Here is a 144,179-nt window from a genome sequence, read left to right as displayed (position 1 = left end):
GTTTGCCATTGTTTTTGTGATTCCAATGTAGAAATATGAGCAAATCAACTATGAGGGACAGAGAGTAAATAGCAGCTTCACGTCTCCTGTATGCAGTGCATTTGTACAACCCTCACAGTAGAAGGTAAGAAAAAGGTAGAATGTTAAGATCTGTGTCGAAGCCTCGGACAGCTTGTCTCACCTCGGAGAACGTTGGGATATTGATGGGGTCGGCGGTTATTCTGTTCTTTTCCATGGGCACTGTTTTGCCCGGCTCCTCACTCTTTACACCCTGATTGCTCTCTTCACTTGGATCTGTGGAGACACACCCACACAAAAAACATAAAAACAAACAAACAGGGAAATACAGGTTTAAGATTAGTTCACAGGAAATACAGTGGAGTCAAAGAGCTGTGAAAGTGGCAGACAGAGTGACACCTCTGACTGTTTCTGTGGCATGCTGCGTTACAAGATGAAATATTATAGCTCAGCTAGCAGATGGGAGGGAGGGAGGGGGCTTCCTGTCTGCTGTTGGGAACAATATCATCTCTGCAGGCTACAGGGACAGGAGGTCTACAGACTGGCTTCTTGAGTCACTATAGCTGTGTCGATGTGATTCTAAGCCTTAAAGAGGATTTAGACTACAGAACTGACCTGGCTGTCTCTTGGTCTCTTTGGAGAGGAGTTGCTGCTGCACTTTTCCCGGCTCCTCCTGATCTTCAATCTTTGCCACCTTGTGGCTCGGATCAATGGTTTTTTGAACCTGGTCGGGTCCTGTGGACACCCAGTTGTGCTGAAGAAAAAAAATGTACAGAACAACAATGACTTCAAACCTGAATCAGACAGATCTGTAGTGTTAAACTGATTTCTTTGCTCTTTATCTTTGACAGATCAGAGAATTTAGGAGCATGTGTGGGTTTGATCACACTTTGCTAGATACATTTTGGCATAAACAGAGGAATCAGTCAATCACAGAGGAATATTCTAATGACTGGGGACTCACTGATTAATTCATTAAAGATCAATAGTTATCCCGTCTTCCTCAGGTTTCCTCCATTTTTCCCTGTTCATTGTTTCTATGGAATTTTCTTACATTTCTTTGCCATGATCTATGTATCTATCTTTATCAGTCCTTCTCCTTAGATGTTGTTAACAACATCAGTGTAGATATTCGTTAAACAGAATATGACCAGAATACATAGTATCATGTTGAAATAAATCTCTGTGGTAAAATCCATCTTAATTTGAAGAATCTGACTGTTGGACTCTTTACAATTTTGCAAATGAAAGAAAAATTGCGAAGACCCACTCACCAATCTCAGGTCTACAATGTCCTGCAGCATCAACCGTAACCGAGTGCAGGTCTTCCCCTCTCTGACGATTTTTTTAATTCGGTAAAAATACTGATTCATCCGAGGCTGGTGAGACACAGAGGGAGAGAGACGGTTCATTTGAGACATGAAGTTCATGTTCAGCATGTCTCCATTCAATCTACCAGACAGCAGGTAGCAGATATTATTATTCTACAGAGTTGACCAATCGTCCAGTTTATCACTTGGAACAGTCCTGACCGCCCGAGATGAAACCGGAACATTTCATCAACAGCAGCATGAAAACCGTAATAGCCAGAAACAAACAGAGGCAATTCACTGTAAACGTTCACCATTAAGCTTCCGTGCTGAGGAAACTACCACATTATAAATATTCCCGTTTCCACATAAGCTACTTGTAAGCAGCCGCTGTGGGATTGAATAACACCTGAACTTTTCTCTTTTATGTCTTGGAAACTGTCTCCTTGTAAATCAGAATCACCTCTTAAATCACTTATTTGACACGTGCAGAAGAATACATCTCGGTGGGATGAAAGCAGAGACATGAACTGATCTTCAGCTGCACTAATGTCAAAAACACTGATGACAAAAAGTTCACATCACATCTTCATCCATGCAAACAACGCATTTTTCTTAATATTTACTTTTGGAAAGGGAAACCAGCCGCATATTATCCTGTAGATTATATTCGAAGCTTTCAATCTGTAGCCCTTCAGACCTATCTAAGAACGTAATAAAATAAATTTAAGATTTATGTCAAATTAACTACCACCAGCTCACCTTGGTCTCCTCCAAGTCATAGTCCTTTCCGATGGTGGTGAGCAGGCTGCACAGACACTCTAAAGACACTTTGTCTTGGTTCTGCAGCAGCTTGACCACGCAGTCATGCATGACGGGCGCCTTTAGCTTCTTGAGCTTGAACAGTTCGCCGATGAACTTGACGTAGCCAATGGAACGCCGCCGGATAATATCCTTGGCCTCCTGTAGCTCTAACAGGAGTCGGTGACGATCCCTCTAATGGGACCAAGAAAACAAACCTCTTGAGCAGAGTTGAAACAGAAACTAAAAGACGTTTCGGTAAAGATCCGGTGTCACACTTACCCGTGCAGCAGAGTCCAGCTTCTTCTGCTTCGTCCTAATTACCACATCATCGTCCTCGTTGTCTTTCTCAAACTCCTTCTGACAACGGCTTAGCAGCAGCTTGATAAAGCTCACTGTGCTGTTGGGTTCATCAGGGATGGGCACTTTGAGCTGCACATGAACAGTAAGTGGAATGAATTCAGTAGAGAACATAAGCATTAAAATAAAATTTGTAATGAACCGACCCTGAAAAAAATGGAGTTTTCTGCGGGTTTAACATTTGTTTTCATATATCGACAAATTTACGTTTTCGTATCTGGATTATTTAGATTTTTGAGACTGATATATATTAAGGGTTATTTAATCAAATTATGGCAGACAGAAAAAGTTATAGTTTCTCTAGAACTCTTGTTAATAGAGTTTATAATTAAGGATATGCACGTTTAATAAATTGTGTTTTAAAGGATTATTTGTGACTGATTTTCAAACTCCTTAATAAATAGTGTGTGTCGTCTGGTGTAGACTCTAGAGGCATCAAAACAATAAAACCTCATCATCACACTGTACTGAATTGTTTTGCCTTTCACAGCATTATTCTGCATCAAGGCCGAGCTGAATATGAACCAATTGATTCATTTACTGCATAAACATTTAACAAGTTGTGGACTGCATATTGAGAGACTGTGTGCACACCCCTCCAATAGATGGTTCACTTATCCTCCATCGTTTTTTTGCATCTGATGAATGCGCCAATTTACGAAAAAAAGCTATATTTATGTACTGCTCTAAATCCAATTCAAACAATTATATTACAAACACAAGACTATCTCGTTCCAAAGTCGACACACTTCTCTGCTCAACTAGGCGAACTGCTTACCTCGGCTAGGCAGCTACACATGTTCCCATAGGCCGCCGATAAGCTTGGCTCGTTGATGGCTTTCTCAAAAACCAGGTCCACGACTCCTTTGAGCCGCTCCTCTGTGTCGATGGTCACGTCCGTCACCTTCTTCACCAGCATGTTGAATTTCTCAGGCGTCCGCTTGTCCAGGATACTGCGGACCTTCTTGAACAGGTCCTGAGGGGAATAGGTCATAACAGGTACTTAAACTCTGAGGTCATCAAGCACAAAGACCAATCTCTCGCTCCACATGAAAAACTAGTCCTGTTGTAAAGTTACTAGTAATACGGAAATTAAATACTCACAATGATTTTCCTATATTTACAGATTTAAACAAAAAAAATTCTGGAATTTCCAATACTTTGAAAATCTTCCATCACCAAGACTAACATTAATTATCAGAAAAGTCTGTATATGTAATTTCTATATATGCCCACTGCTTTCTTATTACCATGACTCAATATCTTTTAAATTAGCCAAAATAACGGATTTTCAATTCCAGTGTTTAAGTTTGTGTGAGTTTCATAAGTTAGGCAACATAAATATAATTTAGGTCACCCTCTCTTACACTGCCATACTGAAAATCTTGGGCGTGAGGAGGAAGCATGAATGAATCAACACAAATGCCCCTGTTATGAGTCTTTTATCAGTAATAAGTAGAACATCTAAGAAACTTGTTTACCAATATCTGTATAAATCATAAAATATTAAATGTTTCTAATTATACAGCAGAATCTTAACTGACTCTGCTTTAGGTTCCAGCTTTAATTCAAATGTACATTTCAAATCTCTCAGATCAAACTATCATTAATCAAAATTTCAGCTCAAGTAATTTAAATGTTTGAGGTCTGTAGCCAATTCTCCAGATTTTACCCGGAGGTCACGTCTGACAACGATTTAAGTTTCCATGGAACACGACCAGTTACCACATGGTAATTGTTTGTAATTGTTTTTGTGATTCCAATGTAGAAATATGAGCAAATCAACTATGAGGGACAGAGAGTAAATAGCAGCTTCACGTCTCCTGTATGCAGTGCATTTGTACAATCCTCACAGTAGAAGGTAAGAAAAAGGTAGAATGTTAAGATCTGTGTCGTAGCCTCGGACAGCTCGTCTCACCTTGGAGACCTTTGGGCCCTTGTTGGGGTCGGTGGCCCTGCTGTTCTTTTCCATGGGCACAGTGTTGCCCGGCTCCTCTCTCTGTACGCCCTGATTTCTCGCCTCCTCCTGATCTTCAATCTTTGCCACCTTGTGGCACGGATCAATGGCTCCCTGACCCTGGTCGGGTCCTGTGGACACCCAGTTGTGCTGAAGAAAAAAAAATGTACAGAACCACAATGACTTCAAACCTGAATCAGACGGATCTGTAGTGTTAAACAGATTTCTTTGCTCTTTATCTTTGACAGATCAGAGAATTTAGGAGCATGTGTGGGTTTGATCACACTGTGCTAGATACATTTTGGCATAAACAGAGGAATCAGTCAATCACAGAGGAATATTCTAATGACTGGGGACACACTGATTAATTCATTAAAGATCAATAGTCATCAGTTCCTCCTCAGGTATCTTCCATTTTTCCCTGTTCATTGTTTCTATGGAATTTTCTTACATTTCTTTGCCATGATCTATGTATCTATCTTTATCATTCCTTCTAAAAAGCGTTAGATCTCCTTAAGAACAGCAGTGTAGATATTCGTTAAACAGAATATGACCAGAATATATAGTATCATGTTGAAATAAATCTCTGTGGTAAAATCCATCTTAATTTGAAGAATTTGACTGTTGGACTCTTTACAATTGTGCAAATTAAAGAAAAATTGTGAAGACCCACTCACCAATCTCAGGTCTATAATGTCCTGCAGCATCAACCGTACGCGAGATGAAATCTTCCCCTCTGTGAGGATTTTTTCAATTTGATTGAAATACTGATCCATCTGAGGCTGGGGAGACACAGAGGGAGAGAGACGGTTAATTTGAGACTTGAAGTTCATGTTCAGCATGTCTCCATTCAATCTACCAGACAGCAGGTTGCAGATATTATTATTCTACAGAGTTGACCAATTGTCCAGTTTATCACTTGGAACAGTCCTGACCACCTGAGATGAAACCGGAACATTTCATTAACAGCAGCATGAAAACCGTAATAGCCAGAAACAAACGGAAACTAAATAGGATATAGGAAACTAAAAAATGTAGCAGAAATTTATTTCAGTAGGAAGCAAAATAGGGAAGTTTGGAGTTTATTAAAGTTTCCATGGTCAGAAGGTGTTGTTTGCAGGGTGACTGGTATAAGATGAGGATCAAATCACACATGACAGTGCAGCAGAGAGAGAGAGAGAGAGAGAGAGAGAGAGAGAGAGAGAGAGAGAGAGAGAGAGAGAGAGAGAGAGAGCGCAGAAAGGCCAGGGGATCGTTCATGTCTCTCCACGTATCTGATTACTCTGGCTGAAACCAGCTGGGAGTCACCAAGTGAGGCAGAGTGGGGACACTGAGGGGATATTCCCATTTCCACATAACTTTCTTGTAGGCAGTTGCTGTGGGATTGAATCACACCGGAACTTTTCTCTTTTATGTCTTGGAAACTGTCTCCTTGTAAATCAGAATCACCTCTTAAATAACTTATTTGACACGTGCAGAAGAATACATCTCGGTGGGATGAAAGCAGAGACATGAACTGATCTTCGGCTGCACTAATGTCAAAAACACTGCTAACAAAAAGTTCAAATCACATCTTCATCCCTGCAAACAATGCATTTCTCTTAATATTTAATTTTGGAAAGGGAAACCAGCCGCATATTATACTGTAAATTATATTCGAAGCTTTCAATCTGTAGCCCTTCAGACCTTTCTAAGACCGTAATAAAATAAATTTAAGATTTATGTCAAATAAACTAGCACAAGCTCACCTTGGCCTCCTCAAAGTTAAGGACATTGTTGATGGTGATGAGCATGCTGCAGAGACACTCGACGGACTCTTCATCGTTGTTCTTCAGCAGGTTGACCACGCAGTCATGCATGACATTTGCCGTTTGCATTTTGATCTTGAACAGTTTACAGATGAACTTGAAGTTGCCAATGGAGAAGTTGGTCACGATCCGTCTAATGGGACGAAGGAAACAAACCTCTTGAACAGAGTTGAAATCGAGACTTTAGCCCCCTTGTGGAGCCTTTTTTGCATGCAGGTACCATCAAACTGATATGATAATGATGGTGAAAGAAGAGAGCAGGGGGGTGGGATATAGTTGGGTAAATTACCTGATGATGCGTCTGTCTCAGTAGCAATCTGGTTGGTTGTGAGGAGATGTTCAGCAAGGTGGTGGAGAAGGAGTGATGACAATATAAAGGTCAAAGGAACAAAATGGCATATCATAGGACATATACCATCACTCAGGAGGAAAAATCTGCCTTTAACCCTTTGATACACAACATGGGTCAAAAGTGACCCATGTTGTGTATCAAAGGACACACAACATCAGTCATTATTTCGACCGATGTTGAAATAATGGCCGATGTAATTAAAACTACAATTGGAGTTTTAATTGTAAATATCTTTGCAATAAATTTGTTTCATCATTCAGAATTCCAGGAATTTTTCAACTAACTTGTTTTTGATCATCACAAATTCTTAATTTTCATTTGACCTTTTTTACTTTTTTAATAAAAATCATTTTTGTACAGCACAACATGGGTCAAAAATTACCCGTATTCATTTCAGATGTTATTTCATGAATGGCTGTTCTTCTTTGCTATATCTTTTAAAATATATTCATTTAATTATTTAATATTACAAAGTATTCATTAAAATATCTTGTTTTTGATTACCACAAATCGTTGTATTCATATTCTTGGTCTTCATTTTTGAACTAAAATAGTTTTTGTATTACTACATCAAGTTTACACACATGGGTAAAAAATATCCCATGTATGCAAGTGTGAATTTGATAGGAACCTTTGATTTGTAAATGTTTCTAGTTAGGAACATGTTTACTGTGGACACCTTTTCACATGCCACACTTATCAGAACTACTTGTGAGAACTAAACAGGCTTTTTTTGCATATCTGATTCATGTAAGTCTTATTTTACAAGTGTCTATCTAAGAAAATATTTAATATCTTGTGAAGAGATAACTGCACGTAACATTTGAACATTACTTTCCTCTACTGGTGTGAAAGAGTTTGCTAATAATACAGGGAGCTAGGCAATAACATGATATCAATAATTATCGTAATATAATTCTCATCAATAACTGAATAACTAAAGTCAGTCCCTTATATCTTAATCTTCTGACACTTGGAAAAGAAGCGGTTACACGGACAAAGAGGCGGATCCAGGGAGTTTTTTTGTCACTGTCTTTTGACATTATGAGATTGGAATTTTTTTAAGTTTTACCAATAACCAGTGAATAATTAGTGGATCAGGGCTTCAAATCAAAGACTTTAGGCCCCTTGTGGAGCCTTTTTTGCATGCAGGTACCATCAAACTGATATGATGATGATGGTGGAAGAAGAGAGAAGGGGGGGAAATATAGTTGGGTAAATTACCTGATGATGCGTCTGTCTCAGTAGCAATCTGGTGGGTTGTGAGGAGATGTTCAGCAAGGTGGTGGAGAAGGAGTGATGACAACATAAAGGTCAAAGGAACAAAATGGCACATTATAGGACATATACCATCACTCTGGAGGAAAAATATTCCTTTAACCCTTTGATACACAACATGGGCCAAAAGTGACCGATGTTGTGTATCAAAGGGTACACAACATGGGTCATTATTTCGACCGATGTTGAAATAATGGCCGATGTAATAAAACTACAATTGGAGTTTTAATTGTAAATGTCTTTGCATAAATTTATTTCATCATTCAGACAAGTAGGACTGAATTCTAAACTTACAATAAAAACGAATGTGTCATTTCTTGATATATGACCCAGCCCTTGGACTTGAGTTGACAAAGTTAAAGCCAAAGTTTGCAAATAGTACAGGGAGCTAGGCAATAAAACAATATCAATAATTATCTTAATATAATTCTCATCAATAACTGAATAACTAAAGTCAGTCCCTTATATCTTTGTCTTCTGACAAAAATTTGGAATATGGCCTTGAAATTTAAATTGAAAAGGATTGTTTGGATACCTTTTAACTTTTGTTAATTGTTACTACAGAAAAGGTTGGCACACATTGCAGTTGCACTTACTGTAGTAAAATTTGTAATATAACTAGAAATAAATAAAAAAGCAAAATACATTGACTAGAGTAGCTTTTTTGTTTGGATGTCACAGATAAACATTTTTTACATTTGAGCTAGAAAGAGTAAAACCAGACACAGATAATGACACAAACTCAGACTTAACGGCTTGCATTGCCACCAGCAAGACTTTCTTTAATAGTGATGGTCAAAGTGAGGAGGGTGACATAGACACCTACACTTTAAGAAAATAAGCATGGTGGAACAAAGATGAAATAAAACAAAACACTTGTTTATAACCTTTTTCCTCCTTCTACACAAACTTGTAAAAGCAACACGAGAACTAAAGTCACAACGCCAGAGCAATCCACAAAGAAATACTTTTTTTTTTTCTCCCCCAGGTAGGAAACATGACAGCACAACATGGTCAAACGGTTCAGGGGTAACCGTTCACCCAACACAACACATTCACTGAATCTTTCCTGGTGGACGTTTGGGAAATCTACTGAACATGATGGGAGATATCAAAGTGGTGCCTCTCAATTAAAGGTCTGGAACAAATAAATAAACAAATGAATAACACAATCGGTCTGACTGACCATCTGCTGCGTCATCAAGATTAGCCGAGACTAGGGCATGATAATAGACAATCTGTTTGGCTGGTGTCTGGCATACCAATACTGTGTCACTGTGAAATGACATGCACCTTGTCCAAAGTAAGCTCTTCCCTTATAAGTTTTCGAAGATCGATGAGCTCTAAGCGATCGAAGGTCTCTGAGGTGACACTTCATTGGTTTAACTTTTGAGTACTGAATTGAAATTTTTGGATTGTGAGAAATCAGGCGATTCACAGCCATAGAGAGAAAGGGACGGTTTTGAAGTCTGATGCTTTTAGATCCCAGGTTTCTGCGTCTGAAAAAGAGAAACTGAAAGGCACTGTAAGATCTGCAAATAATGGTAACGACTGGTTACCTTGACATCATTAAATCCAGTGGACAATATGGCGTAACAGGTTCTAATTTGGTCCAGAGGGAGAGGAAAGGTTTCGGCAGCAAACAGGTGAACGCTTTTGGCAGTGCCAGGTTCGAATCTAACAGCATTTTTATTTTATTTTAGGACAAAACGGAATCTGCTTCATCCACTTACTAATAATCCTGTAGAATCTACTATATTCCAGCATTAAGGGGCAAAATTGTACTGGAATATCTGAAGAATATAGCAAACGTGTACCTGCTCAATATCACTATCTTCTAGGACAGGGATTTTCAACCTTTTTGACTCGCGGCACATTTTTTACATTTACAAAATCCTGGGGCTCACCACCAACCAGAGTTACACAAATTGACACTCTATGGCCTCACACAGTACATATAATACATATACTCAGTAACATATAGTTTCTAAATGTATTTATACCCCCTCAGTGTGAAACCTGGGCCTGTTTAGATTAACACAAAACCGATATCCTGGCAGGAATGGAAGACAGACAGACACAAAGCTCTTCCTCAACAGCTCTCAGTGTCTCTCTATTTTTAGTTTTTATCGCAGTCAAGCTTGAAAAGCTCAGCTCACACAGATATGTTATGGAAAATGGGAGCAATGTCCAAATAGCTTTGTTGGCCAGAATGGGGAACTCCTTGGCAGCAGATAACCATAAACTGTCCAAAGGAAAATCAGCAAAGTTTAGCTTTAAACCACGATCTTGTTTCAGTTCAATGAGTTCCTCTTGCTCCTGTAAAGTCCTTTCCAGCAACTGATGCTGAGCTGTATGGGTCCCTAACCCAGTCAAGGCATTCTGTGAAGGCTGAAGAGAAATAAAATGACTTCTCCTCAAGAGTTTTCAAATGTGTGCCTATCACCTCGCACATTGCCGCAGTGTTGACATCATGCCGTTTCTCAGTGAGTGGGAACATCTCAAGGTTGTCACGCTGCACATGTTGTTGACAGAGCTGCACATTTAAACGGAATCCATTTATTTTATCAGTGCTTGTCGGCCTTGCATACGTGTGTTCAGTTCATTCAGATGATGAAATATAACAGCCAGGTATGCCAGCTTTGCACACCACTCATCAGTTGCAAGCAGCTTTGAGTAATCGGACCTCTCAATTGTCAGAAATACTTTCACCCACTGGAATAGAAGAGTGTATACATTATCTGCCACACTTTATTACAGCACAGACCAGGGGTTCCACACTTTATAGGCCTGTGAGCTTCTTTAGAAATGACCAGCTCAGCAAGATCTACCTACCAAATCAAGTTGGCATCACACCCTCCAACCCCCCTTCCTCGCCCTGAGCAACGCAACGCTGTCAGTGTTTCCCCTAGGTTTACAGCTTTTTTTGGGGGGGGGGGTCCCCACTCCCACTAGCGGACTAGCTCTGTCCGCTAGTGGGAGTGTGCTCACCTTTGTGTGTGTGTGTGCGCATGGGGATGGAAATCCGCCGTGCGCGACCATGTGGCGGCGGGGGCGTGGCCGTGGCGAAAAAAATAAAAAGAGGGGGTACGTGCGCTGGAGCGTCCTCCTGACTGCCTCTTGTCCAGTTGTGCGATCGACCCACACTGCCTTTGCGATCGACCGGTAGATCTCAATCGACGTATTTGGCACCCCTGTCACAGACGTCAATGGTTAATTAGTTGATTTTAGATCATTTCCCACGGCACACCTGACGATCTCTCACGGCACACTGGTTGAAAATCACAGTTCTGGGAAATGTACATCGGTGAAACTGAACTGAAACGTTACAAAACAAGCAATCACTGATCTGAGTAGATGGCAATATCAAAACATGAATAGTTTTACATTCATGTATCTCACACCTGGCTTTACTTTACACATCTAAACACGTCTTCTGTCTTTATATAAACGATCACGGAGGCCAATTGTTGATTTCAAATAAAAAAGGTCTAGGAGTGATTTCACTATAGAAGTGAGTATGGCAGTGGGGGGATTCATACTGTACAGCAAAAGAAGACTGACATGATGTGATGCATGATGGCTCTTAAGTAAAAGTTTGGCCAACAAATTGCATGTTCCTTCCTCCCTCTTTAAACAGATAATGCCGTCTAATGGCTAAATCCCAAAACTCAATACTAAAAATATGAAGATTTTTGAAACCAGAAATGCCCAAATTTGGAGGAGTGGCCGGTGGAGCCTGACTGAGAGCTCGAGGACACTGCACGCTCACCTCCACCCTGATGTAAGGAACCACAGATTCTGTAGCTTCAACAAGGCTTATTTCACTGTATCCCCACAGTCCGCACTTACCTTGTGCTATCTCCAGCTGCCTCTTGGCATCTCCCAGTGCAGAGAAGAGGTCCAGTTATATCCTGGTCTCAGCACTGAGGCTGTTCTCCAGGTGCTGGGTCTTGTCCTGCATGGCTGACAGTGCTGACATCAACACATTACATTACATTACATTTCATTTAGCTGACGCTTTTATCCAAAGCGACTTACAATAAGTGCATTCAAACCCGAGGGTACATACCAAGGACGACAAGAATCAAGAAAGTACAATTTCTTCAAATAAAGCAAAACTACAAAGTGCTATAAGTAAGTGCCAGTTTCAAAAGTTGTTAGTAGTTTTTTTTTATTCAAGGTAAAGTCGGTAGAGGTATGTTTTTAGTGTTCGGCGAAAGATGTGTAAACTTTCTGATGTCCGGATGTCAATGGGGAGCTCATTCCACCATTTAGGAGCCAGGATGGCAAACAGTCGTGTTTTTGATGAGTGTTTAGCTCGCAGTGAGGGAGCAACGAGCCGATTAGCCGAAGCAGAGCGGAGTGAACGGGGTGGGGTGTAACGTTTGACCATGTCCTGGATGTAGACTGGACCAGATCCGTTCACAGCATGGTACGTAAGTGCTAGTGTTTTTAACCGGATGCGAGCGGGCACTGGTAACCAGTGAAGGGAGCGGAGGAGAGGAGTAGTGTGAGTGAATTTAGGTTGGTTAAAAACCAGTCGAGCTGCTGCATTCTGGATGAGCTGTAAAGGTCGGATGGCAGTAGCAGGTAGACCTGCCAGGAGGGAGTTACAGTAATCTAGACGTGAGATGACCAGAGCCTGGACCAGAACCTGCACCGCCTTCTGAGTGAGAAGGGGGCGTATTCTCCTGATGTTGTACTGCATGAATCTACAGGACCGTGTTGTTGCAGTAATGTTGGCAGTAAGGGAGAGTTGGCTGTCGAGTGTTACGCCCAGGTTCCTAGCCGTCTGAGTGGGGGTTAACACAGAGTTGTCAAAGTTAATAGTCAGGTCATGGATGGGAGAGTCTTTCCCTGGAAGGAAAAGTAGTTCAGTCTTGTCAAGGTTAATCTTCAGGTAGTGTTGAGACATCCACTGAGAGATGTCGGTGGGCAGTGATTCGTGCTGCTATCTGTGTTTCTGATCGGGGAAAAGACAGGATTAGTTGGGTGTCATCAGCATAGCTATGGTAGGAAAAGCCGTTTGAGTGAATGACAGAGCCGAGGGAGTTGGTGTACAAAGAAAAGAGGAGAGGACCAAGGACAGAACCTTGAGGGACCCCAGTAGTGACTGAACACCTCTGTGTCCTTCTCATTCTCTTTGTACTTCCTCAGCTCCTGTGTGGTAAGAGTAAAGGCCTCAGTATGCTTCTCCGAGTCCGTTGCGGACTGACGGACGGACGGATCGGACGGACCCTTTTTGATTTATAGTTCTACGAGCCTTTTTGTTGTGAAAACAATTCACCGCCAGAACAGTAGATGGCGCAACTGAAGTCGAGCTTAGAGAAGCCTACCTCATGAGGTATATAGAAGAAGTCCACGCTGGTTTATTTACGTCCTCCCGGCTCCTCACACACAGTGAACGATGGCAACTAACAGAAAAAGGATGTTGATGACGCGACAGTTTTTGCTGAATAAAGTGACACCCAGCGAGTCAAAATGCTTTTGTTATCGTGTCTTAACGCAGCGGTTCCCCGGTCTTGTTTCCAAACTGCGTTGCTAATTCAACAGTTGCAACAGCTTGAAGCTACACGGAGGCAGCTAGCTCCCCCCCAGCTCCCACACACAATCAGCACGGACACCCGATACTAACTACTACCAAGTGTTTGCTTCTAACCTGACGGTGTTTGAGAAACAGTGTCATGAGAGCCGTGGGATTAAAGTCAGCGGGTTTTTGCGCTGTTCCCACCGCAGTTAGCATGGTGGCTAGCCCGCTAGCCCCGTTATGAAAGTTCGTTATAACCTCATGTGACCGTACACACATGCTGTAAGTGCTCTAACCAGCCACCGTCAGCCGGACAACGCCGCTGGCTTAACACACTTGTCACATTAATCATAGAGTCGTAGTTGTGATTTTGGTTTATTGTGATGTAGGGAATGGAACAGGAAGTTTCCATTCCGAAATGCTGGCGTTAGCGGACCAATCACAGCCAAGTGCTATCCGTGGGCTGTCCGTCATTTCGACGTGTAGTTAGAAAAATGAGAGCGGCACGAAAAGCTCTCCGAGGAGCCTCGGAGAGGCACGGAGAGGGCGTTCCACGTTGGAGAGGGCGGTCCTATCTGTCCGTGTCCGTCAAAACGGAGAAGAATACATTGGCCTTAATAGGATATTAGATCAATGTATGGTCACACTACAAAACACATTATTTCTTGTGGATATTTTATTTTATTGCTCAAACAAAACTTTTAGTGTTGATATGGCACAGAGGGTCTCTTGATTTATTTACACCAATAGCTCAAGCTTAAACAGCATCAAATTTTATTTGAAGGATCCTGTGCACTTAGAAATTGAAGTGCTCTTAGATAGCTAGAGGTAAATATAGCTAATTACATTAAAGCATTTAGGGCTGCTCTAACGCCGGGTTCACACCGGACGCGGAAGCGACACCGAAGCGTGGCGTAAGCGCAGCGCCAAGCCTCTGGCTCCCATCCACTCCCATGTTAAACCTTTGTGTCGGTCACACCGGATGCTGAAGCGCCGCGCCATGCCGCGGCTGCCCAGCGCCGTGAAGCGATCGTTTCGGCGTCGAGTCTATTTTTTCCGCTTGACGCGAGCGTATCGCGACAGGAAACACACTGAAAAATGATTTTAAACGATATAGCTGACATATTTTATATGATATAAATGATCAAATATGCATCCCATACTTTGTATTCACGTTCTGTTGTCTTGGAGTTTTAATTTTACCACTTTTACCAACCACATTATTAAATGTCCCCCTCTGCCAATCCACTACAGCCACACAAGCAGTGATAAAGATAAAAAAGAGAGGGGGCGGCTACGTATTCTCCACATAGACTTGAGTGGAGAATACGTAATTTACCCTCGACACCCGACATTTAACGGAACAAACAGCGGAGAAGTTCTTCAACATGGATGACATTAAATTAATCATTGAAGTGGAGAAGTAACTTGAGTTGTATGATTCTCAGCATATGTTGTATAAAGACAACACCAAAAAAGACACATGTTGGGACGCTGTTGCAGTTAATGTTGGAGCAACAAGTAAGTATATGCTTGAAAAAAATGATTAAATGCCGTTTTTACTGCTGGCTGATAACAGCAGAAGTATGTGATATTATTAGTAATGCGCCACGCTTCGGCGTCGCTACCGCGTCCGGTGTGAACCCGGCGTAAACCTGCCTGTTTGCTTGGCCTGTGGTGATACTAGGTTGCAGCTCTTTCTGAAACCATTAAAGTAATAAATTGAGCTACGGCAAATGAAGGTGACAACATCAATTTCATTATGAGTCCCAGCAAATTGCTACAGAGCGCTGATCACCTGTTTATTAGATGTTTTTTTATTATTTAACTTATTGCATGTCTATATTGAGCCAAATTTGATACTGCACTTCCTTGGGTCCATACATGCCAAGTGTAAAGACAATAACCTGAACGATTCCAGAGACGTGCAATCCACATACGGACAGACAGTGATTTCTGGAATTCGTACAAAGAAGATATATTTTTTAATGCTGTGACTGACCAAGTAAGTGCACATTTACAAAGTATTATGTTAATGAAAATACGCAGTCTTACCTGACACTTTCCCTCTAGGGCCCTAATCTGCTCCTCCTTAAGTTTCATGTCCAAGCTGAGCTTCTTATACTCCGTCTCTAGCTCTCTGATACGAGTTGCACGCCGGTGTGACCTAGGGCCTTTGGGATGCCCGCGTTGGGGAGTCTCTTCAAGATTCAAAATTCAAATTTTTTTATTGTCAAATGCACAACAATCACATTAAGCAGTCGCTGGCAGTGAAATGCTTGAGTCACAGGCGCTCTTCTAGCAATGCTCACGTAATTACAACCTAAAATTTAAAATAGAAATAGTATAAAATAGAATGAAATAGAATATCAAAATTTAAAATAGAAAATAAAGTATATATATATATATATGCTGCAACCTAGTATCACCACAGGCCAAGCATATATATATATATATGTAGAGAAAATAAAGAGAAAATAAAACATCAATAGTGGTAATTTTGTGCAATGATGCAAATATGTCACGGTGCTGGTTTGTGGGAGTTATTGCAGTTCAGAGGAGTTAAAAAATCTTATGGCCTGGGGAATGAAACTGTCTCTGAGCTTGGTGGTGCGGGCCCTGATGCTGCGGTACCGTCGGCCAGATGGCAGCAGGCAAAAATGTTTATGGCTTGGGTGAAAGGGGTCTTTAAAAATCCCCCTGCCCTTCATCCTGCACCGCTGGTTGTAGAAGTCCTCTATGGATGGTGGCACAGTCCTGGTGCTGTGCTGGGCGGACTTCACCACCCCCTGTAGAGACTTAAGGCCTCTGTATGCTTCTCCGAGTCCATTGCGGACTGACGGACGGACGGAGCGGACGGACCCTTTTTGATTTATAGTTCTACGAGCCTTTTTGTTGTGAAAACAATTCACCGCCAGAACAGTAGATGGCGCAACGGAAGTCGAGCTTAGAGAAGCCTACCTCATGAGGTATATAGAAGAAGTCCACGCTGGTTTATTTACGTCCTCCCGGCTCCTCACACATAGTGAACGATGGCAACTAACAGAAAAAGGATGTTGATGACGCGACAGTTTTTGCTGAATAAAGTGACACCCAGCGGGTCAAAATGGTTTTGTTATCGTGTCTTAGCGCAGCGGTTCCCCGGTATTGTTTCCAAACTGCGTTGCTAATTCAACAGCTGCAACAGCTTGAAGCTACACGGAGGCAGCTAGCTTCCCCCCAGCTTCCACACACAGTCAGCAGGGATACCCGATACTAACTACTACCAAGTGTTTGCTTCTAACCTGACGATGTTTGAGAAACAGTGTCATGACAGCCTTGGGATTAAAGTCAGCGGGTTTTTGCGCTGTTCCCACCGCAGTTAGCATGGTGGTTAGCCCGCTAGCCCCGTTATGAAAGTTCGTTATAACCTCATGTGACCGTACACACATGCCGTAAGTGCTCTAACCAGCCACCGTCAGCCGGACAACGCCGCTGGCTTAACACACTTGTCACATTAATCATGGAGTCGTAGTTGTGATTTGGGTTTATTGTGATGTAGGGAATGGAACAGGAATTTTGAGGTCCCGAAATGCTGGCGTTAGCTGACCAATCACAGCCAAGGGCTATCCGTGGGCTCTCCGCCATTTCGACGTGTTGTTAGAAAAATGAGAGCTGCACGAAAAGCTCTCTGAGGAGCCGCGGAGAGGCACGGAGAGGGCGTTCCACGTTGGAGAGGGCGGTCCTATCTGTCCGTGTCCGTCAAAACGGAGAAGCATACATTGGCCTTTACGGCTCAGGGCGGTGCAGCTGCCACACCGGCCGGTGATGCAGCCAGTCAGGATGCTCTCTATGGTGCACCTGTAGAAGTTGCCTGGAGAATCCTGGAGTCCACGTGGAGCCTCCGCAGCCTGCGGAGGAAGATGATCCGATCTAGAGACATGTCGTCTTCTCCTGTTAAACTGAATAAACAGCGCTAACAAGCAAGCCCCTGTTTGTGAGGCAATATATTGTCCATAATGTGCAGGGGTACGAAACCTTTACTATCAAAAGAGCGAGTGGGCGGGGTCGGAGCCCCGGGACCCGGGACCTATATACAGTCTATGCCAGACATCGACAGCGCATTCATTTTGAAAGAGGAACACAGAACGTGGAGGCGACGCCAAAGCACCACGCTAATCCCTATCGCCCCGGCGCTTGGCTGTTCACAACGGACACTGAAGCGACGCTGAACCGCCGGGCAGCGCTAATAATATCACCCGTTGATTCAGTAGATCGCTGCATGGCTTTGTGCCAGTCACACCGGAGGCTGAAGCACCGCGCTGCGCCAAGCCTCCGGTGTGACCGGCACAACGTTTTAACATGGGAGTGGATGGGAGCCAGCTGTTATTTAAGGCTTGGCGCTGCGCTGAAGCGTCCGGTGTGAACCCGGCGTTAGTAAATAACTCACAATGCGTTGCTTAGCATACGTCACATACTACGTTGCTCTGATTGGTTGTAGGTCAATCCAATTGAGCGAAGAAGAATTTTACTTCCTGGTCAGTTGAAACACGCCCCATAATCACAGCCCAATGGAGCGGTCTCAGACTCACATTCTGACTAGAATTGTGAGTCTGACAACGTCAGGCTAGTAATGTGTTGTGTTGTGAAATTGATGAAGATGTTTTTTTTAGGGCTGTGAAATGATTAAAAATTTTAATCAAATTAATCACAGGTTTCTGTGGATTAATCATGATTAATCATATATTACCGATACTACCGCGGTATATTTTTGTGAGAACAAAACGATTTATGACAAAAGACGGATATATACATTTAACATGTTATTTTTTATTCATATGGTTGAATAAAACATTTTTCTTTTCTTTTTAAATCAAACATAAAAACAATGGCTAAGAAGCCCAAATAATTTCTAAGATTGTGGAACATTTTTCTCTATTTTGTCAAACAAACATTAACCACACCATGACACAATCTAATGCCTCTAAAGGCCCTCTTAGCTAGTCTTCCTTTAGCCAGTTGGTGAGGCATACTAACTTGTTCACGTTCTCTGACAGTAAAGCTGACCGCTTCTTTTGCACAATGTGTCCTGCGACTGAGAACAGTCTTTCACATGGAACCGTGGATGCGGGAGAGGCTAGATATTTGCGAGCTAGTGAGGCCAGCTGCTCATGGGCTCCTGAATGAGATGACCACCACTCCAAGGGGCAGTCCTCCATACCAATGCTGGGCTCTGCTCTGTACCTGTGTAGAGCTCTGTGAGGCTGCTGCACCTCTTCCTCTGATTCAGAATCTGAGCCCATTACCAGAAGGCTCATTTTCTTCTTGGGTGGCCCATCTTCAGCAGCTTGTGGAGCCCTCCTGGCCCTGGGTGACTGTTCCTGCAGCAATCTTTCAAGTGTGGTCCACACCTCTGGTCTCTCACTCTTGGGTAGGCTCTTCAGGTCTTTAAAACGTGGATCCAGCGCTGTTGCAATCTTGAGCCATTCATTGTTGGTATTTTTTTGACGGGAGGCTAGGTCTGTCTTGAATGCCGTCTTAAATTTCACCACATATGCAGGGTCATCTTCGGTGACTTCCATTACATGACGCAGGTGGCAGAGTGCAGGCAGTACCACAGAGCAGGAGACATAGGCCTCCCCACCCAGAATTTCCGTTACATACCTTCAGTGGAAAAACACAGACACACACACGCACACACACACACAAAAAGATGGAGGAGGTGAGAGAGAGAGTTAAGTTATTAGAACAGGTACACAAATATAATTTGAATTTAATCAGTTCAACTTAATATAAGCCTAATAGTCACATTATCATGGATTGCTTACTTGCAGGGATCTAGAAGAGACTCCAGTCTCTGCAGTTTGTCCCATTCTTGTTGTGTAAGCATCACTAGTTTGTGGTTGTGCTGGTCCAGGGCTGCTGTCACTGCATCCTTATTGCCGATCAGACGCTTAACCATGTCCAGCGTTGAGTTCCAGCGTGTTGGGACGTCTTGGATCAGTGGCTGCTGCACCTGCATGCGGTTCTCTTGCTCTGCGTTGAGCTCCAACGTGTTAGCGGGGCTGTGTTTGAAGTGGCCGACAATTTTGAGACACTTGGACAGCGCATTCACAAATCCGCTGTCAGCGAGGCTCACGGTGATGCTTCTCTGCAAGATGTGAGCGATGCACGGCATGTGTTCATATGACAGTAGTCTAGCCGCGGCTATCATATTGCGTGCACTGTCTGTCCCTATAGTGGTCGTTTTGTCTTCAATTGCCCAGTTGCTTGCAACAGTTTGGAACTGTTCCGCACATGCCTCTGCAAAGTGGCGCTCTTCTGTTTTCATGCACGTTAGTGCCAACGACTTTAACTTCCATCCGTCGGTGATTAGATGTGCAGTTACACCCAGGTAGTTATTGTTACTCACAGAGGTCCAGTGATCCCCTGTCAGCGCCACATAATTCGTAGCAGCCAAGTCATTTTCCTTTTTTTTCTTTTCAGCTTCATACAGCTCGTCGATTTTAGTCATTATTGTGCGTCTTTGCGGTGCTCTGATGCTCGAGTCCCCCGTTGCCACTCGCAAAACTTCGGTGAACCCCTCATCCTCAACAATATTAATCGGTCTACAGCTTTTTGCAATCCACTTGGCAACTGTGCTAGTCAACTTGTCACAGGCAGACTTAGTGAGGGGCCTACGTTGTTCAGTCAGAGTGGTTTGGCGCATTGCACTTGAACGCCCCTCGCCGACCAACACATGCTTCGCGTTGAGGTGGTACTTTAGGCTGGTATTGCTACGGTGAAACGATAACATCTTCCCGCAGAGTGTGCACATCACCTTGGTTTTATTGAATGTTCCATCTTTGTTTTTTTGGAACACGAATTTCCCATCCAGAAGGTCCTCAGGTTCATCAGAGTTATCCATGTTTGTTTGTTTGGATGGCAGCTGCCGTCTGACTGCAACTCCGAGCGGCGACTAGTGCAGAGTGCTTGGAATTGTGGGTATATTGGAAGCTCATTCTGCGCATGCATTAAATGCGTAAAAAAAAAAAACCCGAATTAATCCTGTAATTTAATCATTTTTCACAGCCCTAGTTTTTTTACTTTGCTGGTGTTTTTCAACTTGCATGTATTTTCTTAAGTTACCGTTCGTTGAGCTTTCAGGGCCACCGTAAACCAGATCCTGGGACATCACAAGGGTTAAGAAAAACATAGCTTTCCTAGGTTTCAAAACTTCAATTTAAACTGTCGGAAACAGACATTTGAATGGTACAAAGTCTGAGGGTTTGAGTAAGTGAGGTTTGACCCTCTTGTATGAAGTGTTCAGCGCCAGTGAAAACTTTTGGATGGAGCATTTATTTAATTTTAGCATTTTGATCAAAGAGGACTACTGAAGATCAATCATTTTTACTGTATAGATCAAGAGATTTTTCAAAGTAAAGTCCAGCATTTTCACTTACGAATAGATCATTTCAGGATACTTCAAAGTACTGTAAAAACACTTTGCTCAATAAGTTCAGAGAGATAATGATATGCATGTGTTCAGGACCTCTCTGACTACCTACATACTGAAGATCAACCATTTGTACTGTATAGATTAAGAGATTTTTCAAAGTAAATACAAATACGTCTGTCCAGAGTTGAAAAACAAACCATAACAAAACTAAACGAAAAAAGAAAAAAGTGTTGTTCTAAAAACAAAAGCAAAACAATCAAAACATCTAATGCTAATCCTGATACAGGATATTTTTGTGCATATAAAATAACTGATAGTACAGTTAAAAATGTAATTCACAGTATTCTTTTATGATGCTAGCAAAACACAAACTTTATTTTTCATTAAAAAGCAAACACAGATGGTCCAGAGCGGTGATACATTTTTGATGCTTTCTTTCTGAACATTTAAAAAAAGAGCAAGTGAGAGATTTGTGAGATAGGCGAGACAAAACTCCTCATCTTGTGAAAAAAGGCAATTAAATTACAGAGTGAATCCTAGGCTTCAGAGCAAAAATGGAAACAGTAAACGTAATAGCATGAAAATGTCCTCAAGTCTTTCCAGGGTTAAAGTGGAGGTATCAGTCAGCGAAGCCTTGTTCCCACAAGTTGAGATGTTTTAAGCTCCAGGCTTTGTTTGTGTTCATACGAGTATATATTCTTATTTTCATCATAAATGCTCAACAAGGTTACGGTTATTTTTTTTACCAATAGTAAAAGAGAATTACGGCAAATAGTTAACGCCTTAAAGAAAGATTTTGGTAAAAATACAAATTATTGCCAACGAAGAAGAAGCACCATGTCAAAAGGTCGTTGATGTCATTCATCTGCTGTAAAAATGTTGTTGATGTGCCTGAAATGAAAAAGAACAGACCATGTCAAAATTGATAGGAGCATGTCTAAAACATGTAGAGATACTGGGCTACCAGCATCAGAAATGCCTCCAATACTGGAAAAGTGCCGGGTCAGAGTACTTGAATCTTTAAACCGATCCAATACCATATATTTTAAGTATTTTAGTTTCAGACAGATAAAACTGCAATTTTCTTTTCCCGGAAATCACTTGTTTAATATCTTTTCTGCTCCAAAACAGCAGTGGTGCTGGACTGCCACTGGCAAGTACTGTTTTAGACAAGATTTATTTATTTGTGTTCTTTTTCAGGAATTAAAATACATATATTTTGGGACATGCAATGGTATCAGATCGGCTCTCTTTATCAGCCAATACCAAAATTCCTGTTATTGAAATCGGTATAGAGAAAGGATACAATTATTAGCATTGACAGCAATAGAGCAAACAGTGATGATCAGTAAAAAGGAAGCCCACTGACAGAGTCAGTGTTTGATGCCACTGGAGAATCAGTGGCGGCGTTTTGCTGTTGGAAAATCATCGATGCATGTACTGTCCTCGATGTGACAGAACTTCAGCTTACGGCTTTCAGGTTCCAAGCGGCTTCTGTTCTTGGGCCTCTGTGCGGCGTCTTGGCTGTGCTGCTAGGCCTCCTCATCCTTCTTCTTCTTTTTTATTTCAGCATTTCTGTCTGAATCCACGTTAGAATTTCTAGGATAAAGTGGAAAACACATGATTAGTCTTAATCCACAAGTAACTGAGATCTAAGGCTTTGTCTGAAGGGCTTTAATTATTGATTAACCATGTGAAACATTTATTAAAACATCAAGAAAAAGTGCCATTTCAACAACAGAGTCTGAGGCGACATCTTCAAAAAAAAGAAGGTCACATTTATATAATAAAGAAAAGCAGCAAACTTTACATTTGAGAAGCTGAACACAGAATGGTCGGCATTTTTCTCCTTGTAAAGATGGATTCAATAATATCGCTCACCCGCTCTCTCTGTGTTGGTCTTTGTCCTTTGACTTATTTTTCTTCCTCTTATTATCAGCAGCCCTCTTGGGATTTGATCGTCTGTGTTTGGAGCTGATCTCGAGATGGAGAGCGGAGGCAGAGGCGGCGAGCCCAGTGGCGTCAATTCAGCCAAAGCTAAGGTATGGCAAGGTTACTAGTCACATGACTTAACTACAGTATCAATCAATATACATGCCCAGCAAATAATCATAACAAAAGTGACAAGTCTGCTATGTAGCTTTTCTGTGTGGTTAGGAAAATTTGAACTTTTTCAAATGCAGCCTCACTCACATCCCGCTAGCGCAAGTAACTATGGACACAAACACTTAACTACGCACGTCAATCAATCAATTCAGTCAAATGCGCCGTTACGCATCCGTTTTCAGCACCATGGATAGCAAGCTGCAGGGTTAGACAGCAGTAATAGCCTTTCTGACACAATTTCACTCTTTCTGTTCACTTCATTCACTATGTAATTGCAACAATATCACGTGAACATACCAGGTAAACTGCTGTAAACTGTTAAAGTCCAAATATAAAGAGGAGAGGGAGGGAGGGAGGGAGGGAGAGAGGAGAGGGAGGGAGGGAGAAGAAAAGAGAAAGAGAAATCATATTAATAAGATGTTTGGGTATCTTACTTTGAGATGAACTTTATTAATTATTCCACAAGTGGATAACGGCGGGTCCTCAAAGCAGCAAAGTTATTGACGAGTTCATCTGCGTCCAGGGATTTTACGACAGCAGGCTCAACAGCCATCAACATGAGGTTTGTGAGCCTGTCATCGCTCATGGTGGTCCGCAGGTAAGTCTTGACTCTTTTTAAAACGGAAAAGAATCTTTCGTTGGATGCAGTGGAGACAGGAATTGTTGCTGCGATCTTGAATAGCTTGATGACCTCTGAAAAAGCGACAGACATGGTCTTCAGTCGTGTCAAAGCCAGCATTATGTTTTTCTCCTCCTCCACGTCCTCCTTCATCTCAAGTTCAAGGAAAGCTTTTGCTGTGTGACACTGGGAACTGAGAAGGGTGGTGTCGATCAGTTCATCATAGAGTTGTGCAAACTGTTCCATTTTAACTACATCCATGAAATGGGGAGATGAACAATCAAATGCCTGGATAGCATTAAGTAGCTCATCATTATCTGTAAATCGGCGATCTAACTCAGAGATGAAGCGGTCCAGTGTTTCAAAGTATAGTCTTTTTTCTTGGTCATCTCCTGTTTGTCTCTGGCCACTGGATGATCCGACAATAAACCCTGCCAAGGCTTTGGACACACTCCGTGCTCTTGCTGGTCGCAGAGGGGCAGTGTCGCTGCTTGGGAGGCCGAGCTCTGTGGAAAATGCCTTGGCTCTGCTCAGTGTGTCCTGGTACTCTTTATCTGACCTCATCTTTTCCAGCTGGGCCTTAGTACTCCGTATGAGGTTGGAAGCCATCGTGATTGCAATGTCTTTTGTCTGAAGCTGTTCAGACAGTCCATAAGTGAGATTTAAGATTTTTTCTAGGACATGAAGACGCACAACAAAAGTGACTGTCAGCATATTTGTCCGAAGTCCAGCAGCTTCAGTTGAACCCTCTGCATGAGCGTCAATAGTGGCATCTAACACAGCTAGTATAGCCTCGTAGCGCAGTTTTATCTTCTGTAGAGCCCTATACCAATACAGCCACCGAGTGGGACAGGTGCGCTCCAAGTGCAGTATTTTGTTGTGTCCCAACTTCTTTTGAGCCTCAATGAAAAGCATGTGTCTGGTATTGCTATTTGCAATAAAAGTATATAGTGTTTGAACAACACCAAAAAACTCTGCCATCTCTGGTATTTCAGTTATCGAGCTCACAAGCACAAGATTTAGTCTATGTGCATGACAGTGTATATACGCTGCATGCGGCACTTTTTCACGTATTAAAGCCTGCACTCCACGCACATTACCCCGCATAACACTTGCACCATCGTAGCATTGTGCAACACACAGCTGAATATCTAAACTCGATAATTCCTTTATTATTTTCTGGGCCAGGGATTCAGCTGTCAGGTCCTTCATGTGATAGGTTCCAATGGCTCTTTCCTTTATAATCCCGTCATGTACATAACGGATCAAAATGGCCAGCTGCTCCTTCTTAGACAGGTCTTTCGTTTCATCCACTAACACTGAAAAGTACCGTGCTTCTCCTACTTCATTTATGATTATACTTCTGATATTTTCCCCAATAACTCTCACCATATCATTCTGGGCTTCTGGGGAAGAATAGTGCGCATACCTGCGTTCCTTTTTGCTTTTCACGTTCCTGTCATCTGTTGCAATAACGTCCAAAAGTTCAAGGAAATTTCCTTTATTTTCATCCTCATCTCTCTCGTTGTGGCCACGGAGAGGGAGGGCCTGTCTTCCCAGAAATGACGTGATTTTGAACAAGGATTTGACGTGAGCCCGGTTCTCCTGCACCTCATCTGTCCTGTTTGCGTCAATCCGACTTGCGATGGATTCCTTATGTCCGCTGATCACAGCCTTAAAGTTAGACCACGCTAATGCAGCACAATTGTGTCTACTGCTCCCTTGATGATCCCGGAGATTTTTTTTCATGTTCTTCCAACATGTGTATCCAGTGTCTATGAACACACGCAGTCCTTGCCTGTCACCTGTTAAAGTTGAGGCTCCTCCAAAATGACGGCATGCAAAGCAATAAACTGCATCTTCTTGCGCAGAATATTCAACCCAGTCATATTCCTGATACACACTGACATTAAAGCGTCTTCCATTTCTAGTTGGGAAGTGGGTCAAACGAGGACGCCTGAGTCCGTCTGTTTTACATCCACTAATATCCTTCTTCTCTGCTCCAGTTGACCCAGAGGCTGCTACTGCTGCTGCACCCGGGCCTTGACCTTCCTTATCGCTGTCCACGTCTGATCCAGCTCTTTCAATCTGAGAAATTGGTGGGGACTCAGACTCGGATTCAATTCGAGAAGTCGGTGTGGACGAGTTCTCAGCCTCCATGCATGTAGTCTCCGTCTCCCTGTTAGCATCTGCATCCCCGAACAGGTGCTGGAGTGGCTAACAGCCTCGTTAACAGCTTGAATCCCACCTTCACTACCTGGTCCTTCTCCCTCTGCTGCTGGGGCAACATTGGAGCCATCACCTTCACCTGCCTTTTTTTTGATAAAAAAAGATTCTAAAGTTCTTTGCTTTCTTTTCATTTTAGTTAATTAGCTTAGCCGAAAAATGAAAAAAAACCGCGATAACATGACCCGCTCTGACCTCCGGCGGCTTCTCGTCAGGAGATACCACATTTCAAGATAGGGAGGGGGGATACGTTACGATAAGTATTGGGAAAGATAATATCTAGACTAGAGAAATCGATTGTGTTGTTCTGATTTTCATTTGTATTTAATTTATATGTATTAAATAATAGAATAATCAATACAAATTGACACAGAGTAATTCCATAAATTTATTTTTTAAAAACGAACATTTACATTTTCCCCTGGAGCCAAGGTGTGGCAGCTGCCATACCTTGCCATACCCAATTGACGCCTCTGGGCGAGCCTTCGTACTTTGCCTCTGTATATGGCACTGTGGCAATAAATGAGGTCTCCTCTTTTGAAGGGTAAGAGTTCCTCTCCTTCCCCCTGTTCTTTTCCGCCGTTACCCGGGATTCGCCACTCTCCTGCGGCCACCTCCAGCGACTACGAAACTCTTCCTCATTACATCGACAGTTACCCCTCTGCTCAAAGTCCCGATCATCTCTGGATCGGTGGCGGTAGTCATGGTGAGGGGACCTGTCGCGGTAGCTCTCCCTGGGGTGGTGGACAATTGGCTCATAGCGACGCTCAGAGTTCCAGTCTCTGTAATGTCGATCGTGAGGAGACAAATGATCACTGTGCAAGCGATGATTGTCGCGGTTGTCTAGGTTGGCCCGTCTGTACTGGTGCCGATCACCGTCACCCTCCCGATCTGGTCTCCGGTACCTGTAGTTTCTCTATCGGCTCAGATTATCAGCAGCCCTCTTGGGATTTTGATCGTCTGTGTTTGGATTTGATCTCGACATGGAGAGAGGATGCAAAGGCGGCGAGCCTTTGTACTTTGCCTCTGTATCTGACACTATGGCAAGAAAGGAAGTCCCCTCTTTTGAAGGGTAAGAGTTCCTCTCCCCGCCGCTGTTCTTTTCCTCCGTTACCTGTATTTTCTGTGGTAGATTCTTGGATTCATTCCCACTTATGCCAACCTTCTCTGGAGCATCAGATGTCCCACTGGTGCTCTCGGAGCGGTCTGCCGGGGTAAGTTGTTTCTGTTGAGGTGAGACTTAGCTAAGCTGCCATTATCCAGAGCACCACAGTTCTCCTGGTCTGATTCCTCAGAAGCCTCATGGCCGTGCAGCACCAGGAGCGATGCTCCATTACCTGGAGTGTGGTGATCGCTGTTACTGCAGGACATGCCGTTAACGTGGTGAAGCTGACGTGGAATGATCGGAACGTTTGAGTGGACGTCTGAGGTAGACTGTGAGGGGGGTAGAGAGGTGTAGGAGGAGATGCTGGCAGAGGAAGGCTGGCTGCAAGAGGATGAGGAAGAGGAGGAGGAGGAGGATGGGCGGTTCTGATTGCTTTGTTTAATGTAAGATGAAAGCTTCTGAAGTAAGTCATGGTCTGGGCTTGTCATTGTGGGCCGGCTGATTGTATGGGAGGAGGAGGAGGAGGAGGAGGAGGAGGAGGGAGAGGAGGAGGGAGAGGGAGAGGGAGAGGGAGAGGGAGGTGGAGAGGAAGACGGAGAGGGAGAGGGAGACGTAGAGGGAGACGTAGAGGAAGAGGAAGAGGCTAGTCCATGGTTAGGTTGACCAGAGATTCCAGGGTTGTGGTTCATGTGACTGCAGTCCGCTGTTTTTTTCCCATCAATGGACATCTATAAACCGATTGAAAGGCACATTAGCAATGAGATACATCTACATGACCATGTTATTTTTGTCAGACCATCTTCTCATCAAAATGGATAAATAACTAGAACGGCAATCAGTAGCGAACTTGATTATCAATCAATCAATCAAATCAAATCAAATTATCAAAATGCTACCTATTTAGAAAGAATGTCAAAGCATATTCTAAGTTAATTTAGTTACTCCTCAGTTAAAACATTTTTGGATTACATTTCTTGTTAAGTTAGAGTTAATTTACAACCAAATAAATCACAGACTATTATGGTTACTCACTTTATGTAGAACAGGACATAGGCCTGCTGGTTGAGAACAGTGGTGATGTCACTGACGGACACAGAGGCGTCGTTTATCTTATGACTGTGAAACAACAGAATCGCAGCAGATTTGACAACAGATTCATCCTTGTTATCCAAATGTTTACTCAGTCTCTGGAAATGATTTTTAAAGGTGAGAAATCTGAGTACAAATATCACCATATAAAAATGTGTTTTAAGACATAGAATAATGTAACAATAGAATATTATTCATACATTTTTCCAAGCTTTGTCTTTTAGTCTTTTCTCCGTTCAGTCTATTAAGTGGGGATTTGCATTTATCTCTGCTACATTAAGTTGTTGATGAAGCGTTGGGGAGATAAACGTGTACATGTACACTTGGCAACAGCAGTGTCCTGATAGAGTAGTACGGCGATCTGTAGCATTGCCCATACCTTAATATAGCAGAAGTAGTGTCCAGCGCGACTGCTGTATCCAGAGTGGACAATCACAGCGTACAGGCTGTAGAGTTGGGCCTCTCCTTGAGTCTGAGACATGAATGTCCAGTTACTCTGGATATTTTACATTCTATTGGACACAGAGCAACCACTTAATATCAAACCACAAATCAAATTTTCCCTTAACTGCTTAGTGGAGCAACACTATGACTGTAGCATGACTCTAAATTTGTGATCGTGTACCTCTTTAATTTTGCGTCCTCTGTTGTTTGCAAAGCGTTTGAGTAAGAGGGTTAGCACATTGGGGTTGCGGTGGATGCTAAATCCCTTTGCGGCTGTGACCATTTTATTGCACCTTAGGGGGACAAATGTTGAGTGGTTAGTTGACAAACTGACTTAAATAAATACATAAATAAAAACACTGATGATCTTTTTAATCATCTCACAACTTACTCGGCGCACTTGTAGGCGTTGTCGCCTTCAAGCAGCTCAAGCTTAACAAACTCCTCCAGAGCCTTTGAGACGCCTGAAGCCGGCTGCGTGGAGAGACAAATCTATGGTGAGAGTCTTGAACTATAATAATAGATCAAATCTGAATTTACATTTTGTCATACATTTGAAGTAAATCAGACTCAGAAGTGACTTGAGACTTTTGAGGAATTACCTTAATTTCCAGATTGATATCTAAAAATGGATCAAATGTATCAAAGCAGAGGTAATACTGATCTATGTTCAGGACCTCTCTGACTACATACTGAAGATCAAACATTTGTACTGTATAGATTAAGAGATTTTTGCGTGGATAATGAGTGAATTGTCATTTTGAATTAAATTATCCCTTTAAGACACCAGCTATCAGCCCCATACAACACAGTCCTGACTTCCATTCACAGGAAGTTTCATCTCAATTTACACCTTAGGACACATGACTCACAAGAGTCGATTGAGTCAACGACTCTCAACGACTCCCAGTGTTGGGCGGTAGGAGCCTCTCACATAACCTCAATGGCTCCTACAGCCCCACACATTTACTACCTGGGACTCCCAGCAGTCAGGTGACCTCTCTGTTAGCACTTGGATCTACACACTAATGGACGCAATAGACAGCGTGTGATACCAAGTCCAGCCACTAGAGGTCAGGAGTGGACAATTGTGCAGTGGCCTGATTTCAAGCCATACATCTCACAGCTTGTGTTTTATCTGAACGACGCTATCAACGTTTACATCTCCTGAGCTCTTGAGGTTATAACTAATGATTAATTATGTATTTAACCCTCGTGTTGTCCCTGCTTCCCCATGCTGTTGGCTGTGAGCGTTTGGGTGGTGATTTGACTAACGCTTGTTTGCGATACCCTGCTTCAAACACACAGACGCACGCGCACACGTGCACACGTGCACACGCACAGCCCACCACACATCAGCACGAGCACGAAGGGCAATAGAAAAGCGAACAGCCCTTGCAGATGTGTTTGTCACACCCGCTCCAAGTTGCGTGCCGGTGTGACCTAGGACCCATGGGATGCCCGCGTTGGCGAGTCTCTACGGGCTGGGTGTCTGAAACTAGTGATGGCGAGATGAAGCTTCATGAAGCTTTGAAGCTTTCCATCCAATTGGTTCGCTCATGGGCCGAAGCTTCATGGTGCTTCATTTGCTCTACTGCGCCATCAAGTGGACATTAAATGTAATGTAAATATTAAGGAAACCATGACTTTGGTGTGTGAAGCTTTGAATTGAATAAACGAATTAATGATGTTTGTGATGCCAATACACGTACACGTACAAAATGGATAACAGTTAATTTATTTTTATTAAAAAACAACAGCTTCTCAACAGTGCTGGGTTTCAGGCGGATTCATTTTTTTGAAATAATTTCGCCTGCTTTAGAAACGATCATTTCACAGCGCACAGATAAGGTTGGGGTACAAAGAAAAGATACCGCAAGTTTGTACAAGTTAGGAAATAAATTCCTTTTCTCCATGCAATACTCACAATATATTGCAAGCAAACGCACAATAAAGTCCCAAGACAAGTAGTGTGGGGGGGAATCCATTGCGTTTCGCGGCCCCTTTTGTTTTGAATCGCACACCAAACCCGTGAACCCTTTCCTGAATCAGTGACGTGCTCGGCCGGTTCGCGAGGCTTCGAACGTCATCACATACGTCATCAACACAAGCCTCGATACGCGCTTCATAAAAATCATCCTCGTTTACTCGACACACTTTTCGAAGCCTCGACACGGGAGGACACATCACTATCTGCAACCCGAAGGCTCGCAACGAGGGGCTTGCGCGGCTGCTCACGTTGAGGGCCGTCTCTCCCATCGGCGTCCCTTTGACCCTGAGACTCGCGAAGCTGGGCCTGTCTGGCCCCCTGCGTCGTGTCCTCTAGCCTGTTGTTGCTCAGTGATCGTTGAAAAAAGAAAATTAAGATGCTGTGGCAAAGCGTTTTACTTTTTTGATAATCTCCGCACGCCACGCTCCAAGTTCCGCGCCGGTGTGACGTAGGACCCCTGGGATGCCTGCGTTGGGGAGTCTCTTCGGCCTGGTTCTCTGAAACCCGAAGGCTCGCAACGAGGGGCTTGCGTGGTTGCTCGCGTTGAGGGCTGAGTACACGAAGAGGGGAGCCGGACAGGCATGGCTTCGCAAGTCTCAGGGTCACAGGGACGCCGATGGGAGAGACATCCCTGTGACCCTGAGACTCGTGGACCAGAGCCTGTTTTGCTCCCCGCGTCGTGTCCCTGAGCCTGTTGTTGCTCAGTGATCGTTGAAAAAAGAAAAATTATGATGCAGTGGCAAAGCGTTTGACTTTTTTTTGTAATCTCCGCACGCCACGCTCCAAGTCGGCGTTGCCTACTCAAGCCTATTCTTGCTGGGTGATGCGAACAAGAAGAAGAAGAAAAGAAACAAGAACAGGAGGAAGAAGGAAATTCATTTGTATTCCTCTTTTATAGCTGCACAGGACACACGCGCGGGCACGCGCCGCGTGCATCCCCGGCTGCCAGCGTCACGTACTCGAGCCTGTTGTTGCTCGGTGATGCGAACGAGAGGAAGAAGAGGAAGAAGAAGAAGAAGAAGAAAAAGAAGAAGAAGAAGAAGAAGAAGAAGAAGAAGAAGAAGAAGACTCTTGCTCATTGATAATAATAATAAAGGAAGAAGGAAATTCATTTTTATTCTTTTTTTATAGCTGCACAGGACACACGCGAAGACGTAGGGCCTGTCGCACGTCGGCGGCTGCCAGCGTTGCGTACCCGAGCCTGTTGTTGCTCGGTGATAATAAAAATAATAATTAGAAGAAGAAGAAGAAGAAAATGAGGTGGCACACGTTTTTTCTAAAAATAATTTGTATTGCTGCACGCCACGCACAAAGACGGGAGACTGTCACACACACACAAACACATGCTGGGTCAACCAGACCCTGGGACAACACAAGGGTTAAACAAAAGATAAGATTCGTTTCAAATATTCTTCTGAGATCATATTCATTTTTTTGTGTTTACGAACTCAGGCCCAGGAAATCTGGGTTACACACACTATATACTATACCAGACATTTCACACCAAACTGAAATGTTAGGAACTAATATAAACTCTGCTCCATGGTAATTATTAACAAATACCTAATACTTTTCAATTCTGAAATATTAAAATTGCTCGGCCCATACCTGTCCAGGAGCATCAGCTGTTGTGGAGAGTGTCAGGACTCCCGCGAAGATGACAATGCTCGCCCCCTACACTGATTCTGATTGGCTAACCCCTGACCCTAACTCTGACAGTTCTCATTCCTAAACACCAATATATAGCTCTGGCACCAATAAGGATTATAAGACAATCAGAGGGAGAGTAGGGCGTGTCATCCCACACGCCCCCATCTATTGCTATACTCTTTTAACATTTCTTTAATGTTAACAATGTTTCTCATACGACCTTATCAGATTGCATTGTGAACATCTGGGATACCTATTTTTTTATTTTAGTGTAAATAAGAGGGTGGATTCTGAATTATGACTGGATGTATTTAGCACTGATACACAAGCTTGATGTTACAAATATTAAACAATATGATATGGGCACCACTTAGACAACCAGACCTGTCTGCTTTACTGTGACTATAAATGACTGAAAAGTAATTTTCTGACTTCCGTAACTGAGTAACTCTCTAGAGAATGCTTTAATGCAATCAGCATCTTATCTGCCAATAACATGGTGTAGAAGTGCAAGGAAATCTCAATATGTTATGGTCAATTATTATGCACAAAAATTGCATTAAGGCATTTGCTGGAAATGATATGATCAACAATTCTCATGCAAAAAAAGAGTTAAAAAACTACAAAAATAGTGTTTTGGAGAGGGAGGAGGCAGCTCTGTAGTAAGTTCTGTCACTCCAGGTTTGCTGCTTAGTGTGATGGAGACAGGAGGTTAGCATCAGGAGCGGAGGCTGCAGGAGGTAGTGTGGAGCTGGAGCACAGTGATACAGCCAGTGGTGTCTAAAGTATTTGAAAACCATACTTGAGTAAAAGTACAGATATTTAACCTGAAAGTGACTTCGGCGTAGTGATCGGTGAAGTCACCCGTAAGAAAATGACTTGAGTAAAAGTCTTAAAGTAGCTCATATTAAATGTACTTAAGTTTCAAAAGTATCTGGTGTTGAAATGTACTTAAGTATCAAAAGTAAAAGTACAAGTACCAAACTTATACATGCTAAGTGCTTTTTATGGTAGGCCTATACAGACACAAGCAACCCAAAATTATTTTCATCAGGATTTATTTCAACTGACTGAGAAATTATAACATATAAGGTATATTTGTAAACATTTCGAACCCCAGATGCTGAGGCTCAAATATTATTGGAATAGTGCATCTGATCTTTTAGGGACAACAAAGAAGCAACACAACAGAATAAACAAGGGCCTCTTGTGTCTTCCTAAGATCACTAATAGTCCACAGTATAACCACTAAAAAATTGTTTACTGTAAATATCACTAAACATGGACCTTTCACTTTCTAATCAGTAGCAGGACTGATACACAATGCCCCTTATGATAACTCAGCAAAAGGAAACAATGTCTAGGCACACAAAATAGGATAGTTTCTCTTTTGTTAACAACATGCACAGTGCTACTACAGAGAAGAACAGGCCAAATTTCCGGCCTAATAATAAAGACTGAACTGAACCGAGCTCCTGCATGAGCACCTGGATAATTCTAAAGGGAATAAATGGATGGGGAATGTGCTCGCGTTGATAAGTCCCTGCCCTTTGTACACACATCGCTCCTCCCCATTGGATGGTTGAGTGAGGTCCTCAGATCGTCCCCTCCAGAGTCGGTCACGGCCATGGCGGAGTGCCGAGAAAACGATCAAACTTGACTATCTAGAGGAAGTAAAACTCGTAACAAGGTTTCCTCTGGACGCTTAGGGTCTCGCTCTGCGCCCCCCCAACGGCAAACACGCCGCCGGGCCTGCACATCTCCCGAGGGAGGGGGACGTGAGTGAGCGAGAGAGGTGCGCCGCGCGTAAAAGCGCACGTTGTGCCAACCTCCGCAGCTCAAGAAAGGAGCCAGTTTTGAGAATATGAGAAGTACAAAGTATAGAGATTTGTGTTCAAATGTAGCCAGTAAAAGTAAAAAGTCGTTAGGAAAATAAATACTCAAGTAAAGTACAGATATGTGAAAAATCTTCTTAAGTACAGTAACGAAGTATTTGTACTTCGTTACTTCCCACCACTAGGTACAGCTTCACTTCAGAAGAACTGATGGACACAAACAAACCATAAATTACGAGGTGGTTCCCTCTGATTGTTTTTTTTTTAAGTTAAACATCAGAAAGGCTGCTAAAAAACTAAATATGCTAATGCTAACAGCTAACCAACACCAAGCTAATGCCTTCCTAAGGCTACCAAGGAGTAGCAACAGTAGCAGTGCAGCAACAGAGTTTACCTTATCACAGCCCTCACAGTTCTTCATCAGTGGAGAAGTGACTCGCCATGTTTTCCTCTTCAGAGGAGTCATCAAAAGACATTGTTGCCGTTCCAGAATATGTCAGACCTGCTGCAGCCTGCTGAGCTTGAACTTTGTGCAATTCTCTTGAGCACTCACGTCTCGTCTCCGTAAATGCCTGAGAGTATATGATAAAAAAAAACGTTTCAATAGTGTGTTTGTGTGTATGTGTATATGCACACATACAAGAGTTGATGTCTCTGCTTATTGCCATCTAGAATGTGAAACCAAATGTATTTTTGTTGTGTACCCATACAAGATGTCCAATGTAACACCAATAAAATCCAGTCTACTACACTTACATTTTAATGCCTCTGCAATAGCAAGTCGACGGAGGCATTACTGTACGTTTTCGGGTTGTCCAACTGACTATTTGCCTTAAAGTCAAAAGGTCAAGGCCTCAATGACCTCATCTTATGGTTTCAGTTGCCAAGAGGTTACAGTGACATTTACATGAGAGAAATGTTGGGACATGGTTTTTGTGAAACCACAGGCCTTCTCTACGGCCTACATGGTAGTCAAAGCCTGAAAACAGCATGTTCTTTGTTCTTGAGAAAATCTCCCGAACTCCGTCTCCCAGGATGCTGCATGTCTTTTGTTCTGGACAACTTCCCCCAGAGGTGTGAAAAAGCCACCAGGGTCAGCTCCAATTGGTCACTCTGGCCCCATGACCTGTGAGGTCACCGGGGTCAATATAAGGCCAGGTCTCCCCCTCCACTATCTCTTTCCACAATCCTTCCACGTAGGAAGGCTGCCAGCCTCTCTTCCTGCAACGCCGAGGGGAGAACCCTGGATAATCCAGCTAACATCTTCTCTTCCCATCCAACGAGAGCAACGCAAGGGTGCATCTTCCGGCTCATCTCATCAAGGAAACCTCCTCTCAAACCAAGCTCTACCAAACTCCTAGCAGCAACTCGATGTCCTGCAGGTAAACTTCAACCAGCATTTGAGCTGCACAGCCTAACAGAACCGCGAAGGCTGAAACCATATGACCAGGCAGAAGACTTCACAGAACTGCGAACTGAACTGCAACTTCCTTTTCCCTTTTCCTCGGATGGGTCACACAACTGGGCTTAACAATTATACTAGGGTAAGCAAGACTGTTTATTTGATCCTGTGTGATGTTTATAAGTTTGATATGTTTTGTGATATTTTGGGTTATAAGTTATTCGAAAGTAAGGTTAGTTTGTAATGCTCTTCACGGTCTTTCTTTGCATTTCAGTCTACACTCTTTGTCTAACTTAGCATCCACACAGACACACGCATATCTCTTCACCTAGTTATCTCCTCACCAGCTACCTGTCGTAAAACCACTTCGAAAGGAGTAGGGGGCTGTTTCTTTAGGGTGATACCCTTTTGGCCAGTCGCCATTTTGAGAGCACCCTGATTTACATAGACACAGACACTAACATACACATCTTTGTTTACTTAGTACGTTGATAGTAATTTGTGTTTTTATACTTTATTATATTCATAATAAATGTTTTTCTTTCACAAAGGTTTGTTTCATTAATGTTGCATAAGTGGATTTTGTAAACCTCTACACTGTCAAGAACTCGATATCCTTCAACTTAGCTAACTATCTAGATGGTAAATTTGATTATAGTTATTAATTTAATTATTAATCAGAGTTCTGAATTTGTAGTTAGTAGTTTTATGAGACTCAATCAATAAATTGGCAATCTTTTCCCTTCCCTTGAAGGGTGGTGCCCCGAGGTAACTTTAACCAATTAAAGTTATGATTTAATATTAATTTTAAAATATTAATATTTTAATAATATTAATATTTTAAATTTAATTTTGATGACCAAATTTATTGAATTCCGAAAGGGACACCATTTTATGGTATCACCTTTAAAGCATACAACAGAAAGTATGTAGAAATATGTAGTCAGAAACTGCACTGGTTAGCGGAGTCATACAACGCAGTGCAGTTATTCTAGTTTTTTTTTTTATGAATGGGTTAGCTATTTTAACAATCTACAAATAGTAATCAATACATTTGGTCACAGTATGTAACACAAAGATATTGAGATTCAAAGTTGGCATATTGTTGTCTCACCAGTCTGACGATACAGCTGAAGGGGTTTGCTGCTTATTGCTCAAATATAGTCCATCAATGGCATTCTGTAAGTCATTGTGAAGAGGAGATTAAAATGAATTCGTGCCAATATCAGTTTACAATCTAACTTTTTTGTGTTGACCTTGTGTATACAGGAAATACATTTTTTCCACAGTACCTGTCGTCCACTGCTGAACACCCATTACTGGACTGTGTCTTCCTGTAGAGTGGTGATGTTCTCAAGGTCCTTTGCACAGTCTGTCAAAACAAAATTAGAGTTACAAAATGTTAATGCCGCACAACCCATTGCAGATACAGCTAGTATTTGCACACCACATTGGAGCAAAACAAAACTGCAGTCTGTGAAACAAGCAGTTTTTGTAGATATAATTGAAATGCAAATATTTCTGCACGGAACATATTCAGTCCCTTCAGCAAAAAAACTGTGATGGCAGAAGGCAACCTCAACGCAACCTACCAAATATTGTTTTTGACGTTGCTGAAACTGCTGTAGCTTCACTTGGATCCTCCTTGATTAAAAAACAGAACATAGCAATTGTTTTATAATATGTATCGCAGTGCCCTAATAGCAGCGAGTTCGTGTGTCATGGCGAGTTGATGAACTTTGATGCCAGGCCATTAATAAGGTGTTTGATGAAGAGTCCCAGTAATCTGATGCCTACATTATCATGTCTTGAGACCCATTTGATACAGTTTGACATGGTTGCGAAAAGTGGATAAGGAGGAACCGACCAAGTGTAATACGTTATAAAAACAAGACATTTCTTGTTTCCACCAGGGGGCGCTGTGATTTTAAGTCACGATTTCTGTCTAGATGTCATCAGGTTTCGACTCTTTTCATATATGTCTAGTTTGCACATGATTGGACCAAATACGTTAATCAAACTTTGACGCCACGGTCACACAGTGTGACTAAAAGTTGATTTTCGAGGCAGTTTTTATCTCCATCTTGTTGTGATCACACTCTCCTAAATTTTAAGTTGATCTGATGAAAGCCCTAGGACAAGTACGTCAAAGTAAAAATTTGAAATATGGCCAAAATGGCGGGCTTCCAGTCATGGTTTTCACAATGCTCCTTGAGGCTTTTTGTATGAATATTCACGATACACCTGTGTTCTGATTTTGGTGAAGATTGGTCAATGGGAAACCTAGGGGCTGCGTTCCAGGTGGCGCTATTGAGCCATTTTGCCACGCCCCTTTCCAAATACTCCAGAAAACGAAAATAAAATAATAGTGATGATGATTTCACTCAGTGCAGATGAAGAGTCTGAACTTCATCAAACATCTTAATGCAACAACACTGAGTTTGACTAAAGTCTCAATAAACTGTAGATTCATGACACAGTCTCTCATCATGTGATCTGATCTGTGAGGATTTAAATTCACTGTTGAGATCTTTTTCATGGAAGTGAAATAAATTCATAAAAACACATGTGATCGTCCCTTGTTCTTCATCATAAACAAGAGAAATATAACGAGATGACGAGGAAACATCATTTTCATCTGAAAGTTTGTTTATTCAAGAGAACACATGCATCTTTTAAGTTTCTTCAGAAAAAATTCCAGCCGTAAACATGTCGTCATGCTCAAGCACACGTAGTTCTACTACGCCATGTCCCCCGGGGGTCTCCCCTCATCAATTATCTTCAGACTCCTGCTCCGCCTCCCGCAGCCAGGTGAAGAAGGCCGTCACGGACTTAAGGGCCACGCCTTCCACGCTTTCTTCGCTTTCTGCCTGTGCTGCCACTGGTGGGGGACGAATAAACAAAGAGTCAGGAAGGATGTCAGTGTAAATGAGAATCTCTAAATGAAAAGTTTTTCAACCAATTTGGAACCTACTACAAATTATTATCACTGCCCTTAAAATCACACAGGGTTGTTATCTCATACCTTCCCAGAGTTTTCCTGACGTCAGAGCCTGTGCTTTGTGGAGGAGCGGTGGAGGGTTGAGGTGAGGGGCTGGACTGCAGCCCTGAGAAGCGGTTGAGGCCCGCAGAGATGAAACGTTATAAGAGAGATAAGTGAAAAATAATGATTGTTGATGATCAGAGTCAAGGTCCAGTCATTAAGAGGAAGATGCTTCACCTGACTCCGTATACAGAATATGCTGTAAGCTACTGTTTTATATCAGGGTTTCATCAAGTTCAATTTAAAACCTTTTAAAGAACATAATGAAGGAAATTCTCGTAGAATGTAATAGATATGCTATCAGACTCCAAGATTTCTAACAGGCTTAATATCTTAGATGAATCAGTGACAACTACAGCTAAACAGAGCGGAACAGTCGAAACATTGTGAAGTGTGTGACACCCTTCAATCTTTAAGTGTTGTAGTATGAACTCCAAACAGTTTAAAGACTCCTGATCAGCAGGTCATGTAGTGTGAACTGCACAGTGATCCGACAGCTTTAAAAGTCATGTGGTGTGACCTCACCTGAGTCACTGGCCTTGGCTCCTTCAGTGCTAGCCTTCACCAATGTGACTTGAACCTGGGGGCCAAGCTGGATATTCTCGTCCATTTGAGGCTGCAGAAAGAGAAGCGATTATGATCACTCGTCAGATTTCCAGCAGTAAAAACTACAGATGACAATAGTAGAAAATCTGAGAGGGAAAGTCTAAAGGTTTAGACTGAAATCTACAGTCGGTTCTGCACTCTTCCGTGTTCTCAAAATAGTCCTGTTGTAAAAGTTACTAGTAATACGGAAATTAAATGCTCACAATGATTTTCCTACATTTACAGATTTAAACAACATTTTTACTGGAATTTCCCATACTTTGAAAATCTTCCGTCACGTAGACTAACATTATCAGTAAAGTCTGTATATTTAATTTCTATATGTGCCCACTGCTTTGTGGATTACAGTTTGTGTATATTTGGTCGTACCTGTGTTCCTTTTGACGTGGGTTCCACTTGGATTTCCCTATTCCTGCCTGGTTTCCGGGCATTCTCTGATGTCTTCAGCTTAATTACCTGATCCACAGACAGGCTCACGATGTTCTCCCTGGGTTGTGGTCGCTGCGCCCAACGGTTTATAACCTTTACCAGGAAGAAAGGGAAAAACAGCATTATTATCATGACTCAATATCTTTTAAATTAGCAAAAATAATGGATTTTCAATTCCAGTGTTTAAGTTTGTGTAAGTTTCATAAGTAAGGCAACATAAATATAATTTAGGTTACCCTCTCTTACACTGCCGTTCTGAAAATCGTGGGCGTGAGGAAGAAGCATGAATGAATCGACACAAATGCCCCTGTTATGAGTCTTTTATCAGTAATAATTAGAAAATCTAAGAAACTTGTTTACCAAAATCTATATAAATCATAAAATATTATATTTAAATGTTTGAAGTCTGTAGCCAATTCTCCAGATTTTACCCGGAGGTCACGTCTGACAACGATTTAAGTTTCCATGGAACACGACCAGTTACCACATGGTAATTGTTTGTCATTGTTTTTGTGAATCCAATGTAGAAATATGAGCAAATCAACTATGAGGGACAGAGAGTAAATAGCAGCTTCACGTCTCCTGTATGCAGTGCATTTGTACAACCCTCACAGTAGAAGGTAAGAAAAAGGTAGAATGTTAAGATCTGTGTCAAAGCCTCGGACCGCTCATCTCACCTCGGAGAACGTTGGGATATTGTTGGGGTCGGCGGTTATTCTGTTCTTTTCCATGGGCACAGTGTTGCCCGGCTCCTCTCTATGTACGCGCTGATTTCTCTGCTCACTTGGATCTGTGGAGACACACCCACACAAAAAACATAAAAACAAACAAACAGGGAAACACAGGTTTAAGATTAGTTCACAGGAAATACAGTGGAGTCACACAGCTGTGAAAGTGGCAGACAGAGTGACATCTCTGACTGTTTCTGTGGCGCTGCTGCGTTACAAGATGAAATATTATAGCTCAGCTAGCAGATGGGAGGGAGGGAGGGGGCTTCCTGTCTGCTGTTGGGAACAATATCATCTCTGCAGGCTACAGGGACAGGAGGTCTACAGACTGGCTTCTTGAGTCACTATAGCTGTGTCGATGTGATTCTAAGCCTTAAAGAGGATTTAGACTACAGGCCTGACCTGGCTGTCTCTTGGTCTCTGTGGAGAGGAGTTGCTGCTGCACTTTTCCCGGCTCCTCCTGATCTTCAATCTTTGCCAGCTTGTGGCTCGGATCAATGGCTTCTTGAACCTGGTCGGGTCCTGTGGACACCCAGTTGTGCTGAAGAAAAAAAAATGTACAGAACCACAATGACTTCAAACCTGAATCAGACAGATTCTGTAGTGTTAAACAGATTGCTTTGCTCTTTATCTTTGACAGATCAGAGAATTTTAGGAGCATGTGTGGGTTTGATCACACTGTGCTAGATACATTTTGGCATAAACAGAGGAATCAGTCAATCACAGAGGAATATTCTAATGACTGGGGACTCACTGATGAATTCATTAAAGATCAATAGTCATCAGTTCCTCCTCAGGTTTCTTCCATTTTTCCCTGTTCATTGTTTCTATGGAATTTTCTTACATATCTTTGCCATGATCTATATATCTATCTTTATCATTCCTTCTAAAAAGCGTTAGATCTCCTTAAGAACAGCAGTGTAGATATTCGTTAAACAGAATATGACCAGAATATATAGTATCATGTTGAAATAAATCTCTGTGGTAAAATCCATCTTAATTTGAAGAATTTGACTGTTGGACTCTTTACAATTGTTCAAATGAAAGAAAAATCTCAAAGACCCACTCACCAATCTCAGGTCTATAACGTCCTGCAGCATCAATCGTACACGAGTGCACATCTTCCCCTCTCTGACGATTTTTTTAATCTGGTAAAAATACTGATTCATCCGAGGCTGGTGAGACAGAGAAGGAGAGAGACGGTTAATTTGAGACTTGAAGTTCATGTTCAGCATGTCTCCATTCAATCTTCCAGACAGCAGGTAGCAGATATTATTATTCTACAGAGTTGACCAATCGTCCAGTTTATCACTTGGAACAGTCCTGCCTGCCCGAGATGAAACCGGAACATTTCATCAACAGCAGCATGAAAACCGTAATAGCCAGAAACAAACAGAGGCAATTCACTGTAAACGTTCACCATTAAGCTTCCGTGCTGAGGAAACTACCACATTATAAATATTCCTGTTTCCACATAATCTACTTGTAAGCAGCTGCTGTGGGATTGAATAACACCAGAACTGTTCTCTTTTATGTCTTGGAATCGTGTCCTTGTAAATCAGAATCACCTCTTAAATCACTTATTAGACACGTGCAGAAGAATACATCTCGGTGGGATGAAAGCAGAGACATGAACTGATCTTCAGCTGCACTAATGTCAAAAACACTGCTGACAAAAAGTTCACATCACATCTTCATCCCTGCAAACAACGCATTTCTCTCAATATTTAATTTGGGAAAGGGAAACCAGCCGCATATTATCCTGTAGATTATTTTCGAAGCTTTCAATCTGTTGCCCTTCAGACCTTTCTAAGACCATAATAAAATAAATTTAAGATTTATGTCAAATTAACTACCACCAGCTCACCTTGGTCTCCTCCAAGTCATAGTCCTTTCCGATGGTGGTGAGCAGGCTGCACAGACACTCTAAAGACACTTTGTCTTGGTTCTGCAGCAGCTTGACCACGCAGTCATGCATGACGGGCGCCTTTAGCTTTTTGAGCTTGAACAGTTCGCCGATGAACTTGACGTAGCCAATGGAACGCCGCTGGATAATATCCTTGGCCTCCTGTAGCTCTAACAGGAGTCGGTGACGATCCCTCTAATGGGACCAAGAAAACAAACCTCTTGAACAGAGTTGAAACAGAAACTAAAAGACGTTTCGGTAAAGATCCGGTGTCACACTTACCCGTGCAGCAGAGTCCAGCTCCTTCTGCTTCGTCCTAATTACCACATCATCGTCCTCGTTGTCTTTCTCAAACTCCTTCTGACAACGGCTTAGCAGCAGCTTGATAAAGCTCACTGTGCTGTTGGGTTCATCAGGGATGGGCACTTTGAGCTGCACATGAACAGTAAGTGGAATGAATTCAGTAGAGAACATAAGCATTAAAATAAAATTTGTAATGAACCGACCCTGAAAAAACTGAAGTTTTCTGCGGGTTTAACATTTGTTTTTATATATCGACAAATTAACATTTTCGTATCTGGATTATTTCGACTTGAATGACTGATATATATTTAAGGTTATTTAATCAAATGATGGCAGACAGAAAATGTAATAGTTTCTCTAGAACTCTTGTTAATAGAGTCTATAATTAAGGATATGCACGTTTCATGAATTTTGTTTTAAAGGATTATTTGTGACTGATTTTCAAACTCCTTAATAAATAGTGTGTGTCGTCTGGTGTAGACTCTAGAGGCATCAAACTGTACTGAGTTGTGTTGCTTTTCACAGCATTATTCTGCATTAAGGCAGAGCTGAATATGAACCAATTGATCCATTTACTGCATCTGATGAATGCGGCAATTTACGAAAAAGCTATATTCATGTACTGCTCTAACTCCAATTCAAACAATTACATTACAAACACAAGACTCTCTCGTTCCAAAGTCGACACACTTCTCTGCTCAACTAGGCGAACTGCTTACCTCGGCTAGGCAGCTACACATGTTCCCATAGGCCGCCGATAAGCTGGGCTCGTTGATGGCTTTCTCAAAAACCAGGTCCACGACTCCTTTGAGCCGCTCCTCTGTGTCGATGGTCACGTCCGTCACCTTCTTCCTCAGCTGGTTGAACTTATTAGGCGTCCGTTTATCCAGGATACTGCGGACCTTCTTGAACAGGTCCTGAGGGGAATAGGTCATAACAGGTACTTAAACTCTGAGGTCATCAAGCACAAAGACCAATCTCTCGCTCCACATGAAAAACTAGTCCTGTTGTAAAGTTACTGGTAATACGGAAATTAACTACTCACAACGATTTTCCTATATTTACAGATTTAAACAACATTTTTACTGGAATTTCCAATACTTTGAAAATCTTCCGTCACGTAGACTAACATTAATTATCAGAAAAGTCTGTATATGTAATTTCTATATATACCCACTGCTTTGTGGATTACAGTTTGTGTATATTTGGTCGTACCTGTGTTCCTTTTGAATTGGGTTCCGCTTGGATTTCCCTATTCCTGCCTGGTTTCCGGGCATTCTCTGATGTCTTCGGCTTAACTACCTGATCCACAGACAGGCTCACGATAATCTCCCTGGGTTGTGGTCGCTGCGCCCCAGGGTTTATAACCTTTACCAGGAAGAAAGGGGAAAACAGTATTATTACCATGACTCAATATCTTTTAAATTAGCCAAAATAACGGATTTTCAATTCCAGTGTTTAAGTTTGTGTGAGTTTCATAAGTAAGGCAACATAAATATCATTTAGGTTACCCTCTCTTACACTGCCGTACTGAAAATCGTGGGTCGTGAGGAGGAAGCATAAATGAATCGACACAAATGCCCCTGTTATGAGTCTTTTATCAGTAATAAGTAGAAAATCTAAGAAACTTGTTTACCAAAATCTATATAAATCATAAAATATGATATTTTTCTGATTATACAGCAGAATCTTAACAAGTCCTGACTCATTTTTAGGTTCCAGCTTTAATTCAAATGTACATTTCAAATCTCTCAGATCAAACTATCATTAATCAAAATTTCAGCTCAAGTAATTTAAATGTTTGAAGTCTGTAGCCAATTCTCCAGATTTTACCCGGAGGTCACGTCCGACAACAGTTTAAGTTTCCATGGAACACGACCAGTTACCACATGGTAATTGTTTGTCATTGTTTTTGTGATTCCTATGTAGAAATATGAGCAAATCAACTATGAGGGACAGAGAGTAAATAGCAGCTTCACGTCTCCTGTATGCAGTGCATTTGTACAATCCTCACAGTAGAAGGTAAGAAAAAGATAGAATGTTAAGATCTGTGTCGAAGCCTTGGACAGCTCCTCTCACCTTGGAGACCTTTGGGCCCTTGTTGGGATCGGTGGTACTGCTGTCCTTCTTCTTGGGGACAGTGATCCAGTGCTCATCTCTCTTTACGCCCTGATTGCTCTCTTCACTTGGATCTGTGGAGACACACCCACACAAAAAACATAAAAACAAACAAACAGGGAAAGACAGGTTTAAGATTAGTTCACAGGAAATACAGTGGAGTCACACAGCTGTGAAAGTGGCAGACAGAGTGACATCTCTGACTGTTTCTGTGGCATGCTGCGTTACAAGAAGAAATATTATAGCTCAGCTAGCAGATGGGAGGGAGGGAGGGGGCTTCCTGTCTGCTGTTGGGAACAATATCATCTCTGCAGGCTACAGGGACAGGAGCTCTACAGACTGGCTTCCTGAGTCACTATAGCTGTGTCGATGTGATTCTAAGCCTTAAAGAGGATTTAGACTACAGGCCTGACCTGGCTGTCTCTTGGTCTCTTTGGAGAGGAGTTGCTGCTGCACTTTTCCCGCCTCCTCCTGATCTTCAATCTTTGCCACCTTGTGGCTCGGATCAATGGCTCCCTGACCCTGGTCGGGTCCTGTGGACACCCAGTTGTGCTGAAGAAAAAAAAATTTACAGAACAACAATGACTTCTAACCTGAATCAGACGGATCTGTAGTGTTAAACAGATTGCTTTGCTCTTTATCTTTGACAGATCAGAGAATTTAGGAGCATGTGTGGGTTTGATCACACTTTGCTAGATACATTTTGGCATAAACAGAGGAATCAGTCAATCACAGAGGAATATTCTAATGACTGGGGACATACTGATGAATTCATGAAAGATCAATAGTCATCATGTCCTCTTCAGGTTTCTTCCATTTTTCCCTGTTCATTGTTTCTATGGAATTGTCTTACATTTCTTTGCCATGATCTATGTATCTATCTTCATCAGTCCTTCTAAAAAGCGTTAGATCTCCTTAAGAACATCAGTGTAGATATTCGTTAAACAGAATATGACCAGAATATATAGTATCATGTTGAAATAAATCTCTGTGGTAAAATCCATCTCAATTTGAAGAATTTGACTGTTAGACTCTTTACAATTGTGCAAATGAAAGAAAAATTGTGAAGACCCACTCACCAATCTCAGGTCTACAATGTCCTGCAACATCGACCTTATGCGAGATGAAATCTTCCCCTCTGTGAGGATTTTGTTAATCTTGATAAAGTACTGATCCATTTGAGGCTGGTGAGACACAGAGGGAGAGAGACGGTTAATTTGAGACTTGAAGTTCATGTTCAGCATGTCTCCATTCAATCTACCAGACAGCAGGTTGCAGATATTATTATTCTACAGAGTTGACCAATTGTCCAGTTTATCACTTGGAACAGTGATAAACTGGACAATTAGCTGCTGTGGGATTGAATAACACCGGAACTTTTCTCTTTTATGTCTTGGAAACTGTCTCCTTGTAAATCAGAATCACCTCTTAAATGACTTATTTGACACGTGCATCTTGGTGGGATGAAAGCAGAGACATGAACTTATCTTCGGCTGCACTAATGTCAAAAACACTTCTGACAAAAAGTTCACATCACATCTTCATCCCTGCAAACAACGCATTTCTCTGAATATTTAATTTTGGAAATGGAAACTAGCCGGATATTATCCTGTAAATTATTATTTAAGATTTATGTCAAATAAACTAGCACAAGCTCACCTTGGCCTCCTCTAAGTTAAGGACATTGTTGATGGTGATGAGCATGCTGCAGAGACACTCGAAGGACTCTTCATCGTTGTTCTTCAGCAGGTTGACCACGCAGTCATGCATGACATTTGCCGTTTGCATTTTGATCTTGAACAGTTTACAGATGAACTTGAAGTTGCCAATGGAGAAGTTGGTCACGATCCGTCTAATGGGACGAAGGAAACAAACCTCTTGAACAGAGTTGAAATCGAAACTAAAAGACGTTTCGCTAAAGATTCGGCGTCAGACTTAAGTCAGGTAAGTCAGGCTTGAAACAATCATTGAAACATTTAGTGTAGCCAATGACTCTGACACCATATGCAGATCTAGCTGCTTTCAGACATGTACATGATAACTGAAATGTCTCTGTCAGTTGCTACAGACACTGTCTGGAACTTTTCCAACCGGTTCCTAAGGAAAATGTGCAGAAATGTTGATGATGTTTCTAACAGGCAATGGACGCAAAAGCGAGAAAAGCATATATACATGTCAGGATGCAAAAGAGATGTTATAGACGTGGAAGACGCCAACAAAGATGTCAAGGGCCAAAACCTGTGTTAATAAAAAAAAAAAAATGCATTTTCTGGAGCAGAATCTTTACACAATGTCTCGTGTCAGACTCGAACAACCCCCTGCTGCGTTCTGCATATATTTAAGGCAAAGTTCAAAGTAACATTATATACATTTCCAACAAGTTTTACCAATTACCAGAGAATAATTTGTGGATCAGGGCTTCAAATCAAAGACTTTAGGCCCCTTGTGGAGCCTTTTTTGCATGCATTATATAAGTTTGATGGTATCATCAAACTTATATGATGATGATGGTGGAAGAAGAGAGCAGGGGGGGAAATATAGTTGGGTAAATTACCTGATGATGCGTCTGTCTCAGGAGTAATCTGGTGGGTTGTGAGGAGATGTTCAGCAAGGTGGTGGAGATGGAGTGATGATAACATAAAGGTCAAAGGAACAAAATAGCACATTATAGAACATATACCATCACTCAGGAGGAAACATTTGCCTTTAACCCTTGGATACACAACATGGGTCAAAAGTGACCCATGTTGTGTATCACACGGTACACAACATCGGTCATTATTTCAACCGATGTTGAAAAAATGGCCGATGTAATTAAAACTACAATAGGAGTTTTAATTGTAAATATCTTTGCAATGAATGTATTTCATCATTCACCATTCCAGGAATTCTTCAACTAACTTGTTTTTGATCATCACAAATTCTTATTTTTCATTTGACCTTTTTTACTTTTTTAATAAAATCATTTTTGTATCACTACCCTTCTAAAGCACAACATGGGTCAAAAATGACCCGTATTCATAAAACATGTTATTTCATGAATGGCTGTGCTTCTTTGCTATATCTTTTAAAATCCATTTATTTAATTATTTAATTTTACAAAGTATTCATTAAAATATCTTGTTTTTGATTACCACAAATTATTATTTTCATTCTCTCGGTCTTCATTTTTGAACTAAAATAGTTTTTGTATTACTACATCAAGTTTACACAAAGACTTTAGGCCCCCTTGTGGAGCCTTTTTTGCATGCAGGTACCATCAAACTGATATGATGATGATGGTGGAAGAAGAGAGCAGGGGGGGGGGGGGAATATAGTTGGTAAATTACCTGATGATGCGTCTGTCTCAGTAGCAATCTGGTGGGTTGTGAGGTGATGTTCAGCAAGGTGGTGGAGATGGAGTGATGACAACATAAAGGTCAAAGGAACAAAATAGCACATTATAGGACATATACCATCACTAAGGAGGAAAAATCTGCCTTTAACCCTTTGATACACAACATGGGTCAAAAGTGAACCATGTTGTGTATCAAAGGACACAACATCGGTCATTATTTCGACCGATGTTGACAAAATGGCCGATGTAATTAAAACTACAATTGGAGTTTTAATTGTAAATATCTTTGCAATAAATTTGTTTCATCATTCAGAATTCCAGGAATTCTTCAACTAACTTGTTTTTGATCATCACAAATTCTTATTTTTCATTTGACCTTTTTTACTTTTTTAATAAAAATCATTTTTGTATCACTACCCTTCTAAAGCACAACATGGGTCAAAAATGACCCGTATTCATAACACATGTTATTTCATGAATGGCTGTGCTTTTTTGCTATATCTTTTTAAATCTATTTATTTAATTATTTAATTTTAGAAAGTATTCATTAAAATATCTTGTTTTTGATTACCACAAATCATTATATTCATTTTCTCGGTCTTCATTTTTGAACTAAAATAGTTTTTGTATTAATACATCAAGTTTACACACATGGGTAAAAAATATCCCATGTATGCAAGTGTGAATTTGATAGGAACCTTTGATTTGTAAATGTTTCTAGTTAGGAACATGTTTACTGTGGACAACTTTTCAGATGCCACACTTGTCAGAACTACTTGTGAGAACTAAACGGGCTGCTTTTGCACATCTGATTCATGTAAGTCTTATTTTACAAGTGTCTATCGAAGAAAATATCTAACATCTTGTGAAGAGATAACTGCACATAACATTTGAACATTACTTTCCTCTACTGGTGTTAAAGAGTTTGCTAATAATACAGGGAGCTAGGCAATAACATGATATCAATAATTATCGTAATATAATTCTCATCAATAACTGAATAACTAAAGTCAGTCTCTTATGTCTTAATCTTCTGACACTTGGAAAAGATGCGGTTACACGGACAAAGAGGCGGATCCAGAGAGTTAGTTTTTTCACTGTCTTTTGACATTGTGAGATTAGAATTTGTTTAAGTTTTACCAATAACCAGGGAATAATTAGTGGATCAGGGCTTCAAATCAAAGACTTTAGGCCCCCTTGTGGAGCCTTTTTTGCATGCAGGTACCATCAAACTGATATGATGATGATGGTGGAAGAAGAGTGCAGGGGGGGGAATATAGTTGGGTAAATTACCTGATGATGCGTCTGTCTCAGTAGCAATCTGGTGGGTTGTGATGAGATGTTCAGCAAGGTGGTTGAGAAGGAGTGATGATAACATAAAGGTCAAAGGAACAAAATGGCACATTATAGGACATATACCATCACTCAGGAGGACAAATCTGCCTTTAACCCTTTGATACACAACATGGGTCAAAAGTGACCGATGTTGTGTATCAAAGGGTACACAACATCGGTCATTATTTCGACCGATGTTGACAAAATGGCCGATGTAATTAAAACTACAATTGGAGTTTTCATTGTAAATATCTTTGCAATAAATTTATTTCATCATTCAGAATTCCAGGAATTCTTCAACTAACTTGTTTTTGATCATCACAAATTCTTATTTTTCATTTGTCCTTTTTAACTTTTTTAATAAAAATCATTTTTGTATCACTACCCTTCTAAAGCACAACATGGGTCAAAAATGACCCGTATTCATTTCACATGTTATTTCATGAATTGCTGTGCTTCTTTGCTATATCTTTTAAAATCTATTCATTTAATTATTTAATATTACAAAGTCTTCATTAAAATATCTTGTTTTTGATTACCACAAATCATTATATTCATTTTCTCGGTCTTCATTTTTGAACTAAAATAGTTTTTGTATTACTACATCAAGTTTACAAACATGGGTAAAAAATTTCCCATGTATGCAAGCACTAATTTGCCTTTAAACTTACAATAAAAATTAATGTGTCATTTCTTGATATATGACCAAGCCCTTAGACTTGAGTTGACAAAGTTAAAGCCAAAGTTTGCAAATAGTACAGGGAGCTAGGCAATAAAACGATTATCTTAATATAATTCTCATCAATAACTGAATAACTAAAGTCAGTCCCTTATATCTTTGTCTTCTGACTTCACAGTAAAAATTTGGAACATGGCCAAAATGGCCACTAAATGGAAAATGGCGGATCCCTTTTTGCGTTTTTCACAATATCCCTTGAGAATTTTTTTTTATGACTGATCACGATACACCTGTATTCCGATTTTGGTGAAGATCGATCAAGGGGAAACCTAAGGGTTGGCTCCAGGGGGCGCTGTTGAGCCATTTTGCCACACCCATTTCAAATTACTCCCGAATACGTACATTTTCACCACTTTCTAATTTTCTGCAAAGTTTGGTAAGAAGTTCAGCAGGTTAAAACCCTCAAAAAGCCAATTCAGTTTCGTCACTATAAAAGTAATAAGAATCCTTGAAACTTCGATGGGGCCTCTCACCATTCAGTGCTCGGGCCCTAACTAACAGCTTGCAAGCAGTTGTCAGCTACATGGAATTGTAGATTCTGAACTAAGAACGTCTTGAAATTAAAATTGAAAAGGATTGTTTGGATACCTTTTAACTTTTGTTAATTGTTACAACAGAAAAGGTTGGCACACATTGCAGTTGCACTTACTGTAGTACAATTTGTAATATAACTAGAAATAAATTAAAAAGCAAAATACATTGACTAGAGTAGCTTTTTTTGTTTGGAAGTCACAGATAAAATTTGTTCACATTTGAGCTGGAAAGATTAAAACCAGACACACAGATAATGACACAAACTCAGACTTAACAGCTTGCATTGCCACCAGCAAGACTTTCTTTAATAGTGATGGTCAAAGTGAGGAGGATGACATAGCCACCTTCGCTTTAAGAAAATAAGCATGGTGGAACAAAGATGAAATAAAACAAAGCACTTGTTTTCAACCTTTTCCTCCTTCTACACAAACTTGTAAAAGCAACTCGAGAACTGAAGTCACAACGCCAGAGCAATCCACAAAAAAATACTTTTTTTTTTTCTCCCCCAGGTAGGAAACATGACAGCACAACATGGTCAAACGGTTCAGGGGTAACCGTTCCCCCAACACAACACATTCACTGAATCTTTCCTGGTGGACGTTTGGGAAATCAACTGAACATGATGGGAGATATCAAAGTGGTGCCTCTCAATTAAAGGTCTGGAACAAATATATAAACGAGTGAATAACACAATCGGTCCGACTGACCATCTGCTGTGTCATCAAGAATTGCCCAGCACCATGTAAACACAACACCACCCCGATATGTTCTAATGACAACAAAACAAAATGACAGCACTCTTCTGCAAACCTTATGCTAGCTACATCGATCAAAGTATGGATGAAAACCGAACATCAACACTTGGCACTTAAGAACGGAAAAGAAACAAACAATAAACATTCCTCAATATCTTAATGTACATTCTTGTAAACAGCTAAATGCAGAGACTAGGGCATGATAATAGATCAGGGGTTTTCAACAGGGGGTCTGCGAATTTCGCGGGGGTCCGCGAAATTCGCTTTGATATTTCAACACATTTCCAGAATACTATTGAATATCGTGAAAAATATCTAAAATAAGAAAGATATGTCTAAAATTATATAAAGGTGATGAGGGGAACCTTGAAACTTGGGGCTGGAAACTGCCAGTAGTTTCCCCCTGTGCATGCGTGTTAAAGGTAGATGTAGAAGAGCGGTTGAGCTAGGTAGAAAAACTCTCAGGAGGTCTTGGAGATGTAGTTTGTATGATGGGAATTTTTATTTTCCCAAAAAGAAGAACCGAAAGGGCAGAATTAACAATGAAAATATTAAATAAAACAAGAGCGAAAAATAAATACTTTGTAATAAGAACAAATAATTTGCCATAATAGCCAAAACAATTAATTGTAATAACAGTCAGCTATACCACGTTCACTGGTTGAGAAACAATTTCTTAGAAGAGCTCTAAGACTTAGGCCATTTGTGACATATTCTGCATTACTTTGTCATCTTCCCTCTTCAGTTGTAGCCCCAGTTAATGTTGATTGTTATTGATCACCGTTACTTTAACGTTCTCTCAACATGTCAGCTTCATGTCTGTAAATTTAAGTCATGAACGTTATATATTGATGTACATATGGTTCTGAGATGAAGTACAACTACAAACTGCATTTTAATTTTTTTTTCAATTCCTAAGCACTTAAAATCAACCGTTTTTGTTGTTTTTTACACAGATTTTTCTAGATTTGTTGGAGGTTTTTAAGTAGATATATCTAGATTTGGTTTTGAGGATTTTAAATAAAACCAACATGGAAAACCAAATGTTAAAACTTTCTTCTATCCACATGCACGCACACACACAAACACACGTAGGCACGTGCGAGTGTAGGCACATCAGAGGGGGCCTTGGATTACTTTCTAGTCAGAATGGTGGTCCCTGGGACAAAACCAGTTGAAAACTCCTGGTCTACGTGGTGGCCGCTGAGCGTGTCTGGGCCGACGACCAGGGACACTTTGACTGCAACACCCGCCAGCCGGGTTCACCAACATCTGCTATGACTACTTCTTCCCCATCTCTCACATCCGCCTGTGGGCCCTCCAGCTCATCTTTGTCACCTGCCCCTCATTCATGGTGGTGCTGCACGTGGCCTATCGAGAAGAGCGGGAGCGTAAGTACCAGGCCAAGCACGGGGAGCACACGCGGCTGTACGACAACACGGGCCAAAAGCACGGCGGCCTCTGGTGGACCTATCTGATAAGCCTGTTTATCAAAACCACCTTTGAGGTCTTGTTCCTGTACGTGCTCCACTACATCTACGACAGCTTCAAGCTGCCCAGGAAGGTCCAGTGTGATGTCAGTCCCTGTCCGAATCTGGTTGACTGCTACATCTACCGGCCCACAGAGAAGACCGTTTTCACCTACTTCATGGTGGGGGGGGGGAATAGATTGGGTTGACTTTTTTCCACGTCTGACTGACTACAATACTCACATGTCTTCCAGCACAAAGTTGTTTCTCCTGTCCATATTGGGTTTGTAGAGGTCCCGCCCTGTGAGATCCAAAGGGCTGAGGATTTCTACTTTGTTTGTCCAACTCAGAAACAGAAACCTCTGTTTAACGTATTTTTTCCCAGGTGGATCTTGTCCCACATTGTCTTTACATTAGGAAATGATCTCTACTTGGACGTCATGGACGAGAGGAATAATTACAGTATATTATTTTAAGGCACATTTGGGCAGGTGTGCATTCTTTGAAAATATCCCTTAAAGTTATTAAAATGTTACATATAATTTATTTTTGAATGTATCTATGTTGCAACAGTATTTTATACTTTCAGAATTACCTCTTGTGAAATAAAAGTTATTGATCATTAAAATAAAAGAAGACTCATGTATTTGTAACCATTGTCGATATATCTTTGACCGAAACTGAAACTATTCCTTTTTGTATTCGCTGGAAATAATGTCAAACCACTGAGAATAAAGTTTGTTCTCCCTACCTGTAATAAATCACAGTAAATGCTCGTCATTGAGAAAGAAGATCCGCTCTCTCCTCCTGTAAAGGCGCCAATTATCCACCTGGTGGCGCTAAAGGCCTACTACATAATCATATTCTGAAGGTTCCGGCAAACATGATCCATTCAATTTTCCCATTCAAATGGTTGAGTTCGTTAATGATTGCTTACTAATCTATGTTGAATTAATACAGTATGAATTATATATAGATCCTGTGATTAGTAACTTTATAATAAGTTAGGTGAGATTGGAATAGTTGTCTACCTCTGAAATCACATTATAGCTTAATGTATATGTTGCCAAATGTCATGTTTCAGTAAATATGTCAATAGTGCAAAATGTATGATCAGTGCGTCAGATGTTTTAAAAACACATCTGTCATGTTTTTCCAGGCTTTGATCCAGGTGTTAACCAATACACGTCACTTTTCAACTATTACAACTCCTCCTACTTCTACTACTACTAATAATTATTATTATTATAATAACAATAATTACAACAAACACCTTTATACGCAAGTTATTTTAGGTGTTTTCAGTATATCATTTTAGTATATGACCCCAAAAACCGTGCATCTGCATCAAGGTTTTTCGAAATGTAATCAACGATTGGTGATTGGCAACTTTTCAAAATAAAACCATTATACGCTCCACCCGCTAAAGATGAATATTTACCACTGGAGCTGTTTCAAGAAAAACTAAATACAGTGAGATTTAAAACGGTTGTGATTGACTATTGATGCCAACATTTTGTTTGTTACTCTTGAATGTAAGTGTTCAAACAAAGATAGTCTCATACAGTACTCACTAAGTGCAATATATCTAACCCTCGTATAAAAACTACATGTCCTGATTTGTTGAGGATGTGTTATTGTTCTTTATTTATCCTTCTGATAAATCGTCATTGCCACAAGACAGGCTGGGAGCTCGGACGAGGTTTTATTGTGAAAGCAGAGGTGTTGTTGTGTGTATTTCCTGTTGTGTCACAGTGTTTGGAGAGAGGAGCAGATCTCTTTGAGTGAAGTCAACTCTCTGATCACTTTATACGGATGGTGAGCTGACACAGATATGGCCCCTGCAGGTAATAGATGTAAATTTAAATGTGTGTGTCTGTGAGTGTGTGTGTATGTGTGTGTATGTGTGTGGAGGAGTCGGTGTCTTGTTGGTGAGTAGTTGTGAAAACGTGTATCAAAGTCATTATTTACTTATTTATCCTGATGTTTCACATTGATCCTCCGGGTGTGTTCTCACCAGCAGCCTTTGGCCTACGTGTTTAAAATGTGCGAGGCTGAACAGTGTTTATGTGAACTGCTAATTGTCACCTGTGCACGTGGGTTGTCCCAATGCATGCAGGGATGTGACACACGCACACGCACGCACTTGCATGTATATATTATATGTATATGAACTCTTTACTTTGCAAACACTTTTGTCAGGACAATTCAATTGCTCCTGTGCAACATGTTTCACTTTGGATATTCATTATTTCAATTTGATTTATATTGTCTTATATCTCGTTGCAGTTGTGTCACATGCTTTCTTTATTACTCTCACTGGTGTCTATCTTTTAACTTTCCTCTTTGTAACAGCAACTTTCCCTGGTGTACAACCACATTCAACAAAAAGCTCAGATTCATTAAGTAATGCTGCAGTTACTGGATGTCACAGATACAGACACAAGTTTGTTGTTTTTCACTTGACAGATTTTACCCCAGGTTTCTATGTGTCTGTCAAACTTGGGCCTCAGTTCAACAGCAGATTTTGTCATTGAAATGTCTCGGCTGATCTCATGTGTGCACGTTTAGAAAAGAAAAGTTAAATTTAACGTTATTATCCTTTTTGCTTCACAACATACTCTGACACAAACAGAAAATGTCTCTTGAATAATTGTTACGATTTAATTTCAGGTAGTTTTAGACATGGCAAGTTCGATTTTTCAAGTAGTGTAGTTTGTTGCAGTTCACGTGTGTCACAGCTTGCTCTGTAGTTATGTGCTCAGCAGCTAATCATTAATGCAAGTGACATCTCTGCAGTGGCTTTGACTCCTGTGTCTCTGATCCATACCACATGGTGAACATGGACGTGTTGTGACCTCATCTGAAATCACTGCAACTCTCTATTTCTTTACCTCCCGCAGCAGTAACCTTCTTCTCCTCCCTCCTCTCTCCTCCCCTCCCTCATCAGGAGTGTGTTGTTCCAGGCTGGAGGAGCCGAAGGCCCTGATGAAGATGGGTCTGTGCATGGTCCTCATCGGTCACGTGAACTTCCTACTGGGAGCGCTGGTGCACGGCGTGGTGCTCAGGCACGTCAGCCTCCACAAGCAGGCCAGGGCCATGGAGTACGCCATCTCCAACGTGGTGGCTCTCACCTCCGGCCTGGTGGTGAGTTTTTGGAGATGAGACGCCTCGCACTGAGCTGTCCACCATGTCTGCGGCTGCACACTGAGTAAACCCCAGAAGAACTAGAAATGATCATTAAGTGCTGTAGAAAAAGGAAAAAAAAATCAATATTAAAACAAAGAGCTATTTTGGCTTAATGCCATAAAAGCCTCTCTTTAGCTGTTGGGGAAAATACGTTTGGTAAAAGAAGCATCAGCCTGTGTGTTTAATAAACTCCATGTGGCTCCTTAAAAACCAAGTAGGACAGTGTTTAATCTAAAAATCATTTAGAATCTCACTCACGAAGATCACTGGATCCTTCTTGTAATCAGGGTAAACTTGTAATGCCACATCCCTCCTGCTTTCGCACCCCCAAAAAAAGGGATAATGCTTTCATCAGAGTGAGTTAGAGAGTCAGTTAGTTAGCAGGATTACAGAAAAACGACATAACTGATTTCTATAATATATTTTGGAGGGGGTAGGGAATGACACAAGAAAGAAGACATTAAAGTTGGGAGCTTTAAAATGGCCGGGCCAAGGTATCTGCTCCCTGATTGCCCTTGGATTTGAATGCAGATATTAGAGCTGGGCAATATGGCCAAAATATTTATCAAGATAAACAATTTGCAAATCAGTCAATATTGATAATTACTATGATACGTCTTAAATTATTATTTCTTTTAAGTAAAGTGTGGTTTTTGCTCCTGAGTGAAGGTTGTATTTTAAATGTTGTGAGCCAAGAATGAAAAACACTTTGTCAGGTCTGACAATAACAACTTTCAAATCGACGCACACCCACACACGCACACACACACAGTGGTGCTTAAACACATATTTGAAATGCTTGCAATGACACCCACAGCTGTGAGGCTGACTTGTGTTGCTGCCTCTCCTGTATGGAGACCAGATGAGAAGTGTACGATGGGAGATCTTAGAGTTTTATAAACCTTAGATGTTTTTCGCCTGATCTCTGTCCTCTCTTTATTGTTATAGACGTAGCAGCTGCAAACTGAACATCTGTCTTGTGTCTGCAGGGAATCATTGTTGGCATCCTGGCCATCGTCCTGTCTAAGAACAAGAAGAGTCGAGGCCTGGTTAGTATCACGTTTTCTGAATTCAATTTGAAAGTTATCAAAAAGTGATTAAAAAGATTCTTCTTATTTCCCAGAAACCCCCTACTTTGCCAGACGATGCTCTGAGTAATACTCCTCACAAACACTTGTATTCTCTCTGCTGTTTTCCTGGTTTCTCATACTTGATTTCAAGCGTTTCTCTCTGTCTGACTATTCCAGCTCTGCAGTATCGGAACAGTTTCTGTCCCCCCCCCCCCCCCCCCCCCCTCGCTCGCTCCCTCCCTCCAGTCATGCAGAGCGGCCTCTCCTCCCTGTTTATTCAGTCAGCTGTCTGCTTGCTGGGACGGGACTGACGAGGCAAAATGAGTAAGCCCGGGCAAACCTGCCACGATCAAACCACTCCCATTCTCCCTTTGTCGCTGGGAGAAACTGTGAAGCGGTTTGGGCAGGGCTGACGAGCAGCAGCTTACCTCCTCATCCGTCTTCTTATCTTCTTTTTTCTTTCATGCATCATGTGGCGAGAATGACTCTTAATCTCAACACTCCCTAAATCGTTTAATACTGCAGCACTGTATCACATTGTGCCGGACCTGCTACGGTCTCTAATCTCCCAGAAAGTGTGTGTTATTCCTTATAGTTCCTATCAGGTTTCTATTGAACTCATCGCAGAGAGGTCTGGAGACTTCCTGTGCCCTCGCCACACATTCTGTAAACTTATTGAAGAGTTGGTTCCTCTACCCAGAACTTTTATTGGTCTGTAAATCTTGCGCATCACTAATAGCTTTACCTTATTACTTCAAATATTTGAGTTTGGTCAAGCTGCCCTCATCATGCTATATCAATCAATCCCTTGAAAGACTAAAACAACAGAGGGGGAGGCAGTCTGTCAAACTTTCTAGAGGTCCCTATCCTGGCTGTGGCAGCTGCAGGCCCATTGGCACCTGCTGAGGAAGTAAAGAGGGGTCACAATCTTAGTTTACTTTCTTCCAAAGTCCAAATTATTTCCTAAAATAGCATAGCACTAAATTACTGTCTGCCCCTTAACACCCTGTGCATGACCGGAAACTTCAGCCGTAGAGATGGTTGTCTTTGTAGTTTTTCTAGTTGACGTCTTTTTCAGATGAATCGTATAAACAGAAGCTGGAACCTGAGAATTTCTGGCACATTTCCTGTATTTTGGTTAGAAAGACATTCCTGAAAAAAATACTCAATTTTTGGACACCAACAAAAACCATAAATCCTTTAAAAGAATTATTGGTTTCCCATTAAATGTAACTGTCATGTTTTGCGTACAAAAGGTCACATAGTATTCTTTCTGTTGCATTCAATAGATGTTATTTAGCACAAACACATGGATCCTACATGGGGGTTTTCAAAAGAGATTTAACATGGTGTTGAAAGTGAGACTTCACTTATCTACACAATTGCACTTTCATGAAGCCGGGAAAATAACAACAGATTCTGACCTACATGTCCCATTTAAACCAGGTATTAACTCTTGATATCGACCTGGATGGATTATTTGTATGATGACATCCAGCCATCAGGCCTGTTGTTAGGTGACCTCTCAACTTCCAGAGCAGAGGTTTCTTTATAGACTGTGGTCACACTGTGCCGACTGCATTTGCACTCAAGTTAATATTTTCAAACTTCAAACAAACCAGTTGAGAAGTTTCCTGGTGCAATGCTATTTGCTGCTGTTTTCACACACACAGACGTACACAACATTTTAAAGTCTCGTTTGGTGCATTAAGTTTTTATTAAATTTGTCTTTTGGGGTTTTCCACATTGACATGTTTCACATCTACACAAAATATATTCATGTTTTCTGACATTTATTTGGTTTGTTTTTCCTTTGATTCCATATATGATAGATATATGATATTATACTTGAATATTAATCTTTCATCATGTTGTAGCAGATACCTAAAATCTGTGGTATTTGCTCTGTTTGTATTAATATGCTTAATTCATTATTGTACTTCAGTCATTTAACGGCTGCAGATTCCCCCGTCCTACAGTCAATGATCAAGGTTTTCTTTCCCAATATGTCTCCCACAGACGTGGTCACTCTTCGTAGTCAGTTTGGTGGCAGCCGTCACGGCGGCGGCTTCAGCCGTCGGACTCCTCGTGTCCGTGGTGAGGGCCATCATTCATGGGGGGCGGAGCCTCCTGACTCACTGTCGCTACCCCCGATGCCATCGGTTACTCCAGCATCACCAACGAGTGTCCTTTTGACCCCACGCGTATCTACGTGAGTGCATTAGGTTGTAATACTACTGAGATCACAGTGGCTTTCTTTTCCTCAACTGGCTCTTTGAAGAGCTGACTATTGTCACATAGATGCAACAGAGCGGTCCCATAGGCTCAATCCCTTGTGCGTTCGTGTGTGTGTGTACATAGGGTGTGAGAGAAGGAGGCAGTTGAAGGGTCTTGTCTTTCTGTCTTTCTGTCGCTCAGTCAGCCACACTCTGCAGCCCACGGGCTGGTGGCAGAAATGCTGACCTGACCCTGTCGGTCCACTTCAGACTCTGTCCTGCTCCAGTGGTTCTCAGACCAACTGCCAGGTCTGCTCAACCACACAGCTGTTTCCACACATCAGCAACACTTTGGCGTTTTAGCACGACTTGTAATCTACAATTTATCTGTTAAGTGACCTTTGGCGCAAGAGGTTAACGGCGGTCCCACTGTAGATACAGATAAAATGGTACCATATCTAACTTGATAAAAAAAACTATGTTAATACACATTCAAATTGTCCATATAGCTGTGTGCAACTACATTAGTGTGTGTGTTATAAACCCATATGTGATCCCTCTGCCAAGGAGGTGATGGTTTCATCTGCAACTTTATAAAGTGTTCAGTGTTTTCCCTTTTCCTGACGTGAGGTATAATTCAATTATGAACTTTCCATTTTGCTTTGAAAATCAGTACCAAAATAAGGCCAAAGTCACAATAAACGAAATATTGCTGACAGGAAGTCCCAACTCAGAATGAGCACTGTCTCACATTATATCACATGAAAGTGTCTCAGGCTTCTGGCTCTGACAGTGAATGTTGTTGCTTCCTGCATATTTCATCATGGATTCCAACGAAAGCTCACAGCACCACATTCTCTTTGTAGCCTGCTAGAGAGCACACCGAACAAAAGGCAGCTATCTTTCTTCGAATCCCCTCCGAGCACTTTTTACTCACTTATTCACCACACTCTCCTGTGCAAACCCAATTTCCCACGGTTCGCTGCCGTGTTTGTTGCAGAGGGCTCCACAGCCATTTGAGAGTAATACGATTCTCTGTCGCCTCATTACACAACTGTGTCCTCATCTATGCTGCTGGGAGCCCTTGCCTCAAATTGTTCTCTGTGTGGTCCAGCTGGTGGTCGCTGCTAACTCCGCTCCTTCATCCCTCCCCAGAGCACCACCCTGATCCTTTGGTTGCCTCTGATCGCGACATGCATCACCCAGATGGTGTTTTCTGCCCAGTGCTTGGCCGTCTGCGTCTCCTTCCTGGGCCTGCCGTGCTGCCGGAAGAAGAAGCAACCGAAAGACTATGGCAGAGCGGTGAGACACATTGTGCGGCTGAATCCCGGTGTTTGTGTTAGTTTGAAATGAGCCTTATTTCAAAACTGGATTATATTTTGTCTGATTTTGTGAAGATCAATGTGGTGAGGCCGATGGAGGCCGAAGCGGCTCCCTCTCGCTACACGGAATCGCCGAGCAGTTCCAGTGAACCTCCATCGCACTATGCTGAACCTCCAAGAAGAGGCTTTAGCCAACCTCCAAAGCCGAGCACTGCTCCCTCGGTACAGCAGCCCAGACCTCCCCCGCCTCTTCGGCATCCTCCCCGTCTGTACCAGAGTCTTCCTGCATCTGAGAGGCAGCCCCTTCGCCAGCCGCACAGAGAAAGGTCAGACAGAGAGCGGCCGGTAACGAGGGCTGGCAGCCAGCAAACGGCACCGGAGCAACACCAGCTGCTGGAGCGGGGCACGATGGAAAGGTCCAGCTTCTGGATTTAGCCACATTTGACAGGTGGGAGCTTCTGGAAGAAGAAGGGCTGTGCGTCTATGCACCGCAGCGTCAAACACTGTTTTCCTCCTCAAAGCTACAGACTCTGACTGAGGGTCTTTTTATTTAGCAGTGCACCGGGCCATCGTGAATCTGATGCATGAAATGTCTGGAGCTCGGAGGATCTCTGCACTGTGTGTGGAATCCCTGTTATGTGAGAGAGGGGGAGTGTGTGTGTGTGCTTTTTAAGTGTTTTGCTTATGATGGCCAAAATATTCATCACAGGATAGAAAGAGGAGACAAATCCTCTCAAGTCAGGACAAGGTGCCAATTGTTGCTGTTACCGCGAAGAAATATTTCAACACTTTGGGAATTGACCTATTCTCTGTCGTTAGGATATAATTAACTTGACCTGAAGTTGTGGAGATTAATATATCCATCAAAGAATACACTGTATGTTTGTGGGCATGCCTTCAACCTTTTAGAAAAGTGTGTATGTGTTTGGGTGTGTAGCGTTTACTACAGTCAACGAAAAACTGTTTAATGACAAACTAAGCCTGCAAGGTTTTGTATTTATTGCCTGAGTAAATAAAGTTTTTATTGAAAAATAATGAAGCTCCTCTGTTTGTTTTGTACCTGACCTTTGTTAGTGGAAAAAAAACGTCATTCTAATATGTGGTAATGGCAGCAGGTACAGTAACCGGACCGGTATGACTGGTTACACTCAGCCATGCATGGGCACCAACCGACAGGATATTGCGAAAAAAGAACGACAAGACAGACCTATGCTCCAGCTTCGAAAGTGTGCAAATGCATGATGGTCCTTTACAGCTCTCAGCCCACACAGAATAACCCGAAATGAGGGAGCAGTCCACACGTGCAGCTTTGAAACACATATTTATTTCGATTTCAGGTCCAACGGAAAACAAACATGACATCCTCACGTGAGGTTTTCATGCAACCGAAAAAAGGGAAGGGGGGGGGGGGGGGGGAGAGGGGTCAGGGAAGGTAGAAAGGAGGAGAGGGGCCATATTTATCCAACACAAGGTACCGGTTTGTCAGAGGCAGTGAGAATAGAAAAAGGGCAGAGCTGTGATAGGTTGGTGTAGGGGTAGCAACTGTTGTTCCTTATCCTACCAGCAGAAGGCAGTGACACTATAGGATATCCCCAAAGCAGAGTATGGAAGCTCCCGTGCAAACTTTTGGTTCGAGTTAACCTTGGATCAGTGTCATGTCATGTGGATGTGGCTGCACCAGCACAGCTCTCAGGCTCTGTATTAGTTGTTCACTCCAGCCACCGCTACACACATTCCAATGTGTGAGGTAGTAACACCAAAACTAAAACACAATTAGACTGATACTGGACTTATCAGGCTATTGGCCTTTTTTTTCATAATTGAATCTGTTTTGACTGAGCGTCGTTTTGACCAGTGAACAAAAAGTTATTTATTTTCTCTCCCACGGCCGACAGAGAAATCATCCAAGTGTAATGAGCAGTTTGACTCCGCACATTTCCCACAATGTGTGAACTGAAGCCCTTCCTGCTTTATGAAGCTTCTAACACGGATAAAATGATTTAATTGTTTAATGGAAAATGTCAGTGTCCGGTTAGAAAAGGATTTCCTAAAATCAGAAGACTAAAATTAAGAAATGGAAACTGAGAAGTTCTCCACTTTTCTCTGAAGCGAGGGGATATTCATGGTCAATTTAAAGAATGTTATTTAGCGCTGTTGGAAGAAGTATTCAGACCATTTTGTAATAGATAACTATACTGAAAAATCGGTAATAAAACCTTAGCCTACTTAAGAGTATCAGAACAAAATAACCCATTACGCAAAAGTCAGTGTTGTAATTTCACATTATTGGAGCATTATTATTGATGCATTAATAAGCAGTTCTTTAATGTTGTTAGGTAAGTTGGAACTATTTTTAACTGCTACTACTTTTACAACTTCAGTACTTTGATCTAAAGCAATAGATAACATTAAACTAATCCTATGTAAATTCCTAATCTAAAAAAGTTACTATACTTGATAAATTAAAGTAAAAGTAAAAAAAGTCCAATGTTTGTACCACAAATACACATATACTGCCGTATCCATCAAGAATAAAGAAACGCCATTATCATAACAATATTAAATATCCAAACAATATAAAGCATCCACTGGTGTTTTGTTGTGGATCTTATCTGATTAAGAAACATGAACCATTGCAAAAAGTATTTTTGCTCCAATCTGTTTAGTTTTTTTGTCAGTTTGGCCAACATTTGTCGCGACAGAATTTATAGTGTGTTTTATTTCCCATAACAGAAGGTGGCAACAGAGATCCGGCAACTTGGGCCTTACATGACTTCAACAGGAGAGAGGTGCTGGCATCGCTGCAACCAGTGGCTCCGTTTACATGTGCACAGTATTTAGGATGGAGGTGTTTGATTGTGAGACATGTTTTGTTCAGTCAAGGCTTTGTTTTAAAACTCTTATCTCACACAGTTGAAAATACGTCATTCAATTAGAGAGACTGATTTGATGCCGTGTCTCCAAGCTCTTCACTTTCTCTGTGTCTCGATTTAGGAGCTGCATCCTCCGGAGGCTGTATTTGAAGACTATACTGTCCCATTTTGAAGGTGTCCTCCAAATGCATCCTTCTGTCCCAGGGAAATGAACGCTCCAACGGGGGTTCCTTCGCGCCCCTCCCAGGATTCATTAAGCTTCAGTGAAGAACCTTCTTTTCAAAGAGCTGAGGGCACCAGAAAGTGAGGAGACACACAATGCTTGAGTATGATGCTTCAACTCAACTGAGCAGCTGAAGGTGCATTTGTGAGAAAGACAAGGGGGCACTTTCTTGGCATGTCAAACTTCAGCTCTGCCGATCATAGAAAACCTATGTAGACAAGACCGCCTCCTTTTAGTCTGGCCTTGGCGGTCTACATAGACTGCCTCCTCTGAAGGATGCAGCCCCTGAATTAGGTCGAAGCTTATGCAAAATAAAAATGTGAGAATATCATATTATATTTTAAAGATGTTGATTAGTGCTCATATAAACACAGCCACTGGTTTCTGTCAGGTAACTGCACAAGTGACCCTAAAAAAGTCCAAACCAGAGCCAGTACGTGATCCCGCTCCCGTCTCATGACACCTGTCCCTCTATGTCACTGCTGCGTGAGCGCACTGATCCAGGTTATAAAAGCATTCAACAAGAGAGTGATGAACGAGCCCTTAGTGATCTTTCCAGTTTGTCAGAGGAAAAGGGAAAGAGAGGGGAGGGGGTTGGGGGGGGGTCAGGGTTTGTCCCGGAGCGAGACAAATATTCAGTCTGGTACGTCTGGTACGCTGCAGAGCTACAAAAGGATACCACCGTGCCTGAACTGGTTTCGTGTATTCTTGTCGTCGTCTAGATCGCAGGAACATGCAGTGTAGTGACGGATTGGGACTCTTCAAGTTTACAGCTCGTCGATAAAGAACTTTAAAATACTTACAGATTAGGAAACAGCACGACATGGTAATACTGTAAAAGTTAGCTTCAAGCATACCGCGCAAATTCACATGCACACAAACATTCGGAACTAAATGCGCGGCCACACTTCAACAAAGACATGGCGGCTCAAACGATATGTGCTACTGGTGTCGTTGATCAAATGCATCATGGGACTTTATCTTATTTCACAAGATTTGCGTATTCTCCCACAACCACAACAATCCCAAAGAGTTTGACCTTAGCGGACATGTTCTCCTTCTGTCACTGTAAACTGCAACATCTTTGACAACTTATCAAAGTAAAAGCACGCTGATAAGAGTATAAATGAATAAATAAAACAACGTGGAGGAAAAAAATATGTACAAATGAAAAACAAAAAGATTTGAAAATTTAAAAATCAACAATAAGCCAGTAGATATTTAATAAAAACCTAATGGGATCTTAGGCCTTCTTTTTCTCAGCGAAACATCATATAGCAGTAAAATCCCATAACCCCACCCGCCCACCTTGAACTCCCTACAACCCATTCAGATCAGACCAGGAAGCTACGCTACATAATACTGCCTTTCAATGCCGGACTGTGTGCACCATACATGAAGACAAATGTACTTCATCTTATGATATACATAGACATACAGTATGTACATGATATACACGTGTTGCGGAGGAGGAAACGAGAGAGAGAGAGAGAGAGAGAATCTTCCCCAAATATAAAAATTAAAGTAAAACGACAGTGATGACTTTCCTTATCCTATTTAAAATTCCTCTTCTATCCTTGCACACAACAACATAAAAAAATATAAGTTGATATGAGAGATGAAAAACCATCATGCATTGATTTTTTTTGTGACTGGTTCAGTAGCAACAGAGAAGAAGTGAGGAGGAAAGGGGGCGGGGGGGGGGGGGGGGGGGGGGGGGGTTGCGCAGCCAAGCGGGAGTTCAGAACTGGGAGGCCGAGCTGGGGTCGCACTGGAGTAGCCGCACAATGGAGGGGTCGCTTTTGGCACCTTTGATGAACTCCTCCAGGGACAGTTTGCCTGCAGGACGGACCGCAGAGAGAAGACAAGAAAAACAGACATTATTTAGTCCGGCACCACATCGTCCCCTTGGAAGCAGCAAATGAACATGACTATCAGAATAAGTCGGTATGGTGTAACGACAACACCTGAACTATACAGAATCCTCTAGGAATATTCATTGACACACACAGGAGTTTTCAATAGCAATGTTCTCAGTGGTTTAGCAGGATGTTCAATATTGACCTGAAGGATAAACACTGATCATCCCCAACAGTGAAACATGTTTCAATTCTGACAAGCTTCACAATGATGTCAGCCCGTATAGAAGATGCAAATATTCCTAATTACAATATAAATAATTTTCGACATATTTCGATATATGTAAGACATGACCCTACATTTGTAGCAGATCCAGTTAATGCAGGATTTTCTTTTTTTTCACTTTCTTTAACATTGTAAGATGTTTTTCAACATTTTGACTAATTTCTCAGAATTCATGGATCTTGATCTGGTGCCGATCCAAATAGAAATCTAGATCTGGTGAATTGAAATGCTGTTTCATAAGGGGAGGGTTAGGCCTTGGAGGAGGCATGTACTCTACTGAGTGCCTTTCTAAATTGTTTTTCGTTTGAGCACATTTCAAATTGTCTTTGCTGCTCTTCATCTGTTTCATTTGTCGGCTGCACATCACTTCTGTCCTCCGATCTCTCACTCTGCAGCATATTCATCGCTCCATGTTGCCATTTCCTCCACTCACCATCGTTATTGAGGTCCATTTGTCTGAAGATCTTATCCGTCCTCTTCTCGGGCGTGGATTCATCCTCTGGCATCTTCATCACAGATGACACCATCTTGTAGATGGCCTGAGAGACGGGCGGCGGAGCCGGCGAGAGCGAGAGAGAAAAGAAGAGAGAGACACAGTGGGTGGGGGCGAGAGAAAAGAAAAGCTAAGTGAATTCAGGCCAGCAGGGACCCATTAAGGAGGCTCAGCGGGAGAGAAATAAAACAAGACTGAACTGAAAAATAAAGTCACGGCAGCTTTTGAGATGCTGATACACTGACATGTGTTACTCCAGATGCTCAGAGGTGCACCCTGGGCAGGTTTTCCACAAAGACCCACACGGGGTCTGTACGCCTGTAGAACCACAGCATCGTACCAGAGCGGCAGAGGCTGTGTGTGTGTGTGTGGTGGTGGTGGTGGTGGGTGGGGTTAGACACGCAGAGCTTACTGTATTGATCTGATACATCTCTATCTATCGACTGATACGTGCGCCTCTTGTCCCCAGATAGCATTAAATGAACCTCTGCAAGTGAGCACGGTGAGGCTGCGACGATCCGCTGGCATCAGGCACGGGGCTACAATCAGCTTACGTGCCCAATAAATCTCTTGCATCGGCAATAAGGGGTGTAAAAGTGACGGTGGATCGGTGTCACAGCACAGCCATCAGGAGGGAATGTAGCTTAGGCCCTTTGTGCTTTTCAGTGAATTTATTTTTCATCTCTTGGAGAACAAAGTGAGAAGTCGTATGTTGAAAATATCAAAAGTGGAGGACAATGAGGCTGACTCACAATTTCTGTCTTAGTTCTCTTTTATCATTTGACTTCAAAGCTGCTTTCAGACATGCACTGGACTCCAAAAATTACCGCGGATGGGCTTTATGTGAGATTGCAAAGGTCCGAGTCAGTTGCTGTGGACATTCTCCAGAGCGTTTCATGCCCGCCCCCTGGTTAAAACTCTGGATAATGTCCGAGTGAGCACATGTGGGGAAAACAGAAAATATCTCAGGAGGGGTAATTAGATGTCATACACGTGGAGGACATCAGCAAACATGTCAAGAGAGCTTTTGGTGATAAGGGTCGCAGATGTCAATAGGAACAGGTTGCTATGCCACATACATTTTTCATAAATCTACAAATCAAGAAAAGATTTTTAGTTTTTTGGGGTTGGACGCTTCTTTTGATTAGGATGGCGAAGACAAACAAATTGGACTTGCTCCACAATGACGATCTGTCCGTCTCTGCCGGTGTGCAGTGACACAATGGGCCCCTCCTTTCTCATCCACCGGGTGCGTAACCTTAATGAGCTTGAGGATAATCCCAGTATTCTGCACACTCAGGGATAAACTCTTGTTAAATTTAACTCACTAATCCATGAGCACTCAGAGGTCTACAAGCGCACACACAAGCGCACACACAAGCGTGCACACACACACACACAGCACACAGCAAGATCTTCCATCAGATATCCCCACATATGAGACTCTATATTTCAGCACTAATGCAGCACTGTACTTAACAGTCTTCACAGCAACAGTATTGCAATCAGCACATTAAGTATAAACCATGCATTCTTAAACAAATGTATTAACTTGCATAATTTAAGTGAGCACTTATCATATCAGTAAGCACTCTATTTCTGTCCGGGTCGGCATATGATTGGCTGGTTCGAATGAAATGTACAGTAGTGGGCTTCTGGGAAACTTGAAGGGATGTTGGAAAAGCTTCAGTAAAGAAAATGAGCAGCTACACTGCACCATGTGTTAATGCAATGCAAAGTTAGGTTTGAGATTTATGACACTTGCTCACAAACCCCATGTCACTAATATTCGACTCACTTGATTGTGCATTTTATCTTGATTTTAAAGGAAATCTAATATGTGGTTGAGACACGTGTAGTTTCAAAGACTCACGGCTCTAGTCTACAAAAGATGGAAACGATTGAATTATGGGAAACGAAGGATTTTTCACGCATTTGTTTTCCAATCAATATGAATTAAAAATGGTCTGTATTTTATAAATATGACTTGTCTTGTCATGATGACGAGTCAAAGAGCTTTACAGTACAGTTTTACCATTCACCCACATTCATGCAGTGCATTTACTGTAAGCGCAGCTCTTTCTCTACACGGCACAGCCATCAGGGGCTATCTGGGGTCCAGTGTCTTACCAGAGGACACTCACGCATAACTTTTCCTGGTGCCATCATCCGGGTTATACTGTGGTTGTATTAAGGGAAGTGTGAGATCCAGTGTTTTGGTGTTTGACCAAAAGCTAGGGACTCAAAGTCAGGACACAGCCTCTGTAGCAAAGAGTTAGACCATTCTGTCCCTTGTGAGTCCCTGAAGTGGCCAAATAAAATGTCTGGGGCTGTTTTCAAAATCCTTTCCTCTGGCCTCGAAAGCAGTATTCTGTGTTGTGTTTTAGCTACCCCAAAAACACCTGAGCAGAAGCACAGACTTGTAAATTGTAATTACCCTACATGCTTTTTCATAGTCTAAATGCCTCAATTCTTCCTTTGCCCCCAACCAGTCTACATTACCCATGTGTCCCTTGCTCACCTGTACAATCTCCAGCATCTCCTGGCGGCTGATGTACCCGTTTCCGTCCAGGTCGTACATGCTGAAGGCCCATTTCAGCTTCTGCTCCAACTTGCCCCGTGACGTGACGCTCAGGGCGATGATGAACTCCCGAAAGTCTATCGTCCCGTCAGCGTTGGTGTCAAAGGTTCGGAAGACGTGCTCAGCGAACTTGGAGGCATCACCGTAGGGGAAGAAATTGGCATAAATCTTCTTGAACTCCTCTACATTCAGGGTTCCGCTGGGGCAGTCCTTCAAGAAACCCTGCCGGAAGGGAAATAGACAAAATGACGCAGGACATGGTTAAAAATAAGTCCCTTAATGCTGCAGTACAATAGTTGAAGGCAGTTCTACCCCTTTTTCATGGGGTCACATTCGATAAAGCACCATTGTACCTGAGAAGAAAAGGGAGGTAAAAGTCATGTCAGTCTCAATCTCTGTTCAGTCTGTCCCCTTTTTTCTTCTTTTTTTTTTTACAAAGGCTGATAAGATAGAAGCAGAAAGCAAAGTCATTGTCCAGATCTGAAGGCATGACTCTCTTTTTCATCATCATATCAAATATTCTCTCAAGTGAGGCTGAAAAGCTAATATGTCCTCGTCAGATATTCAGCGAGAGAGCTTTACAACTTGTAGGGAGGCTTTCTGACTCAAAGCTCAGATTAATTGCAAATAAATCCCCCAAAAAGACAAGCTGGATGAATTCTCCGGGACCCAAGGCACCCTAACATCCTGCAAAATATATTATACAGTTTATATGACATCTCCAGCATCTAGGAGCTGTTAATCTGTTTGGAGCAGGCGGCTCTCAGGTAACTTCAGATGTCTTGAGCAGACGCCTTTGCTGCAAGCTTGAGAAAGGTGATGGGCAATACGGATGTTAACAGGCTTACACATGTAAAGCCACCTAAAATCGAAAAAGCTGTCGTCCTTGCAGGGCATACTGAAGGATATTGCCATGCTCTGACCTTTATAGGTGAGGGAATGTGATAGCTGCTGCGTGGGCTCTAGCTCGAGCACAAAACAGGAAGTTAGCACTGTTCATGAGCAGCATTCAACCTTGACATTAAAAACTAACCCAACTCTTGTGGCATCTCGCGGATAGACTGTAAGATGGACGACCTGTCTCCTCTTCCTCCCACGATCCAGAAACGAAACCAAATTATCTTGGCAAAGAACAAGGCCATCCTCCATATTTGAAGCCAGAGTCTTCAGTGGCGATTGGGGAATGGAACCACAGTAGCGAGATCCTGCCGTTATACGCACTCGACCAATCGAAACCATCAATTATGAGCTGTTCTGCGTCCATCCCCCAGACGGACAGTCATCATCAGCATCGGCAGTCGGTGTGAAGAGACCCCGGGTCAATGAGTCTTAAGTCACGGATCAGGGAGGTGACGCTTTGACATGTGCAGCCCTGATTCCGGACCGCTCACACAGATGTTCCATAGGTCTAATCCATGCATAAAGCCATATAGCTATTACACAAACACACATCTGTTCACACACATCGCTCAGTTCACTGTGGCACTTTATCATGCCAAGATCTAATTCAGTCTCCCCAGTGGATTAACAGACTGGGAGCGGGTGGAGATCAGGCCAGGACGGAGGAAAATGTCACATTGAAGGCAGCTGTCGGTTTTAGTAATTACTTACGAAGATGACTTTACTGAGGAAGGGAGGCTTTTACAGATTCATTAAGAGCCACTGTGCTATGTTTATTTCTCAAAAACATAGTTTTAAGGATATTGATTGGGGTTTGCTTTATAACAATCGTTACTTAGTATTTATCTGGGTTGACAAGTGTGACCAAAGTGATATTTGCCCTTGACTAAGGTGTTAAATCACCCCTGACAGGTGTTAACTTGCCACAACACCAGGTTACAGTTGATATTTGGACTCAAAGTTAACAGACACACGTCTAACCTTCTTAAGTCTCACCAACAGCACAGTATTCAGATGTTAGATCTGCATTAATGTGGAAAACCCAGTGCGAATTAACCCTGCACTTCCCCTCAGCTTCTTTTAAAACCTGTTTTACCTCCTTGTTTAGTTTTTATGGTGTGTACCTATATCTGTTTTGGGTGCCTCTAACCCCTCTCATCAAACTTCAAGCAGCAGCTGACAGTTGCTTTCAGGAAGATTTTTTTTTTTCAACGATTAGCTGCTGAACATAATGTAGCATGTAGCAGCTAAAGAGGTGGAGAACAACACAGAGCTAAAAGAAAAGAGAAAACAGAGCTCACACTCATGTGGCATCAACCATTTTGACATAAGATTCATTTCGGTAAAGCTAGTTAAGTTATGACTAAGTTCCATTACTTTTCACTTAAGTTTATTTACAATATCATATCCTATTCATATATTTTGTATTCAAAGTGCAAAGTATTTAACAACTAATGCCGTCAAAGAAAACTACGGCAAAATATCAAAGTCCTTTTCAAAATTAGTTTCTTTTTATGACTTGTAGTACTAGGTCCAGAGTTATAATTAAGTGTTCTCCCAAAAATGTCCAGACTCTGCGTACCGAGTCCGAGTCTTGTTTACGTACCTTGTACCACTCCTGCAACTCGTGGTCGGAAAACTCGGTATTCTCCCGGAGGTCCTGCAGCATCTCTGGCCGTAGCTTGCTGTTCTGTTTACCCATGGTAACAGGACTGGACTCTCGGTTTCCTTAGCGTCAACAGCGACTACAGCTCTGGCCAGTCCACTTTTCACACCTGTCAGTCAGAGATAAGAAACAGGAGGTCAGCAACAATAAGAACGACAGGAAAATGAACTCTGGGGACGCATGCGGACAGGAAGCAGGTGGTCAGCAAACCGCAGTGAGCCACAGATGACCAATATAAGGAATTAGAAATGAAACCAGAACAAGCTTAGCCTTCAGTTGAAACATATGTTTTCACCGAGTAAACATTGGAAAAGTAACATGTGTCAACTTTTTTACAAAAAATGGCTAAAGTGAGAGCATGACTTTGTCCATTCACTCAACGACTTTCTGCCTCTTGTAATGAAAAATGAAAATTAGCCCTGTCACAGTGTCCTGTCACAGTCCCCTTGACACGAGATGTTATGCAACTCAGCAAGAGCTGCTGCATTGCATTTGCAAAACATTAAATAATCCTGAGCGCACCCCCAGTGACGTCAAGTGCTAACCCACTGATCACATTTATGGGTTTATCTGACCATCTGTGTGTTTGTGTGTCACTTCTGCAGTGCGGCATGTGTGTGTGTGTGTGTGTGTGTGTGTGTGTGTGTGTGTGTGTGTGTGTGTGTGTGTGTTTGTGTGTGTGTGTGTGTGTGTGTCCAGATCTCATAATCTTCATTTCAGCTCGATCTGCCTGAGAGGACATGAATCCAGTGATGCAACTTTGCCCCAGAAAGTCTTTTACCTTAAAAATCCACAAATTTGCCCATAAATAACATTGTCATTAATGTTTCTTAAGTGTGATTTCAATTAGATAAGTAATAGCCTTTAATTAAAGAAAGAAAATTTCAAAGGGAAATGCCAATTTGCTTTCTGGCAGAGAATCAAAAGAGAAGATTGATATTTGGTTATATCAGCACCCCTGTAAAAAGAAAACACTATCTGAAAAGAACCAAGCTAGTTATGAGAGTGATTTTTCATGTAAATCCTCGACAGAAGGCAAATATATTTAGCCAAAACTATGAATTAAAGGTATCATATGAACATTAAAGATGTTAAATCCTCCTAAAACCAGGGTAGTGAACTTCCGACACTTTATACAGCAAAAGAGACTACACACAAATATAATAAAAGAAACTCTGAAATGCAAAAACCTCAGGACAGCAGTTAAAATGTACTGAAAAGAAAGAAAATAACATCAGATAATAGACTGTCCTTGAGGGTGGTCCCTTTTGGCTGTGTGCCTGTAAGAACATGGTCAGGGTGAACATGCTATGAGTCATCACTGAAAGGCATCATCCACCCACCATTATCCGTAACGCATACTCTTTGAGGGTGGGAGAGTGCCATGTGTGCCAGGTCTGACTGTCCGGATGGAAAGGTGCATATAGTTCCATTTTCTGTTTTGTGGGTTTCCACTAAATTGTGTCAAATGTTTGTGCTAAATTGAAACCTCTGTGCATTTTGATGAACACTGGCCACTGTGGCCTCAAGGGGCACTGCTACATGTTTTATCACCGAAAAAGTACACCCAGCTTATAACAGTAGCCACAATAAATTACTGTTCAAATCCGACCAGGTAAACCTGTGGTAGCTGAACTACTGAGCATATTGAAATTTACAGGAGTTTGTGTGCTGCACAAGCAGCTTTCACAACACTCTGTCACAAGGTCTGACTCTTTACAAAATGTGTTGAGCAATGTGTAAAAATCCATTACACGTAAAGTTCATCATGTAAACAATTCAATGGTATGATATGCATCCAGAATGATGGATTCAGTTCATGTATCAAATGTATTATAATGTATATTAATCATTCATTTTGTGGTATTTTTGGTTCATATTTTTGATTAATATTGAATGTAAAAAAATCTGCTGGGTTCACATGCTAATTAATATGATACTACTGATACGTGCTGACTAGACACTGTCAATAAGCAATAGAAAAAAATAAGAGGAACAAAGTTGTACCTTGTAGTTTGCTACCATGTACTAGACGTCTAATTAGCAGTCAAAGTGTGGGTATGTGTGTGTGTTTGTGTGTGTGGTGATTTAAATTACAGTATCACAGCAGCGCAAAGACTCCGATGAGAATTGTCTACCCTGTCTGATCTCAAATCCCTCCTCACTAGTGCAGGGCAATCGACCAACAACTTTGCATGTATATGTGCTTGTGTGTGTATGTGAGTGCGTGCCTGTTTGTGTTTCCGTGAACGTGACAAAAGTAAAAGTGTGCGTGTTGCCTGGCAAGAGTTTCACGTACACGAAGACAAAACCCATGCGCCTGATCGTCTCTTTACTCCACTAATACAATTAGACTCATATTAAGTCTCTCATCCTGAAGGCATTAAAACAAACGCTACACTGACAGTAATGATTGCAGCCAATTCCCAGGCTACTGAAAGGAGGGCCAGCAGTTGTGATGTCCTCATCTGTGTTTGGGGGCACGCAGAGGATTAGGAAACAACGTTATGCTACTTTGCCATCTGGCATTAAAGTCGTCTATTGTTTATTCCTATACCACAAGAAATTGTGATTTCCCATTATTTAATTTATTTTCTAAGAACACATATCATGTCATTTACTTTTGTGATTTCACGATTGTGGTTGACAGATTGTTTTTTTAGGATAAAAATTGGTTTGAGTGTACACCCTTTTATTACACGTCTTTTTCTTAGTATTTTAAAATACCTCAGAGCCCCCCAAAGCTTAGGGGGTCAGTCTTTAGCCAATTAAAAAATCTTAGAACAAAGACAGATGCAAATTAATTTACTCGTCAAGGAATAATCCGAATGATGTCTACAGCGCTGAAAACTGTATGTGAAATACGCGGGTCTCATTATAACACCGCTAATTTGTGTGCTTTGGTTGAGCAGGCTGAGAATGGACTAAGTGCACTGCTGTGCCTCAGATGATTGGAAAACACACACAAACCCCTCAGACATGCACTGATGCACATCGTTTTTTTTGGTACCTGCAGAAGTTGATAACAGTCCCGACGTTGCCCAATTAGCAGGTGGAGAACGCAGCCACAAAACAAACAGTCTGTACCTCTGCGTGTGTGTGTGGGGGTTTGATGCTGTGTGGGCTGCTGGGTTGGGGGTGAGAAGAAAGAAATGCTTGGACGAGGGGATGAGATTTAATTGGAGGGATGAAGGTGCTTTCATTAGATCTACTAACGCGTCCTGATGACGCACAGGCATTAAAAACAGAGCAAGCCTTCACCTTAACTGACTCGTAGCAAAGTGAATAAAATAGGTAAAAAAATAAGAAAAGTAGTGTTTCATCAAACAAATAATGGATAGAGCATGCACAGCTCTACTAACACATTTATAGTTTACTTTGACGGTGCAGACTCCACCATGTTATTGGGGATGAGGGCACATGAAAACCATTTGAACATTTTTAAAGGATGACCTGGCCCTTTCCCCCGTGACACATCGTTACTTGTTGTTTTCAAATGCTTTGAATGGGATGTGGGTGGCACAGTTGTACAGTGGCTGGCACTGTTGACTCACGCCAAAACGGTTCTGGTTTGAACCTGGCAGCCAGCTGTGTGGAGGTGGCATTTTTATCCCCATGCCAAAAAAGCATGTAGCTAAGGCTAACTGTAGATGTGAATGTGGGCCACTGGTCGATTGTCTTTGTCCGTCCTATGATACGGTGGCGACCTGTCCTCCCGCCCAATGTCAGCTGGGATTAGCTCCAGCCTCCCCTGACACTCTCAAAGAATAAGTATTGTATGGATGGATGTATAGATGGACCCACTGTTTTGCCCTGGATTTTTCCTCTCAGCTTACATACAGGCCTTATTTTTTATTCTTATTGGGGCAGTATGCAGCATGAAAGAAATACCTGCAGACAGAACTCAGGGATAAAATGAGGTACTACTAGATTTTGGCCGAGCATTCCAAGACCACCAATGCTGATTTGAACCATAAACCGTATATAATGACGGCTGACACGACAGCTTTCCAAAAGTGAAGCCAAATAATCTGGCTTCCACATAGGTCATGAAGTCCAACTCCTCCATGTAAGCATATGGGACATGGAGCAAACTAAAAAGTTCAGGTACACGTCAAATAAATATCTCTCAAAAATGGTTGCCTCACGATTGGTCGAGTGCATATATCAGCAGAACATTGAAATCACATTTCCTCGCCACTGGCACTGGCCTTTTTTTTACAACAGGAGGAAGTGGAGAACACCATCCATCTCCATATACATATTATGATTTGACTAGTACCACTGCCAACCTAGCTACAACATGAAATGGCCTGCTAGTTAACAAACTAGCTGGATTTTGATACAGAGATGACCAGAACCAACAAGGACAATGTCATTAAAACCCCCATATTTACTCAGTGTTGTTGCTACGTTGACTGGAAAATACAATTAGCTTCTCTGCGCTGCAGACACATAGCATGGAGGAGGTGTCAGATCGCTCTACATGTTAGATAAGGCCTTGAGGACCAAATCAGAGAAAGTTATAGTGCAAACTGACAGTCAAGGCTGCCAGTGGTCTCCACACCCACACAACAAAATCCTTTCCTAACACACTGACCTTTTCACTCTTGTCACCACTCTCTCCCTCCCCTCCCCCTTGTTATTTTTCCCTGCTTCGACCCAGCTGTGACCTGTGAAAGCTCACTGCAAGCCTCCCTGTTGCTCTGAGAAGCACAGTAGAGGAAAAAATGCTTCTCTTATCGCCAACCAGTTGGTTTAATCCCCTGCGGCCCCCAAACCCAAACCCTGTCTCCAATCCCTTCTAACTATCGCTTCATCGTTTATCCCTCCATCCTGAGGCATTAGACAATAATCCAGCCTTCCAGTATAAACGCCTCCCAGTGGTTAGTTATTGTTGTCCAGTCCCATTGTGCGTCAACGCACATTTACAGACTCTGCCCTCCTGAACATCTGTTCAACCAGCAACTTAGCTGGACACCAACCTCTGGGCTGATGACCCCTTGCACAGAGGAGGAAGAGGAGAAAGATGAAGAGGCGAGAGAAAGACGCATGAAGACTAATGATCTAGCACCAAAGAGACAATCACAGAGAGTAAGGGACCAAAGGTGAGAAAAAACTCAGATCCAAGGACAAAAGGTGTTTCCAATAAAAAATGGTGTTACAGTGATAGAAGGTATTTTGGGACTGTAATCCTCCAGGGAGAATACCTGTCTCACTATCTATAGCCCCTGTTTGTACCTACCATGTATTATCAACACATGTGAGCCATTTAACCACAATATATCATTTACAGCTTCGACAATAACAAGATTTAAAACCTGCTTTGAATTTCTAGTTTGTTTTTTTCAGGTCAGTATTGGATAGTGATGTATTACTTAATTTGTGAGTAGTTAAAGGGATGGATTCCATTTTATAATCAGAATAAAACGAGGCAGTTGGCCGCGATGGATTTTGTGAGAAATGTTGCCCTTTTTTTTACCAGATAAGAGTTTTGATGATTCTTAGAATAAAAATGAAGATTACAGCACTTAAAAAATTATTAACAAAGTGTTTCACGGAACAAAGGAACACCAGAAGACTCGGAGAAAAAACATACTGCTCCTCCATAAAGGCCAATGCTCTATCTCGCCATCTGAAAGCGGTGTCTCCCATTAATTATCTAAACTGTGGCAACCCACTTTATTCTGACATGTCCTGACACAGCTTCATAATGAACAAAAACCTTTTTATATTTTTCATTTAATTGATGTTTCAGTCACTGACTTGATTTATTCAAGCTAACACTTTCCATTTGTTCTATGTTATTTAAGCGGTCAGAAGTGGTAGTAGTATATTTTGTACCAACATTATAATTGGATTTTTTATGGGGCCGTTTTATTGGCTAGTAACCCTAAGAAGGAACCGTTACAGCACATCAGAGGACACTAGAAGGGATTTAATTATTTGAGCTTCCCCTTGATGAGGATGAAGCAGGTTTCACTGCAGGTTTTACAGCCTGTTGAATAAAACCCACCGACACCAGGCTGATATTACTTCTCCGAGCCGCCATGTGAATTAAAAAGTATTAAAAACATATTGACTTGCTGTGGTCAGGGAGCTACCGCCCTTGTCACAGAGGTAGATTACACTGGCTGGCCAATATCAGTTTTTTTTTAATAAAAAAAGGGCCAGTTACACAACATCAGGCCAATAAAGTGAAAGAGCGAAGAAAGTGGCAGAAAACATAATGAGATGGTGCGAGGGACACAGCCGGGAAGAGAGAAAGTCTGAGAGTTTGAGAACAGATGCAGTGAGGTCAAACCCCGGCTTACCATTTAAGTGAGAAACACAGACGTTTTCTCTGGACTGTTAAATGTGCTCATAAGACGAGAAAATGCTGCCTTAGATTTGCCTGCCAACAGCTAAGTCAGTCATTAGGGAGGAGGGGGGGGTGGAGAGAGGGAGAGAGAAGAAAGACAGTGGACGGGAGAATAGAGAACACAGGGGTGTTGAAGTGGTGTGCGACACTAGAATAAAACAGTCGGAGCTGACAGCCACTATTGATTTTTTTTTTTTCATCACTCAAGTGTTTTCGGTCTCCCGCCACGTCTTCTGAAAGCGCAGACATCTCAGAGGCCACCTGAGACCCCAGGCAGCTTATACCTTTTATCCATAATTCTTTTCTTGCATTTTCTCCTCCTCTTGGTCTCCATGATTTCCTTTATACCTCTCACAATTTTCCATCATTTCTATCGCCGCTCTCTTTTCTCCTACTGGAGCAATTCCATCCTGATGACCCATCAGTTATCTCTGACTGCCACACACCGGGAAGCAGTTATAGCCGTGCTCTCAGTCTCTCAGACTGGGCTCTTTGAAGATTTGTAGTTGTTATTTTTTCCTCTTGTCACTTGTGTTACTGGTGACTGTAACTTCCTATGCTGCAGCTGAGAGTTGTATTGTTTTAGTGACAAGCTACAATACTATAATGTTGTCAATGGTGCACTGAACCTTGAAGTTGTTTTTTCAAAGACTTCCCGTGATGGTGCATTGAGGAGAGGACAGAATGAGACAAGTCACCATCATATCACAGGGTAAACATACAAAGAGACAGAACCATTCACATTCACATCTAGGGTCCATTTAGTATCTCCGGTTAACCTAACCCCAATCTGCATGTGTTAGGATTGTGGGGGGAAGTCGGAGTACATTGCGAAAACACACACACACACAAAGGGAAAGCATGCAAACAGAAAGGCCTGGAAGCAGGACTCAAACCTTAACCATCTTGCTGTGAGGCATGGCGAGCCCATCTAAGAAGATTATTCACAAATGACAAATAGGAACTAAAAATCTTTATGTGTGTGTGTTTAACAAATAGCGTTAATTGGTTTTCTGTTTGAAAGTTTGAACAATTCTGACATGATCAATACTGTTTTGATGGTTTTAGCTCTGATTTTGTTTCTGGCTCCTCAAGAGAAAAATAGTGGTCAAGGATTAGAGGGCGAGGAGGGACAGGTGCTGAAGGATTGATGGAGATACAGGGAGTTATTGAAGGAAAAGACATTAATGGAGTGGTTAAAAATAAGAATGAGGGCTGGTCCTCTGTGTAGAGCTCCCTCTCTCTCCCGCTGCACTGCAGTTTTCAGAGCATATCCACATTCTGATAATAACTCTTTGTCAAAGAGAGAAGTGTGCACATGCACGTGTATTCGCACGAGTTGACACACACCAACTAGAACTAGCTGGTCTAAAATTGTCCTACTTTTCATTTAAAATGGCTAATTTGTAAAATACACAGTCACTGATGATTTAAGGACTGAAAGGGAGAGAGAGAAAGAGGAGGATGTGATGTGGATGAACACTAAGGGTAACATAAGTGCACAAGGCAAAAGCTTAAAAGGCTTATGTGGTATTCACTTCAGAAATAGAGGATGAGAGACAGACCGAAAAGTGGAGAAGAGTTGGGGCAAATCTGTCCTTTTTTGATGGGGCCATTGTGAAATACCTAGTAACGAAAAAAAAAAGCTTACTCCAGAGATTAATATAATCAAATTCAATGACCTGTGAAAGCATTTACTCTTTCCTGTTCCCCTGAATATTCCTTCTCCTCTCATGAACCCACTGGATATTAGAACCCAACTTTTTAGCAGTGTACTCACTCAACTCTACTCAACAAGTGAATGATCTATGTATCTAAAATAAGACTGAAAAACACCTGTCACAGTCTCCAAACAAAAGAGTCCAAACTGATGTCATCAAATGTCTTGTCTTTTCTGCCATCTAAAATACAAACATATTCCATTTACTTATCCTGGGACCAAACAACAAAAAGTTATCATATATGACTTTTTTTCATGTACATACTCACAAATTTATAAAAATAAGTGATCAGTGTGTTATCACAAGAAAAAAATATAATTTAGATTTTCTAGAAATATCCATAATAAATAAAATAAGCAATGAAATATTCAATAATACTTGAGTAAGCACTAAAGAGTCATGTCCTGTATTACAACAAACTAACAAAAACAAGTGATTCCAAGTCTCCAACTTCTGAATCCAAACGTGGTCAATGCTCGAGTCTAAATTGGAATTAATTTAAGTCTAGTCCTGACCTAAGTAGCCTACTACTACTGCCCAAATGAAAAATCTGATCTGAAGTTTGCTAAGTTAAAGTGAAACTAACCAAACTACAGGCCCTAGTACGCATCCTAAAAAGTGGCCTTAATGTTGGCTAAATGTTTTCACCACCTCCACCCATCAGCCAGACAATTAGCTGAACAAATTCACTTGGCATGACTGGGTGAGCTTCAACTTATACCACCTGCTGGCTGCATTTCCAGTCATTAATTTAGACAGGCTGTTCAATTTAACAGAATGATCAGCGCAACACTATATACATACAAATGGATGGATTTCTAATAGAGCTTTAACACACAATTCTTTCTCGCTCTGCAGAGGAACAGCAGCAGGCATCTTTCTATGAACCTAGACCTCCATCTGGAAAGAGGCTGACCTCATTTATGATACGTCCATTCGAGGGCAATGCTATTTCCGTCTGGGTCACACACACAATATATAATGCCTTCCGTCCAGGAGTAACAATCTCGATTATGTGATTGTGAACTTCAAGCAGCTTGAGCACCACCACCACGTCCATTGCTCCATTACTAGTTCCCTGCTAGGAAATCTTGGACTGTTTCAGGGCCTTCAAGTCAAGCAGATAAATATATTCCCACATACACCTACGTGAGGAAAAGGGTAATTTGTGATAATAGCTTTCTTGGCAGATTTGCCCAAATGGAGGCATAGAGACATCTTAAGACTCGGATCACGTCTTAAGAAGCACTGTATCACCACTTTACAATCACCAGAAGCACACAACTTTCTTCTTTTAATGCTGTTCTCCGACAAAAACTCTGCTTCGGCTGTTTTTCAACAGGTCGGAAAAAGAAAGTCAAACATTCACAAATGCACAAATATGTTGGCATAAGAAAAGGCAGAAATATATATTTTTTGCACTTTCCTTTGCAGGGTAGAAATATAGGCCAGCTGGGAAAGAGAACATTTATATAATATGTACATAATATATGTAATGATGAGGGACTAGTGGACATCCTCATCACAGTATTTCCTTATGAAATATTTACACAGGGTAGCCCAGGCTGTATGTGTAGCCAGCACGCAGTTATTAATCAGTGCTCCAATGTTGTCACTTATTGCATATAAATGCTACCTTATACTGGACATTTAAATGTTAGTATAGCAAATGCACATGACCTCGGTTATGAATGTCAGTTGTCAAATTTAATAGCAAAATGCATCCAAGACTTTGCTTTAAATACACAATTCTAAAACCCATTTACTCTGGACAAAACAAGTTATCTCCCCGTGTTTACGCAAGCAATATAATGCATGCAAATGAATAAAGAGCAAGGTGAGCAGTGTGGGCAGCTATTCAAGCCTCAAAGTGTTTTTGATTTCGGTTGATGGCTAAGATGCAGCCTCTTTTATAAGTTGCTGTAAACATGTTTAGCGTAGGCAGAAAATCAAGCAGATGCTTAAGTGCTACACACTCCGAGCTGTGGCTTTGAGAAAAGCTTGTGTTCAGTAGACATACGGCTCAGGTCAGCGCTGCATCTGTCTCCACGTCCACGGCGGAGGAGGGTGCTGCAGCTAGCGTCGGGGCTGTGGCGCACAATGTGTTTGTGTGGGAAGGGCCGGGTTCGGGGAGACGCCGAGTCGGGTGTGTGCACAGTTGGTGCATCAAAGGGAGGTGAGCTGTGACGTTTGCTTAGTTCAGCGTATGTGAGACAAAGAGAGGGTGGGAAGCATTTGTTGGTTAAGTTGGATTTAATCAAAGTTGGAGGACTGACAAAAGGAAAAGAAAGAGAAAAAAGATCAGAGCCAGTAAGAAAAAGATTAAACAGAAAAAGGGAACAATGATGGGTTATTAAAACCACTTTTTCTCCTCCTCCTGTCATATTTCATCATAGTCTCATCTCTGTGCAGCACTATGACCTTTAGCGAGTGTGTAATTCTTGTACGGGGCCTGAGGATAATAATATATGAAAATCCATAGTGTCTGCTGCACAGAGAGTCAGCTGAAGACAGCGGGCTCAGCTGCTGACAGGCCGAATCATGGCCCTCCACCCGGACAGGCTATTATATCAGCAGCAGCCTGGCTCCCACGGGGAGAGACACAGCCACAAGTTAGCTCGTCTTCCTCTCTGAGACAACTTGACCTCAGCAGCTGAGCTAGTCACATTTCATGAGCTAAGTTCCACGTCATCAGCAGCACGTCGATATTTTTAGATGCAATTTAAGACATCTGTACTGCCGTGTCTCCGAAGATAATCTCCCACATTGTCAGGGAAGCTTTAACGGTATCAACACTCAATTAAAACTTGGACTAATGTTACAGTCATTAAACTGCCCTAAACCTTTTATAATCTTTGCCTTTACAACTGAAGAGATAGAACCTTGGATGCATTGTTTTTCCACATGGAAAAAATTAGTAATGACCAACTTCAATCCATACTAACATATAGCAGCCACAGTACAGCCATCAAGGTAATCCTTAGGATGAACTAAGGATTATTGACAGCTCAGCAACCACCTATCTATGACCGACTGTGGATGCTGCTGACCTCCAGTAAACTTTTTACCAGTCAAGTAAAATACTGTATGTTAAAGCTACACTCATTAGTGATGGGAGCTACAATCCTAAAAGCTATAGATTCTTACATTAGCCTGGACAATTTAAGGATCCAGCACATCCTTCAGTATTGGAGTCCTACATAAAAAGAAAAATGCATACCAAGGTTAGAATAGTTTGATGGATAATTTCAAGTGATACATTCTTTATTTAAGTTTACACAAAAACACCAACTCTTAAAAGGCAAGTTCCAGGTCTTACAAATACCCTTTTCACCTCTACAGCGGTTTCGCGTGAAAGTCAATGTGTGACGTCTATTCCGAGACCAAATTAAAATTGCAAGATTCACATTGAAGATATTATTGATAGTACGACTGTCATGATGACATTGTGAATTTGACCCCTAAACATATCTATTGTGCCCACAGATCCCCAGAGGGTTCACAAGTGCAGCTATTTCTGACACTGAGGTGAAGGAGAATCCTAATATAGTTCTATCCTTAGCTGCAATCGATCTGCTGACATACAACACCCGTCTTCCCTACTCTCATCTAGCCTCTCCTTTTTCTTTTTCGCCCTCCTTCGTCCGTCTGCCTTCTCCCTCAAACCTTCTCCAATATCAGTTTGTCGTTTCTCAGCAGCCCTTGATCTGTGCTAAATGCCGTGGGCTCGTCTGTGCTCCCCTGGTACAGTTGCCCTGGATCTTTCCGTCCTGCTTTGGCCACAGCAGACTGGCAGCAGGACTATCTGAACCAGGCCCTCTGGCCTCTATCCTGGTTTCTAACCTACCCCAAAACGGGTTCACACGCATCGTGCTGCGCTGGGAGTCACAAGTGCAGGTGCTGTGTCCATGTTCAGCTGCCTGGCTGCTTGGCTAAGATGGAAGGAATAATGGAGGCTGAGGGCACCGGATATATTGGCACTCTAGCTTCATACCCATTAATTACAAAGCTATCATTTAAAAGGTTGATGGAAGCCCAAACGCTTATACACGGGAAGAGAAAGCTTGTTTTTTAAATGTGAGCAGACAGTTTGAAAAGCTGGCAGTTCGATTTAGCCATAGCTTCGTTGGACATGAAATCTTAAGGCCAAGTTAAACAGGAAACTGAATGAAACCTCTCTTCTTTCAACCTGCCGACAGTATCACGTTGCGCGGGAAGTGAATTGTCCCACATGCACTGAGCGCACAAAGGGTTACAGTGCCGGTTTTTGATCTCCCTAAGGGCTCTAAAATAAGGGACATCCCTTACTGAGAGCGGCCTCCAGGGTGAAGGGCTTTCGAAGCACGGAAGTGTATTTTAGCTCGTGACCCAGAGCATCACACTGCAGCAGCACAGCGAGAGACACAAAGACACACTCACAGCCACATGCATGACTCACTTGCACCTATCTGCACGCAGTCACAAAAACACACAATATAGAGACACACAATCCTTTAGACAGAGATGGTAATTATTCTCCCAGCATCAACTTCCGTCTTTTGTTGTTGGGGACACTAATTTGCTTATTCAGGTGAAGGATTTTTCTAACACGAGAAATAAGTAGTTTCTAAAAAAAGGCAGCGAGCTACATAGGCATCAGTCGAGTGTGATGGACTGTGGCATCTCACAGGGGGTCAATATTTGATATTTGATGTGCATTACATTAACTATAGTTTTCTTTATTATGAGACGGATTATTTAGCTGAAAAATCTGGACTGCAGAACATCCATGTACAATAGCGTGTTATATCAGCTCAATGTTGACAAGCACCTCGACAATCACAGATCTAGTGCAAGACTTTTATTTGCTGACTTTTCTTCAGCTCTTAACATATTGCAGCCTCACATCCTGATTTCCTCTTATTTTATCTCCATGACCAGCTTCAAATGCTGACTTTCTCACTGAAAGGGTCCAGAAGGTTTTTTTGAATGGACAAATGTCAAACACTGGTTCACCTGAGGGTTGTGTGTTGTCAGTCCTTTTTTTTTATCATGTACACTGACAGCTGCAGGACTTCTCAGGAGAGCAAGTCTCTTATGAACTTTTCTGATGACACTGTCCTCTTATCTCCCCTTCAGGGTTCAGTCTGATCATGGAGTTTGTTAAATGGTGTGATGATAAGTAACCTTTACCTCAATCTATCAAAAACAGTATTGTTTATTGACTTCAGACACAAGTCATACACTGAACATGAAGCTAGTGTCCTACACGGAGAAGATATCCAGATAGTGGAGTAAGTGTCTCCTCCAAGCTGGAAGAGCCACACAGGTGACTTTGCTCTTATATTTCATCAGTTATCATCCTATCCTTCTCATTGTACCCAAAAATTTAAGTGGATTTTGCAGTATTTCAAATGTCACTGCAGTGACTTTTAATACTTGCAGGGACTTTGCCAAAGCTTTGGATTTAATGAACTGACGCAGAACAATTATCAGTTTTTTTAAAGGCGAGCAGGACCCAGGAGAGTGTCAGCAAGGACGGGGATCCAGGTGAGAAATGAAAAGAACGGTATGGAGGGCAAGGGAGTGAGGCTTTGTATGAGAAAAACAAAAGAGAGAGCTCTGATTGAGTGTGTCTGAGGAGAGGTGGGGGGGTTAAAAGCAGACAGGAGAGGCAGGAGCATCAGTCTTTTCCAGCTGCTTGCTGATGCACTAGTAGCTTTCACTTTTTCTCCTCTCCCTCTCTATCTTTCCGCTTCATTTTCCGACACCCTCATTTTTTCTCCGTATCTTGTGCGCTTCTCTTTTCACCTATCGCATATCTCCCCCGGGCATCCTATGTACTGTATGACATTGTTTAATCACCCACAGAGAAAAATGTGGCACGGGCAGCTGTCGATCCCACCCCCCTTTCTTCCCATCCCCCATTTACTCTTTATTGGCTGACGTCCCGCCTCACATCCAACACAACGCTGATCACACATCCTTTGAAAATGTGATTCACGGAGCAAATGTTTTGAATGACTCTATAAAACTATCTACATCTTGGCAGCATTCATGTTTATGGATCACATATGTGTCAGTGAACTGTGGGTGTGTGTGTTCGCCATATGCCTGGATCTTCATGCAGCAGAGGGTTTTTGAATCAGTGCATATCTTGTACTGCTCTTTTGCGCTCTGTACATAAAGTCCTGTTGTCTTTGCATAATCCAAAAGTTGTCCCGAGAAGATCTACCAATCCCTCTGTTGTGTAACACTTGGTGATTTTGCTGATTGGAGCTCTGATGTGTGTCCCTCCAGCAGAAGTGCTGTGTGTGGTTAGAAAAACGAGTGGGGAGGAGGCCTGGGAGCTCTTACTTAAAAATCATCACTTTAATATAAGGCAAAGGACATTGCTCTCTAATATACTTACATAAAGGGGATTTACTCTCTACTTTGGGTTCTCACAACCATAATCTAACTCTTACGCAGCCTTGCTTATTTTGAGCGACTTCTGTCTGTCCCAGGAAGATTTGATCTTACATAGCTGATGACTGAGGCTTTGCCATGTTCGATCCAGTCTGTTTTTGAAGGGAACTGTCAGACACTGTGAAGGTATTTTAACAGCAGGACTGGAACAATGTTGGGTCAGCAACTAGGGCATATGGAAAAAAATGTCCCTAAATTTTCCAAATAAGGCAGAGGCATGCTGTGTTTTATATGAAGGGGCGTGTAGAAAGCTTGGGAAAACAACTTATATCTCAAGCTTCAGTGAGTTATGAGGGGTGACGGGAAAACTGTGACATACCATCTCCCCATATCATAGCTTTCTCGCTTTCCCACTTCCTACACTGGTGACAAAAAGAAAGAAAGAAAGAAGCTAGCACACTGGCATGCAGGGCTCGCTCTGGGCTCACTTGGAAGATTATATATCCACACAACCTCTTGTCTTGCCTATAGATGCACTTATGCTCCTGCTCTACATCCTCCCTTCTTGTCTCCGGCAGACGCGGCTGTGTAGTTCACACCTCAGTCTGCTGATACCAAACAAAGAATCCCATCTTTGCTGGTTAGCAGTTTGTCCGGTTTCTCATTTTTACTGCAGAGCTGTAAGTTGTAAGTGCTGGAAGTGTGATTCTTTACTACACCTAGGTGATAAGAAATTCTATCACACCATGATGAAAACCCGCTGTTTCTTATTTTAGTAGTGTAGGCCTACTACATAATTAACTTGTTTAACATTAGAGCTCTAGAGGTATCCTTTGATGAAAATGTATTAAACAAGGCAAACCTCAAGAATATCATTATTTGATGACCTTCCATCATAAAATGTCATTCAGTTAAGTGTTGTATTTCTCTAAATGTGGGCTGATTATGTACTTTAAGAGCACATTTAACAAATAATAAATATCAACATTTTACCCAAATCCCAATTACATCTTTTGAAAATATTTTTTGTTGTATCTGATCTTAGTAGCGAATTCAACATTTTGTTCTATTGGAAAACTCCCAAAATTGTGTAAATTGTGTCTGTGGTTTAGTTTTTTTAATTGTTTTATTATGGTAAGCATCTTCAGTTAATTCAGTTCTATCCTAATGAAACAATTCCGAAGCCCTTTTTTAATTAATATTTTTAAGGCACTCATTATGCCCATGTATTTTGTGATGAGAAGCCCTTTTCTTTTCCTTTAATTTTGTAAAGTTTCTTTCTTAGGTTTGCCTGCTGCTGGTGGGTTGCATCACTGTTTGTTGCATTTGTGTTATGGTTGATCCTATTTTTTTATTATAGATTATCCAATCAATCCCATTTTCTGAGAGTCCAAGGTGGCACCTTCAGATGTCTGTGTCTGTCTGTCTGACTGTCATATGTATTTATTCCCTTTTTCGCATTTATGGAATGTAAACAACAAAATGATACACACAAAAGTGCCACTAGTAGCTAAAATCTAAATTTGGATACATTTACGTAAATGTAACTTTAACTGTCAATAATGAGCAAACCAAAATGACAGAACCAGTTCTGTTCCCACCAGATAGCCGAGCTGCAGAGTGACTACACATGCTCTCATCTGGATCAGTTCAGGTCAAGGGAACATATTTCCACTGCACGTCACAATCTACTGCTTCTCACTTCTCCTCTGTGGAGCCCTTTATACTCTGTTAGAACAGTTATATGCAATTGGATGGTTTTAACATAGCTATTATGGTAGCAACCTGCGTTTTAGACTCACCAGGACTCTGGTACCTCAAAGGTCACCGCTGTCAAGGCTATTTCCAAGTTGGTCTATCTTGTAAATCTGAGTTGAACTTTGGTCACTGTGATTCCAAAGAAATTACTTTATTGTCCTGGAAATGCTGTTGTGGCTAGGCTGCAGTAAATTACTTTCTCAGATCTACTATATTTATTGCAGCCCTCAACAGTAAACATTTCAGGGACGTTTATTCTATTTACTTAATACCTTCAAGAATCAGACAACTATGGTCCTATAGTATTTGTAACAATGGTTAAATGACTAAGAATACCTTATTGTAATCAACAATGCGCTACTCAGTTGAACAGGGCTGGATCTATATTTTTTGACATTTTTAACTCTTTAAAGACACATTTGATCTGATATGCAGGAAATATAATTGTAATGATATATTCCCTGATCCTGTTTATTGACCACGCTGTTGTTTTTCATTGTGGAAATCATTTCAGTCTTATAACTCTTCCAGATGTGGAACAACCTCGACTTTGTAGAGATTGTTTCAATGTTTTCAGGTCTCAGAATCTTGAATTCAACTCAAGCACCCAAACTCTTTCCCCCCCATGTTTCTCACAGCCTGAGATAAGCAGGTTGCCTGTCAGCGATAAACAGCCCCGATGGTGGATGTACTTTTAGTACATCATAGAGGAGTAGATATAGGCTTAAATGGAAGCAGGGACAGCCACTGCCTTGCGGCGTACCAGGCTGTCACTGAGTGATCAGAGTGCCTTGCTGCTTTGCAAGCTGTGACTCTCTGTGGTGGAGCTGTGAGTCCTATGTGTGTGGTTGTTTACAGATGAACCAGAGAAAGGAGGACAGAAGAGAGGAGTGGAGAAAAGGAAAGAAGAAAGAGACAAACAAATCAAGAAAGAGAGATTATTCTCTGTTGAGAATACAGTAAAGCTAAGCTTATTGATTTCAAATAACCGTGATTCTGTAGACGCGATCTACTGATTACCTATTTCATGTGCTGAAACACTCATATGGGAATATGCGAAAAACAAAGCAATTCACAGTGTATCTGTAACTGTATCAGCTAACTATCAAATATGCAAAGCCTCTCCAAGAACCTAAAACGGTTTCTTACTGTTTGATTTGATCATATTTGTAGTTTTAAGATAATTTGTGCGGCCTTACATGCGAAAAGAGATACTCCTTTTTCAAACTGTTTAACTGCCCACATACATTCATGCGTCCTTTTCATTGGCATCGTTGTTAAGAAAAGCACGCACTAAAGGGCGCCGCAGGGTCAAGAGTTTCTAAAAACGACAAAGATGGCGAGGAAAGCTGCTGTTTGTAACCTCATACAAATACCTGTAGTTTCATATCAACTCTTTTAGTCTATCGTCAAAAAATTCCGCTTTCAGAAGCCGTACACAAATACGGACAAAATGAATGCAGAGTACGGACAGAAGGCTCCATCAGTGTTTCTTTCCTTCTACGTCTCTTCAGTTGAGCATAAATGAGCCTTACTCATAATTGTAGTAGCTTGTCCTTGAGATACTGCTACCGAACTGAGACCTGCCCGAAATTGGCAGCCGACATTAGATGAGTATCATGCAGAACCCTGTTCACTATACAGAATCCACAGAATATTGGTGCTCTCTCGGCTCACAGCTCCACTGAGAAAGGTTGCTGCGTGATTGCACAAGCAATCGGAGAAATGAGTCTGCAGTCATTACAGCTGCTTGTAAATGCACCCAAGCCAGCCGGCGCCAGATCGATTTTTCTATTTCTGATTGGCCCGCTGTTATTGCCCAGAGAGGCCTGCGAGAGGCTGGCGGGGGGGCGGAGGGTAGAATCGCTGAGCCTAATTGATGCTGTCACGGAAAGAAACAGGTTTACTTTTTTCACCCGGAACATTTTAACCCACTCCGCTCATTGTGACAATAAAGCTCCATTTTCATATAAGATACAGGCACAATATCCACCACTCTGTTTATATTCATGTGGCTGACGTGGAGACACAGCTGGTGGTTATCCTTTCATTAAATTCCTCACATTCTGCTCAGGGGTGAGAGAGTTATCTAAATCGATACGCTTGAGTAGCCCAGACTCAGGAGAGAGTCGCAAGAACAGAAAACATTTTGGTAATGTCGACTCTACAGCTTTCTAGAGTAAAGGGACCAATTAAACTACTCCCTCATTTCTCAGAGAGCCTTTTAAAATGGACCGGGAGAAAAAAGATGAAACTGAAACATGTACCGGAATAAGATGAAAGGCTACTTGAGGAGCGACCAGAGGAGATGGTTGAGGGGGAGAGATGCAGAGAAAAATCTGTCAATGAATAGTGGAATAGTCTCTAGCGGTCTGGGAGACAAATGTTACATGGCAGCAGACTTTAACAACCAACTACCCACAACCTGTGGAACAATGTGCTGCTTCTCTAATTCTCTAATGCACGATAGCACCTTCCAAACACCTCAATGTGTGTATGTCCTATAATAATAGATGCAATATCACAACGGATTTCTGAATGGAACAAGCTGAATTGATGACAGGTTGACAAAATCTCTTGTGGCTTTGGCTGGCCAATCATAGAAGCTGCCATATGTACATTTCCTCTGGAGGCCCAACCCAATGTCTTTGTGAGCGGTCAGGACCACACTGCAGTTGCCTGTAATCGGGGGAAATAATGGACTAGGTTGGTATCATATACAAATACAGAATGCCTGTCAGGCTGGGTTATTTTTCTTTCTGGCTCGGATAGGTTTGGACAGAAATTCGTGGTCCAAGTCACACTCCATTCTCTGCTGCAGAGTTTTGTGTAATACTGGGAGGAGGTTGTGATGGTTGCATGCCAGGAGGTTTGGGCATTGTTGCTTTGTTGTCTACATGAAAACAGGTACCGCTGTCTGAGCAGTGCTACTTCTTCAGGGAAGCCACACCTGTACTAGCTGGTTAGCATGCTAACTTCAGAAGAAACAAAGCAACACAAGAATTAGCACTCCACTGCTGGAGATAGCTCTTGATGAATAAGGAAATTAAATATGATATTGAACCTTGAACATTTGAACTACATACACTGAGTCAATGGCTGTTGATGGTAGCATTTACTGTGTAGTAAAAGAAAGTCTCACAAATGGGACCTGTGACGCCTATGAAAATGACAATTAATCTGTCATCAAGAGCTGTAGGTCAAGCAATAGTTTCCAGAGAGTGTAATCTGTTGGAGCCATAAGAGGGTGCTAAAATACAAGATTGACACAAAACAGAAAACATCAAGATCCTTCATGGGACTAAGTGCTGTTCTGAGACGTAAGGACAGATACCACGTCCACTTCAGTATTGTTCTAATGGATGTCTATTTTTAGCTCTAACTAGCCGAGCACTGTCCTGACAGGACACCACTGGATGGCAGAGGCGGGACACAGATAGAGGGAAAGAGGAAGAGGCTGCTTTGAGATATGATCTAAGCAGAGGTATTGGCAAAGTGTGCAGTGGGTGTGTGTTCTCCACCTTGCTTTATCAGTGGAGAGCTGTTGGCCATTTTTTACTCAAAAACACACTCACACATACACCGCACTCGCTTTCTTTCCCCCCTGACTTCATTAGTGAAACCACATGCCAAGCTTAGGGAGTAATTGACTGCCCTTTCAGCCTCCTAATGGCTAGAGGAGAAGAAAGGAGAGGAGAGGACACAAGGTGAGCTAGCACAATTAATATCATTTATTAAGGAATAACTCTATTCATATGTTACTTTGTTACCTACTATATATTCATGTAATTTCTTTTATCCTTTTTTTCTCTTGTTTCAACCCACCAGTCTGTGGTGCGTTACTGCTCCTGCTTGATTTGTTTTGATGTTTTTATAAGGAGACCACAGTGGGAAACACATACCAGTTCTGTTAAATTATTTGAGACCAGTGCCTTTTGACTGGATTCACTAGAGACCGTTAGATCTCCCTCCAACCCGGGATTTATACAATCATGTTGCTGAAACTCTACATGTGATTCATACTGATTTAAATAGCAGGCAACCCCAGTCCAATTATACCAACCGCTATTCTCATGTTAATTTGTAATGATTCTCTGAGAAGGATCAACCTCCTCGTCATCGCTTTCCTACGTCAAGCATCAGGTCAGATTGATCGGTAAAATGTTTTGGGTTTCTCGCGCTGTGCTTTGCTTCCAGCTGTCCGCCTCCAATGGAGTAGCTGCTCTCTCAGCCTTATCATCGGCATTTTCAGACTGCATGTCTGATGGGCAGGAGATACCCCTCCCCAGTAGGATCAGGGCAGATTATAGGGCGGACAGCGTTCATGGGAAACACAGACCTCGTGTGAACCCCTGCAGGCCACGTCCCTCCCATCCCACTCCCTGACATGTGAAAACATGACCTCATAGAGAGAAGGCTTACCAGAAAACATAACTCTTCAAAATATTCTAGCTCTTTGAGTCTAGTCTCATCCTCACTGGCTTTGTGATAAACATGCAAGGTCAACAATTTACAAAGAGCTATATTACTTTCTTTCTTCCTCATTGCCCCTGGGTAAATAAAGCATGGCTGCTTTAGCCAGTTAAACCGGCACACGATTGATTTTACACATAAATTTCAGTTTGCTGATCATGAGGATGAGATACTGTAAATACAGTCTTTTCTATGGGGTTCTGGCATGGCACGTTTGAGAAACAACCCTGATGATATCATAATGATGTCATCAGGGTTAGTTTGGCTCATGCTTGAGACTTCATTTACAGTAAACCAGTGTTACAAACTCGGGGTGTGGGGTCTGATAGATGTGGTCAGTTAGATGAAACACATGAAAGATGCGATAGAATTGTATTATGGGAAAAACTTTGAGTCGAGTATCACTTCAATGCTTCTACAGGTCAGACTTCCCAAATATAATATGACAACATTCATACACCAGTTAAGTGAGGGCATTTTGCAAATATGTTACTTCATGCCAAGAAGAAAGGTTCACATCCTGATCTGGTCGGAGTGCAAAATGTCCATATACTTAAATCCCTTTCCAAAACAGCCAATGAGACTTTTCCTCTGGTACCTATATCAAATATAAGTTTAGGCAACTTGGTTAAGGTTATTTCAATCAAAATCCGTTAAAATTAGTCTGATTACTACTAAGAGTATTTGTGTTTCTGTTTTTGTTGTTGCATTTGTTGCCAGATCTAAGGTGATGTCACAAGTCTTTGTCCTAATATGACCTTCTAAATGTTTGAATCAGCATGTCTTTAAGCTTTTTTGCAGCAACAGACCCAAACAAAATTAATATACACAGTAACTTAAAGTGATAAACTCTTTTTTCTCTCTGTCGTTTATCTTTGACTTAAATTGCGGCTTATTTTAACATGAAATGCACGAAGAACTGTTCACGGAAACTTTACAGTGAGCCAGAGTAGAAGGGATGTGACCCACATTGTCAGCTATCAATGTCAGACACTATACCAACAGTTTTATAGTCCCTGCATCACTCAGATTTAGTACAAAGAATTCTGTAAAAACAAAAATGACAACCATTGTTTGTTACCATTGAACACGGAGCAATGCTGTCTATTTTTCTGGTGAGGAGATTATCATATTGAGTTAATCGAGCGCTTATAGCAATCATTATCTTCATAATCATGATGATAATGGTTACTGGGAAAATGGGCCACTCAGTATTTGCTATTAACAACAAAGTGCTGAAGACAAACATAACTCTTCTAAAGCATAAACAGACCCATTTGCTCCCCATCCCCGCGTTAGACCACCAGACCACAGAGACGTTTTACACTGAGCATCTTTTTTCTCTTTTAATGTTCTTTTCTCCAGGAAACAATTTGAGTTGTCCGCTGAGAGAATACCACAGGCCTCCCACATCCATCAAGCTGCTTGACGAAGTGAAAACACCACGCTTCAACGTCAGCGGGACCAAGGTTCTGCGGCAAGGTTTCCAGGCATCAGAACTATTGAAAGATTTCACTTGTTCCTCTGGAAGGAGGGACCAGCTGCAGTGTGCGTATCCCATGATCCACCGCTGACCTACATTCACATGGCAAAGACAGAAGCCATAATTCATAGTGACTTTCAGGCTGTGTACTTATGTATTCCATACATGCTGTACTGACGGTCGGGGCATCATGTCAAGGATTTGTAGTCGCGTCATATGAGAGAAAGGTCATATATGAGCAACACTGGATTGTTTCCATGAGAGCCTGTGGTACAGAGCAGAGGGATATTGCACAAAGAGGAGAAATACATTAAATAGCCACTGAAGAGCAGAAGAGATGATAACGAAACCACTTCCCGCTCTCTCCTCTCTCTCTCTTTCTGCACCGCAGATCACTTGCCACACTGACACACACCTGGACTATGGCACCATTTGCAAGGTGCTTAATGCCACAGGGTTAAAAGCTCCGAGGACAAGTTATGACTGCTGCGTGCATCTACGGTGCAGGCAATGTGTTTATGAGTCTGACTGACTGAGAGAGAGTAGTGCTCCAGAACACATCTTATCTTCTTATGCAACCACTACACTAGCAGTAGCACACGCAGGCTAAACACCAAAACATCAGCAGCATTTCTGCGCTTTGAGTAGGTTTCCTCGGGACACGATCCCCCAATGCAGATCAATTTGTACGGGCTCGGCCTCCACCGTGCACCGTATTCCCATTAACCTGAGGTCAGACCCAGTTGGCCACCTCATCATCTCCCTGGTCACTCTTTTCATCATTAGCCGCCCATAAATGAAGAGTACAGAATGACCACGTGCCCTCGGACTCTAGAACTGCCACTCATGGGATTCCTTTCATTATTCTCCAGCGGACAGCAGGTAACTCCGGTGGGCAAGCTTCACTCTTTCTTGGAGCCAAATGCCATGCCTGAGAGAAACCAGTTAAATCTGAAAGGATTATACTGGATTATACTAAGGAGCACAACAGATGGTTGGCATTTCGGAAAGAAGACGAGGAGGCAAATGTATAGAATCGGCCCCACGTGGTACGTCGGGGGGGCTTGAGTCCGGCATTAGCGAGCGCGTTGCTTGTCATAGAAGAAAAAAGAAGAGCAGAGGTCTCAGATACACACATAGTGTCAGAAGATAATTAAAGATGGCATTTCGTAGACCCTTCAAGGGCCCTGCTTCTGGTTTTAATTATGTCATCTCTATCACTACTGTCGATCGACGAGAGAGGCTCAGCTCTGTCTGTGTGGAATGAAATGAGAAATCACAGGTTTTCCGTGATCCATGAGCTGCGGAAAAGATAACAGCTGGAAGAGGGTGTGGGCCAACTGAGCAGACCACAAGCTGTATTGTAAACTTGTTAGGAAGGCTGTTACAAACCGATTACAGAGCACCAACCTGAGAACCACTAAGAGAGAAAAGAATTTAACATTATGGGGCAATAAAACCGGTATTATAGTAGACCTACTATTCACTGGGCCAATTTCAGTGTACGATAAAGAAAAACAAAAAATGGATTTGAATTATGTCTTTATAAACTAACTGCTAAAAGAAAGTTTACAAAATCCAATAGGCTCAGTCACCAGTCGTTAATGTCACAATATGACAGAACGTTGTTGAGTATTTGACTAAAGTACCCAGCATCTTCATCAGGATTATTTGATTGTTATTATTATAGTTAAGAAAAAAGAGGATGAAGTCTATCTTTTTTCATCTCCCTCTTTTTCTTCATCCCTCCCTCCTCCGGCCAGGTGGGAGGTGAATGCCCCTCGTGGCTGAAACACTGAGGAGGAGACCTGGATGCACTGACTTCACCATCGCTCCATCCATCCTCGTCCCGCGTAGGGATCATTCATAAAAAATGGCAGGCCTGTAGTGCAGGCGGCCATCCCATTGGCTGCGCTAAAACATCTTCTTTCTGCGTTGAATTTCCCTTGAGTTGTTCGGATAAAACGCTCAGCGCTGACATCTTTTAACACATCAAAACACCGGGCACATTTTCGGCTCACATGTTCCCGGTCATGCTTTGAGGCTGCGCGGCGGTGTATTGTCAACACACAGCGGGGAAATCGCACCGTTTCCCCGCGTAAACAAACCCGATCGCGTCGCACGAGCCTGAAATCGTTACCAGATATAAAGCAGTACTTTACTGAACCTCTGCGGTGTACATAGATGTTGACCCCCCCTTCCTTACCCGCTGGAGCCGAGGTGGTGTTGGTGCAGCTCGGGATGTTGGAGGGGTAGAAGCCCTTCTCCGGTTCAGCGGGGCTGCTGTGCAGGACGGCCGGGGGGAACAGATGCGGGGATGCGGTGCTCGCTCTGGACGCGTCTCCTCCTGGAGCTCGGGGAGAATCGCGCTGCTGGATGTCTCCGTCTGGTTGGCTGCTGTGTGTGCTCCTTTACTGCACTCTCACACACATCTACACGCACACACACACACACGACCACACAAACACACACCGGCTGAGTGACTGACTGAAGTGTCCCTTGGCTACAGCAGCCGAACCCTGCAAACCATGCTACTGGGCAGGCGAGAGGCAGCAGTGATGGTGCCGCGGTGCGGACCTGGTTCGGGCTGCTGCTGCTTCTCTTCCTCCAGGGGCCGGGACGGGACAGCAGCGGAGGACAGTGGGTTTTGAGGAGCGAGCGCTGGTGGAGTGGATTTAAATGGGGGGATGGTGACGCTGGGATTACGTGGTAGGGGTTTAATTAGAGAGCGCTGCGCCTATTGGCACCGACATTGCGCACAGCCCTCCTCCTCTGTGCTCTACCTCCTCATGTCCCCCCCCCTCTCTCTCTCTCTCTCTCTCTCTCTCTCTCTCTCTCTCTCTCTCTCTCCCTCTAGGTATGTGTGTGTTTGTGTGTGTGTGAGTGTGTGTGTGCGTGTGTGTGTCATAACGTAGAATGATTGCGCACCATGCTGTGTGTATAATAATGTAATAATCAACTCACTGAGCCACGTCTGCAAACAACCTCACGCGCACTATAAAATATAAATAAATCAGTGTAGCCAGTAGAGAAAATAGTCTACAGTGCTTATGGTACAGTCATGCATTTTTAATCACTAGCTATCCTTTTCATTTGCTCTGATATTGCATCATAATATATCATGGAATATTATGGACTACTGGTCGATATGCAATCTGGTGAAAAAAAATGTGTTACCTTCATCTTCATCATCTGCTGTTTCTGAAATGGTACAGAATTGGAAGAATGTACCTTTAAAATCAGACTGCAATGTGTTTATTTTGTATTCGTCATACGTTGTTTGCCCCGGTAGTTATAGTAGGGATAAGCAAAGACAAGGGTAAAGAGGAAATAACGCAATTAAGAAGCGACCAATTGGAAACGTCCGGTTACCTGGAATAAAACTGGTGATTTCTCTGGAACATTTTCGGAAACATTTTTGAGTCACTGGTAAAGCTTTGGTCCAAATGCAGCACGACTGTTAACACATTTTCTAGGGTGTTTTCTCCAAAGAAAATTTGAGGCGACAATAGATTACAGTCAGTAGGAAATAACTTACTGTGTCTAACTGTTAAATAAAACCAAGATAAAGAACAAGTCCAAACCCCTTCTGCTGTGGGGTGATACATCACACACACCTTCCTCCACCCAATTATTAGATATGTTGCTGCCTTTCTCCTTTCTTCCAGAGCGTCATAAAAACCTTAAAATGACTATAGCAGTATTGGATCTTTTCAAGTTCTCCTGGCATAAGGTTCCATCTATGAATGTTCTCTCAGAAACATTTAATGGAAACGTGATGTATTAATCTGAGGAAGGTAACACTCCTCTTTGCTCCACACAGATATTTTAATCCACCTCTTTTTATCAGTCAAGCATAAAATCGTATTTTTGGCGTTTGAACTCCTGCTTTTAATGCAAAATACCTAAAACAGGTGGATTGACAGAGACTCGCTGCTCTTTACTACAGTGGCAACCGTCCTGTTTTTCATGAGGAGGCACACATCTACACACATCCACACACATCCACAAACACACATCAGAAAAGGTGGCATCAGAACTGACACATTCACTAGATAGTCTGTGGTTATCAGTGTTTATTGAACAGGCCGAGTACCAGCCTCCCCCACTCACACACGGAGGTTTGCCATCTGAGCCAGACATCAGGCGTACTTTGTCACACCTCACAGAACTTGAGGGACCTATGGGAAAGTTTTTTTTTTCATTAACTCCAAAGGTTGGAGGATGACTCACAGTCTGGGGTCTCTCCGGACCAAGTTTGTCTGTTCAGTGGAGGGACAGCTGGCCCACGTAACCATCACTATTTCAACAGGGAAATCAAAAACGACACATATCTACAGGGAGCATGTAAGTAGCTTGGAGCGGCAACCATTTCCTGAGTCAATCTCTGCCATGATGTGTCTTAGACAAGGAATGTGAGTGTGATGATCACGTCTCATTAGATCTCAGTCATTTGGGCAGCACGTATCCTGTTGACGTGACCGGTGTGTGCCCTGTGCTTCTGCTGGGAGGTGAATCCTTCCTCTCTGTCATAGCCAGGCTGTCAAAATGTGGTCGTAACATCACAGGCAATTTACAACTTAGACTGCAAAGCTCAACACGGGATGAATGGATTGTTGTGAGCATGAGGGGGGATGACGATGAGAATGAGTTGAAAGGTATATCTTTCATTAAAAGGAATAAATTACATGTTATTGCCAAGATATCGCACGCTGGCATATGAATGAATGGGAGATGGAATCACAGCAGGGTTGATTCAATCTATAGCAGAGTGAGATGCAACCGGAGAGTTGAATCACAATTTCCATGCACAATGTCATTATGTGCAAAGGGGAGATGCAGTCTATGGCAAAAAAAAGGCCTGAGGAGGTTGAACTTGTGGATATGAGGGTGTCTAATTTAATACATGGCAAAAAATGAAGCAGCCTTAAACGTTTTGATTTCACTATCATCCTAGATACCTTCTTTGTCAATGCCAAGTCATCCAGTATATTATTAAACCTTGACATGTTTTTATTCTACTGGATGAATTTTCTCAAGTCAAAATTGAACTATTTGTGTGTAAATGTACGTTAAAAAAGGTATAAAGTAAGTCGGTAAGCTGAAGGTTTTAGTATTTTGGCAATAATTCACTAAAGTCAGTGTTTCAGGCAAAATGGCTGGTGGGTGAATATGACATATTGGGTCTGGACCTTGGAGTTTATCATTCACATATGATCAATGCAGCCAGAGATTCTCCCCTCAGACATTAACAAATACAGTCCAAAGCGTCCATGTGAGGGGTGGCGCAAATTTTGCCCCAGTGATCACATGTTTCTCTTTACAGCTCATCGACACGGCATTGGATCTCATCACCTAAAGCTCTGGCACTGCTTCTTCATCCTGAAATATTTTGTTCCTTCTTACATACCGGCAGGATCTCATGCTGTGCTCTCACATCGGCTCGCTCGGACATTATCAAGAGTTATAACTAGAGAGTGGGCTGAAGAAAGTCGGGACAAACTCTGGAGCCTCTCCCTCAAACATTTCCGTGCACACATACAGACTTCAGTGGAGTTCAGTGCACTTCTGAAAGCAGCTTATGTTATTTGTTACCTATGCCTTTTTCAATTATCAAGTTCTCATCAGCTGCAGTTCAATCTAATTTCAATTGCTGCTGCAGCTGAACAGATATTTTCTTCAGGAAGCTGAAAGTAGAGCCATAAAGAAAGTTAAGAGTAGACCTATTTTCACCAGGTGGCCAAAAACACAACCCCAAATAAACACTAATGCTTCTTATTACCTGCTGGGTGTGTAAATAGGTCACTGTGGGATTATACGCTTTTCTATAGCTACTTAATATGTCAGTGTTGTGTTCACACACTGTTTCCACTGTAGCTTTTTAACTGGCTCTTACGTAGATGACTTTAATTAACATCATTTCCCAAAAGCCCAAGATCATTGCAGGTTAAATGTCACTACGCCGACAAGAGAGCTTTGGGAATGAGACGGTGTAGAAGATATTAGAAAGGAGAGATCACAGCTACAGTAACACAGCTGTAGCGATGCCACAGAAAGAGAGAACTGTTATTATCACAAGCTGTAGTATGTAAGGTAAGGTGTGGTGAAATTATAGCTGTTTAACTTTTGTTAAAAGGTTCTAACAGGCAGTAGGATATAATCCTTTATGTGAGAATATGCATTGAAAAGTATAACAGATTACTCAGGTAGTAAATTCCATATTTTTAGAATGATGAAAGAAGCTACATGTTAAACTTGGAGAGCTGGTGGAGGAAGAAAAGTAGAGGTTTTATGTCTCGTTTACACTACTGCAGGTCTTTTTTTTTAATGGATATTTCCCCGTCCATTTTAGTAAAAAAAAAGATATATAAAATACCGTCAAATACTGGAGAGGAACTATGCTATCCTAATGTAAAGAAGGCTGTGTTTCGCCACTAATGTTGTGTTTTTGTTTCTCGCGCATGGTCATTACACAAAGCAACAAATGGGCATGTGTGAAGTAAACCGTGACGTCATTGTTTTCCAAACACGGATGCACAAAACATATAGTTTTTAAAAATCTGCATTTTGGAAAGTTTAAGTCAAAATCGTTGTTTTTATAACTTTAAGCACTCTTTGCCTGTGGACGAGACCAAACTCAGAGGAACAGGTTTATTTTGCTAAATGTCAGCACTTGTTTAGACAGAGCGTCATTCACCAACACAGTATTTACAACAAATTAAGAAGGGTAACAAAACTAAGCAAAATGATGAGAAATGGTAACTGCACATAACTGAACATACTGCTCTAGAGCCTGAACATAGATCAACTTAATAATCAATAACTTATAGAGTAACAACCTCTGGATGATAACTGCAATAACGTATACCCTGCTGGCCAGTACAAAGTGCGAGCATCTGAGAACACCCCTCTGTCTGCAGTAGGATATAGTCCAATTAGCCAGCCTGTTCTACACAGGTTGATTCAATGCTACGGCTCAGCCACTGGTTGCCAGGAAGATGTTGGCTGCAGGGACACTGACAAGAAAGGTTGTTCATTTCTTACTTTAAACACCAAACTGAACTCAACTAAAGTACATGGGCGCAAAATAGAAGGATAAAGTCTTTTAAGGAACTGAAAAAAATCACTTTTTAAAATCTTCTGAATTGACAGTGTGGCTGGTAGTTGCAGCTACCGGAAGCCATAACCACTGTATTTGTTTTAACATGTCATGTGTCATAGTGTTTTACATAGAACAATAACATTGTTGGAATATACGTCTATGATATTATATTTTATGTTGTGACCAGTTATTCGCTAATCATAGGGTAAGTGGGTTGACGAGGTCTTGGCAGTAGATCCTTATCACATAAACATTGATCTGAATAGTTAGTAGTTTGTTTTGCGAACATCAGTTTTCAGAGGAGATAGGCCAGAAACCTTGAGCGAAACTATTATGGAGAGTGGATGATCGGGAGGCATGGACATTTTTGTGTGTGTGTGTGTGTGTGTGTGTGTGTGTGTGTGATATCATGCATGCACGCCTCAGCTTCGAGGGATTAGGGTGCCTGGGAAGTTGCACAGGGGAATTCTTCTCTGGTCTTTCACCCACAACCTTTTGACCTGCAGGAATGGAGGCGTTGCCGTGCTGTTCTGAAGCTCTGTTCTCATGTGTCCAGCTTTGTTCCTGGTGTCTTCTCGGCCCACACCTTCATACCTCTCCTTGCCTCACCTCTGTTGTTTCCATGAGCGTAAGACAGGGACAGATATCTGACTCAGCTTCTGCTTATTTCATTAGTTGTTCATAACTCTGGCTCTCTCTGTCCTGTGAATGAGGACACTGATGTGATTGAATTACCCCCTCCTCCTCTCGTTCCCTCTCTTTTCCCCCTCTCTCTCTCTCTCTCTCTCTCTCACTGGCCTCTGTTTTTTGTATACTGTCGGCACTTTCCCTCCTCTGAACCAGGGATCCATGCTGTTGTTGCACTTTCTCTGGTCTTGCGTAACCGTGCAGCGGTCGTGTTGCCTTGCATCCTCCTTCTCCTCTTCCCTAGGCAGCATGGTCACTGTGGGAAACGGTGGCCCAGAAAACTGACCTTCATTTCAGATTTCTAGAAAGACTCTCCCTGCTGCGTGCGGAGCCCGACTCCCTGAAGGAGTGCGTCATTAGACCTGTTTGACCTTTGTCGAAGAAGAGTAGGATAAAGAACAAGACGCACACTCTTAAATGACAGCTGCCCGCAATCTGTTTATGTCGTTATTTATTGATGGGACAATGAGCTTTTTGTTGTTCTCAGTGTCCTTCCCCGCCAACTGACACACACACACACACACACAGGTGCAACCCAAGAAATCACAGACAATACAATGTTTTTATTAAACATTAAGTAAACTAAAGGCACTTTCACACAACCTTCAAACTTTTCAGTTTAGTCTGAACCAAAAGTGGTGTTCTTGGTCTGGATCAAATTAAACCATGGTTCAGTTTGTTTGCAATGTGAAAAATGACTTATTATAAGTTGAGACGGCAATAATAGAAGAAGGGAAAGAAGCAGAAATTGTACTTGTCCCTCCAGAAACAGAGGTGCCCATGCATGCTCTCAGGATTGCTTGCAGTCTTTGCCTCTGACAATATAATGTCAAGTGCTCTGTCTGATGTTGGTGTTTATGGTCTTAATACCATAATAATATATGATTACACAGCCCACATAAGTGATGATGACGGGATGTACGTATGTCATACGCGAATATTCAGTCTGCCCCCTAAATTGCAATGTGAAACCAAAACTAACTGGATCAAATGTAGACAGTGAACAATAACATGAACCTAAGTTTGTACTTTCAAGTGTGAAAACTCCCTTAAGGTCCAAATCTGTCTAAATTTCTTAACCTACGTGAATGAAAGAAACCCTTTGCATTGTTTAGCTACTTTCTTATTTCAAAACTCATAGTAAGGTTAGATGAGGTTGAATTCTTCATCTTTCATCAGAGTCTGTCTACAGGTCTGATAAATTGCCCACATTGATGCCACTTAAGTCAGTGGCAGTGACAGAAGTGATGTTACGAGACATCTGCTGGGAAATCGAAATGAAACCGAGCAGCAGTGATGGCTCCGCAGAGAGAACTGATACACACATGAACATTAGACCTTATGGTTCTTAAAATGGGTTCTAAATAAACTTCAAACATCTGTGGAAAGCAGAACGAGTTCAGACAGACAAAAGAAAGTAGGAATACATATATATTTTTTATTTGAATTACATTATATGTAAAACAGTATGTAATTTTGCAATACCGTGACAAGCACCTCAGTACATTAGGAATTCAATATATATCCTTGTGTCCTTCTCCACTGTGGCTTAGTCGCTTCATCCTGTTTGTGTTCATATAGTTCATATATATGTACTCTAGACTTGACCAAATATTTAGTCTACAACATATTATGCTCATATTCAGGTTCATATTTTATTATTTGAAAAGGTTTACGATAAGGGAAAACACATCCCTTTCCTACTTCCCATTGCTGCAGCTCCTCTTTTCAGCCTCTGTCTGAAATCTGAGCGGGTGTGGCAGACAAGCCACTCGGCGTGAAATATGCGAAATCATGGGGCCTTCCATTACTGCTCACTTATACTTGCTTACATAACTTATTGTGTGGAATTATGGGGGTTGACCATGAAAAAAGGATATTATTTCAATTGTCTTACTACAAAGCCCTTTGTATAATTAATAGAGCTGGCTCCTATGATCACAAAATTGAACTGTAGAAATTTCCATGCTATGAGATTTAATGATTTTGGATATTTTTCAATACAACAGTGCTAATATGATCTGACAGGTGTCTTTGAGGGTTACAATTTTTCTTGGTATTGTTCTGGAGGGTAGCTGAATTTTTATAATTTTTTGCTGTTAAATACTTGAGGGTGACACTGCAGGCATATATCAGAATTAGTCTCTGCTCTAGGCTTTTAAGTCACTATATTACGTAAAGAATCTTTAGATTTTGTTCACACTGTCTATATTGTTAATATCAAATATTAATTAGAAAGATAATAATTATGTAAAGGACTAATAATTAGATTTTGCTGATAAAAAAATTAATGAGTCCCTTATCGGGGTTCATGCGGCTTCCCAACAAAACAAGAGGGTGGTCCAGAGCCAGTGGAGAAACACTACTGGCATTAGATGAGGAACAACAGACAGCAGTTATGAGCTTGGATCTATTGAAGGCTTCATCTCAGCCAAAAGCAGAAACAAAGGCAAAAATCAACAAACACAATATAAATTATACCACCAGCATAAAAGTAACACTATTATTTTTTGTAGAGTATTTTGCCAACACCAATGTAACGTGCCTGACAAAGCTGCCAAATTATTATCCAAAGGATGTTTTATTTATTTATGTATACACCCGAGGAGTGAAACCGACTAAAGATGTTTATTCCCACAACTCTTTCCGCACATCCAAACAACCCCTCAAGCTGCAGGTCCGTTGCATTTTGCCAAAAAGCTGATATTTCCTCCTGTGATTTACCATCAGGTTTTAACAGCGTATACACGTTCAGTCCTGCAGGCATAACTTTCACACTAAACTTTTCTTACCAAGCTGAAGTGCTCGGGGTCTGTTTTCCACCTCCCTGTGCACTGCTGCAGTCAGCAATAAACCAAAGTCGGACAACAAACAAACACAGCTACGGTGCGTTCAAGGACCTGGATCCAGTTTATGGATCTTTGTAATTGCACTGCTTGAGAACAGCTTCGATTCATGCTCATTCCTGCCCCTGATATAGACAAACACCACAACACAAATCTCAAAGTAAGTTGACTTTTTATAGAACACATTATTTAACGTATTTATAGCTGGCAGTAACTACATTCTCCTTCATGACTTCAATAGCTTTCACAGTTTCCACGGCTTCATTTGACCCAATCTCCATGACCTGTGGAAAATCAACGAACAGAGCTGGACGTGTAACTGGATATTTGTCTTTTCAGGAAACACAATGGCAGCTGCGTCGCACTGAACTTCACCTGCATCTGCAGCAGAGATACTGGCTCTGCAGGGGAGCACTTGCCGCGGTGAGAAGGTCTGGGGTCTTCCCTCAGAATCATGCTTCTTTTGAAGTGTTGTACCCGGGCTGATTATGTGGACACATTTTTACAAAGGCCCCGAGCGCTCTACCAAAGACTGTGAAAGTAATATTCATCTCTCTGTAAGATAATTCCCTGTATTCTAGTGTAGAACAGATGCCTCTTTGTCGTTTGCGGTCAGGAGAGAAGGCAGCACCTCTAAATGGACAGAGACAGCATGTCCACACAGTACTGGCCTCTCTTCACTGGCATCCCATCAAATTCAGGTTTAATTTTATTGCTTGTTTTTAAGATTTTAAAAGGGCAGGCACGCTCTTCACCTCCACCTCACTGACAAACACCTCAAAGTCAGTGTCAGAAAGTTTCGCTTCCTCTTCTCATCGCTTGATGCCATGACTCACCGTGGAAACCCATTGGTCAGCAGGAGAATTTAATATTCATCAGGTGCTCTGCATTGACCATTTATGGTTAAATGTGGGCGTGTAGTGGGTGGAGTTCGAGGCAGTTCCAAGTACTAACCTTTCCAGGTGGACTTCGATAATGATTATAAGCACGGTTTTATAAATCTTCATTTTTATTTTTGCGTCTTTTCTGCGCACGTACACTTTGAGTATGATTCCTACGTATTTATAAATGAGGCCTCAGATGATTTGTTAGGAGGAAAGCAGGTTTCCCTCAACAACTGTTCAGTCTGTGTGACGGTTAATCCGGCAGCAGCTGATATCACTGGTGTTCAGACAGAGGTATTACACCAGAGCTATTTCTGACAGGAGGAAGAACTGTCTTTCTTGAAACGCCACTGTAAAAGGGCTGGAAGCTACTTCACTAACTTGTTTGAAATATGCAAACACTTCCTGTAACTAAATGGGACTGTTTGAAACACAATGCACCTGTATAAAAACAAATCCCAGTTCAAATTATACAACCAATTAAGAGAAGCAGTGAATAAAAAATGACCAGTGCAATGAGTCAGAGTTGAAAATGGTTTCAGTGGTTCCTGTGTGAGCGGTGTCGAACTCTCATGTCCTTAGTGTTACAGACTCAAACGCTGACGTCCAGCCAGACTGAGGCGGGCAGTTTTAATGCACCTCTCTCTAAAGCCTCCACTGCACACTGTAATGCTTCCTAATCTGCTTTAGCTGTTAGGGAGAGGATGTCCTCACCTGTAAGATCAACACAGGACGACTCGACGCATGTGTGGAGGCCAGGGAGCTTGGACTTAACTGATAATGATGAATGAATATCCTTAAGCTCCTTAACTACAGAGTCTGTACTTGAAATTTGTACTTTTAAACACATGATGTGCAGGGGGAGGGGGGAGGGTGATGTGGGACCTCTGCACCCCACTGTGGATGAGATTCAATAAACCACTTTAAGATAACCTGTTTGACCTCGAAGAATTAAAGTGTGGCTCTCTCTTTTTATGTCGCACAACTTTACTCTGATAAAAAAAGCCACTCCATAGGAGAGTACATTTCACCCCCACAACAGTGTTTGCATCACAACCCAATCAAGAACTGTCAGACGGTTCAGGGTCTCATAGACCAAGGTGAAGAGCTTCTGTGTTTTGCTTCCCGCTAATGAAGCAGAGCAGCGGTGTCTTTGTCGATATGTAGACTGTCATCTCACAGATGAAGGCGGGTGACTGAGCCTAATGCTGCAAATAAGACTGGGAGAGTGTTCATTTGCGAGTGTGTCGCCCGTCGGCCCCCATCGTGATTCAAGTTTATAATGAGGCTTTTCTCTCTGAATGTCTTTGGCGTTGAGTGCGCTCCTTCGTAATTTAGATGACAACACATCGATTTACATTCCAATTTCTCCAGGTTTTGAGTTTGAGATGTGGGCCTCCCAGCAAAAATGAAGAGATGCAAAAAAAGTCACTTCACCGTGTACTAGGGATGCCCCGATGTATCGGCCGAACATCGGTAGCGGCCGATATTCGCCTCGTTTACTGATATCGTCGGATCGGTAATAAACTTAACTTGCTGGGGGAGCAGTCACCCTCCTCTCCTCTCCACCGGAGGCTCGGTGTGTGGCACGCCTCGAGGTTTTTTGGGGGGTAGGTCCTCGTTCGCTGCGCCTCACGGCGTCGCTGGTGCGGGGGCTCTCTCTCTCTTGGGCCGCGGGGCGGTGTCCGTCGCCAGTGCGGAAGGCGGGCCGTTGGAGGGGACCGGGTACGGCGGTCGGCGGCGGCCACTCTGGATGCGTGTCGGGCACATCTCGCGGATCACCTCAGCTACGGCGCCCGCTGGGGGAACCCTCCGTTCGCGCGGGGGGGCCCCTCCGGTGGTGCGCCCCCTCCGGTGGTGCGCCTCGGCTGACAGAGGCGCAGACATTTCATTAAGACCCCAAGGAACCATTTCAACTTGTGGTAAAATGGGCATAATATGTCTCCGTTAAATAAAATGTTGTTAAATCAAAGATTGTTTCACAAATCTGACTCAATTTGTGATCATTAAAAGATAAGAGTGATAAAGAGCTGAAAAAATTGAAAATAGTGATTTTTAAATAATGATTTAATTATTTTCCTGGCACAAAAGGGTGAATGAATAACAACAAAAACAAAATAAACAAATAATCTAGCCAGATTGTTGTTTTAAATATCGGCATCGGCCAAGAATTTCCATATCGGTGCATCCCTACCGTGTACATTTGTATAACTTATTCTGACTGGATCTGACTATCATTCTGCTGGATATTGTGCTTCTTAACACTTCATAGATTTGTGATGGAAAGTAATTAAGTACATTTACGCCAGTATAATTTTGATGATCTGTCCTTGAGCAGCGAGGCAATATTTCTTTTGCACCACTTATTTATTATTTTAAAATGTAAAATTTTACATCTATAGCAGAAAAAATAACCTTACCGAAAAAATATTGTTCAAAATTATTTAAGCCTCAGTCGACAAGCAACAGGAAATTGAATTAATAGCCATCGATGAGATTAAATGTCACATACTCCATAAAAGAATTGAGTTCAAGAGGCACATAATGAATTATGTTCCACTGTAACAGTCGATGGGATGGAATAGTAAGGAGATTTCTAGTTTTTTGTGCCTCTCGGTGTGCGTTCATTTACATTACACAAACGACAGAGAACTTCAGAGTGTCATAAAAACATCCGCTTTTAACCCCTACTGGTGCCCTTGTTGCCATGGTAACCCCACAGCTCCTGACAGGAGTGAGTAATTGTGCAAAACAGAACAATGACGATCTGGCAACAGGAAATTAACAAACTAGAGTACATCGTATACAGTATAAGGAGTTTCTTGGTAACTGAAATTACAGGATGAAATCTGACAATGTACCTGTTGATAAATGTAAAAGCAGTTGTTTGTCGCTGTGCCTAGGGGGGGTAACATCTTATTGACGTCTTTTGTGTCTTACAACCTCACAAATGTTGTTGCTTGATCCATAGGTGATATCCTGTGGTACTGTTCCTTACCCATATGATTTCTGAAAACTTGCACAATTATGGATGAAATGAGTGCAGGGTATGGGCAGAGGGCTCCGTTCATTTCCTCTATACGTATCGAACTTTGAGCATGAATGTGCTTTAAAAACTTAACAACATGCTAACAGCAGGACATTCAAATGTAAACAGCAACAACTGCTAACTCTGTTTATTCCCTCTTGGTAATTCACTGGCATAGCTAATCGTGGTAAACCAAGCGCTAGCGAATGAATAGAGTAAGGATGGTAATAAGTTATGATGAAACCAGGGGACAGTTAAGGAGTAAAAGCCTCCACAGCATCCAGTGACGCAGAGGAGATGCATGTGAATTGTACATGCTGCATACTTCACTGTCCTTAATACATTTATAATTTATAATGGAGTACTATGACAATATATGTAGCACTTGATACACACATTCACAAGCTATGACTTCACCACTGATGGTATAAAAGGATTAGACCTGGCTATGTGCCCAGGGCTAGTTAATAGCATCTAGTAGACAACACACACACACACACACATACCCACAGACAGACACACACACACACACCCACACACACAAATTACCTATTGCAAGTGATGGCTTTTCAATACAAAACCCCCCCAGCTAATCAATAGAAACTTACAAGAGTGATCGATATTAATACTTTATCATTGGAATGCAGCTGTAGAGTATTCATCTTGTACAGGAGTTGCCTTGAAATACAAGTCAGGCCCAACGATTCACCTGCAATTCAAGGATGCAAAATGAAGAATCAATGCCGAATAACGCCCAAAGTGTCAAAACGGCAGGAGACCAGTGAGGTGAGGCTGAGAGTGACCTTTGTGAAATTTACAGTGACGGATCCTAACGCTGGAGATGCTGATTAACAATACACTACAAGGACAGAAAACCAGTACTCCCTGACATTCAGCTATCGGAAGCAGGGACCATCAGCCCATCACGATGCACCTTGTAACCTCTTTGACTCATCTCAGCAGGCAGAGGTGAGGTAGGCAGAGAAAACAGAAAAATAAAAGTTAAATTAATAATGCGGCCAGGGCCCACTGGCATGAGGAGGGAGGGTTTTGTAATATTGATGAGTTGAGTGCAGACGGAATGACTCATCTAGAGCTGGAGATGAAGAAGGAGCACAAAGAAATCTACAGTACATGTCGTGAAACGATTTTTTCTAAACCCGGATCTCTAAATCATAGCACAAACAAAAGATGTCCCCGCAGTGTGAGTATCAAGCTGCCTTATTCCAGATCATTTTCAAAATCCCCTTCATAGGAAACAAAGGTTGATGTACTGTTCGTCTTTCATAGTGTTGTCTTTTAAAAGCCAAATTAGCCAAGTTACCCCCTCAACATCATTTGGCAGAAGCACCATTGCTGTATGCATGGGCTGTGGAGGAACCGTCGGAAAGAGAAATCTCTCTCTTTCCTTGACTCCAAAGGAAAGCATTATGGAGGTTAAAGAAAGATGTGTAGGGGCGAGCGGGGTAATGTGGGACATCGGGTAATGTGAGATACCCCCTGTATCTAGGCAACGGTACACATTTGTGGTCATGTGGTCATCAAGCCCCTCCCATTCCCCCCTTGCCATGAGAAGTTGGTGCTGTTGCTGTGGAAAGTAAGTTTTTTCACAAAGATGTGTTTTTTGCATGTAAAAGTAAATTTTCTTGCTCTGAACTTAATCAACTGTTGTGTCAAAACAAATTGAATCGGGTAGAAAAACTTATATCATACATGTTGGTGAACTTCCAACATATAAAACCATGTGATTGATGCTAGCTGAAGATTAGCCTGAATTGCTGAAGTGGGACAAATGCTGAGGGGTAAAGTGAGACACTGTCACACTTTACCCAACGATGAGGCAGAAGTTAAGTTTAGCCTTAAACATATTTTAATGTTATATTACATTATATATGTTTTATTTTGAATGTCATAAACATTGTAGAAAAGCCATCATGCCAAGACACTATACACCAGGAAGACAACCTGGGGCCAAACACCTCTCGCAGAGATGGAGAGAGCAGCTGGAAGGGATAGAAATATTGATAAGACAACCCTCAAAAGATTCAGAAAGAAAACAGAGAAAGGGGAAATAAAATCAGTAGCCTGGGGTGCAGTAGCTGAGGTAAAGAGAATATTCACAGATGAGATGGAGGAGGAGCTTGCCAAACACTTGAAACAACTAGCTGACCAGTTCCATGGCCTTGCTCCAGTTAAGAGCCGTGAACTGGCATTTGAATACGCAGAGAAAAACAATATCCCTGTCCCTGCCAATTGGACAGAGAAACAATGTGCAGGTAAGCTAGGATGTGCAAGAGATCACATGAATCATAATAATCATAAATGTTCTTAATTGACCAATCCCCATGATTCTGTTACTAGTCCGATATTAGTGGTTGTCAATCTAGCTGTCAGGATTTTAACTATTACAACATGTGTTGTTATGGTAGTTTTAAAGAGGAAAAAGAAAGTGTCCCACTTTACCCCGTAGCTGGGGTAAAGTGGGACACAAGACCACTTTTTTTAAAACAATCATATTTTCACTGCCCTTTGTCCTGAAGACATTCTGATCATTTTCATTTCTAGAAAACATCCTGAATTAATGGGAAACGTGTAAATTTTACTGATATATCATTTTAGCTCGCCTAGAGGGGTGCAAATGTAAAAAATGTCCCACATTCCCCCGTTCTCCCCTATTTATGAAGAGAAAGGTTTTGTCCTGAGGGAATCTGACTGCGCTTATACTTCAATCAACCTAAAACCACATTGAAGATAATCTAAAGCGACAGACTCGGTTCAGTTCATCTGCAAATCAAGCAAAATGTCAAACAGAATCACACCTCCTGTGAAAAAATGTTTTTCCGACAGAGACAATCCAGAGTGGATTCAGTGATCCATCATCTGTACGTGCAATTTGTCAAGCTAATCAAATTGCAAACAACTGAATTCAATGTGCCTGTTCTTCAACAGAGAGCTGTGACTGGCTCCAGCCCCCCCGACGACCTTCAAATGATAAATGTTATAGATTGATTGATGTGGTTCCTGACTGAATAGATCTGAAACAGAACAAATCTATATTCATGGATCTGGAGCTCAGCCAATCATTCAAAGATTTCCACAGGTTTTGGTGTTTTCTCGTCACAGGAATGAAACGGGTGAGCTGTTGTTTCTTCATCCATACATATATGGGTCTGCCCCAGTCTGCCTCTACATTGCTACGTGTCTTTAAATGTTGCTGCTGTGAGGAAATTGTGGGCCAGCATTCTGTTCTTTCCTTTTGTAAAGGATGGTCCAGTTTTTTCTAAATAATTCCTTCATCATTTAGAGACTTGGACCAGCTTTTAGCATGACTGCCAATTGTATAATAACTTTATTTGTAAAGCACAAGGTAAAATGAGAAATTAATTATAATAAAAGGTATTCAGTTCAATTTAAAGAGCCAAATCCCGACATAAAAAGGTACAATCCTTAATTTTTTTTTGAGACCCAACATTTCCCACTTATGCGATAAGTCTGGGTTATTTCACTCAGTAAGGAACCCTCATAAGCAAAATATACTTTTTTGTCAAAAAGTGCATGTTCTGCTCCTGGAGTTTTCAGTTTTATACTGCAATGCACGGTGCAAAAACCTTTTCTTTAAAGATTTTGAAAGTGATACAGATACTTTGCCCGGTTGCCAGTTGTTTTCTACATAAACGTCAGAAGACGAATTAACCCCTCTGGCAACAGATAAATCAATATATTGAAACTCGTTGTCCAGCATCTGCAGAGCCTCATTAACACCCTTCAGAAAAAATGGTCAATTAATAAATCTACTGTGGGAATGACAAAGCATGTTTACGGCACGTTCTTTGATATTATTCTGTGGACGTCACAAATGGACGCTTATAGCACATGAGTAAATAAGTGTGTCACTGTATCACTGAGCTAATACGGCTTCCCGTGAGTCACGTTGAAAATCTGCTGCTGAAACTGTCCAAGCCTGGGGAGCTACTAATAGATAATACTATCACACACTGCTCTAAACTGTTCACACAACACAACTGGTTGCTAATGATCACTGACTCTGTGGCAGACTCATTGTCATACACTCACGATGACATGGTTTTGGCCACTGATGACCACAGAGGATGCACATTTTCATTATGGCCTCTGATGTAACTGCTTTGTCTCTGTTCTAAACGAATACTCAGACTAATGATTTCAGCTGTTCCCCGAGCCACAGCCGCTCCAACATGTTGCACACAGAGCCAACACAAAGCAGACTGACCCATAATATGAACAGACTTTTTTCAATAAACGCAATCATTCTAGATTTATTGGAAAGTGGCCATGGTGACACAAAGTGGTCACTGAAACAGAGATAGAAAAATAAGCCACTTTGCACTGTAAATAGTTTTTCTGTAACCATCTACGTTAAATTCACTTATGTTTCTCACCTAGTTTTGTAGAAAAGTCCATCTCCTACAAAAGTATTTATATGCAATTACTTGCTTACAATGAGATATACGCTTGAAGACTTGAAGAAAAGGATTTTTGTTTAGATTGGATTGTGAGCGTATGGAGCTCAGTTAATGAGACACCAGAGTTTGATTCCTCTTGTTAGCGTAAGATAAAGCTGATAAAAGACTGAGACTAGGAAATGTCAGATTTGGCTTAGTATTGAGAAAGTCAACATGACCTGTCTTGTTCTGCAATTTACATTTTCAATATTTAACCAAAAGCATCTTTCCCCCAACAATACATTGAGTTACCCAAAATAGACACAACATTTGTGTTCTCACATAAACAAAGAAATGCCTGTCAGTGTACATAGTGTGGTCAAACAAAATCTCTGTCCACAAGGTCCCCCACTGACGTGTTTATTATTCCCTGACCACACTGATTACTCTGGTGAGTACAATATTGTCATTACTGACTGGGAGAATAAAACCAGTGTTGTGAAGTGATCCAGAGTTTTCTATCATAGAGTTGTATTGAAAATGCAGGTAAAGCAGATGTTATATCACACTCCTTGGACCTTTCCCACTGGTTCATTAATGTGTGTGTGTGTGTGTGTGCCTGCCTATGTCATCATATCTATATTCCTTCATTTCACACATGTACTGCTGATTTGATGCCCACACTACAAGTTAAAGAGCTGCAACCTCCAGAGGCCTCAGCTATGGATCCTAATATATTGGATTTCCGCCTCATTAGCATGCTACAGCGCAGCGGCTAGATAATAGCAAGCCCCGGGACATCAGAACAGCATAGAAACTCCCGGGGGAGGGAAAGACATTAGTATTCTAACATACATTAGAAGGCTAATGTATGTTGACTGATGGTAATCATCCCAACAATTACATTTTATGGTGATGAAAACCTCAACTTTTCACCCTCCAGCTGTTTAAACAGCCACAGCATTTACTTAGTACTTGACATTGATATAACACACTAGGGTGATTGTAAGTCCTTGTAAGAACTCAGTACAGATGATATTAAAGTTTACTGAGTTCGATGGTACTATTACATTATTATACAGAGAAATCACACAATGTGTCTTTTGGTATATTTGACGGTAACTCCTTCACAAAGAGAGATTAATGGCCACTGCATCAGCATCAACAATGTGAGTTAAGACTTTGGCAAATACGATTGAAGGAGGAATTTTCTTTGGGTTTATGTTGAAACGGACCATGGAGACTTTAAAGGTTCAGTGTGTAAGATTTAGGTTAAAGGAATCTATTGACATAAATTGAATATAAAATAATGCTAGTGATGTTTTCACTAGTGTGTAATCATCTTATCATTGTGTAAATTATTGTTTTCTTCACCCTAGAATGGGTAAAGAAATACTTTATGTCGACATCAGGCACGGCTCGGCCATTTTTTTTTTACAGGAGTCCCAACTGGACAAAGTAAAAACCTTTTTGAGTTTTTATGGCAACTGAAACCACATGTTCTCTCATGTTTGGAAGGGAAGGGTGAGGTATGAGGGGTATTCAGCTGCAGAAAGATACTTAACCACTAGATGTCACTAAATCTTACACACTAAACCTTTAAGTGCTGGACTTGGACACGACATTTTTTTCGTTTCCAATTTCTTAGAGGCAGACAAAATGTTTAGCCTACTTCAAGGATGTTTTTGTCCCTGTCCGTTGGTTTGTGAGTAGTAATTCAAATCTGACATATTAAGGGGACTGATATCTTTAAAACATGGGTGCAGGACTATTGGGCTTTCGGCGAAGGTATACTGAATGACATTCAAGTTAGTTTTCTTTAAACAAGGCAGGAACTTCCCCCTAACTTTAACAAATTGCTTGTTTAAACCAAAATGCTGATCTCTGCCTTACCTCTAACCAAGTCTGCTTAGTGCCTAACAATGTCAAATGCGGACATAAGAGACACAGATGTTCGTGTTTAAACATAAAATCTTCATTTGCAATGTCCGGTGTATGGTTGTCTCATTGAGTCAAGGTGAATAATGATCGTGCAAACGGTCGCCTCAACCTTTCGTTCAGACACAACACAGTAAGGAAATGCAGTAATTGTATTCACTGGTTGTTCTTATGTCCTTTTACTTGCTGGCAGTGGAACTACAGTGCTGTACAGCTGCCACAAATTGATTTTAGCTGTTGGTAAGTCTGATTGCTGGGTTGGGTAATGAGCTGCAGGAGTGAGTCATACCTGCCAACCTACCTGAAATAACAAGGGGGAGAAGCAAGCTGATGAAAACCATGTGCAATCCAAGAGCATCAACCGAGCAACTTGAGTCATATTCATTTAAATGAATGCAGGGTTGCTTTTTTGTTTTGCATCAGAGTGACTGAACCTTGAGTGAGTAATGCGTTCTTGGATTTAAGGGTGGGTGGTTCAAGAAACTGAGCTCAGTTCGATGCTCTCTCTCCACACACACACACACACACAAACACACAAATTGTGGATGTACAAGTGGTAGTGGTGTTGAAGATTTAATTAGATTTGGCGTCACTTGTTGTTACTTGTGGAATTCTGGGGGCACTGAAACAGACAATTGTTGCTTTTAATGAAATAGTCCTTTTCCCATCACTATTTGAGAAACTGTGATCTAATTTAAGATGCCCACAGTGTCCACTGAGAGCAGCTAGGCACAGTGATCCGAGCCGGTTACCTTGCTACGAGGTTAGAGGTTTGCTGTCTCTCGCCTGCAGCTCAAAATATCAAAACCTTCCTTGTTTTGTAGTTGCATTTTTGGACCGATTGTATTAAATAGAGCAGTGGTTCCCAAACTAAGGGTTTGGACCCCCTGTCGGTGTCACAAGACACAGAGGGAGGGTCGCAAGATGATTTCCAAAAATCCAGTACATTTTCAACGTCAGCAACAAAACAAAAATACATAATCGTTAAATTTTAAATAAAACCATGCAAATAATCATCTGCCTTATGATTTTCTCAGTCTCCATGTGACTCCAGAGGGGAAAAGTGAGAGCATTAGCTGTAGCAGGTTATTTTAAAGCACCACAGCAAACATTTCAACAGGTGTACTATAGTGTATTTGTTTGTGAACTGGCTCCAAAAAATTACTTTTGGCATAATTGGGGTGGCGTGTCTATCCGCTAAGGCCCAGTAGTCCCCCTTGAATCCAATCAAGCCGCACCACAAGCAAACCAAATTGTAAGAAAATTATAAATAACCAAAAATCCTGGATCTGCATCTTTGTCCAGCTCCATGCTAAGATTTACTGGGTTCTCTTTTGGCTCATGTATTTGAATCTTCACCACTCAACCAACCAGCATCAATAAATCAAACAAACGGAGGACATGATCTTCCTCCAGCTACCACAGTAAGTACTAAGCTCACTTACAAACACATTTCATTTCATAATAAAAGTAAATTTGAGTTTCAAATGCTTTCAATGTCAAGCTGCAGCAGGAAGAAAAGGTTCAGTTCATAATACTGCGTATATATATAAATATAAAAAAAACATATAACCATTGTGTTAACTCATTCAGACATTTACAGACCTTTATTTTAATGAAACAATTTAAGACTGACACTTTAACTACAATATAAACCATAAACCAAAATAAAAAAAGTTATTACACACACACACACACACACACACTCACTCACATATACACAAAAACAAACAGGCGCCCTTAGATAAGCCTGTCTCATCACACAACATCTCACCATTAGTTATCCCATTGCCTTTCTCTATCTAAATATCAGGCTTTGCACCGACCCACCTCAGCAACAAACACATCAGGCTATTTTGGCTCAGCCACCAGCATAAAAGCAGCAACTTTCCGGATTTGATGAATGCATCCTATAATGCAACAAAGCACATTAAAATAAGTCACTGTCAACATGTTCTTCTTTTAAGTGCGAGCATTAGCATAATCCGCCTGTAGCTGTTGTGTAGAGAGTCAGGGACCGGTCGCCCAGCTGCAACTCACAATAGTAACTCATTAGTGCTGTTGTGGACAGTTGATCGCCCGGCTCACTCAACACAAGTGATGTGTGTGCATATGTGTGTTTGAGTGTATTAGGATAAAGGGATTATTTTGTGTTGTTGTGTCTGTGTGTGTGTGCTCATTCACCCCTTCATGGATTTTCTTCATTTAGAGTCTGTGTGTGTGTGTGTGTGTGTGTGTGGTGTCGAGCAAATGCGGTTGTCTGTTGCCTAGGCAACATTTGGCCTCTCATGTAAGCCCTGGCCAAAATATGCCTGCGCTAAAAAAGCCATCCAGCCCAGAGAGAGGATTGACTTTAGTCACACTCTTTCACGGATTCTGCTGGATTAAATGTTCCTAGAATATGTCGGTGAGCATCAACCTGCTGCTACTATTGATGGGTATACATTTCTTTAAGCCTACTAGTTTTGCCCTTTCAAAACATCACAGGAGTCTGCCAGATTAACACATTTTGAAATTAATGTATTTGGAATGTTTTTTTAGTTTAGATTTTGAAAACTTATTTCAGATACATTGGCTTCAGTCTGTATTCAGACCCCATCACTTTGTGCACTTAATTGTGTTGCAGATATGATTTGACATGGACAAAATTGTCTTTCTTTATGTTTAATTTAATTTGCCAATTGGTGATTTAAGTTTTACATTTTTAGTGACTTTGCAAATACATTACAAAGGCATTTACAGGGAGTTAAAATAATCTTCTTCATATAAACTGCTAAAAATTATAATGAGGCATTGTTAAGAGTTATAAATACTGTTATCTAACAAAATATGGAGTAGTTAAAGAAATATTTGCTTTGTATGTGAGAGCGAGAGAGAGCGAGAGAGAGAGGCTGTGTTGCAGTGTGCCTCCATTTCAATCTGGAGTGTGTGGCATATCCCTTTACACAGTCAACCCAACCAGAGCTCTGTGTGGTGAATGTGACACATCAATTATGAATAGGCAGTAATGCACACTTTGCCTGAGTGCGTTCCCGAGCGGCACCATTAAAGATGAAAACCTTCTGCAGTGCGCTCGCTACAGCATCAATTAATTACAGCAACGTTCCCTTAAATTCTAGATAAATCTCTTGAAACTTTCAGCATCTTCACCGTGAGTCCTTGTTGGACAGTTGTGAGGAGTTCCATCAGGAACGCTGCCCAGAATATGTTAGTGGAAAATGAGGGCTTAGTTGGATGCCGGAGAGAGTTGGAATTATTGCTTCCTCTGCCACCTTCACACTTGAACGAATGAGAGATCTGAATAATGAGCGTGATTGACCTGCAGCTAATATCAGATTTGATCTTTTAGCTCCTCCTTCCTTATCTCTTTCTGAATGTTTGTTTAAAATTATTTTACCTGTTATGAAGTAGTTCCCCCCTTTGCCTTCTTTCAGGCTAGATTTTGGTACCCCCAGTGGTGAGTTGTAACTTGCATAAAGTAGCAAATATGCTGCATAATGCCTCTACAGGTTGCGTGCTTTGTCCGAGTATGTTGATATTTGGTATATGTGGTAATTGGTTCCCCTGCACGGCTTTCAACAGAATACATGGGCTTAAAAATTGACATAGACTCCAGATACAGAAAGTGGTGCCAATGCAGAAGTGCCTGAAAATGTCTCAATTCTCCATGAACAACGCAATGCATTGGGGCATGTGACTGACAGTAAGTATTGCCCAATGGGTGGAGATCTCAGGTGTAGGTGGGCATGCAGTGTCCTCGAGCGCTGTCAGGCTTATGATTACTTTTAGAACTTTAAAAAAAACCAAGATGGCACTTGTCAAAATGCCAAAGGCTTTGAAAAAAACAGTTTGAAAACCAATGGGCGATGTCAGTGTCGTACTTCAATGTAAACATTTTTTTTCTTTTCTTCTCTGTGTTAAACCAAGGCTGCCTTCATTCCAAGTGAAGTGCATGCTAATTTCTAGTTTTAGAAACTGATGTGTGAGAAATAATCATTTTGGTTTAGTTTTGAACCGATATATTGATTTTTGCTTCTGACTGTGTGATTCTGTGTGTTCAAGCTGAGGTCAGTAGAGAGTCTGCTGACAGCCAACTGAACTGTGACATGAAAATGTCATTGAACTTGGGAACGCATGATTAACACCTGGAAGTATGACTGACTGAATCGTCCTTGTCATGACGTTAGTTAATACTTGTTTTCTTGACTATAGACTTTAAAAGATAAGAACATGTGAGTCTTCTCTCCGTACAGCATGAAGAAAAGACTTCATTCATCATGCTGTGCCTGTCAATTCCTCAGAGAATAAACAGCTCACCACAATTTCCCTTTTTGAACAAATGACACTCTCACTTATATTGGAAACAGTTCTGACATTGCTCTTGATTTTAGTTTTTAGTGTAGCTACAGTTAGATTTTTGGTATTTATAATTTGTTTTAAAAACTAAAGCACACCTCATGATATAGGCTATATGATATAGCCAGGCCATGTCAAAAAGCTCCTTCTTCCAAAACTTTTGAATGAATGTTTTCCATACAATGAAATGAGTTAGCTATATACATATGTTCAATGATATATAAGTTAGAATGATTTACTAAAAAACTCCTACAAGGAACTTTTCATTTTTGGTGAGTTTTGCACCTCTGTGGACAAAAGCGGTACTGTTTATACTGTTACTTGATGTAAAAACTATGGTCCAGATGGCATGTGCATTTGTTTAGAAGTCGTGAAAAAAAAATACTCATACTTTCCATCCCAACTGACACAACAGTAAGTCACTCAATATATAGGGGCTCAAAGATGGAAGGAATATCAAACCCCACCATAACACAGCTGTTTGCAGGATGCATAGCTATGAGGTAATATTTCGTTGTTTTTTTTTCTGATCTCCTCCATCTTGTTTGTAAGAGAACTGGAGTACGAGAGGAACAAACTCAGGAGTGCTGGTCTGTGAGGGTTAGCCCTTAACCTAGCCTTTAGCTTAGCCTTTAACAGAAACATGGGCTTCTCCAGCCTGACTGCCATAAATCATTGCATCTTACTTGGCGGGAAATCAATCACGACAGCAGACATTGACAATTGTTTATAGAAAAAGCTAATTTTCTGATGTAGGTCGTAAAGAGGCAGCAAAATTAGAATAAGACTGTTTCATAACCAGTTAAAAAATCCCTGTCCAGCTTTAACTGGTGTTATATGTTTGCCTCTTGGCTGTTTCACAGGTCTGTTAAGCATTCAACATAATCTTCAGACCCTTGTTCATAACTTTTGCAAATAAAAGCTTCGTAATTCAGCTCAAAAAAGCATTGTAGCAACAATCATTTGATGCTATAAATGTTGCTGCCATGACGGAGAACAGCACCAGCGATACAACCAATTGTCAATCTAATACGCTGAAAGAAAAAAAAATTATAATAATAATTGAAATGTTCTTGCGCGCCAGATATTATTTTACCCCAGGCTGCCAGATGCTGAACACAGCTGTATTTCTTTTATTGCCGTAGAAGAAGATTCTACTCTGTTCGCAGACCGAAGGCACACTAATGCACCCCCACTGACTGCTACAAAGCACTGGTTGTCTCTTTTTTCAAATTGTATTAATATTGAACGTACTGTGTGTCCAAATATAACTCACCTTCAGTGTGGTGCTGATAAGATGAATGGTTAAAAAAAATGTTTTCAACAGAGCGTCAGACATATGTTGAATTGTAATTAGATATTTCATTTCATAACAGTATTTCCTTTTATCTGTGTTTATTTAGACTCTGTGTTTTTAAATGTGATGCATGAAAAATCTCAGAGGTTTTCCTCCTGCCATAGAAATTAATATTTCACGCTGAGTAAATATCATGTAGCTGCAATGAAATGATGGAACAGGCTGTATGTGGAGGATGTACTCTGTTTTAAAGCTGTGTTTTTGTCTGTTCTCCTCTCCCTTGTTACAGACACTGTAATAATCAGAGTTTTAGCCATTGGCTCTTCTCCCTTCCATGCCCCTGCAGAGACACACTCCTCTCCTTCCTCTCCCTCCTCTCCCTCCTCTTCTACTTAGTTTGTCTCATCACCATCATCCCATTCTCATAAACCACCGGGACATTCTCCTCGTTTCCTCTGATACGACTCCATCATATATTTCTCCCTCCGACTTTTGCTCCTTCCCCCATTCATCTACGTTTCTTTTCAGCTCCTTTTCAAATGCACTATAAGGCTATTCCTTAGCCATAATTTAATACAATTTTTTGCCATCCCTTTCTTCCAATCTAGTAAACAGCCCTCTCGCCCACAGGCTCAATTATGTCCTCTCCAAATAAATGACAAAGAATTTCATAAAGAAAAATTGATAGTGCTCTGATAATAATACGGCTCAGAATGGATAGTTGGCGCTGTCTATGTTGATGGAGCTGTATACTCTGTATGTATCTGCATGTGCATAATGTGGCCTCAGGTAAGCTGAACACACAAATACACAGTCACCATGGCTTAAGGTCACAGCCTGCCTCTATTGTATTCAGGGTTGCTGTGCCGAAACTGATTTTGCCCTTTGGCTGATTGCTATCTGCTCATTTGGTTCATTTAACATGTAATAAAGGCTTTCTCAGACAAACGGCTGAAGAATACACACACACACACACACACACACACACACACACACAGAACCTGAGGATCTCAGTATTTGCCAGAAGTCAATACTTAGCAGTATCCTATGGCAACCATTCTCGGTCCGGCCTCTACTACTTGTTTCTCTTACACACAAGTACACACTCATCCACTGATCATTACAAAGCTTGAGGACTTTTTCTCGTGTGAACATCAGTTGTCTTTGAAGTCTTACTTGCAGGAAGGAAATGAGAGAGTAAACCGTGTCATAGAGATGAGAAATCTCATCTCCGGTTTTGGGATTGAAATGTGTTCTTAAGATTTCTATTTCAAGCACACTTGAAAACACTGAGGGTGGCTTTGAATATCTATATCAGCTCAGATAGACATCTGGATATCTCTGGCTAATACCTGAGAATAATACCTCTGTGTCTCTCAGGAATCTGCCAGGACAAACTCCCTTCTAGCAGATGAGGCCCAGATATGAAGAGGAGACCAGAAGGGAGACATTATAATGAATTAATATGCATTGGCCCAATTAGCCTCTGCACTGCAGTAATTATCGCACACATTTATGTGCTGAAATCGGGACAACCCGTTGCGCAGTTCCGCCGACCCAAAGGAATCGTGGGACTATTTTTGTGCCGGAGGAGGTCAAATGTTTGCTCTCTCTGCACATTAATTAGCTGTGATTCGCCTGCGTAAAGAATGTGATGTGACAGATGAGTGGTCTGATATCTGATTCCTCCAATCTGACCTCCAGGGATGTGGGGGAGTGGGTGACATGTTGTTAGAAAGTTTCTGACAATACATTTTCATTTTAAATTATGGCAATGCTCTGGGTATCAATTGAAGGAAACTTGTCGTATTGGCTCCTGAGGAGAAGAAGCATTCATTTACAGACAAACAGCCTGAACGCTGTATATACACTGCAACTGCGAGTTTACAGCTGGACTGATAACTTCTAACCCTCTGCTCCAGTCCCCCGACTCAGACACAAACACACACATGCACTTGAGGCAGCTGCACTGCTTGTGTAACAGTATGCCGTCTCAAACTTACTGCAGTTGTTGCACAGAGACAATGTACCTCTCCACACTTAAGCTGCTTTCAGACATGCACTGAATACTGGAACCGTATTTTATGCGAAAGAGGTGCATGTTCGAACGTGGGGAGTTGATGATGCTTCTAACACGTGACAGACGCAAAAAATTTAAGAAAACAAATATCTCTAAGAAGACGCTGACGACGATGTCAGGAGAGATTGTGGTAATAATATCTGACGGCAGTGTGGGATGCTGTAAGCAAAACCACGTGATCTACGCAGCAGAGTTAATACGTCACTTCCTACCTCGGACTGTTGCCGACTGTTGCTGCTCCACCTCTTGCCTGAATAATGCAGAGGATTTGTTGCTGATGCGAACGTGTCTGTGCGGAGAACCTCCTGCTGCGTTGTGCATGTGTGAAAGGCAAACTGCGGGTAAGGTCGTGTCTGAAAACAGCTTTACAAAAAACTGGTGAGGCGACTCACTTCAAATATCCCAGGTTGTATCCTCAATGTGCAATAGTCCAAAACTAGCTACTCTTGTCTTAAAAGACGTCTGATGCATAAACTGGGAGTCAAGCTAGTTTTAGAGACAACAGCCTGTTGCCAGAACAAGTGGGGAGTAAACTACAAATTCGATTTAAACTTGACAGGAAACAGCGCGGTCAGGTGATATATTGCTTTCATTTAGGTATTGTCTGATAGATGTCTATTTTTGGCTTTAGAGGGTGGAGTTCAAAATGCATGACTCAGGGAGCGGGACTGGGGGAAAGTAAACAAAGGGAAAGGCTGAACACGTACAGTACATACAGGAACGATGGAGGGGAAATGTCTGCTTGAGTCTGAGCAAACATGACAGGACAGAGTCGACACGGCAATGACCAGACAGGCTGACTGGCCTTTGGCATCGCTCACGCTTTAATTAAAATAGATTGGAGAAGAAGAGAGAGGGAGAGAGGAAGAAAGAGGAGGGGACTTTTACCATGGCAACCAAGTTTGGGTTGACTGAGATCTTGTACCATCTTGAATGCGGAGACTTTGGATGGAGCAAGGAGTGACCATATAAAGAGAGAGTGAAAATATATATGCATATATATATATATATATATATATATATATATATATATATATATGCATATATTTTCATGATATATATATATATGCACTACCTACCTTTGCCTCTTATAAATTAAAAAATCTTCATTTTTATTCTCTGATTTGGGGAAAAACATTAAAAATAATTATCTGGGAAAATGTCGAAATTAATACTTTGCTGTAACAAGTAAAGCATTTGAGTTGAGATTAACTCTGACCACATACAGACTGAAAATCAAGAATTTTATAAATCAAAGTTTTCCAAGAGTCTCAAACGTTTTCTTTGGTATTTCAGTAAATGTGGTTGATTTTCAGTCTGTTTGTAATCAGTGTGAAGTGTGTGTGTGTGTGTGTGTGTGTGTATACATATTTCAGATCATTTCGTTCACAGATCGGTGGTCCTGTGTGTGTTTATGTGTTTGTGAGCCTCTGGTTGCAGACACCGAAGGGACGCTGATACAGACCAATGTAGTGCTTGGCAGAGGCTCCTCAGCCCCCCATAGAGCCCCGGAGGGAGGCTGGGAGCAGTTCATCACTCACACAGGATGAGGGTGATTACTTGGCCACTGTATTCTGAGCCCTGGATCTAAATATAGTTGCACTGGGCTGGGCTGCTGGGCTGCTGGGCTGCTGGGAGCATAGAGATGAAAGGCATGGGGTCATCATAGACTTGGCAGCAGCTTTTTAACATTTATGCAGAGAAAGTGCTAATTTACATTCACACAGTGACAGACAGTAACTCAGCACTGATTAGTAAAACAAACTGCTGTCAGTGAGAAGCTCTGACAGCAAACACTGAGAAGCTCCAGTTAGGTTTGAGGTTTGACTTCTGCCAGCCGTGATATACCCATTCACTTTCAGAGTAGGAAGCTGTTCAAACATGACATGTGTTATACAGTGATGTGTGCTTAAGGCTCCTGAAGGAGACAAATATCGGTGTTGGGGTTAAAATGGAATTTGGTGGTAGAATCACTGTGTAGTGCTGTGCAGCTCAGGTATAAGGGTAGGTGACCATGTGATGATGTATCAGTGTTCTGATCCTGGTATTTGACTGCAGTGGCACTAAACTGTGTTTGTACACTGTGTTCGGGCACATCTTGTCTTTGGCATTTGCAATCCATGGCTGTCAGTATACAGCATACAGCAGCCTGTTAGCTGTACAGTACAGTGGTATAGCTGCATGATTGATGAATCAATTCACTATATCCCCCTTGACATAAATAGACATCCCTTGTCTAGTGCTGCATGTGTTTTGACAGCATACTGGTATATTTAGTGCCCAGAGGCTTGTGTTTTATTAAGTAGGTTAGAGATCTCTTCTTTGTGACACGTGCTAGGTAGTAAGCAATGGAACAAAGCAGCTCTACTAACCCATTGTAGGGCAGCAAGCAGGTGCTATAACACAAGGATTATCAAAACGGAAGATCGTCAGTGTACAGCGAAATCGCCGAACCTTCTGTTGTTGAATTTAGTGTGCTCATGTTGTTTTGAAGAGCGTTTACCGAACGTAGAGTTGAAAGTGCTAATTCATTGTGTACAGATACAGTTGACACAGATATTTCTTTTCAATGCCCGACTTGAACAGCTCCTTCACACAAGCCACGATGACCAATGACTGCGCTGCGAAATATGCTCCGCTATGCAGCTGAAAGCACCACTTCTGTCCATTTGAAGGGCCATCCAGAGAATCGTTCCCACAGGTTTCCACCAGGGTTTGTGAAATCCATTGTGAGGACTGCAGCCGGGAGCAGTGGAGGCGGAATGATCCCCAGTGGTGCCAGGTTTCAAACGCCACGTCTGGTACATCCACCTGGGGTACCATCGGCACTCTCGTGGGGATGAGGCTTCGCAAACTAACTCTGCAACATAATTTTGCAGAGTGGGGAATCTGCGTTCGGTGCACAAATCCCCCAAGATTGTGCAAACTATCAAACCTCATCAAAAAAAAGTATTTCTCCACATAGTGAAGTGTCATGCATGAGGCTGGAGAGACATTGCGTACCTACAGTTTTCGGAGGTACACTTTTTTATTTTGAATTCCCAAACCATTCCAAAAGCAGGAGTAGAGGCAGAGATAGCTAGTCTCATGATCCACCTCCTGCCTCTGCCTCTTTGGTATTGGATTTCCTGTTGTTGAGGTATGCTTTGATTTTTGGTCTTGTTACTTATCATTCATTTCAGTTCTTGATTCCCTGTCACTTGAATCATACTCACCGGTCACCTGATGAGTCCAGCCCCTGAGTCCCCCCAAGGATCCCCATATATACCATGCTTTGCCTTTCCTTTGTATATCAGTGGACACAGTCTCCCTAGTGTATTTATATTACCTGTACCTGTTTTTAGCCTTCCGATTTGGATTAGTTCATTGGTTTGGACTTATCTACTTATTTTTGGACTTTGCATTATACCCAAGTTGTCTCATCAGAGTTGTTTTTCCCCAGAATGTGACAGGTAGCTTGCTAACTACCTAGAAACCTGCTTCTCTGGAATCAAGAACCCATTGTTACAAAAATAACCCAACATTTCAATGAATTCTGGTGAATATTCAACAGGTATCAGTTTAAACTATATGCTGTCAAAGAAAAGCAGACTTTTGAAGAAGGTTTGATTCAAACTTCTCTACCTGTCGTATCCAGCCAGCTCACTGCCTGTACTGATGTGTTGAAGTATTAAGTACAAGCTAAAACACTTATGAGCTAAATAATGCAAATTTATCTGGATCTGTGAACTTCTGCAGTGAAATCTAAAATGTACTACAGTAACATAAAAGTAGAAACAACATAACATTTTAAACTATCTCTGTACAAATTGTGATATTGCAGCAATAAAAGTAAAACTAAAGAGCAGAGGAATTAATGTGAATATAAACTAACAACTCAATAAAAACCACAGATCAAAAGCTGCATTTACAATGGCTGGTTTTACAGCTTGTTTTCATGTTTACCCCAAACTAGGGAAGGTTTTAAAAAAATCGAATGACATTTTGGTAAATATTGGCTCAGGTGAAAAAATACGAAGCTACAGCCAGAAGCTGGTTAGCAGACAAGAATGAGGAGAACCTCCAAAGAGCTGGTTTTTGTTTTGTTCATTTTGTAAGAATAGTGATGATTCATCTGCAGCACACCCCCTGGGGTCAACTGCCTGAAAATGTGCTGTGGTAATATTTTACTGTAGTTCTGATGTTTAACAAACCAAAAAAACACCTTCATCAATTTTCTTTTCAATTGAGTCATTATTAAATTCTGTAAGTATAATTTCAATGAAACGTTTACTTCAGTAAAAACTTAAAGAAAGTAAATTGAGTAACTCTTTATTGATTAATTGCATAATATTAAGTAGGGTTCCAACTATGACTTGGGAACACGGAAAAGTTTATCAATGAAATGAATGAACTGCTTGAAATACCGGTATTTACTCTTTAATGTGTATCCAACTCGGTTAACGATGACTCATCACCTCCTCTCACAAATAAAACTCCTGACCTCCTGCTCCGTCCCTCTTCTCCAGCCAGGCATTCAGATAGACCTGTGAGTCCACAAGCCTGTGCACTTCACTTAGCACATATTGAACACCTTTCTGATCGATGTGCATGTGGGCCCTCGTGCACGCCAGTGATAATCAAAGTGTGCACCAATGTGTGTTGAGCCACCCAGGTAGAATGAGCAGCTAATGGAAACAGGCCAAACACGGACATACTCTCATTCATGTGACAAGAGGTGTTCGATACTGAAGGCTACAAGGGGAGGCAACGCACTTAATCACTGTTTGGTTTCACACAAGACACAAGTGTAAGGTTGGACAAAAGAATCCTAAAGGATGACCACAGATGCTTATTTCTATATTTATTTAAAATCATTATATTTAAGTCTTACTAAATTGTGCATGGATCTAAAGCATAACCTTTTCACTGAGGTGTTTTGCATGAATCGAACTTTTTTTCTATTCAGTAATGATGTAGATGTTGCCTTGATCAGCTCAAGCGTGACTCAAATACCAAATGAGAGATGGCAGAGATTGCAACTTAGAAAAAAAAAGATGATTGGAAAAAAAAGATATCCCCGGTTTTCTGAAAATGGATTAAAACCAAGTTTGGATGATGAAAGTATTTGAAATACTTTTTTATAAGAGTCTTTACTTTAATCCTTGTTTCCTTTGCTTAATTTTTTCAGAGAGCAAATGATAGGGATTACTTTATCAGTCAAATTATATTGCAATCATATATTTTAGTAGGAAACTAGCTTGTATTTTTTATGATTTAACAAACAAATATTACGATAAACGTATGAATATTTTGTGTGACCCATTCGATTCATAGGACAGAATGCCAACATGCTTAGAGCCTTGGTTGTACCTAGTGAAATATTATATATATTATATCTCGAGTCCCATCAACAAGTCCCATTTCCTGCTTCAAGTCAACATTCACATTTTAACTCTTTCACCAAAATCACAATCTTATCCAATGTGAGCAGCTCTTTCAGTTACCAATGCTTTACCTGCCATTTACAAATATTTTTGGCAAACAAATCAAAGGTGTTGTCCGTAAAGGTTTTGCAGATGTATTTGTATGAGCTGCACACTGACACTGTGTACCAAGGGAGAAAATCAAGTAATATAGCTGGCCTTGTCTCTGTTTACCTGATCAGCCTATCTACACAGTACATCATATGTTAATATAGGTTTCCTGAAGTGAAGACCAAGACACAGTGGTCAGAACAGAAAAAACATAAAAGTGTCCCTGAAGGGTGCATCATTACAGGTATTGGCAGCTCACATGACTGTAGAAAACCACACAATAAGTCTGGAAGAGAAAATGTTGAAACTCCGGGGTAAAACAAGGAAGTGTTTCCAGGAGGATACAGAATGAAAAATCTCCGAAACCTGAGCACCTCTCACCCGCAGACCATTTCCATCTCGACAAGCACACACTCTGCCAAGACCTTGCCAACCTCAATAAAGTAGGAAGTCAGTGTGTGTGTGTGTGTTTGTGTGTGTGCGCGTGCACATGCTTACAGCACACAAGTGTATTCACTTGTGTGCTGTGTGTGGTGTCATGTGTATGTGACAGGCTATCAGTCATGATTGGATCGCTGTGCTGTGGCGGGTGGGAGTGGTTGCTGCCAGGTGGCCTCAGTGAGACAGAAAGATGCAGTGATGGACTGGGGTCTGTGCAAGGTTATATATATGTATGTGTGTGTGTGTGTGTGTGTGTGTGTGTGTGTGTGTGTGTGGTGTCTGTGTGTTTATACAGCGTGTATGTGAATGTTCATGCAAATGTATGGATGTGAATGGCTGGTGGGTTATGGTTGCTGGAGTCACAGCTGGCTGCTTTGTCCACTTGGTTAAATAAATCAGTGACCAGTTCTACAGGACCGAGGAAACACACACACACACACACACATCTCTTTAATAATCCATTCTCTCTGCTCCCTCTTTACTCATCACCACTTTTTAATTCTCTTCATCTCTACACCTCTTGTCCTTTGGCAAATTTACAGTATCTAAATCTATGTGCCCTCCAACTTTCCTCTTCTTATCTGTCATCTGTATGCTCCAGCAGCTCTGTGACTCATGCCACTGACTGTGTGTGTGTGTGTGTGTGTGTGTGGTAGCACTATACTTATATGTGTGTGAGGAGCAACTGTGCTTACCAGCTACCAGCCCACACACACACGCACACTGATTCACAAGGTGGAAACAATACCAGCCCCATGTCGATAATGATCCACAATCTGGTAACAGTGATTGTTTTTGTTGTTCTGGCATCGTTTCGTCCGTGTGTGTCATTTTTTGCAAGCGTACGGGAGACTGTGTAGGAAAGTGCAGCAGAATAGAGAAAAATATGATCACCAAAAAAAAAAATTCTAGTCTTTGAGTCGGTGTGTTTGATCGGGGCTTAGTAAAGCTGCTGGTCCAAAGGAGCTGTCCGACCACATGGAGGAGATAACTCACTGGATGTCTGAATCAAAGTTCAGCAGGTTCAGAGAAATGTAATGCCATGTTGATCTCCCTGCAGCCGGCACAGATACACTGTGGTCGCCACCAAGACAGAAAACAAATGTGTGTGAACGTGTTTGAAAGACACGTCCATCACACGGTGGAGAATGGACGTGTCTTATTATAGCTCAAACATGCAATTTACTGTCAGTCTCCTTACTAATTGTCAGGACACACGCACACACACACACACGGATGCTCATTAAAACACAAATGGCTGTACAGGCCGCCCACACAAACACACAAAAAATCTGAAACTCATACAGTTCTGATAATATGGCCACAAACACTTCTGTCTTTCTATAGTTGTGAGGACACTCATTGGCATACTACACCCCCTAGCCCCTTACCCTAACCATCACAACTAAATTGCTGACCCCTAACCCTTACCTTACCTAAACCGAAGTCTAAGCGAAAATATTGTCACAACAAAGTTATTGAGCCAAAATTTGCCCTTGTGACTATAGAAAGACAAGCACACACGGACAAACACACACACACACACACACCGAAAGAAAGATGATCATAAAAACACACAAATGGCTAAACAGTTCACCGACACACACACTAACCCTGAAACATGTACATTAAACTACAGAAAATCGGATGCACATTATGTGGCTAATCTGTGCACATTAGCCCATTAGAGGGAACATTATCACTTTGATAAGAGATTAGAGCAGCCATATACTGCACCAGAGCTGCAATGAAGCCTATTAGCAGGTTCAGAGTGCTTTAGATCAGTTGACCCCTCCCTGCACCATTAGAGGAGAAAAAAACAACTCTTGATGAAATAGATAACACACTGAAGGAGCAAAAAAAAATTCGCTGCTTCCTTAAACCCAGAAAAGCAAAGTGACACGACAAACCAATCAGCGGGACAAAGTTCTGTGCCAGCGTTTCAGCAGACAACACCAGATGGTATATCTCTTTTTTTCACACGTAAGAGGAGGTGTTGATTGTCTCCGTGCTAACTCATCCTACTCATCGCACCAAAGGGAAGTCAAACCTCAAACGCTTCGAGGTTTTTTCTCCACTTCCTGCCATCACAATTTTGCAGATCTAACATTGCGGTTTAAATTACAGCGGTGGGCGCAACCAAGGAGGAGAGCCAAGCCACTTCAGGTTTATCCTACTTAACCAGATTAGTTTGTGGCGTTGCCGTGGTAGCTGCAGAAGATACTCTCAATGCATGGAAAGTGACATGAGAATTAGAGGCTTGAGTAAATGAGTTATTCAGCTCCCTCAATTATGCTCTGAGTCATAAATTCAAATTGAGGATTTTCAAAAGTCACAGGATGAACAACGCGATGATGAACCCTGAAGATCATGAAATCATAAATTTGCTTGGTTCATTTTTTCTACTCCATCACCTATGTGTCTCATGTAATTTTGCTGATTTCTAACTCCTGAACCAAACTGGCTGTCTGTAGAATTACATCTCACCGTTCCTGACAAACTGCAAATGTTTCAGTTTGGTTTCAGGGAGAATGGAGCATTTCTCTCTGATCCATGTTAACTTTGTGTTTTTGAATCAACACGACTGTTCATAGCTTTGTCTGTAGTGGTCAGAGACACAGTGGAGCAGCAGATATTAAACCTAACAACAGCTGCCTCACATTTAAATAATGCACCACAGAGGTTTGTAACTGCTGTTTTGTTGACACATTTTTCATAGATTAATATCACTCTTCATGGATTCTGTGTAAACACACTGTTACAGGAGGCAGGGGACATGTAATTGGATGTGCTGGGTGAGGGCCACAAACTGAGGACTTGTTGTCTATCATGAACAATGTCATTATGATACCAAATTAAATCCATAATTAAACAAAACTATTAATATTGATGTAAGAATGATGAAATAAAATGTAATAATAATACATAGACGCGTAGTATTTTGCCCGAGGTTCATGCAATAAATACTTGAGCAGTTGCTGTTAATGCGGCACAGTGCACATCAATGCACAGAGAAAGGTAGAGATTATATCTGCAGAACACAGGCAATGTCTGTTTCGCTTATACCTAACCTGGGTATAAATTATAACCTGTATTTAACCTTAACCTATCCTAAACCTAAATTTAACAGAGCCTGATTTGAAACATAACCTAATCTGATCCTAAACCTAAACCTAAACCTAATCCTTACCTGATTTGAATTTAAAGGTCCAGTGTGTACGATTTAGGTGAAAGGGACCTATTGTCAGAAATTGAATTTGAAATAATCCCAGGGATGTTTTTCTCTAGTGTGTTTCCTCTAGATTGTACAAATTGTTGTTTTCTTTACCATAAAACAGGTCAATTATATTTAAATACTTTACACATAGATAGGGAGCTGGTCTTCTCTACGCAGGCTGCCATGACAACTGAAGGCTACCACAGGTTCTCTTTCATGTTTGGAAGGGGAGAGTGAGGTGAGGGGTATTCAGCGGCTACATGCAACTTCACCACTAAATCCGACAAACTGGACCTTTAAACTAAACCGAGTCTAATGTTAACCCAACATGAACCTAAATGTATGAAAGGTATATTCCGTCTGTTGAGATACAGGCAGTGCAAGGGGAAAGTGGGTGGGAAAATTTCACTTGTCAACATTATACTTGGCATTCTATTGTTTGGGGAGGAATGACAGACTCGCTGCACAAAAATCCATTCGCAAAGGAGAAAAATCTGAGCAGATATTTCCTGTGCACACTGAAGGTGGATAATAGGAACAATTTCCAAGCAACAGAATATCCGAGTGGAGTTGGAGCACGAGAAGAGCAAATCTATTCAAGCGCGAGCTCAGGGGTTTGAGTAAAAGCTGTCAAACTGAAAGATCACACTCTTGATTGAAAATAGGCCAAAAAAAACACGAACCTAATGTTTATTTCTAAATCTCAAGTCATTTCACATTGATCTGAATATTTATTCATGTTACATTCGACTCCTTTGGGCTTTCACATGAGAGGGTGAAATTTCAACTTTAAGTCACTCTCTAAAGAAATAAAAGCCCCAACTGCAATTATCCAGCTTGCCTGTCATGCTAGTTACTGTAGCTATTAGCAGCACAAAAGCCTTTTCTGTCTATGGCCTAATGTCACATTAGACGTTTGATCATCTTGGCATGAAAAAATCAAATGCAGATTACAATACTTTGTACTGATGTACTGGAAATGTGAGCAAAACGTCTGCTTTACAGTTTTGTATTAGTGTTGTCCTTTTCAAATCCTGACTGAGGGAAATGCTGCACCTCATTGGGTGAGGAAAAATACTTTGTATTGGATGCATTGTGGGACAGGAGATTCTCCAGTGGAGATTCTGAAGAACAGGAGTGATATGGTCACTGGAGCGGGAGTGGGTGAGCAGGCGAGTTCTGGATGTGCTGTAGTTTATTAAGTATTTTGGATGATGTGCCATAGAGAATGCTATTGCAATATAACTATATCCATAGGTGTTGTGGACATACAATGCATCTTCAAAACTTAACTGATTCTTACTCTTATAATGCTACTAGTGCAGCTCTTTTTCTAAACTTGCCTGTTTGGAATGGGACGTTTGCTTGAGCTGAGTAAATGCTATGAAAATCCATCAGAATTATTCATCGTCATTAGTGAGCCCTCCTCTAACAGTTCCACAATATACTGTCACATTTTAAAGTTTGTGTGCTGGACATTGTGTCCAGAACTTCTTCTATACACTGTCTGAGGTGCAGAGTGAAGGTAGAAAACGTTGTGTTCATCCTACCTGCTTTATTTACAATGAAGATTTGATAGTCAATGTTTTGTACGTCAGCTATTTCAGAGGTGCGTTAGGCAAGTGATCAAATCTTTAGACCTAAGTTCACAAATTTTCTAAATAAAAGCTCTTTAACTCGATATTAAGCTACTCGAGTTTATTCTAGGACATAGTCGTGTTCAACTCAGTCCACACACTGAACACATGCCACCACTGACTGCTGCAGGGCGTTGGTTGCATGTTTATTGAAATTGTAACGTTTTGCGAGTCTAAATCAACAAACTCAGCACTGAACATTCTCTGCATTTACAACACACATGCCAAGTGTGAAGTTGATTAGTTGAACGGTTCCCAAGTTGTGCGTTCAACATACAGACAGATGCTTTTGGAATTAATAGGTAGAAGTGTGTAATATGTGTGAGGTGTATTCCCAATAAACCGCAGAATTCTGTAAAGCCAATCTGCAGAAATGCACCATTCAGAGACTGTGAAAAGAAGATGAGATGCATGTGGCTATTATCACATCTCACAAGTCACTCAAACTTACAAAGTGTCACTTGAGTTGAATTGTACCAACAAAGCTACAAATCATGTAATCTGAACACAATAAAAGGTCTTGAATATAGTCATCAAGCATGTGGCAGCTTCCCAACCAGTGTGCTTCATACTGTCATTTATTCACATATTTCACTTTTCAACGACATTGAGCAAAACAACATATTTAGCTCTGTTTTCATCCTCACGCATGTGTCTCTGCAGACCTGCAGAAAGCTGAGAGACAGAAAATAGCAGAAGTAATTACAGCTCTGACACTGTACATGTGGCTCACTGCTCATTTCGTAGAATTTATGTTTTTTCGTGTTTTTGCCAGCACCTCTATGAATCAGCTGTACGCACGAGGCACACATTAATTAGAGGACACTCTTACTAAAGTCTGCTTTGCATAATTGATGCCCAGTTGGAAAGTAAAACAATGATTTGAACCCAAATACAAATTATACTAATTTCCTGCCCAGGTGGTCAAGTTTTAATTTGTAGTCTGTGTTAGAGAGAGGAATAATTAAAAAAAAGGCTCAATCAATGAGACTGACTTGCCTTCGTGTTGCTATTAAGTTAGGTTAGGTTAATTTATTTGTACCTGTAGTTTGCAGCAGGGAGAAGGCCTCCATCCAAAACACATTTCAAACACACTGACAGAAGACAAGACCACAAAAACCATGACAAAAAGTGCTAAAATCGTTCGCTATTAATATAAATATTGGATTAGGACAAATGTGCAAATATGGCTATAACTCGTTCAAAGTGAAAAAGTGCAGCTGGAACAAAACTATTTCTATGCTGTTGGTTTTACCCCTTGGGACTGTAAACCTTCGACCAGATGGTAGAAGGTGAAATTCCCCAGGCAGAGGATGCGAGTCATCATTTGTAATGGAGCAGGCTTTCCTCTGTAGCTGTCTGGTGTACAGGGACTCCAGGCTCATCTGAGGCTCACCAATTAGGTTACCGAAACCATGACATCAAAGAAAATGATAAAACAATAGCATGATCAAATAGTGTCACCATGGTTTTGTCAATATGAAAATAAGACATTTTTTCCTTTGTGCCTTAAGCTTCTCTGTTTGCTTCAAGGTTCAGTTTGTATTCTTTATTTACAGTCTGTGGTTTGGAGTCAAGAATAGTCCCAAGGTATTTATTAGATTGCACATATTCCACAGTTTGACCTTTGATCAAAGAGTCCTCGTCTGTGTGGGCAAGTTTTCTAAAATCAATGACCGTATCCTTGGTTTTTGATATGTTGAATTGGAGGAATGACTCCTCGCACCACTTAACAAAGTGCTCAACAACTGCTCCATGGCTGTTCTCATGTGCCTGAGGGAGACTCACAATCACTGAGTCATCTGCGTACTTTAAAAGGATCCTAGCTACTGTAGGAGCTCTGACACATATTTGTATAAGAAACAGTTAATGCTACTGCCCCTGAGACTGGTCTGCAGTGCTTTGAGTGCCCAAGGGAAACATTTTGTAAATTAGAGTTAGATCAGAACAACCAGTCACATCACTTTATCAGATACTGCACAGTGTAGAGAAAGATGGACGATGTGTTTCCATTTTATCCCACTGTAAAGAAATGAAGCTAAAATATCTTGGATACAGATGTTGTCTGAGTCTCAGCTGTCTAGCTCTGTTTCCATTTCATTAAATATCGACTTAAAACCCAACCTACTGGAAAATTAACACTTCAACAAACATCACTGAAATAAGAACAACCTAAAATGACAGGAACCATTATTGAGAATTTTTTTATACAACATGTAGTTGGAATTTTGGGTGTTTTTTGTCCATGTCCCATCTGCTCTAAAGGGGTAGGCAGGGTTCATGACTCCATAAGTTTTACAGGCGGTTACTGGCTGGAACTTTGTGTTGGCATGCGATGGTGACATCTGGGAATCTTGTTGTCATTGTGTAGTTGCCAGGCTGACAGAAGTAACAAGACACAACATGTTAATTCCTTACATACTGCAAACCAGTCAAAATGCACAGACAAGCATGTCAGGCCAGTAGGCTAGGTAGAAGTAAAGTCAACATCAAACATCTGTCAAGTACCAGAGAAGAACAATGGCAATGCTGGAAGAGGCAGGTCTGTGGATTGTGGTGCAGTGATGCTAAATTTAGCTGCAAAGTTAGACCCCTGCTTACTAAATGTAGAGAAACCGGTGCATAGCCATCATTGTTGTTGTTTCTAGTGCCTATTAATTAGACAAAGCAAAGTGAGCATATGCATGATAAGCTGTGATATTAGCATTGCTGGAAACTGGAACCAAAATCTGCACTTTGTATTAGCAATTTAATAACTTCAAATGCCATTTGAGTTTGGACGAGAGACTCAAACCCAGAGGAAACAGATTGTTTTGCAACAAATCCCCATTAGAGTGGACAGGGTGTATCAATATTAAGTCTAAATAGGTACATTTTGAAGCTTTGCACAGAACCAGCTTCGATGTGTCCCTCTGTCTCCAGTCTCAACATTATTCTAAACTAATCAGCTCCCAGCACAGGCTCCAGAGTTAACACTCAAATACTGGGGCCATATTAATCTTCTCCTCTAACGATTTAGAGAATTAGATTAGTCTCATTTAGATTGAATTAGATTCACTTTCATGAAATATTTAAATCGATTTCTGGGGACTTGAAATGTGAAGTCGGGCCGTTTATTTGGTCCGCCTCAGACGGGGGGTGCAGTTGGATATGGTTGAATCAGTCTTGGCCATAAGCCGCTGCTCATGTGTTGTAAGAGGGAAAGTCAATCTATCTGATGGAGCTCTGTCAAGTAAAACGTCTCTGCCAGGCCTGCGCTCGCTATCTCCCTCTCCAACCACTTCTCCCTCCTTCATCCCTCCGCTCCCCACACTTCCATCCCCTCTATCTCTGTGGATTTGTCAGTGCTTAGCAACATGCCCCACCATGCTGTCAGTGAAGTGATGCCGACTGGCTACAGGTGCACACACTTCGCGAGACACTCGTGTTGCACCGTGTTGTGCGTTTGCCTCAGGTGTCTGCAGGCAGCCCCTTGGAAATTCTTAAACACCTTTTCAGTGTGTGACATATGTAAATGTGAATCAGCTATTCATCATACACTTCCATTTAATACACCATCAATTTATGCCTTTTACAAATTTATACTTTCTACTTCCTGTCCGCCTTTTTATTATCATTTTATTGTCCACATTTTTTTCCAACGGTTTCACCTTTATCGTCTTTCAACCTCTTTTTTTTCTCCGTGCATAGATCCACCTTTTTTCCAATTTCATCTCCCCCATCCTGCACATTGGGTAAGGTACTGTAGCCATGGAAACTGTCCAAGTGTGTTGGTTACAAAATAGATTTTGTAAAGGCCGAACCATGGATTACTACTTACCTGCAACACACACACTCACACCCACACACACTCACGCCCACACACACGCCCTACAACTTTCCCATCTCTCCTCTTATCTCCCCTGAGGGATGGCCTTAATCGGTTGCTATGGATACCGACATTGGGAGGACAATGAATGCTTCTACAAGAAACTTTTAGGCACTTCAAAAAAAATCTGCATGAAAGAGGAGGTGTTTTAAGGAGAATGTCGTGCTGATCAACTTCTCGTTGACATGTTGTTTGAATGTAGAAAATATACCTGCTTGTTGCAGTTTGTGTTTCTCTGCTCTATATGTTTATCATGTTTTACTGCCTCAACGCACTGATTTGTGTCGTGTCAGTCAAATTAAAACAAGAACTATGACATTGGGAATATTAGGGATCTGCACTAAAACAGACTGTATTAAATTGCAAATATAAACCTGTTTCTCTTCATCCTCACAAAAATAGTCTAAAACAGTGGAATAATGTAATAACAAGGAGTAGAATTAACAGAGAGACATGGCTTGGATGTGATGTCCTCTATCCTCTCGTCTCTCGAAGATTTTTCTTCCAGTCAGTGCCGCAAGCGCAATGCATGATGGTATATATCGCTTTGCTTTATTGCTTTGACCATCAGTTGCACACTCCTATCCACAATGCACTCTGGGAAACATTAAGCCCACTGTACAGGGCAGAACAGATTCACTCAACATTAGGAGAGCATTACAAAACGGTGAACTCACCGTAAAGTGATTAGTGAGTGATTTCACCGGACAAACGTTTTTTTCCTGTCATTGTCAACATTCCCCTGTCTGCTGCGTGATGTCATATGTTCAACAGTCCATCACACCCTGCTGCTCTAAACGTCAACATCTACCATTTCAAACAGCAACTTTTCCACAGTTAAAGCTCAGTACACATTTACATTCAAGTATTACATTTGGAGGTGTGAGTTGTTTCACACTCAGAGGTTTACTGTGATTTATTTTAATGTGACTTAGAAAGGGAGTCTGCGTGATTAGCCCATTGAACAAAGTGTTCTCTCACAGTCAGGATTTGATTAAAATGCCTGAAATAAGTTTGCAGCTAAGTCAGTACAAACGGTTTGTTCTGAAAACACCTTCGACTTATTTATATGTGGAGCTTTCTATATTAATGGCTCATTGTTTTATAAAAATAATTGGTCCAACATCGTGTTTTGTCACGTTATTTTATCAGTGCAATTTCTTTCCATCCACAAATGACTAATGAAAACAATTGCAATTTGATTAGAATGAATCAATTTGCAATTAAAGTTCAATTAATCAGTGTATTTTATTACCGGTGTATTTGCAGGTCTTTGATAGTGAAGATTATATTAGTTATGTGTTGTATGTATTATGAAACTGAAACAAAAAAAAAATACTAGGAAACCAATGGAGAAAAAGTGATTTAGATACTGCATGTCATGTCCTTCTTCTCGACTGTATTTCTATAATTAGTATAAGGTGAAAAAAAAATGACGACAGTGAAAATATTGATAAACTCATGAATATATAGGACAATATAATATTTTGCTAAACCAGCTATATGATGTAGTTTTTAGCAAACAATCTTCTAGCGGGGAGTAATTAGGAATGTTCAGAACCTTTTAAACTATGGATCATTTCACATCTAGTGGAAATGTACTGCAGCAGGATAATGCATTTAAGATCGACTCAAGATAAATTACAATGCAATTGTTCGTTATAATGAAGGAACATGACACCCAGAGCAAGAACGTTGCTCACTGATGTGCTTTTAGTTTTTGGACAACAATAGAGCTCTGCAGCACTGAGTGCTTCTCATGGCACTTAATTGAAAAAATATGGAAAAGAACATGCAACTCGTCCATTATCGGGCTCGGCTGAGGTTCTGGTTTTCTCACTTGTGACAGTGAAGGTTATTTCACCATCTAGCAGTAAAGGTATAGATCCGAACACAAAACCTGCACACACACGCACACACACACACACGCGCACACACACACACACACACACACACACACACACAAACACACACAGGAAAAGGTCCTAAAGAGGCAACAAAAATGCACACACGCGCATAGAGACCTGCACACACATACTTATATACATACACACACTCATCGACAACAGTTTGCATTGTTGTTACCTAATGCACCTTGTCAGTAGAATTGCTGCTCCTCTCTCTCTCTCTCTCTCTCTCTCTCTCTCTCTCTCTCTCTCTCTCTCTCTTTCTCTCTCTCTCTCTAGAGAGATAAATCCCCCCCCCCCCCCCCAACACACACACACACACACACACACACACACACACACACACACACACACACACACTCCCTTTTCGAGGCAGCATGTACTGCACATTACTAATCTGACGGAGAGTTCAACATGTTGACCCAACATCCAGGAGCTGGGTCACTAGCTCCGCTGTCTCCTTTCTCATTTTGAGAAGTGACACGTTGATGAGGTGGGAGCCTCCTGAAAGGGGCTCTCACCCCCGCTGCTAATTAAAGGAAACTTTTGCAGGGATGACGCAGAAAAGTGTAAAAGCTCAAATGCTCGAGTGTGACAGACAGAGAGAAAGTGTGCTGGATCTTTGCAGACTGCTCTCCCACTGCAGAGGCGCTCGGAGTCTGACCAGCTTCTCTGCAGAGGCAGATGAGTCACCGCATCTTCTCCCTCCACAGGAGCCACGCTGCTCTGTAACTGAGCAGAAGGAAAACAGCACTCTGCATATCTGTGTCTTTGGGGCAAGTGCTCCTCTCCCCTGTCTTTCTTTGTGTTGTTATCCAACCAACACCCCCCGCCGTACTCGGCCTCCCCTCTCTAGGTCACATCTGGCAGTAAGACAGCTTATGCTTGAGCTTATGGGCTCTTACGTAATGTCCCACAGTTGGTCATCAATTGCAGTAGATGGAACACATCTCCCCCTCTTGCATCTGTTGCACTTCTTATCTTGCCTGATTGTCCTCGCATCACAAAATGCCAGCTGTCTGACCTCCGTCGTGAAGAAGAAAGGAAGAAAAGAAATCCACAAACTGTCTCCTGCTGCTTCACCTTTTACCATTTGCCTGCTGTATCTGCAGGACGCAGGATCGTGGCTCGTTATGATCTTTACTGTCTCCAGGCGCCATCTCAATCTAGCATCCTCTTTCACTCTCCTCCATTCCTGCTGATGGTTACTGTCTGTTTATGGGTACAGCTGGCCGAATGCTCATAACTTGTCATTATGAACTGTGCATGGGCTCGGCAGAGTTGGCCACCTGGCTCTTTTTTATCTATCTGCCCCTTCAGCTTGTGACCATCATCTCCTTGCTGTTTCTTTTGTTGTTTTTTGCAGCTTAGAAAATCCTCACGAATGGTCAATCACTCAGCGTTTACCAGCAGGGCCCATCCCTGCAGGGTTGTTAGCATAATGGCGCCAGTTAGACCTGGATTTTGCCCCGTTCTGGCTTTTATCACACAGAATCTGCTGGGAAGATTCAATTCAGCCGGGAATGATTGGGAATATGAACTCATTTGTCAGAGAGATGTGAAAGTGGGAAGGAATGTGTGGGTAGTAATATGATTCTGCTCTCTGGGAAGAGGGTGAACAGGGGAGGAGATGTGGAAAGGGATGTGACAAAAGGAAGGAGTAATAAGAAATTCGGATGGAGGGAAAGAAGGAAACATATACAGATATAATTGATCATTATTAAAGGTAACGGCAGTAAACATGTAACTGTTGGATTAATGATGATTTTCTTCACATTTTTCATCTTAAATGAATCAAATCAACAGACACTGACAGAGGAGCGGCTGCAGCAGCAGGACATTTCTCAATCTAGTGCTGCTACCCCATGGTGGACTGAAGAAGTGCATGGCACTGAGTCTCCATGCATACAAGAGTAATGTGTTCAATTTTCACATTTTTTTAATGGTTTCTTTTGTTTGTCTGTTTGTGTGTTTGCGGCTTTGGCTCAGGAAGAAGACCGGGTCATCCAATAAACATAAAGCATGAAGTTTAATCCTGGTCTTACCATTCATGGTGCTGAAGGGTCCTTGGGCAAGACACTGTCCAAATTGTCCCTGACAAGTGTGCTGGCAGTGTGTGATAGAGACAGTCCTGCAAATAGATGCACTGCATGGTTGTGTTTGTGAATAGGTGATTGGATCATTTACCTCTTCCATATGTATTACACTAATACATTCTGGCAGGATTACCCTGGTGATGATGCAAGGATGTGTCATAGGTCAGGGACGAACACATCCAGATCAGTGTTACTTAAAACTGGAGCATTTTTTAACATTTTCATAGATTTTTTTCTGATTATTTGATCAGGAAAAATCTGGCATGTTTGGGGACAGATGCAGATCGGTGCAGATCCAAAATAAAATGCCAGATCTGTGGTTTCATAAGGTGACCGTTGGGCCTTGGCTATAGAAGTCTAATCATAGTTATTGTGTTCATTCATTGTCCACATTGTTCATTTACATTTGCTCATTGCATTGCCTTTGTTTAAGAATCTGTAGTTGTCTTAAACCTGCACTTAAAATGTGTAAACATTGCTTCTCTTGTGTTAATCTGCTCCTGATTATCCAAACTGTCCTGACTGATTAGTTCATCCCACTGAACTTTCTTCCTCCGATAACTGAGCTCAACAAAATTTTAGGCCAAAAGACAAATCTGTTATTATGTCCAAGTTGTGTTTGTGAAATTAAACGTGTCATTTTCCTGAGCTCCAGGTTCCTCTGCAGCCTGATGAGATGTGATAATGTTTAATAATGACAAATCAGGTGGAAGATCCACAGCGTCTTGCCAGCGGTGACAGAGTGACGTAAGCTGGAGTGATATTTACAAAATGCCAGTGCCGCTGTAGGGGCCAAAATGCATATTTGGTCTGTTTGTTTATTGTTTATTTTGAAAGGTTAGTCACACTGTTTTGGATCATGTCACTTCCGTTTGATTGACACATGGGTGTGGCTTAATCTATATACCTGGGCAGTCAGATCAGGGGAGGGGGGGGAGAAAGGGGGTTAGTGGCGCACCTGATTATATTTTCTGTTTACCGTCGTTGTCGTCGTCTTCATCGTCAAACAACCATGTTTTCATTCATCAATTGTCATTCGGTCTGCAGCAATAAAATGCTCAAACTATATTCATCACCGGACTTGGATTCATTGTACGACGCGTAACAGCCTGGAGCCCACTTAAGCCTCTTAGCGGCCTTTTATAGGAAAACGGACGCTATAGCCGCCTTTATGGTCAAAGGACGACAGATTTGTGATTTCCAGTCCGACATAGGTCACACTGTGACTGGAATGAGTTATTGATTACCAATTGGGTATTGATTGCCAGATGGAGTTAAAGTGTTTTTTCACACCATTGATCAGCACCTAAGCAGAGTTTGTACTAGCCTCAGCAAACAGGAGGGGGCAGTAGAATCATTAAGTCTTTAACGATATTTGCTTAGTGCACATTTAATGGATCATAACTCTTTTCATTTTTTTCATGCAAGGAAAACCATGCTTAAGGCCGCTGGACAGTTATGGGAAACTGTGTCTCAGGAGATCCAGCGGGTCGTCCACCAGAGGGTCGGCGGTTCGAAACCTCAGCTCTTCCAAACCGTATGCTGAAGTGTCTTTGAGCAAGGCCCTGAATTCCCAGGTTGCCCCACCGATGGCTGTTAAGGTAGGGGAGAAGTTGATCCAGTGGGTAAGATGAGCCAGTCCCTGTATCTAGGTTACCATGAAAAAAGTAATCATGTGACCACAAAATAAGGAAGTGTAGTCCAGCTTTGAGAGAGGGGTAAATATACCAATGCAGAAAAAAAAACAGTTTTTTGTCATGCAGAGTGACATCATCATGTTATCAGTCTTGTATATGAATTCATATAGATGTATTGGACATTATTAAATGTTAATTTACTTCAACGTAAGCTACAAACAAGAATATTAACTTAACATAACTGTTGATCTGGGCTGCTCTGTGAAACAGTTTTGTTAAATTGGTGTTTGTGGGGTAAAACGAGCCAGTGATGGGGGAATACATTGTTCCCTGCGTACACACACACACACACACACACACACAGACACAAGCACACACACATACAAACACACATAGACATGCATACATATATGTACACTATATGTAACTCTTTCTGTGTCACTGTTACAAGTTCATGTTGATGTTCGATCACTGTTACAAGTGTTACAATGTTCATGTACAAACATGCTGTATGTACACAAAAGCACATGTACACATACATTCTTACACACAAAGATCAAAGTTTAATCCTTCCCTAAAAACGTTTAAGCAACCTGTTGAACAACAGTAAACAAATATATGGTTTTACTTTAAGTAAACATTTACCCCTTTGTTAAATTGATGGCAATATCAAAGTGGAAAATGATCTCAAAATTGTTTGATTTTGTGTCAGTTTTTTATAGTGGCACCATTTACCCATAGAGGGCTCAGTTAACCCCATCGCTATAATCATTTTACCTTCATGTTGGAGTTAGTTGTGCCAAAGGTTGATGGGTTATTGTTCTGTAACGGCAAAATTTGATAACTAGTTTTAATTTCCATGGGTACACAACAATCTGAGGTATTCATAGTATCTGTTGTTTGAAACAAATACACTTCTGTTTTGCCCCCCCCCCCCCCCCCCTACTGTATATACACAGTCTATTCCATTTGATACTGGGGTAAAGTTGCCACCTTCCAAGCTCTTATCAAACATTTTATTTCATTTCAGAACAGAATGATCAGAATTCACTTCACCTGGATCAGGCTGCTGTGTCCTGTATTGACCTCTGGTGTACAGGCACTGATGGCCTTTGAGGACACTAACCTTAATGGTGATGGAAATCAATCATGGATTTTGGAGGTTTCATTGTGGGGACCATTCATGTGCCACAGTTCAAGTGCTGCACCGACCACAACTGCTGGTCTGGTTAAAATCTCGTGTCTTACTTGAAACTAAGGCCCCAGCTGAAATGTATGGCTTGCTATGTTTGTTTTGGACAGACACAATGGTAAATCATATCTCTATCTGCAGTAATATACATTAAAACAAGTCAATCTGAAATGAATTATACATAAACTGTGAGTTACTCTCATTGCCATCACACCTTATGGTGTCTCCGTGTTGTGCTCATTGCTCATTCACTGACAGAGTCAGACGGGTCTGTGCATTACCTAAAAAGCGAATCCATTCACTCTGTGTCCTCCAGCTGAAGAGGCTTCTTCTTCATGAATGCATGCGGCAGTGAGAGAAAGACGTTCAGGTTGCCATGGCAATCAAGCACCTTTGAAAATCCTGTGTAGACATATTCAGGGGTGCACATAACTGGAACATTAACGGAACATTCCTTCGTGGAACTGGGAGACAGCAGAAGGCCTCCGGCCAGTTTGTCTTTATTCCATTAGTAGACCAGCTTTTCAGCCATTTATCTATATACCAAGTATTCCCTTGGGGATGAGCTC

The 144,179-nt window shown here is 41.6% G+C and overlaps 3 protein-coding genes across 3 annotated transcripts; 2 read left to right on the top strand and 1 right to left on the bottom strand.

Moving 5' to 3' along the window:
* Positions 1–52,308: 52,308 nt before the first annotated feature.
* LOC128462140 (gap junction beta-3 protein-like) lies at positions 52,309–53,468 on the top strand (the record flags this gene model as incomplete). The annotated part of the gene is given in 3 exon segments (XM_053447438.1): positions 52,309–52,393; positions 52,396–52,781; positions 53,415–53,468. Coding segments are annotated over 3 exon segments (525 nt in total), but the record flags the coding sequence as incomplete, so codon positions are not given.
* Positions 53,469–54,299: 831 nt separating this feature from the next.
* On the top strand, positions 54,300–61,431 carry tmem54b (transmembrane protein 54b). The gene is given in 7 exon segments (XM_053447494.1): positions 54,300–54,446; positions 55,550–55,746; positions 56,778–56,837; positions 58,878–59,006; positions 59,008–59,070; positions 60,230–60,376; positions 60,472–61,431. Coding segments are annotated over 7 exon segments (969 nt in total). The 5' UTR covers positions 54,300–54,433; the 3' UTR covers positions 60,832–61,431.
* Positions 61,432–65,233: 3,802 nt separating this feature from the next.
* LOC128461803 (hippocalcin-like protein 1) lies at positions 65,234–95,757 on the bottom strand. Its single transcript, XM_053446918.1, has 5 exons — positions 95,667–95,757; positions 71,218–71,386; positions 68,652–68,933; positions 66,071–66,176; positions 65,234–65,331 (listed from the first exon to the last, which is right to left on the bottom strand). Exons 2-5 carry the CDS (start codon positions 71,311–71,313, stop codon positions 65,234–65,236), a joined length of 582 nt encoding a protein of 193 aa, XP_053302893.1. The 5' UTR covers positions 71,314–71,386; positions 95,667–95,757.
* Between the last annotated feature and the right edge of the window lie 48,422 nt (positions 95,758–144,179).

Source organism: Pleuronectes platessa, chromosome 18 (genome assembly GCF_947347685.1).
Source record: "Pleuronectes platessa chromosome 18, fPlePla1.1, whole genome shotgun sequence".
Classification (NCBI taxonomy): Eukaryota; Metazoa; Chordata; class Actinopteri; order Pleuronectiformes; family Pleuronectidae; genus Pleuronectes; species Pleuronectes platessa.
Note: the sequence above shows the minus strand (reverse complement) of the source record. Positions and strands in the feature narration are given on the sequence as shown.

What these genes read in the sequence shown, in the direction of transcription:
- LOC128461803 (XM_053446918.1), bottom strand. Translation starts at nt 71,313, where the DNA reads ATGGGTAAACAGAACAGCAAGCTACGGCCAGAGATGCTGCAGGACCTC. An exon ending in AGTTGCAGGAGTGGTACAAG is followed by an intron (nt 68,934 to 71,217) that starts GTACGTAAACAA and finishes CCCTTCCGGCAG; the next exon opens with GGTTTCTTGAAGGACTGCCC. An exon ending in AGATGCTGGAGATTGTACAG is followed by an intron (nt 66,177 to 68,651) that starts GTGAGCAAGGGA and finishes CCCGTCTCTCAG; the next exon opens with GCCATCTACAAGATGGTGTC.